The sequence below is a fragment of the Podarcis cretensis genome, assembly GCF_951804945.1.
Source record: "Podarcis cretensis genome assembly, chromosome: 7".
NCBI classification, from domain to species: Eukaryota; Metazoa; Chordata; class Lepidosauria; order Squamata; family Lacertidae; genus Podarcis; species Podarcis cretensis.
The window spans coordinates 50967024-51088441 of NC_137176.1; the positions used below are offsets into that span (position 1 = coordinate 50967024).

At 42.1% G+C, this 121418-nt stretch overlaps 2 protein-coding genes across 5 annotated transcripts; both read right to left on the reverse strand.

Moving 5' to 3' along the window:
* Nucleotides 1-2288: 2288 nt before the first annotated feature.
* GAREM1 (GRB2 associated regulator of MAPK1 subtype 1) lies at nucleotides 2289-74817 on the reverse strand. Of its 4 annotated transcripts, none has more exons than XM_079982673.1 (7): nucleotides 74588-74725; nucleotides 66726-66787; nucleotides 53897-54037; nucleotides 20015-20145; nucleotides 10588-11766; nucleotides 6596-6762; nucleotides 2289-5395 (listed from the first exon to the last, which is right to left on the reverse strand). In XM_079982673.1, the coding sequence occupies exons 4-7, from the start codon at nucleotides 20039-20041 to the stop codon at nucleotides 4483-4485; spliced, it is 2286 nt and encodes a 761-aa protein (XP_079838799.1). In that variant the 5' UTR covers nucleotides 20042-20145; nucleotides 53897-54037; nucleotides 66726-66787; nucleotides 74588-74725; the 3' UTR covers nucleotides 2289-4482. The 4 variants fall into 4 exon arrangements, with proteins under 4 accessions (XP_079838799.1, XP_079838798.1, XP_079838797.1 ...); XM_079982672.1 differs by having other exon boundaries at nucleotides 66657-66787; XM_079982671.1 differs by lacking the exon at nucleotides 66726-66787 and having other exon boundaries at nucleotides 74588-74817.
* Nucleotides 74818-81793: 6976 nt separating this feature from the next.
* LOC307219489 (ras-related protein Rab-10-like) lies at nucleotides 81794-121152 on the reverse strand. The gene is made up of 6 exons (XM_079982775.1): nucleotides 120113-121152; nucleotides 105751-105811; nucleotides 103530-103668; nucleotides 94061-94150; nucleotides 86987-87088; nucleotides 81794-82074 (listed from the first exon to the last, which is right to left on the reverse strand). The coding sequence occupies exons 1-6, from the start codon at nucleotides 120252-120254 to the stop codon at nucleotides 81997-81999; spliced, it is 612 nt and encodes a 203-aa protein (XP_079838901.1). The 5' UTR covers nucleotides 120255-121152; the 3' UTR covers nucleotides 81794-81996.
* Nucleotides 121153-121418: the final 266 nt, after the last annotated feature.

A 121418-nucleotide genomic window follows, 5' to 3' on the forward strand; every position in this document is an offset into this window, starting at 1 on the left:
GTAAATCACAATGTTTTTTTGTTGCTATGGCCGATGGCTGATGCAAATAAAGTTTCAATCATCATCATCAGGGGCTATAAGATGGGATACTCCTTTTAATCAGAATATATATGGGAGGCTGCACGATTAACGTTGAGGACTGAGTCATATGAGAGGTCCTTGTTACACCTCCCAGTCCTATGTTGCAATCTGCCAAGGAGCAGGCACTGTCCCGGCAAGAATGCTGCCTGCCAGCCTGGGTGCTTCCCCTTGCTCTGAATGCTATTCGCATGGCATCATGGAAAAATTCTATCTCTGATCCTGCAAGAAATAAGATCTGTGAACATACTTCGGGAGTGAGGAGACACTGGAGTCCTTGTGTAAGTGGTCAGGGTTGAAAGGATTAGTATTGCTCCTTGGGTGGTGCACAAATGCTTAGGAATGCTCCCTCAGCCATTAATCCGCCAATAGACTAACATTGTTAAAAATATTTTACTGGGTGATGCTGGTGGGACAAACGAATTCTCAAAACGCTACAAGGCAACAACAATGATCTGTGGAAGCAAAGGCAGAGAACAGAATATGGGGGGAAAACCCAACAACATTCCAATGCAGAAATGAGAGTCACTACGAAGTCTGGGATAAAAGGACATGCAGTGTGTGTGCGCTACTAATCTCACCACTCCTAAGTCAGGTGTGGGGAATGTTTGGCCCCCCCAGATGATGCTGAACTACAACTCCATTGACCATGCTTGCTAGGGCTGCTGGAAGTTGTTCAGCAACATTTGAAAAGTCACCAGTTTCCCACACCTGCTCTCACTAACTTCTTAAATATGATGACCCAGAAGGCAATAAAGTTACAACCAGACATGAAACAGAGTACGGTAAATTCAGTGTGCCATATAGCACTTATGAACTGAATGGATTTAATTGTAAATTAAATTAAGGTATGGGATTATTAACTGCTTTGATGCCACACCAAGACCAGAACCACAATCCTAAACACTTGTTATTGAAGTAAATCCTATTGTGTTCAATGAGGCTTACTCCTAGGAAACATGCATAAGATTATGGTAGGATTGAGGTTGCCCAAAGCACAGAATTATTTTCCATTAAGAGAAAACTTGCTAGAAATTGGAAACATTGCCTCCCCCCCATCATCCTGCAAACCCTTCACTATTAAAAGATTTTAACCATGTGGTGAGCGCTTGTCAAATCACAAGGGATTATACACTGTGAGGAGCTATCATAGGAACCCTTGCTTGAAGTACAAATAGGTTTTTGAAAACAGAAACAAAGATGTCAGGCAACTGCAATTTAACTTCCAAACTGATAAGCACTCAACTGCCAAGGTTTGCTATATGATGCCAAACCACAGTTAAGATTTCTCAACAATGGTTTGACATGATTGTCTGAATGAACTGAAAGAATGTTGGCTTGGCTTGGATGCTAAGAGAAGTTGAATCTAAGAGAAGTTGGATCCTAAGACAATTTTAAGCTTTTCTCTTTCCTTAGCAGCCCCCCTATTGCTTAGAAGGGTCAATGATCCTCTAGAGCAGGCATGGTGAAACTTGGCCCTCCAGCTGTTTTGGGACTACAACTCCCATCATCCCTAGCTAACAGGACCAAGGGTCGGGGATGATGGGAACTGTAGCCCCAAAACAGCTGGAGGCCCAAGTTTGGCCATGCCTACTCTAGAGTCTTTTCGTGGGGCACAGGAGGCTGCAAGGGGAGGAAGAGTCAGGAAACTCTCCTTCCATTAATTTCCTTACGTTAACTCACCTTACAACGGAAACCATTGGCCATGTTCACACATAACACTAAACCATGGTGCTTATCGGTGCTTTTCTTCTAGAAAAGCTTCTAGAAAAAGAGGTGTTGGTACTGTGTACCTTGATTACCCCCAGAAAAAAGCACCGGTAAGTAAAAAGGAACTGGATAACACAACAAGTCAACATTAAGGGAAAATAAAAGTAAATACTGGTGATGTTCTCTAGAGACTTTGGCTCATTCAAGATTGTGCACATAGGGTTATCCCATGGTTTAGCATTCCATGTGAACTGGGCCACTGAAGTTAAAGTACATAGAATTTCTTCCTATACAAATGCAGTTCAGTGCTGTACTTGGCCACTGAAGTGCTTGCAATCCTATGAGATACGGGGGGCGGGGGCGGGACATTACATCATGAGAATTCCTGGGATCATCACTGACATCTCCTCACATGAGAATCCACCTAACTACACTAGTCTACTAATGTATGGAGAAAGTACTTTTAATCAAGTTCCCAAAGTGTTTTTTTTTTAAAAAAAAAATCAAGCAGTTTACAATCTCCCCCCTAATGGCAAGAACTGTCTTCAGCTTTCTCCCACAATTACAGCATGCAGTCTTCTGTAAGCTTCCCAAGTAGTTTTTTCCCAATGAACAAAGATAACTGAAGAAAAATTAATGAAAATATCACATTAAGAAACACTGCATTAAGGATTGGATGGGGAGGGGAAGCTTTAAATACAAACATGAAATCCTTTATCCTAGCTGTTTAACTCTTATGAATAAGCAATGGGATTAGTAGTGTTGTGTTAAGACCTGGATTCCCTTCCTAAGACTTCGATGTATTTGTTGTCTAGCATAATGAAAACAGGCTGGCTAGGTAAATACATCACACACCATGTGGGCCAAGTTTGCATTCTCCTCACCCCACTTTTTAAATAGTCAAATGCATTTCATAGATTAGGATCCTAAAACATTCATATATTATTTCAAGAATAGGAGGGTAACCTCAACTATTCTACTTCCTCTAAACATTTTTTAATCATCATTTAATCAGCTTAATTTTGATTAGACTAGATTTAGTTTTGGGAAATGTGAACACGTTTAATTTAGGTTAGTGTTTAAGTTTCACTCTTCCCTAATTATGGTTTTTTTAAGAAACCTTAGAGAAGCAGCAGCAATACAAAGCATCTAGGATGAACCACTGAACTGCTGCATCTGTGTCTTATTTCCTGAAAATCTGCACTCCAAGGCAGATCATTCTCACCTTGTGTGCATTTTACACCCAAGCCAATGGGTGCATTGTTCTCTAACAGTTATTTGTACTAATGCAAGCCATCAAAATTTGCTCAGATTGAATGCAAAGTAGTTTCAATCACATTTGAAATCCAAATCTTTCTTTGTTTCTCTAATACAAAACCTTTTCCAAAATAAATTCTGTAAAACAAAGAGCACATTTCAGAACAGCACATTTCTGCATTTCAGAACCCCTTTGCTCCCGAACACTGAAAGGAACCTATGCCTATTCTATCCCTTTCTGTATCTGTTATCTGCTATGCAAGAGAACTCGACTGGGTAAAAAAGAATACCTGCCTTGATTGCGACAGTTTCTAAGGGAAACAGTACGATGGTAAATCAAACTGGGGCCATTCTGAGAAGTAGATTGGTAGGGCTATGACTTCTAAACTGTTTGGGCTGAACTACCCCAAATCCTGCCCTTACCCCAGAGCTATATGAAAGACCAAGGCCTTCCTTCTCCCTCAAGTGCTATTAGGTTGAAAATTATGCTGCGTTCATAGATCATTGCCCCTTTATAAATACATGTGTGTAGAAGCTGAATGTGTTTTTTGCTACCTCTCTTTTCCCCTTCTCACCCTGTAAATTATAACTGAGCAGAAAGAGAGGCCACAGGTGGATAACAAGGCAGAAAGGAAAACAATGCATGTGTGAGCAGGGCAGTGACAGCTCACAAGAGATTTAAGAGCAGAGGATTACCGGTAAGTATTGCTCTCCTAAAGGCCAACAACTCTATAAAAACCAACCCTGTTTTCAACTAGGCAGAGAAATAAGTGGTGAACTTGTATTGCCTTTTCAATGAGAAATTTGCACTCATCTGGAGGTGACGCGAAGCTACTAAATTCTTTGTCGGTTTTTTTTTTTGCGGTTTGAATTTCCTTCTGGAAGATGGATTCATTCAGAAAAGGGTTCTAATCACAACCCACATATAAAAGGAATGCTATCCCAACAATTAGAACGAGTGGGAGAAGGACACTAACCACTGGATAAATCAGAACTGAAGGCAAGGTATGCAGCCATCAGAATACAAAAAACAAAAACAAAAAAACCCCCAAGAGGAAATACATTTATTGGTAAACACACAAAAATCAAGGTGATTTGTGTGCTGTTCAGCTTTGCCTAATCAATAATAATAAATATAATGTCTTAATAGACTACACTGAGTACAAATTAAATTCCCTTTAAAGCCCACTGTTTAGCAGCTTCTGAATGTTCAGGGATGCACAAGGCACACCTCCCTGTTTCTACTATGTACAAAAGAGTCTGCTCACCACTCAGAATATCTGCATAGTAAGAATGTTTTTTTCCTGCTACTATATTTACATAAGAGCAACAGAGGATTTTAGTGCAAAAACAAAAACAAAAACGAGAGACTGTGTATTAGCCCCCGGTGCTTCTGGCACACCTCTCTCTGAGTTTTATTGCACCGGCTTCGTAGCTCTACATTTTAGGTCGCCAGCCGTTAATGAACTGCAGTATTTTCTTCACCTGCAACTTGCTTAGCTTGAAGTCCTCCAAAAGGATCTCTTCATTGAGCTGAACAAGCAAGTTGCCGTCAATCTTCTCTGTAACGAAAAAGGATATGACATCCTCAGATAAACCTATAAACCTCAGAGATTTAGAAACTTCCTCTATTGAAAGTCCAGACAGATCCACAGGGGGCTGCCAAGGAGAGCCGTCGCCGCAGGACCGAGGTGCTAGCTGAAGGTGGAGGGGAGATGAGAAAGGATAAGGGATGGCAAAGATATCTTGCATGCCCTTTTTCCCAAGGTACTGATCTTCAGAAAGGTCTGGCGAGCCTGCCTGCGGCTCTTCCTCCGCACCATCTATTCTGAAAGGCAGTGGACACAAGTCAAGGCCGGGCTTCTCATCTGCCGCTTTTGGTGCACGAGGGGGTAAGGCAGGACACGAGAGAGACTGCGGTGTGCTACTGACTGCCAGGCTCTTCTCATCGGTGCACTCGAGAGAGTAACTTGCTGACTTTGGGCAAGTGGGCACTGCACAACCAGGTTCTGCTGCAGCTGGTAGGGTGTCCCCTACAGGAAATTCACTTCTATCCAAGTCAAATGTAAAAGTTGCTGGGCAGTTTCTCTTTGGTGTGCCAGGAGTCTTCTGTCTTGGATAACTGTAACTCCTGCTTGGGTCCAATAGAAATTCACCCCTGTTAAGGCCTTCAGCAGCCCTGGAACAATGATTTGGCCACGACAGCCTGGAGGACAGAGCATCAGCAGAGGGGCTTCCAAAAGGCAGTAGGTTGCCAAAATCTTGTAGGTCAGCCTTCACTGTGCTGCACGGATAGCAAGCAACAGGAGCACTCTCGGAGGCGGACTCAGCTTCTCCTTCTGCAGCATTGCTTTTTTTTTTTAAAAGATAAGCAAAAAGATAATTACTTTGGTACTTGGTGGTCATGTGAGAAAGCTATTACTTTGCCTTACATTATGTCAAGATGGCGGTCAGTGTCTTTATACAATTTCCCTTCTGCAGAACTGTTTGCACATCACAAATTCAAACACAGGAATTAGACTTGGGGGGCGACATGCAAAGCCAAACAACACCCATTCCCTGAAAAGCAGTTAACTGTACTGACAATTATTTTGTAATTTCTAAGCAAATTTGTTCACTTAAGTGGAGGGGACCACATTGATTAAGCTTGCTGCTATACACCAATGGGAAGTTTTTTTAAATCACTTTTCATCATGCCAGTAAAGCTTGCGAAGTTATCTAACATTGCATGTTAGACTAAATGTATAGGGGGAAATAGGGTGGTACACTGTGTATTCTGAACTGAAATAATGAAATATGGACTCTGCTAATTTAATAAAGAACAGATGTATGGCCCCTGTACCTTAAACCTAGTAGGTAGAAGGATCTAGACAGATACGAGAGATAATTCTCATGTTCATTCTAAGGGACTGAACTTGCAAAACATGTGCTCTATGACAGTGCACTGTAATGCTTCCTTTGACATTAATATCCAGTGCCTCACAATCCATAGTGTGCCCGTCTACATGTGGACCAATTTTCAAAGCACAGTGCAAAACTGCAGGGATTTCTTGTTACAGTAATTTGGACTTCCCTAATGAGTTGGGTTGTTTTTTTAAATGGCTGGAGTAATCCACTTCAGCGACTGTTCCCTTATACAGTGGTACTTTGGGTTACATATGTTTCAGGTTACATATGCTTCAATAGTGCTTCAGGTGAAGAACTTTGCTTCAGGATGAGAACAGAAATCGTGCTCTGGCGGCACGGTGGCAGCAGGAGGCCCCATTAGTTAAAGTGGTGCTTCAGGTTAAGAACAGTTTCAGGTTAAGTATGGACCTCTGGAACGAATTAAGTACTTAACCCGAGGTACCACTGTTTAAGCTGTAAGGAAAACCCAAAGGTATCTATTAAGACAAGAGGCTAAATTACCTTACCTATTAAATGTATAGTTATTACAGGGAAACTTTGCACAAAACTGTTTGAAGAAATAACTTGGAAGGATGTTCTCCACAGTTACTGTAAGCATTCATGAACAAGAGAAGGCTGAGAGCCAGAAGTGTTCCGTACTTACATGTTGTGCAGCCCTGATGAATAGTACGAGAGTGTTGGACTAGGAGAACGAGTCTGCTGCCGTGCTGGTTTGTTTGCCCGCGGAGGAACAGATGGACTGGTGGATGTTGGCTTTGAATTTCGTGGAGGAACAGGAGGGGCATTCAGGAGTCTACATTCTTCTCTGACCTAGGAGGGAAATAAAACTTTATCATTCGGCAGAACTTTAGTATGTTCAAAGCACACTGCATAAGTAACCAGCAATCCATACAGAAACCCTGTAAACAGTGCTTTTCTTCTATAAAAAAGGTACTGTGTACCCTTGAGTACCCCCAGAAAAAAGCACTGCCTATAAAGCAGGTCAGTACTTACTACAGATGCACAACCGAAGCTGAGAGAGAATGACTTGCTTAAGCCCACCTAGTGAGTGCACTGATCAAGCAAGATCTGGATTTCCTGGGTGACTTCCCAGCTCTTTTTCTTCACCCCTGCATCACACCTGGTGTGCAAGAATTTAAGACAAGGCTTGAGAGTCCAGGTGGGTAACCTCATCGGAATCAGAGGTAGATGCATCAGCTCAGGTCCCAGTTTTTTAAGGATCACAATTCATCCTGCAATGCCCACAAAGGTGGTTAAAAACAAGCAAACCCTGACTAATGGAATACAATGTTATTGCCTTCTTAGTAGCAGATATGTATTCATATAGAAAGCATAGCCTGTCTACTTATCTGCTGCCAGCAGAGGGCATATGGTAGCCACTGAAGGATTGCATGAGCTGGTACAGATGTTACTGGACCCAGCTTACTTTGGTCATCTGCCCATATACAAACAGTCTACCTATGTGAGCAAGAAACGTCTGAAGAGGAGACTAGAGTGAAGGTGAACTTCTTCTTCCATAACTAGAAGCCATGGTAAAATATTAAAATATGCAACTACCCAGTAGGAAATGGGAAATCATTTAGAGTTGCTATCACAGAAAACTGCAAGCGTTTTAAAACTGGTGTTTTAAAAACCAGGCAAGACAGTCTGCACATTTCAGTTGTAACCACCCTTCAATGTTGTGATTGCAGGTTTTGTAACTGTAAGTTGTTGTTTTTTTTTTTTTTAAGGTGCAAGATAGCATACTACAACAATGGGAGAATTTCTCTCTGTGTGAATACTAGCAGTGAATACAAGGCTTTGATTTTTAATGCTTATTTCAAGATATTAAAATGTTTTATATATCCAGAATGCAGCACTATACCTGCCATTGTGCAAGCAGCTATGCATCATCGTCATCAATTTATTAATCACCTTCTACACATCAAGGTGATGTACAATTAAAACACCAAAACAGAGCTTAAAACACAAAAAGCAGAGATAGTAAAACTAAAACAATACGAAGTGGACATTCCTGGCAAAGACCAATTTATCCCACCTGTGGCAGGGCATCAGAATAATGGGGGTGACAGGTGTGGGTACAGAGGTACTAGCTGTACAGTGGTCAAGGCAATGCTGTGTCAACTGAGTAGAAGTGAGGGGCCAGAGGATAGCACTTTGATGACCTCCATGTGAGTAGCTAATCTTTAAAGAGCCCTTCAATTCCCAAGCAAAAAAATCTAAATGATTTTTCTTTTGTGGCTGTTACTGAATTCAGCCATAGCACCAACGAGCTTTCAGTGTTGCCCCCTAGATTGCAATAAATTGATTAAATTCCGACTCAAGCATCAGTATGGTATGCAGAGCAATAATAATGCTTTTATAAAGTGCGATAAAATGTTGTCTACATATTCATTGTGAAGAAGTAGCTCAGTCCTAGAGAGAACTTCAACCCAGAAGACAGTCCTGTACCAAGAAAGGCTCCATAGGGCACTGTTTTGGAGCTTTAAGAGTAAAAAATGTATGCTCAGCAGTAACAAATGAAGCAAACATGCTCTGTAAATATTGTGCCAGGAATAAACAAGAGTCTTACTTACTCACTGCATTAAACCAAATATATAGAGAAATGCCTTTACCTCCAGAAACATGTATTTTTTTTTAGCGTGCAGCTACCAACTGGTATTCATTAAGCCAAGGCATATTTAAATAACTTCTAAAGTTAGGTTAACAATATGCTACAACACCATGGCTATATAATTCAGGGAAATATTTTTGATGTGTCTAAGAATTTCTACATGCCTAATGGATTTTGAGAGTGTGGAGGATAGCTAAATGAAAATGCCTACCCTGTGTCCTGTACAAAAGGCAAATTCCATGTCAGGTATACAGTGGTACCTCGGGTTAAGTACTTAATTCATTCTGGAGGTCTGTTCTTAACCTGAAACTGTTCTTAACCTGAAGCACAACTTTAGCTAATGGGGCCTCCCACTGCTGCCGCACCGCCCGATCACAATTTCTGTTCTCATCCTGAAGCAAAGTTCTTAACCTGAAGCACTATTTCTGGGTTAGCGGAGTCTGTAACCTGAAGCGTATGTAACCTGAGGTACCACTGTAATGGCAAATTTATTGTGCGGCCACACTTGGAATACTGTGTACAGTTCTGGTTGCCACTTCTCAAAAAGGATATTGTAGAGCTGGAAAAATATGAAGAAAAGGCAACTCGAATGAGTGTAGGGCTGGAATAACTGCCCTATGAGGAAAGGCTATAACATTTGTGGCTTTTAAGTTTTGAAAAAAGGCAAGTTGGAAGGAACATGAGAGAGGGAGAAAGAATAGTGTGGGGGAAGTAGATAGAGAAAAAGGTTTCTCTCCTCATATTAAAAACTGGAGCCAACCAATGACACCAAATGGTGGGAGATTCAGGAAAGGATATCAATGGCTGCAAGTCGTGATGGTTATATATTAGCTCCAGCATCAGAGGGAGCATACCGGGGAACAACAGTGGGAGAAAGCCATTGTTCTCATGACCTGCCTGCTGCCTTCCTACAGGCATTGGTTATTCAGTGTGGGAAGCAGGATGTAGGCCTAGATGGGCTTAGGGTCTGATCCAGACCTAGTTTTGGACTAGTTTTCTGTTCTTACTTTCACCTCAGTTTTATAGCATTATGCATACTTTCGAAAATCTGTCTGATGAGAGTCAATGTTGGGACAAAAAAAAACCACATGCACGTACGCTGCCAAAAAAGAGTCTCCAGTGACCCTTAACTCCTTAAAACCATTTTCTATCTCTACGCCATATTTTATTTAATTCCACCATTTTATTGATTTCTACTGCTGATTTTTCCATTCAGGGCATATTATTTTTTGACCCATATGCTCAGCTCTAATGCAATTTTAATCATACTGTTCCTTGATGCAAAGTATTACATGGAATACTTACGGTTTGCAACATAGAGACCCCTTTTTTAAAAAACCCAAAAACCCTTGCCTGTTCAATTTGCTAAGTCAATTTCCATCACTCAAGTGTTTCTCCATTTTTCTTCTTCCCCAGGAACATTAAGCAGGTTCCAAGTTGGTGACCTTTTGTTCTTGGGAGGACATATTCATTCAGCATTGAGTTTCATCTTACCATTAAAAATGGCAAAAATTCTTTGCATAGCAAAAAAACATTTCTCCATTCAAATTTACATGTGAAGTTGCACAATGCACAGAAAAATGCATGCTCTACAGGGATACATTTTTATTGGACGCAATAAAATCCTGTTCTCAAATGTGGTTTACTTCCAAACCAATCTAGAAAAGTGCAAACTCTAGAGGGGGGAAAATGAACACCAAGGCTGCTATCCTATACCCATCTTATTGTGAGTAAGACCCACAGAGCTCAGTGAGGTATACTTTTAAGTAGATATATACAGGATTGTACTTAAGCCTTCAAGAACTATGAAATGGGTATGGGCTAATTGAGGAAATAATTCTTTCTGCAGAAGATCTGGGGGATCCCAAAGCATCTGAATTCACAATTATGACAGTAGGACTTGCAATCCTGGGTCAGGAAATCAAGTTCACCCCATTATCCAGATCAACACTTTTAAGTATATGATCTGGACCTACCATCACCACCCATCTTTATTAGAAAAAAGAAAGACCATGACTTACTGCTTCTGATTTAGGAGGCACAGGTGGTGGAGGTAGGGAAACTTCTGGAGATTTTGATGTTACTGTTATAGGCCCAGGTGCTGGAAGAGAAGAATTGCCACACTTGGACCGGAAAGAACTCTTATAGCTGTCACATTTGTTCTTCTCACTTTGTGAGCGAGTGAAAGGCTGATCATTCATTTTCCCACCCCCCTGGTCCAGCCACAGTTCCTCATAAGGAAGTTCCGGTTTGATAGGCAAACACAACGATTCTTCACAAACTTCAGGGAACAGGTAGTCGCTGCTGCCATCGCCAGAGTCCTGGCACTGCAGGGCATCATGGGAGAATAAAGCCCACTCATTGCACAAGTCCCTGCAGCCGTGAAGGTTCACCTCACTATTTCCATGGAGGTTGTTTCCATAAACACAAACCGAGAGGCGGTGGAAGGATTGCGTCAACTCGTCCCGAGCGTAGCTAAGAGAGTTTGGTATGTGGTTGTGGCTGTGGGGCCGGGCTTTCTGCGGACTTTTGCACTCTTCATTCCAGTCGGCTTTCACATCTCTCACGCCACGGGAATACTCGTCTATGTCAAACTGCTCTTGGCAGAGACTGAACCAGTGCTTGACAAAGGCTTCATGACCCACCTCCCCTTTCACAAGGCTTTCGGGGAGCGTGAACTTTGGAAGAGCCAAATGCAAAGGGAAGTGCATGGGAATGATTTTGTTGCTGTGCAGCGCACAGCAAACCACCACAGTCTTGGTCTGAATGTTGACAAACTTGTAGCGGTGCCCCTCGCGGACAAAATGCAGGTCGTAAGGGTTTCGCGGCGGAGAGCTGGGCACAGTCACATTCACGGGCAGCCGCGTCTTCTCCACAATGTTGCGAATGGTGTGTTCGCCCTCCTGCATCTGCAGCTCCAGGGGGCTGCGTGTGCTGAAGCGGCCCTTGCACTGGAAAGGAAGGCTGATGCTCTCGTTGGTCCTGTGGTTCATGCAGATCAGGCATGGCATCTTGCCTCTGCCCAGCTTGCTGATGGAATTGAGCTTCCCGATTTTCTTGAAGATGGTGTTGAGCCGTGACTTCTCCTTGGAAGATTTTGCATAGAGGATTTCCGCTTGCCCCATTAACGTCAGCTCGTCTCCCGTGCAGAGGGTGATGTTGTAAAGCTCGGTGTCTTCGTTGCATTCGCCCGAAGCCACCTGTAGCACAGAAAATTTAAGAGATGCCCGGATAAGTCATTTCGAACATGAAGCATAAAAGCAACAGCTGCAGAAACAACAAATTAAAAATTATTGAAACTGCAGATAACGGATCAAGATTTATTTAAAATGTCTTATTTAAATTTCCTCTACAACCAACCTGATTTCTTTACTGAATATGAAATTCTATGAAACCATATGTACACAGGCAATTCTGACATATCCTGGAAAAAATTATGCCCCAGCCAAAGAATAAAAACAATGCAATTAATGTAGGGAAAGCAAACATTTGAACCGAGTAAGACCACCCCCTGCTAAGCCTTGCAAATTAGGACTGACTTTGCTGAATTTTTCATCCCACTCCCATAACTGGCAGTGTGGCAGGTGCCAGCTGCATTCTCTCTTTTCTGGCTTAAGACAGCCTCTATAGTTCTGCCATGGATCTGTGCTTCAAGGACATAATGGAGTACTACAATGGTTGAATACTCGTGTGTGTGTGTGTGTGTGTGTGTGTGTGTGTGTATGTATGTATAGGAGGTTAAAACATAAAGGAGAATATACAAGTGCTATCAGTGAAGATGACACAGAGTTGGGCTACAAATGCTAGTGTTTCCTAAGCCCAGGAAACAATCAAATTCTATTACTGTAGGAAAGGTGACAGGCAGAGCTTACTACTTGGGACTGATCATGGCCTGGAGGAATTGCAGCTTATCCCAAGGCAAGTAGCCAAGTGGCAAGCTACATGGCTGAACCAAGAGACACAGAGAATCAGGAGTGAGCAATACTGAATGCACAAGTTAGGTTGCAGAGCCTGCCTCCCCTTGATGAAACTTTACAATTTCATAGAAAAATTGCCACTTTTCTGGTCTACACTCTTTAAGAGTGTCAGAGGCAAGTTTCTTCAGCTGGATGCGGGGAAGGCTAGGTTTTCTTGGGTCTCAGCCTTGGGTGTATATTTGTATTGTGCGGTGTAGTGGCTAAAGCACTGGACCTGGGAGTCCTGGGAGCACTGGACCTGGGAGTCCAGGGTTCAAATCCTCATGCAGCCATGAAGATCACAGGGCAACCTTGGGCCAGTCACTGTCTCTCAGTCTATCCTACCCCACAGAGTTGTTGTGAAGATAGAATGGGGAGTGGAAGAACCATATTTTTGTATGCCACCTCGATTCCTTGGAGGAAGGATGGGTTATAAATATAAAAATACATAGGGAATTTTTTTTAAAAAAATGTTTTAAATTTAATTTGTTTTTCTCAATTGCTTTTTAATTGCCTGTAAGACAGAGTTGTTCCACCTGGTCTTTGGCTTAGAATCAGTTTGATTCCCTCCCCCTCTTTCTTTTTCCTTTCTCCTCCTGTGAAGAGGCTGCATCCTAATGTTTTAATGTTGTATCTTAATCTTTTAAATTGTATTTTAATCAACTTGTTTTTATTATTGGTTGTTAGCTGCCCTGAGCCCGGTCTTGGCTGGGGAAGGTGGGGTATAAATAAAAATTATTATTATTATTATTATTATTATTATTATTATTAAACCTGTTCTTATTGTATGATTGGAAATCACCCTGAGACTTATATGGAAGGAGATTCATAAATTTAAAAATAAGAAATAAATATAAGCTAATAAATAAGAATGGAATGGAGCTAGTAATGGCTAGGGCTCCAAGAGCATGGCATGTGAGAAAGCATCACATTTCCACACATAAACAGAGTACTGCCTAAAATCGTCGGCTCTTTTACACCATATGCATTTTTGTTACTGAGTTAAGTGTAGATCCCAATCTGATGATCAGCCTAAGAACCACTCCTTCCAGTCACACTGGAAATTGCACAAATGGAATGCAGAAGGAATAGAACAAACCCATCAGACGTGTTTGGGCATCCACTATATTCATGTAATTCAAAATAATAATATTAATTGCATCCACACAAACTAAACAAATGGGCTACAGACTTTTAGCTCTTGATACATTCTCCAGTCCTTTGTCAACCCTTTCCTATTTACTGAGGCCATTGTTCCTTAGTGAGCAAAAATATTGAGTTCGCAATACCTCCCACAAACACATTGCCAGAGTTAAGAAATCACAAATAACTTATACTTTTCCCAGTAGGAAAATACATCCCCCCCCCACAAAAGGTTGCCAGATTTGGTCATGGAAGATCCAGGTTCAAATCTCTGCTGAGCCATAACATTCATCTGCGTAGCTTTAGGCAAGTTACTGTCAAGCTTAACATATTACACAGGAATGTGAAAAAGAAAAGTAAGAATATATTATAAACTCACCTTGAATTCATGAGATAGGACAAGAATGATGGCCTTTTCCCCAACCCCTCCAGTGTTTTTGAATGTATGTATGTGTGATTTTACCCCACCCCTGTAATTAACAACTCGCCTGGTAGCTATAGGAGACCTGGCATTTTATGCTAGATAAGTGGTGTTCAAACTTTTTTCAAAGAGGGCCAGAATTGATGAAGTGAAGGGCCATGAGGGCCGACCAAAGTTAAGCTTTTTTTTAGGATTGAAGTTGTTGGGCTTTTTTAAGGATTTTACCCCAGGGGCCGGATTAGGCCCCTGAAACAGACTTTGGACATGCCTATGCTAGAGAGTGCATGGGAAACAAATGAGCTGCCACCCTATTGGTTCTGGTCTAGGGAGGGAGGCGGGAGGCCTTGGCCCATCCAGCTGCCTCCAGTGCAATGGATCAGAGAGTTGGGTTGCACCCTTTCCCAACACAGATAATTACACAGCATAATATATTCCTTTTGTTCCAAAAGCCTATTCACATTCAGAGTGGCATTCAGTTTCTGCTTCTTAGTATTTGTAGTTGTTAACTGCATGCTACCACATAAGTAATGAGCATAGCAATTCTAACTCGCCTTTATACTCTGGGGATAAGGTGAAATATCCTGGAGATCTGCTTGCACAGAGACTGCCACATCCAATTCCCTATGGGAATCTTACCTCCACTGACTAAAATAGAAGGGAATGGACTGTACCAGATCCATAGTTAAGTGAACCATTACTGAGACCATGCTAGGGAAACAAAGGGGCTTTGTATCATGCCCACACCTACCCGTGGCACTATCCGCTTTCCTCCTCTCTCCTGGTCAAACATTGCTGATGGAGCGCCAATGCTGGTAGAACTTTGATGCCAGCAGAACTTTCCACTGGTGCAAGTGTTGTTCTGCTAGTGTATGTCTACCTTCAAAAACATGCAAAGCCCTTGCTAAGTGTGAATAACAACTTGACAGAACTGGAGGAGATGCATCTTATGCATGTGCTTAAAGCTGAATACTTTGGCATGAACAGCATGCCTGGCTAGTTTTGCACTTTCAGAGTTTCCCAAGAGGAAGTAATTCAAATGCTGTGTTCAAATCTACACATCCTCAACAGAGCTAATCCAGGAAACAATCAGGATTTCCCTGTACGTGATACTCATTTACAATTCAGGTCAATGCCATGGCAGTATTATGAAACATTAATATTAAACAATGGTAGATTTCACACCGTGATTAACTATTCTCTCTCTCTCTCTCTCTCTCTCTCTCTCTCTCTCTCTCACACACACACACACACACTCACTCACTCAAACTCACACACTTCTAGAGCTGCTTCACACAAGACTTTTTTGCTCCATGAACATCAGTGCTGCAAGGAGAAGGGGCATTTTGGACACATTAGTATTTTAAATTAAACATAGACATGGTAAAACAGGCACGTGGAGTGTTTTTTCCCCTTCAAAAAGCCCTCACATGTTTTGTACACATTTTCCTACAGAAATACAGTATTCATTGAAGACAGATATCCTGTGTGATGTAGACTTCCAAGATGGGATTTAGTTTCAATTTAAGTAATATCAACTGGAGATAAGAACACTCTGAACTTTGCAGAACACTCCCCTCTCCTCACATTTTTGCATTACACACACGGTGACATCTCCCATGAGAAACAAGAAGCAACAGAGTGGCCCCTGATTCCTCTTTTTGCATGGTCTATGTCATGTGTGAATAGGCAGCTTGCACACTTGCTCTATGAACTCAACACACATCTGAGTGCAAAGATATGCAAGTCCTTGTACTGCAAATTTGACAGGATGGGCAAGACTGTTGCTGCTCAAGTTTAACACCTGAAGACAAAGTCCCTTGCTTAGAGAAGTAATTTCATGTCAGTTTTGTTATTCTGAAGCAAAGGTGCACATAAAAAGGTGTTCATTTGCACTTTCATTTATTAATGACAGAGACAAAAGAGATATGTAAAGCATTATAAATTAGTAATTTCTGACATAGCTCAAATACAGTTCTGCACTACCACAGATATCAGGCTCAGCCAGCTATTAAGTGACTGCAGCAATTTATCTTATGTGTGTATAATGAACTGAAATAAAATGCTAGGTATCAGGGAAACCTAATTTCCTAAACAGTATTTAAAACATCTAACAATAAGTACATTAACTGGGTAGAGAAAAATGACATTTGCAAAGTTTCTTCTAAACTATGCGTCATGGCATCTAACTCCTCTCCAGCTTAAGCTACAACTGCTATCTAAAGACAAACACAGTAAAGTTGTGCTTAGAAATGCCATGGGGAACTATAGCTCAGAACTGCAACGCTAATTGCTTTGTCTAGGATTTCCACCCTCTGGCATGCCAATGGCATTAATGAGCACATCACTTAGCACAGCCACCCTCATATCCGGAGCTCCTCCTTTTGTGGTGGTACACATAAGAGACTTCAGAAGAAGTGATGATGTGCATTCATTGCCACCACCTCCGCATTATACTGCAATGGTCAAAGACCTCTATTAATACCTCCAGCGTTCTGAAAGTGTTTGCAGTGTGGTCACAACTTGAGATCAAGGTCCCAGTGTGCTTGGTCTGACTCCTCTGCTTCCTCCCTCCCACGCTGGAGTCTCGGCTGCAGAATAACTCCTTTTGTTGCCTTACTGTACCGTTTCCAGCCTCCTCTTTCCCCGTACATTTGGAAACACATTTTTAGAGCTGAATTTGGGATTAGGGCCCCTTGCTGGTCTAGAGGCAAAATGTATGAGACTACATCGCAGAAAGATTGGATTCAATTTTGCATCAACAAAGTAATGCTTCAGTGTACTGAAAATATTTGCATTCATGGACTTGAAGCTTTACCCAGAGAACCTGAAATATCTTGCAGTTAGATTATTGGGTAAGAATCCTCAACAACTTTCCCCCTTTTCTTCAGAGACTAAACCTATTGAATTACCACCTCCAGGATCAGGAGGCTCCAGTTCATTTTCTTCTGCCACTATGCTGGAAGGAGTGTGTGTGTTTAAAACTTGCAGCCCCAAGTTCTGCTTTCAAGAAAGAGATGTGGGATGGGGTGAACACTCAGTAACTTAAATTAGACTTGGGTATGATTCATGTCACTGATTCCCATCTGGCCAGTTTTGCGATTCAGGCATTGCACTAGAGCAGGGATGGGGGACCAGGTACTGCTGGAGTCCAATTCACATCTGCCCCAGCTAGCATTGCCAGTGGTCAGGGAGTTGGAGTCCAATTAACATCTGGAAGGCCAAAGGCTAGTCACTTCTGCACATATAGGATGCACATATAGGATCCAGTCTGAGGCTTTTAACTGGCAGTGACAGGCATTGAACCTGGGAATGAGCTACAGTCCCTCAGCTTGACTAACTGGCAGATTTGAGTCTTGGCCTCAGATTTAACACCTAACTCAACCCTATTAACCTGATGTATTGGTTGCATTTGTAACCCTCTGTTCCTCCAAGGGGTTCAGGGCTGCTATTCATTAGGTCATCACATTTTAGCCACATGACAAAACTTGTGAGATAGTATAAGCTGAGAGATAATGGCAGGTCCAAAGGCACCAAATAAACTTCACAGTTGAGATGGGATCTGAAGCTAGATTTTCTACGCCCAAATATAGCCTTCCAGTATGGGAAAATTAGCTCCTAACAAATAAAGGGGCAGACCAAATAGGAAGGTTTTATCATAAGTTTGATCATTGGCAATTTAGCTGTTTTCAGATATCACGTTACTGGCTCTTCAAATTATTGGTTAGAATATGGTTCAAGAATAGGTGATGAGAAAAATTGATTCTTTCTTCTCACTTGCACCTTGAGAAGACGACCTGGTTTCCTCAAACCAGTTTTCTGTGACATCCAAACTGGCAAACTGTGGTTTAATTAATCCCTCCAAACCAGGATTGCAAACCATAGTTTGATGAGCAAAGAGGAAGCTGTCTTATATCAGGTCAAACTATTTGTCTCACTAGCCTAATGTCATCTTGGCAGGGCTCTCCATTTCTATCTTCAACAATAGTTGCCATGTTCAGGTGTTACATTCTAGATACTCAAATTGTGATTTGCCTAGGGGGCTATAGCTCATTCCCAGGTTCAATGCCTGCCACTGCCAGTTAAAAGGCTCAGACAGCAGGTGGAATATACCTTTGCCTATATTATCTTACAGGACTTTCCTGAGGACAAAACAATATATTTATAATACTTGCAAAGGAGTTCACTGTGCACCTCTCATGCCTTATATATCAGGAGCTGTAAAACTCAGGCTGGAAAATAAAATTTTTCTACCTAGAAAATGCTCAAATGACTTTGCCATTTTTTTATTTATTTTTTGCTAAAATTATAATGTCTACCTGCAATTTATACCAAACCACCATGAATACTTCAACTTCTAAAACAGGGGAAAACAGACAGTGCTCTTGCAGCTTTGGGAAGTTACATACTCCTAATTATTCATTGCACAAATATGATAACATAAGTTCAGTGTGTGAATACCAACACAGACATATTAGTGGTCATTATAATCTCCCAGAGTATGCTGTTCTGTTCTGCATCTAATATAGAATCAATGTACACAGATTTGTGTGTTGTGTGTTGTACAGACATAACCCAAGAGATCCTAGCAGGAGATCTCCCAGTTGGCACCATTTGGAACTCCCATGAGACTCACTTGGCTTTTTCTCTAAACTTGTGTGTGTGTGTGTGTGTGTAGGAATAAACCTGAAGATCAGCAGGGCCGAATCCAATTCTAACATGCTTAACTTTCTGACTTAGATGTTACACCCTCTTCTCAAATTTTACTGAATATTAATAATGTTATCTTGACTATAGATGAACTTGCTCAAATGAGAGGCCAAGCATACATAGCCACATCCAAAGTACATAGGAACATAGAACTATGCCTTGTATTTAAACAACCCATCAATCCATGTAGCTCAGTACTGTTTACTATAGATTGGCGGCGGCAGCCCTCCATGGTTTCACAGACTAGGAACATTTTCCAGTCCTACTTGGAGGTGTCAGGGATTGATCCTGGAACTTCCTGCATGTAAACCAGTGCTCTACCATTGAGCTACTGCCCTTACAGTGATAGACCGCCATCTTGGATAGGCCCATCCAGTATGTGCACCTCCCTAGGAAACAATTACTTATTTTTCTAAAGTGATTGTGGCAACAGGAAATAGCTTGTGGTATTTAACCGTTAAGGTGAATCCAGAACAAACATGGAAACTGCTAGAGGTCATTCTAAATGGCTAAAACACTTTAACATACAAGATTGGGAAGAGAAAGAGAGAGAGAGAGGAACAGTCTACAGACACTGCAGTCAGAATTTATGTGGGGAGTAGTTTCTGACATTACTTTGTTTAACAGTGCCACGGCCTCCCTATTTGCAGGGCTTAAAGAAAAAAGCAACAACATGTCATCTGAATCATGTTATTTCTCGTGGCTGCTGAATAGATTTTAAATCAAGGAATCATTAGTCCTTTCTGTTTCCATGTAAATGCTGATAATCTTCACCAGTGTTGAGGGGTTTCAATAATAGTCCATACAGCCCCTATGTAGCCTAAGACATTCTGTGGAGTGAATGAAGCAGCTGCTCCCTCACCAATTAAAATCTAAGGGGTCGGAGGGGAGGGAGAGGGAAAGGGAGTGAACAACAAAAGAATCTCTGTCTAAAATTTGGAGGCAATTAAACAGATCGGAAAAGAACATTGCTTATTGAAGGTGGTTCCCTCTTTGAAAAAGTCTTCGTATATATCTCGCACTGATTCACAGAGACTTCAGGATGGGTTTGGGGGAAATGTACACAGTAAGTTGCAGTTTAAATACCATCAGACTAAGACAACTCAACAACCCAAAATTACTTCTCCCACAGAGCACAGTTGCTCAACTTCCATGTGTATATATATAAAGGGTTTAACCATAAATCATTTCACTAGGGATAAATATTAGTTTAGGGGCTACCTTAACGTTGAATGTTATTTCCTCCATGACGTAAACTCGTTCAGGAAATGCTTTAGCCACCTCCTCCACACTGTTAAAATACTGCACTGGCTCCTTAATATCACGGTCTTGTTCCAGCAGCTTAAACTGCCCTGAAAACAGATGATAAAATAGAAGAGCAATAAGATATTTATATTGGACGGCTGTTTCTGTGGCAACTGCTAACGCATTCCCTACGCTATTTAACTTGGTCAGTTTCCTCCAATTATTAACAGTTAGGCAATGGAAGAACAGATTGCACAACTCTTTGCGAACCTGAAAAGGAAAGAGTTACCAAGCTTTGCTAAACCGGAATTAGAAGAATGTGTGTGGGCCGACGTGAAATTTAATAGAATTTACAGGCGGGCTCTCTGGAAGTGGACTGAAAGCACGAATGCATTCTCATGGTAGAATTACACACAGATTTCTGCACATTTAGAACTTTCTCCAACACGTTACAGTACTTTATGTGTTAAAAGCACAAACTCAATTTTTACAGGAAAATACCCCAGAAAAAGAAAAGCACAGATCTGTAAGAACTGAAGAAATTTCACTGGCCAATTCACAGTGTTCCCAAGAGCCCCTTTTGAGGGGCACAAAGCTTAGGGATATTCACCAGTTTTCAGAATTTCTGTTCTGCTGCTTCACAAAACATTGCATTTTTGAAGCCACTTTCATGGTCACATAATAGGTTAAACTGTCAAGTCACTAGAGTTCTGTGAAAACAGGCAGTGTTATTAGTGTTTATCACAATGCACTGATATGCTTTCTGGTTGTTTTGTACTACGTTGCCAATTAGCCCCAGGCAGCACGGCCAATGATCAGGGTGATGGCCATTGTAGTCCAAAACATAAGGAGAACAGGATCCCAGCAAGATGGCTTTTGGGAAACCTAAGTCTTTATTTCCCATGCTTGATACTTACTGTATATGGGCAGTACAAGCTAGTCTGGAAATAAAGCCTGTTGATGTCACAAAATACTCACAATGGGTTATCTGCTCCACATACCAATACTCTGTATATAAATTTGGGGTCACATATGGGAAGTTCATTTAAATAAAACCTAATTGTATTATGTCTAGCACAATACAGTTTTTTTTACAAACTGGGAATGTATGGTAAAGATTTACTTTTGCTTGGAATAAGATCTGGATGGTAAAAGCACCATTGTTTGGGGCCTATTCACATGAACATTTTATCAGTGGTAACAGCCAGCACATGAAACTGATATATTGCATGAATCAATTCCTACAATTCAACCATGGTACTAGCTTTGCTATAATGTGGACACAATATCAATCAATGAAGATAAGCTTATCAAATGATAAGATTAATTTGTAATAAGTACCACCAATGCAATACTGTGGATTTGACATCCGTGACTGTAATTTATAGAAACTAATTATCAGCAACATGCACTTAAAATATCAATAGTGTGCGGTAGAATGTAGCAGTCATGAACTCACCAATAATTTAAACCTTTTTTTCGTATAGGTATATACACCCCCACCCCCACCCATTCTTATTTCCATTCTTAAGGAAATAAGCCCTGAGTGCTCACTGGAAGGACAGATCGTGAAGCTGAGGCTCCAATACTTTGGCCACCTCATGAGAAGAGAAGACTCCCTGGAAAGGAGTTGTGAAAGATTGAGGGCACAAGGAGAAGGGGACGACAGAGGATGAGATGGTTGGACAGTGTTCTCAAAGATACAAACATGAGTTTGACCAAACTGTGGGAGGCAGTGAAAGACGGGAGGGCCTGGCGTGCTCTGGTCCATGGGGTCACGAAGAGTCAGACACAACTAAATGACTAAACAACAATAGCTTTTTGCTGCTTTCCCCTGACATACAGAACATAAGAAGAGCCTGCTGGATCAGACCAATGGCTCACCTAGTCCAGCATATCCTCTTCTCATTTCACATAGTGACCAAACCAGATGACTGTGGGAAACCTGCAAGCAGGATTCGAACACAGGAGCCCTCTCCCCAAGCACGCTATTTCAAATGTGCTTCCACGTTCACAGCAACCCAGCACCAAATCCCCCTTCTATTCAGTGTGGAATCTCATTTATGTGCCATGAACCTTTAGTTGGCAGATATTAATATAAAGGAAAAAAAACAGAGATATACAATACAGATTTCGTATAAAGTATTTGAAAGGCACTGTTGTTGATTGAAAATCCTGTGGGAAACAGCAACAAGTGCACTGTCCTGTTATTTTGAGTGAAAACAGACTACACACTTAGCAAATATTCCTATTTAAGAAATCCTGCATGGCTATGCTAAGTACATGGGACTTCAAGTCTCTGGGTGAGCTGTATCTCTAGAAGCACAGATATGGAAAAGTAACCACATATGGCATTGTACAGCAGGAACTATGGATGGGTTCTCACAACATGGCAAGCCAAAGTATGGTTTACCAAGATTGTGCAAACATACAGGCTCCCAGAGGCGAGCTCAGTTGTTCTGCTCCTCTCTGATCCTTTTTGCTCCCATGCTGCACTGAGCGATGCCAGATTTGGCATAGTGAGTCGTCTGAATCCAGGCCTATGGTTAAAACTCACTCATTAACCACAAGCTCCAACCAATTTTAATTCTGCTCTCTGGGAGCCTGCACAATTCCAGCAAGCTATAGTTTACTGTATCATGTGAACCAAGTTGATGTGGCAAACAGTTTGCTTTCGCCCACTCTTAACTGCACTGTATTTGGCGCACACACACGCACACACACAATACATACATACAAATATATATTGAAATTGTTGCAACTGTTCAGTGTACTGATGCCATGCTACAGAGGACAGAGTTGGGGGGTTGACAGCAAACTCCTACTTCCTCTGATTTTTATTCATTTGCTGAAAAGTCTTGCTGAGTTTGCTACTCCTACATCAGAGCCTCCTTTTTAAAATATGATGGCTTAGTTCATTCATTGACATCTTGCTTATTGCGCATTCTTCTGTGCCTTTCAGGTTTTGACCCTGGTCCATGTTAAACAGGCTGCGGTGGAAGTGTAGGATGCTGTATAGTAAAAAATTCCATTTGACAGGGACAGTTATGTAAACATTTCTGCTTCTGCCTGGAACTCTGGATAGAACAAGCAAGCCTTGAAAGAAGAACTGCTTTCGAAAAGCAGGATGTTTGAATATGAACATAGAGCAACCCCATGTAAAAGACTGCTTTTGTTTCACAAGGAGGAAGCTTTTAAATTTACTGAATGGGAGGATTTAATTCCAAAAAAGAGTCTATATGGCTATATAGTTTTTGGCAATATGTATTCATAGTACATTATAATGTGGGAAGAAATTAATTCTAGTTTAACCAGCATTCAGCATTCTAAAACCCAGTAGCCATACTAAAGTGTGTACATACATTAAAATAGGTTTTTTTTTTAATTTAAAAAAGGTTCTCCTGTGTATTCTTGAACACAGGCAGTGTTTGATTTATATTCTCTTTGTAGCATGCATACTGTATACATTTCTCCCTCATAGAACACCCACAGTAGAATGAATATGGGAAACATTTCCCCATCAGGGTCCTTCCAACTCTACAATTCTATGATTCTATCAGCAAAACAAGTTGCAATGAATCTATTCCTTACTCCTAAAACACAAGAGATGAGACAATTACTAACACTCATTGAATGTACTGGATAAACATTATAAAAATATAGATGTAAGAATTGTGAATGTGCACACTTCTCTACATTTGGGACCTGCAATGTGATGTTGCAGCATGTCACAATTTCTGTTTAGTGTTCAAGCCAGCCAGCCCAGCCAGCCAGCCAGCCAGCCAGCCAGCCTTGCTTTCCTCCATATGCCATTCCATTCCCCTCTCCCATCCACCTCCCTCGCTTCACCCCCAACTTTCCATGGTCATTGAACACATTTGGTTCCTATTGGCTTCTTCTGTTCCCCACTCTAACTAGCCCCCCCCCCCCCTGATTTTGTACTTCTGCAAATCATGACATTTTCCTGTGCGTGGGAGGTGCCTTTTTGGCTACATAAGTACTAGCACTGACATTTGAACAGGATCTTTTTAGAAGCTATTTTAAGACACTTTAAAACTGTTTCAGATAACAGTTTACAATAAAATAGCTGGAAGCACATGGAACCATCTTTTTACATGACTTTAACCAATCCTGCAGGACAAGCCCTCTTAACATTGGCTGAGGTTATAAAAAGATAGTAGAGGAACATAGAAAAAAGACCATGAGGCACCAACAGGAAAGGCAGTTTTCCTGCCTGGTGCTAGGCTCTCATTTATCACCTTGGTTCCAGAAATGTTACTTAGAAGGACTTCTTAAGTAGCCTTTAATTGCTGTCACCCCAGTAAAAATGAAAGCCTGGGCCTAATGCAATATCACCACTTTCCTAACCTACACTTTTGACTGATTAGTTGCGAGGTCATGGAGATGTGGCATACATAAGGAATCTGCCTGTCAGACGGGAGGTCTGCAATACATAGCCTGGAGTTGGCTATTCCCTGATCTGAAACATCAGCTATCTGGTTCTCTGGTTGCCATTGGTTCAGCTGCTCCACTGTCACACAAAGCTTTGCAAGCCTTGGGCACTTATTGGGAAGAATGGAAAAACCTTTAATTCAGAGTTCTGAGCTTTGCTGCCAACTTAGGGCTAAATTTAAGTGTTGGAGTGAATTCATCTCATGAACACAGCACAAGGACAGAATGAATTGTTTCTAAGCCTTTACTTGAAAACCGGGGGCGGGGGCACTTGCTGCTTATAATACAAATAATAGAATCTCTGATATACTTTGCAAGAAGTATAGATCATTCTACCCACCACCACTTTACAGATATATGTATATTCAGTGCCATAGCAAGTAGGCATAAAATCTCTAGTTACTTTCTGAGTAACAAGTCTCAAACTATTAAAGCTCATATCTCACTCCTCCCTATGAAATCTGAACCATCATAAGGTATTGTTCTGAGTTTGAAACAAACGTAAGCAGGGACAGACTCATTAACAACAGGAAGCTGAACTTGCGGCTTCTAAGGGCTTCCAATTTGTTGTGCTTGTGGTAGCAAAGACTCTAACAGAGACTGGCTGAGTTGACGGGCTGTCACAAAATGTCCATGAACATCTGATCTGCTTAGAGCAGGGTTGGAGAGCCCTCCAGATGTTGCTGGGGCTGATGGGAGGATGGAATCCAATCACATCTGGAGGGCCAAGGGTTTCCCATCCAAGGCTTAGGGGATAATAAAGCTGTCTACCTTCTGTGAGGGAATGAGGTATTTTTCTGTTTGGGTGGAGTTATACTTCACACAGGCCTTTGGGACAGAGGCAGCTTTGTGAGGGAGGCTGGAGAACTAGGAAGGAGTCCAAATATTCTAAGGAAGGTCCAAGGATTGGAGGAAGCCCAGGAGCAACATGGAGAGTGCAGAGTGGCCACACAGGTCAAGCAGCAGATAAATTTCACTGTAGATACAAGCTATCCAACCAGTTTTTTGGCTGAAGGCACCTAGAGTCTTCCTCTAATAAGCATGAAGAATGCTGGACAGCCTTTGCCTTGAGGGACTGGTTTGGCCACGATTGCAAACTAATTGAGAAACAGACGAGCATTTGCTTTTTAATAATATGATGCATTATATTGGACGCCTGCCAATGAGATTTGCAAAACAGGCATCCTGACAATGAGCGTTAACATCTAAAGCCAACAAGGTACAGAAACACAAAATAGCACTTGACATCTGAAACTGCATTTCCCCCTCCCTTTAATCTTGTTTTTGTTTTAACAGTTTATTTGACCCTACTTCTTTCCATGTATAACGCTTTATCCAACTATTCCAAAACATGATGCTTTCAGTATATCATAGAAGAGAGAGATGAAGAGCAGGCTGAAGGCCAATGTGTTAAAGAAGAAAGCACTGCATATCTGTATGTAAATTGTACTCCTAAGAGATTTGGAACCCCAGAAACCTCATCTCTTGGTATGGGAAGGGAAGGGATGATAACCGTTTCTCTGAGCTAGACTTTGGTGTACTGCTCTGAGTGTTAAAATTCACCCCAGGGCAGCCCCTATAATTGAGACTAGTTTGAAAAGTACCTGTATAAGTGCTATCATTTAATTAGTGTGTGTGTGTGTGTGTGTTTGTGTTCATATGTTTGCATGTATGTGTATATAAAATTTAAAACAGAAAATGCAAAAACAATTAAAACACAAACAAGAACTTAAAGGCAGCTGTGAATTTTAGAGGCTCTTGCCTTTGGGAGATCAGTATGACATCAGATAAAGATTTTATGTGCCCTTGGAGCAGGTTCTTGATGGCCAGTCAAAATTTGTGGAGCTATGGATGAAGGAAGGGAGGAAGCATTGTCAAAGATATGACATTGTTAAAGTTTGGCATGTTGTCACCGTATTTCATTTCAGATGCTAAGATGTATACAGCTTGAAAAAGGCAAATTATAGTTCAACAACTGGCACTGTGGAACTTTGGAGAAAGTTGTTGATAACACATTTCCAATGGTTAATTCAGAAATGCATTCTCTCTGTGAAAGTTGGGTTTCCACGTACAATTAAAAACACTTTCCAGTATAGACAAGGAAATTAACCAGTTCTAGGTTTTTGCTGGGGAGTGGAGGAAAGACCTGTCTGAGCAGGAAGGAACCAAAAATGTACACAGGTAGGCATTTCAGCAAAAACATGGATATGCGTAGAGGCGGGGGGGGGGGGGGGGAAGAGACAAAAATGTTCAGAGGAATTTTACTACTAAATACAGTAAGCCACAACAAAATTAAAACTGACTTGCAGCTGCAGCAGGGAGAGAAAGCACAGGGAACACATGCACACAAACTCCTACACCCCAAGGCCACAATTTTATTGCTTAAGCTTCCATGAATTTGGTGTGGGAAGGACACTATCAGCAGACAAATCCAGAGGTCATTTCCTGTGTAGGAAGTATGGCCTAAAATAGAACACAGAATTAAATTCTCATGCTACCCATGGTCACACAAAACTGCCCCATATTTCAAGACCAAGGGTGGAGCAATGTGGAGTAATCTCTTTCAGAGTCTACCTATCCCAGAAGCATTCAGCTGGTTAGTTTGGATGGGTAGGACACCCTTATTAGGTGGGTGACACTCAAACATAGGTTAGCATACCCTACAGCTCCTGAACCTTGCTGGGCTTCTGGAGCAATGAGATAAAAAATTGCCACAAACCAACAGGCAGGGGCATCACTAGGCACTTAAAGGACTCAGGACAAAGTCCCATGGCACAATTTCACATATGCTATTTTATATATGTAGCTGCCTCTACAAAATTAAGATGTTGAGTGGATCAGGTTTTACCAGCACTGCACTCTGCAGTGTGCCCAGACTCACAGCAAGTTTTAAAACTTATTAAGTTTAAGAAAAGGGAGCTATGACAGAAGCCGCTGTCAAATGCATGCAGACCGGTAACTTAGTATCATCAACCTGTAAAATAAAACTGTGGAAAATACCAGTTTCCTGAGCTCAGCAAGATATCCTCACACTTGAGAAACAAAACAGAATTTGAGACTTCCCATTTTTCTTTTACAAATAATATGGTAAGAGTGACAAGTGATATCCCTCAAGACAAGTAGAATGCAAAAGAGCTGGGACCCACTATGTAGCTATTTCATTTGTTCCTTGTCAGAGGGAAAAACAACCTACCACCACCAGACTTGCAGACACAGAACAAGGACTTTCAAAGAAGATAAGCGTAGCTGTTGGTTTAAGACTTATGTTGTACTTACAACATGAGCTTCCTGTAAACCTTGAAGAAGTTTAACATGTATTGGGGGTGGGGGGGGGGGAATCTCTGTTTGCCCTGACTTCTTCACTCCTTAGATTAGAGCTCATGTATCATGGAAATTTTAAACCCCAAAACATATTAACTCAGAAAGAACCACAACATGATTTTGGGAGCCAGTAACTGTTGTGTTCCATTGGTAGAACACCTCAGACAGAATCTCAAAGCCAGACAAAACCTTGTTCACCTCGCTGTGCAGTGTTAAAGTGTATTATTCCTGAATATAAACCAGCCAGCTCACAAAAAGTACCAAGTTGCTTCTTCTTTGCATCTATTAAGTATTTCCACTAAAAAAAAAAAAAAATGTAATGACAACATTTATAGGATGGTACAAATAGGCATGTTTGAACTACTTTAACAGCACATCAGACATGCTTTTTATATACTGCAGATGGCAACAGTATAAGAAATGGAGAAAGAGGAGCTATAAAAAAAATTATTGGGGTAGTTAATGAATTCTGCTGGAATTCTGCATGTAAAAGTTGGATGTTCTTGACTACCCATCCCTCCACCACTCCAAGGATGATTCAGATATGCCCAGGGAGTGGAAACTGTGGCCCCAAAGACATTATTAGACAACAACCCACATCATCCCTGACCACTGGCTATGCTGGCTGGAGCTGATAGGAATTGTAGTCCAACAACATCTTGTGGTTCACACATTCCCCATTCCTGAAGTAGATGAAGAAAGAAGAGAAATCCTGCAGCATAATATTTCAACCTTCATGTGATTTGGCATGCTCAGTGCAGCAGTGCTGGCTTCTATTATGAAACAATCACCATTTTGTCCACTGACCTCAAAAGTTGTCCAAGAACCATGGAGTTAAAATCCACAAAACAGGCTACCGGCATATTAGTTTCAGCTTCTGGAACTAGTCAAGATTCTAGGAAATACACCCAGAATGGACAGCTGTTTCCGCTTTATCTGGTAAGTCAGAAAGTTCCATCTGTATCTCTCATCAGGTAATTTGCCTTCCTTGAAATTCTGCTTACAAGACATTTATTTGTCTGCAGAAGAAGTTAACAACTTCCATATATATATATATATATATATATATATATATATTCCTTTTTTAGGCACGAAGCACTGGGAATTTGAAAAGGAAAATAATTATGAAGCTATCTAATCCTATCCTAATTCTCTGCTACTGCAAGGATCTTCCTTAACACATGATAGTTTTAATTTACTGTAAATCTAAGTAATCAAACATCTACTTCTTGTTTCCCACTTCTATTTACAGTCCAATCCTGTGTAGGTTTATTCAGAAGTTAAGGTTAACTGTGCTTAATGGGAGTTACATCCATGTAAGAGTGCAAAGGATTACTGATTTAGATCTTTTGCACATGTAGATAAATGTAATGGTTCTAGGGGGTTGCTCGTGCGTAAGTCGTCGCCACACCTGGCTGAGTCACCTGGGTGAACCCTTTCTGTCCGGACAGCCACCCATCCGTGGCTGTCTCAATCGCTGGCAGAATCCGTCACTGGGCGTTTCTTGAACTTCTTCCAGCAAATAAGTTCTTTGACGCCCAGTGGCCTCCTACTCTCCCTGCGCGGAAGTCTTCTGCGCAGGGAGGGTGTGGGCAGCGGAGGACCCGTGCTCTCCCCGCTGGTCTCCGGTGGGGAGTCCAGGAGCCTTCTCTCTGATTCCCCCATCTGCCCCCTTCTCCACTGGTGCTACGCTGATTTCCTTCCCCAGCGGATGGGCTGCTTCTCCCTACTGGGACCCTCTCCGGCATCCCTCTGGAGCCTTCCCTCCGCCTCTGGCTCCGATGGCAGTTCCCTGACAATAAATAAAAGCCTTTTAGCTTCATTCATAACTTTTCATTCCATTTATGTAAAGAGCTTCTGCTTACAGAAGGAGAGTTGCACTCATGAAAGAAGTCCTTCCGTGAGTGGAAGCTCCATCTATGAAATGCTTCTTAAGCCCATTTAGGTCAGGTTTTTAAAAGGGAATCGTTTTTGAAAAAGCTAAGTCATATTTTTAGTTATAAGAACAGTGGACCTCTTGTCATTTAAGTAACATTGGTTGATGGCTGAGAGATGGTAATTTCTTTCTAAGGTGGGGGTACCATCATGGAGCCTTTCAGATGTTCAATTCCATCAACCCTGGCCAGCATGGCCATTGTTTAAGGATAATAGGTGTTGTGGTCCAACAACATTTTTAGGCTTTTTTTTTTAATCTCATCCCGTTTTTGAGTTATGAGGGGTTGAAATTTCAAAAAACTGATGATCTGGGCCTTGTCGGACTACACAAAAACCTTAAAAACTCAGCCCATAATTGATAGATGTCAAAACTAAAAACACCAGTCTCTTCAGAACTTCATGGGCTTTAATATTATATGTCACATGGTGTAAATTTAAATTTAAGTTACAAAAAAAGTTGCTACCCTTAAATGAAACACAGAATTCCTTTTTTTAAAAATAAGGCACTATTTGGACTTACATGTAGGGGGAGAGGCAGGGTGCTTATCTGGAGCATAGATGGAAAAAAAGAGAGCAAAACTGAAGACTAAATCAATACTGGAATCTGAAACAAGTACATCTGTTCATTGCAAAGGCAAGAGGAAGCCAGGCTCAACACAAAGGAGAAACCCACATGTTTTGAAGTATATCTCATTAACAAAGCAGAGATTAGGTCACATTTTCTACATATCGAATGGCTCAAACAAGAGCAGAAGAATACAAAACAAAAAACAAAAAAATACCCTGCGTTATTGTATAAATGTCTTGAGGTTTTGCGCTCCAGTTTGTTTTTAAACCATCAAAACATGTGTCCCTGCAGCTTTTGTTAATGAAGCTGGGAGTGTTATAAAAAATGAACAGGTGAAAATTATCAGAGATTCATTCAACAACTTGGCTGCTAGAGATAATAACTGACCACAAAAACTTAACCAACTACATGTGGGGAAAGGAGAGGAACCTACTTCTATTCTGCCTGTAGAAGAGAGAGATTCTTATCTTTTCTCCCGCCCGCCTACAGCCATGACACATGATCATTGGCATACCAGCCTGCACAAGGATACATTGTCCCTCCCCTGTGACAGAAAGGTCTGTGTATGCTTGACCACCCACCTGCTCATTTTGTGAATCCACAAGGATCTGATTCTTCAAGATTCTGAGGCAAGATTACACAAATGAGAAGAAAGCTTAAGATGGTTTACAATAATTTCACACTACGCACTGGTGTATCGAGGGTAGAAATTCCACAACTCTTGAGTGAGAATATCATAGGACCTCTAAATGTAGGGGGGGGGGGAATGAATATCCTATGAGGAAGTACTGAGTACCTTTCTTTAGATTCTAAATGTGCTTTTTTCTTGAATGTCAGATGTTTCCAATATTTTCAGAGGCATAAATCAAACCCAGCAGGCAGCTTCCAATGCTTAACTCATTCTACATAGTCAAATTACAATAGTCCAAAACTTGAAATGATCTATTACAAAAGCAATGAGAGATACATGACTCTGTTATAGCAATGTTACAAGTTAACAATCAAAAGGAGACTATGACTAAACAAGAAATGTCAATTTAACCACAAAAACACATAGTTTATCATGAACAAAAGAGAATGTGACTAGAATTTCAAGCTAGATTATAGATTAGTTGAAATTCCTGCAGTTCAAATAAGGATAATCAAGCTTGCTATGGTTACCAAAGCATGGCTGTTGGTTGATAATATTCAGGGTTGTTATCTTGTGGCTGATTTAGAAGTGATTACTTGACCATTCTTTTTGATCATCCTCTCAACGGGCGAAAACACAAAACAAGGATTCAACACTTCAAAAGACAGATTATCTGATTTTGAATTTCCCACTAACTGGCCCAGGTCAGTTTCATGGATTTGGGTTTGAAACCAGGTTGTAGTGGATCTAGATAATCAGTCTCATCAAGAAATACCTACAGTTGCTCCACAAAGCATTTATAATATTCAAAATATTCAAAACAGTTAAACCTAAGAACTGCTTCTCATGTGTGTGGAGAGGAAAAACACAGATGACGTGCTAAGCTACTCTTGAACCAAATTGCCTACCATACTAGACCAGAGGTGTAGTTAACCTAAGGTAAAGGGACCCCTGACCATTAGGTCCAGTCGTGGCCGACTCTGGGCTTGCGGCGCTCATCTCGCTTTATTGGTCATGTGGCCAGCATGACTAAGCCACTTCTGGCGAACCAGAGCAGTGCAAGGAAACACCTTCCCACCGGAGCAGTACCTATTTATCTACTTGCACTTTGACGTGCTTTTGAACTGCTAGGTTGGCAGGAGCAGGGACCGAGCAACGGGTGCTCACCCCGTCGCAGGGATTCGAACCACCGACCTTCTGATCGGCAAGTCCTAGGCTCTGTGGTTTAACCCACAGCGCCACCCGCTTCTCATATGTGTTCAGATGCGACTTTTCCTCTAGAAGTGCTCTCATGAGTGCCTGTGTGGAGAGGAAAAACACAGATGATGTGCTAAGCTACTCTTGAACCAAATTGCCTACCATACTAGACCAGAGGTGTAGTTAACCTACTTCTCTGCTAACTGCATTGCAGCTACTTAGCAGTGCTGTAGTACTGATTAGGGAAATTAAACTGCAACTGGCATTCCTCTACAGAATCAATTACTTATTTCAAGGAGAGCTGAAATGCAAGGGTTCAAATGCTGGGTGGTGTCTTTTTAACTGTAGTCAATACAAAATGCACTTGTACTCATTCTCAAATTTACTGCCTTATTTTCTCTCTCCACACATATGCATTTTAATGAAGTGAAAATCCATTAATGCTAAGATGTCAAGAATTACTTTGGTTGATTCATCCTTTCTGGCTTTTAGCCACATGTGAAATTAGTACCACATAATCTATAGACCATGCAAAACTTCAGTTTGTTTCATGCATTGGCACTCTGATTAAACAGATTATTCCTCAAGCATTTTCCATCTTACAAGATTACCATGCTCCACAACATTCCTGATTCCAAGCTCATTGCCCTCATTTCAGAGACAGAGGGACACAGCTTAAGCTCTCATTCCAGAAACGCAGACAAGAAACTAGGTTATTATGTATGTTGGGTTCTTTTACTCAAATGAAAACTTTAAGATTCCAAGATCCTGTATAAAAGTCAAGAAACTGACAGGAATGAAATACAGAAAAGGCATATTAAGAGAAGTGTAAACTAGAACCTGCTCTGGTTCCTATCCAAAACCAGGCAACCGAGGAGTTTTCTTCTAAGTAAGGAAGTAAACTTTTATTATATCAGTCCAACAGTATACAAACCCAGCAACTAGGAAAGGGTAGAATTGAGTCCAGGTGCTCTCACAGTGCAGAGGAACAGCAACAACAATCCAGTCCAAGGGCCAAGGCCAAGGCTCAAGAGTTCAAGATTACAGCAAGAGGTCCAAGACTGCATGGGAACTGTAACGTTGTTCCAACAAGTTCTCCCATCAAACTATTAAGGAGAGGCAGAAAACCCGAGAAATGTGCCTCCCCACTTCCCTTGATGTGCCACCTGTCCCTGGGAGAGATTGCTGGATGCTGCTGCATAGTCTCATTCCCCTTCCCTCTCCTCCTTATACTCTGGTACCTCCCACTCCTGGTCAGAATCCAAGGACTTAAACGGAACCACAACACAACTAATTCAACAAAGAATAAAAGGCAGTAACCAAAGTATTTGAAGGAGCACCTGGCCCTGTACTTTCTGACCCAGACTTTACAATTGAGAGAGAGAGGCCCTGGGTGGCCCCATCAGCAGGATCAGGAAGGGGCAGGGCATTCTTGGTGGTGGTGCCCTGCTTATACAACTCCCACCAAGGTGAAAATCAGGCAGTCCCCCACCTAAGCTACATTTAGGCAGCATGTTAAAATGTACCTATATTTACCAGGCCCGGGGGGGGGGGCATAACTGAAGAAGGTGTCAATTGCATTGATGGAAGATATTAACTGTTGTCATTTATAGTATGTTTTGACTGATGCTTTATCATTTGTATTATTTTCTGTTGTTAGCTGTTTGGGGATCCCTTTGGAAGGAAAGGCAAGATATGGAACTAATAAAAATGAATAAATGTTTATATAAAACACAACCTCTCTATTCCTTACCTACACCCCTTTCCCCTTGCAGTTCCTTATCACTAGACTGCCCTTTTTAGGTGCCTCCTTAGAACACATCAGTTCACCTGGCTAATACCATTCTCCCCTTTTACTTTCTTTCTCCCTTCCTCACCAATGTGCCTTGTCTTTATCCTTAGGTTACAAACCTTTTGCACGGCACTAAGAAATGTTAGGTGCCTTCTAAATAATGTATTTTTAAATGTATGTCTGATTATTTTTGCCTTAAATTTATCCCATCAAATTAAAAATAAGACTTGTAAGATGCAAATACTCCAATCCAAAATATTTTAAGTGAAAACAAGTCCCACTGATTCCAAAGAAATCTGTCCTGATTATATACACACGTGATTCAAATTCAGTCACCTGTTTCAACTAGACTTGCTCCCAAGTACACACAGAGCAGTAGCTTTGGTGACACTTGCTGTGCTCTAGATCAGCGGGAAAAGAATATTATATAAATTTCAACTCTTCTCAACCCAAATAGAATTGTGGCAGCGTGAGATATTTGTTCATCCAGTGCCAGACAGAGTGGAAATTACTTGACAAAGGAGTTCAGAATGACATATTCAGGTGGGCCGCGAAGCAGCTGTGTCACGGTCAGGAATTATTCAAGCATGCTAGAAATCATGTGCTGTGAACTTATCAAGAGACCCAGAATTTCATTTCCCAGAGATTTGTCACCTGTGAGCTTTAAGCTGTAGGCTTTTAGTACGGTCGTGTACACTGCCAATTCCCGAAGCGTTTCTTCTTGAATGAACACACAGTTAACCAAGACAGAGTAGCCGTCTTAGGTTATGAGATATGAACTCGGGCTAATATAGCACTCTGTGGAAAGCCTATATTTTGCCCACTGCAGCTTGTATTATGGTCTCTATACAATAGATTTTAGAAAATAGTAGGGGGAGCACAAAAGGTTTCTGGGAAGCATTAAGATAAGTACCTTTCTTGATCCTGCTATTCTAAAATGCACAGGGGGGAAACCTGTAACTAATCGCAAAGTTTTCACTTGCCTTCCACACTGTGGCGCCCATGGGGATGTTTTTGGTACAATCACTGGGCAGTTATATACATGGGGATCAGTATGACAGAACTGCATTCCAATCCTAAACACATAAACTAAGCATACTGTATTTATATTCATAAATAAAACACATGATTTAGTTGGCCTTTTACACAAGCTTAGGGTTGCAGCTTAGGGTTGTGAATTTCCCCCTGCCCCGTCAAAAGCGTCATCAGCAGTACTTGATGAAATGCACAAATACTTTTCCATGGCATGAGACTGCCATGAAAAGTATACAGCTAGCGCTCAAAACAACCTTCATGAAAACAATGAAACAGCTTATGCTCATTCATCCCACCCTAAACTTCCCTTTTCAAATTGTGAACTCTTCTTCCGCTAAGCAAGTATCATTGCTGAAGATGCAGAGTGAAAAGTGTAACACCCAGCACCCACCTTTCCCATTGGTGCCATGCAGTACTATGCTGTACTATGTTGGGTAAAGCATAGTATTAGATGTGGAAAACAAAGAGGGCCCCCTGTGGCCACTCTCCTCTATTTGTCTGCCAGCAGATGGATTGGCTCCACCCATTACCCACTGATCTATTTCCCCAGCCGTGGCTACAACCTATGCATGCTCAGAATGCAAGTGCATTGCATCTGCAGCACTTTGATCTCTTTCTTGAATGGGCAGGTGCCAGACAGCAGCACAACTGCTGCCACAGTCAGCTAGGGATGGTGTCAGTGGATAGATGCTAGCTGGAGGAATACACAGGCAGGAGATGTTACCTTTCCAGTGCTCTCTGGCAGAAGACGTGGCACAATTCTCAGAATAAAACTCATGCAATGCTAACTTCTCAAAAGGAAAGACTTCCATTCCTTGAACAGTAGCAATTCATTGTTTAATCAGACCACAGAATTTCAGGCATGGACTGGGAATAGTAAATAATAGGCTTGCCATATCTCACCTTTCATTAATCTCTGAAATTTGCCTCCCTCTGCCCCCACATAAAGGCTAAACATTCCTCGGCAACATGCTCTACTATATTAGGTGTTTGACCAGTGGTGTGTGAGTGCTCCAATATTGCCTTTGTCTCAGGTTCTCATTAACTGAAGCAAGTACAGTGGTACCTCAGGTTAAGTACTTAATTTGTTCCGAGGTCGGTTCTTAACCTGAAACTGTTCTTAACCTGAAGCACCACTTTAGCTAATGGGGCCTCCTGCTGCCGCCGTGCCGTCGGAGCACGATTTCTGTTCTCATCCTGAAGCAAAGTTCTTAACCCGAGGTACTATTTCTCGGTTAGCGGAGTCTGTAACCTGAAGTGTATGTAACCTGAAGCGTATGTAACCTGAGGTACCACTGTAGACACTGAGTTTATTACAGCCAGGTGGCTAGATATTATTTCAATAATTCTGAAAACTAATTCCACCAATATATTTTTAAAAATCTAGTTTTTGGAAACTTGGAAAACCAGGTGATGACTTTGTTAGTTTGTTTAAAAAGGAATTCCAGCTGTGAAGTAGTATATATTTCCTGCAGCCCCAAGCAGGCCTTTCTTAATACAGAAAGCAAACACAGACAGTTTGCTTCTAGACAGCTGCTTATTGTGGGATGGGTTCTCATCACGAACTGTTTCACAATATTCATGCAGCATTGTTGGCATCAAAAAGGCCAGTTCAATTCTTTTCCTCCCCTTAATTCAGATCTAACCTTTCTGGGGGAAGTCTGGTAATTAAAAAAACGATAAAAACCTGAATGACCCAATTTCAATGTGGGGCAGAGCAGTCCTACAGATAGGAAGCCATCAGAATTCATATCATCTTAAATTAAGCCAGCATAAGTTACTCATATTCCAAACTCCTTTTAGGAGTGGAGCTTCTGCTGACTGAGCATGCCTGAGGGGAGCCAAGCTTTTAAAACAGAGTTTGCCTTGCACCAGTCCTTTTGTCTGCACAAGTTCCACCAGTTTGCCAGGTCACGTGACTGAGCTAAAAGCAACCTGAATAGGTGTAAGCCTCTCCTTTCCCCAACCTCCCCCTGCCACATCCCTGGAACACCCCTTTTTAAAAACATATGTCAATTTCGCCCGCAGAGTTAGCATAGCCCAGGGTTCATCCAAGTTGAGCAGGGATGAAGGAAGTATTACACCAATGAAGCCCTGGCTCAAGTGGGAAAGCCCAAAATCCACCTATTCCAAACTCACTCCTCCTGGCAGATCTTGGGTTTGGACTGTGCTGTAAGCCCCCCTTCTGGATGCTTTGCAAATGGGGTGCTTTCCCCAGAAAACATAAAAAATAGTAGATTCACCCTTAACCTGCAAAGTTTTGGCTTAAGCTGGAATCACAGGACTTAATGTTCCTCTGAAAAGATCTATTTCAGAAGTCATGAACAAGGAAACTTTTTGTTGAGTACATTTCCTTTGAAAGGTGCCAGATAAGAATCTTTTTCACAGAGACCAGAACTTAATGGATTTTAAAGACCGATTCTCACTAACACAACCAATCGATCTAAATCACTACAGGAAAGAGAGCAGAAGAAACAGTCAAAATTCAGCTAAATAACATACTGAAACTGCCTCTAATTAATGGCATATTATTTTATTGGCTTAACACTGAAGGAAGCCTGGCAATAACATGTCAGAGATTTCTTTCTATGGAGAAGGGAGAAGTCCACATTGATTAATTTCTTTGGAATATGTTTAGCACAACTGTTTTTATCATTACATCTTAAAAGCGAATGCCCTAAAGTGTCCTCAGATGAACCGTGTCTTTTATGACCAGTGCAGCCCGGCAAAGTGCAATTTCAGGGAAATAATCTCTTTAATTCAAGCCTGCTCCTGGTGCCTTTGGTCTAACTACTTGCTTCCTGTTGCTCCTCCTGGTGGCTTTTGCCCAGTTAACTAAATTTAGGGAGCCTATGGTTAGGAAGTAGTAAGGACCTCTGTCTTTCTTCTAAAGCTGGAGAGCTAAGCACCAGGTGGGTTGGCTGTTGCTAACAGGATTCTGGCCTGCAGCATCTCTCTGCTAGTGACTCCACCTCCCAACTTGGCCCCACAGTGGCCCTGATGACCAACACCGCTCCCTCGCCCAGTGACTGCCATGAGATTACGCCTGCCCCAAACACATGCATTTACTTGAGGCCTCCCTCTGATGCTGCTCCTGAGAATAGCAGTATAATTCAGTTAGTGGCCAGGGTGGGTGGGGAGAGATAAGAAACTGGCTTGATGCACCAAATTGCTTCCCCACAGCAGGTGGCGAGTAATGATGAGCTGAAATTGTTTCCTACCTCCAAACCAGATTTTTTTATCTCCCAGCACTCCACATTTCCATGGGGCCAACAAGTGAATCATCTGATGTGATAGTGATACCAGATAATTGACATCTGTCAATAGGAAGTGCTGCAGAAGAGGCTTTTCAGGCACTGCCAACATACACTGTAAAGCCCCTTTCAGCTGAACTTCAGTCTTGTTGGTTCCATACTTGATATCATATGACAGGCAGGTGTGGTTTGGCTGAAACAGCCTGGAGAACCAAATTTGGTCCATGGGTCACAGGTTCTCCACACCTGTTCTACAGCCACAAATAGGCAGCAGCAGAAGGCTGCTATCCTAAGTAAGTTCGATTCTTTGGATACTTACTACTGTTTGCACCATTTTGCTGAAGTGAAACTGCACAAATTAAAAATAAAAAGCAAGGGAACAGCAGACAATTAAGGGTGAGGAGAAGAGGAGAAACATCCCTATAATTAAAACTGATTAAAGTGATGGCTTCGAGAAAACTCTGGAGGAGGTGGGAATATGGATCATCATCAATCTGGAAATGTTGAATTAAAGCCATTCCAAAGGAGTGGGGGAAGGGGGAGCACAAATACTTGCCCACCCTCTGTGTGGTGGAACATAAGTTGTGCATAGGGAAATAAGCCTGCTATACTTGGCAGGTGTAGATGCTTGGCTGCAGTTTTGGGCATACTAAAAAGCAGGATGTGACTAATGGATTGCATTAAGAGTTTGAAAGCACATGAGCCCACTTACACCTGTACGGAATACCTTGGAATAACGGTACTGTAAGGTTTTCATACCTACCAAACATACCTGTTTCAACTATGTAGCTTTTCAGACAGCAAACCTTAACTTCAGTTCCTAAAGTACCTTGTAGAGCTACATGTAACCCCCTGCCCCCCCCCCCCAAAATACAAGAAAAGTACCATGGTGGTTGGCTATCAGCCTCCTTGGCATTAAATTCTTCCATTTTCTTCTACCTGAGTCTGTCTGTATATTGAAAATATCTCTGGAGGTTCTTCGCTGTCTGTTAACACCTTCTAGGTTAGGTGGGTGGGAAGAGGAGAGGGGGCCTTGTTAATGGTAGTAACACATGATTCCTCTTACCGGGCGCCTAATTTACTATATTTTTGGCACCAGGTCAAAACCTGCTTATTCTCCCAAACTTTTTAATTTATCTGCATTGGTTTTTAACTTGACTTTGTGTGCTTTACCTTTACTGTTTCGGTGTTTAGTTTATCTGAAGTTTTTAACATTACCCTTCTTTTATTATTTTATTTATTGGATTTATGTCCTGCCCTTTCTCCCCAAGGAGTCTGCAAGGCACCCTGGCAATAGAAACATTGAAGAGCAAACAGGGCACACACTTTTTTTTAAAATGAAATAAAGAAATGTTGGTGATTTATGGCTGAACTCAACCCTATTTTGCAAAATGTACTGAGAACTGGCTGAGCTGTCTGTTTTGCTTCCAGCAATGACTAAAGGATTTCAAAGAAGAGGGGAAGGATAAGAACCAGAACTTAATGAGGTAAGAGGCAAAAAGTTTTTATTCTGAAAAGGCAGAACACTATCTTATCTGAATAATAGTTCAATACAATGTGGGTTATGTCGTTCAATTCCACCCTTGTTGCAGCAAAAAATTTCAGAGCAATGGTATCCTTAAGTGGAGCCTATAGGGTGACTTCATGGCTTCAACATCTAGCCTTATTTTTATTCATCCTACTACTTCCTGCTGTGGATAACATATTGTCTGGTGAAGAATTCTGGGGAACAAAGACTCGAAACTATATTACAAGAAAAGGAGCTTACTGCAACCAATTTTCACCAAGTTACCCTTGAGGTAATTGGAGAGGAAATCTGGTGACAGCAGCATGTCAAGGAATGAAGGGAAGGGATATGGGGGAGTAAACCTAAGTCTCTCTTAAACACCACATATTCCCTGTTTTGGCCTCCTTCTACCTGCCATTACAAAGCCACTAAGCTGCATTTGGCAAGTGTACCTCTTCCTGTGTAGGTCCACATGGGATGTCATTTTCAATAATGTTCTCTCCTATAGAAGGTTCCCAGATCAGCAACAGTACAGAGCAGGACCTTCTCAGTGATGACCCCACCTCTGCTTGCTGATTTTTAGACACCCTTTAGACAAAACTGCTAAGCACCACATGGTTGGAAAGGCCTTGTATAGCTAAGAGGAGGGGTATCTTCTTGATCATGATTTGCTACTGTTCTAGGTCTTGTTTTTTAAAGGAACTATCTTTATACATATTTTTAGATTAATGCTATCATCTCAATTTAAAAACAAACAAACTTGATCAGTTGTATTGAGCCCTGGGTTGATCAAACAAGTGTGCATGCTGGGAAAAACAATGATATATCTATATATGTCTATATCTATAACACACAAACTTCCTGATCAATCAAGGCATCTGTTTGTCAATATATATATATATATATATATATATATATATATATATATATGCACTATATTAGTCTCTTCATCATAGAATTGTAAGAGGATCTCAGCTGGATCAGACTCAGGGCCTTATTTAGTCCAGCTTGCAGGAAGCCCCACAAGCAAGACATGAGAGCAACATAGCCTTTTCTTATTGCTGCTCTCCAACTACAGTGGAACCTTGGGTTATAGCGGGGATCCCACCGTAACCCGAAAATGACGCACATCGAAGTGCCGCGTCTGTGTACCTGCAATTTAGCACTTCTGTGCATGCACAAGTGGCAAACCTGGAAGTAACCAGTACTTCCAGGTTTGCCGTGGACATTCACGGAGGCGGATGCAGAACAAGGTTTGACTGTACTGGGAAATGAAAAATTGATAAAAATTAAGGCAGCAACATTTAATTTGTTGCTTTTGAGAGCCATTCTGAGCACAAATATTTTAGAGAAATAAGTTAAATCCCTAAAGAAATATTTTGATGTCAAAGTAAAACACCAGGACCCCAGAATTCAACCTCATGTACAACTAACTCGGGCTGGATTTTGATGCACAAAACAGTCACTTTTCTGAGCCAGGAAAATCTACTGCTCTACCCTTATTTAAGGGAATGGCACATTCCTATGTACAGTTACTTGGGAGGAAACTTTATTGGACACACAGAACTGCAGAGCTGGAAGGGACCACAAGGATCATCCAGTCCTCACTTCAGAGAAAAAACAGGTGTATAGGATTGGGCACTATATTATACATGCTTAATACTAAATGTTAAGTGAATACATTTTGACCATCACAATACAACATTCACTTGTTTTCAGTATTTTTGATCATTTTCCAAGTTACATGTCCCACATTAGCATTCCACAGCTGGTGCTCTCCCCTCCCCACACTTAATTGTGGGGCTGTATTACCTCATCTGTACATCAAAATTTAAAAAACGAAACTTCTAGTACTTTTTCTACTTTGATTGCTTGCCAACTTCTAAATCTCTTCAGCCTCTGCTAATCACATGTTTAAAATTAGGCTTCTTAACAAGTTTAAATTTGGGCTCAGCAGTGCTCCAAGCTATCGCTTCCCCTTTCCATTCATCCCCCAAAACCATACCCATGGAGAACTTTTCATGGTGACTTAATGCCTCTATTTATGGGTTGGTTAATAACAAAACAACAAACACAAAACTACCCCCCCCCCTCAAATCTAAAACATGAACAAAAGGTTTCATGGCACTGGATGTTTATAAGACATGCTAAACACAGATTGTGCAATGTATAGAAACAAAAGAGCATTCTGAACCCTTTTAAAAAGTATCCCAACTTAACCATAGGACAAATAATTTAACTATAGAACAAATAATTAGTTCCACCATGTAATGATTCATGTATTCATATGGCACATAAAATTCACACCGCATACTTCACTATGTAAACAAAATTAAAAAGCAAGCAAGCCCAATCTTATATCCACCAATTCACAGCAACAGAACATTTTCTGGGAAACTTTCCCATTCAAATTTTTATGAGCAAGCACTTCACTGCTTTTGATAGTCAGCTGATGGGGGGGGGATTGCATTTTAATTTTTCAAAGATGAGAAGTGCAAGATAAATGAATATAAAGATTAAGCCAAAATTTGTGTTGAAAGGAAAGGATATTATATTGTATATAGTTTAAAATTGCTAACTGAACAAAGAGCATTGATATGTTGCATGAGTAAAGCTTTCATTTTGAAACTGCATTATGCTTCTCTTGTTAAAAGTTAGAAGACTAACCTTCCTGACATTAGCCACTTAAGACGATCCATTAAGGATTCACCGTTACTCAAACAAATATGACAAGATAGAGCATCAGAGATATAACTCGGGCAGCCTAAGGTATTGTCTACTATTGCAAGTTCTCGGAAGTATCCTTCACTCTGAGAAGGCACATTTGTATGAAGCTCTCTGCAACAGGAACATGGTATTCCATTGGGGTCACAGTCAAAGAGAAATAAATATCCGAACCATTTAAACATGGGATCAGCAGTTTAAGAGATACTTTGCTATATATAGGAATAGAACAATTACTAGAATATGGGCGTTACCTCCATGAATGCCCCTTGCTAATTACCAGGAGCAGCACCAAGAGAGTCTGAAGGTGCAGCTTAACATAGAAAAAATTAATACATGAGAAATAAGGCAATTATTTTAATTATAATTCTTTTTCATTACAGACCACTGAGCACATTCCTCTGCAAGAGTTTCTCACTGATCCAATTTGGAACACTTAGATAAAATTCCCTCTGCTGTTTTCTAAACCTTAAGGTTACATCTGAGGGCTGCACGGCTGAAAAGGGTAGATCCTGTCAGGAGCGAGACAGCAGCAAATCACACTGAGTAAGCGAAGTTAACTATTTATTAGAAGAAATAGGATCCACACAGGAGTGCCAGGCCGAATGAGTACAGAAACTCTTCTTCAGTAGGCCTTGTCCCTCCAAGGCAACTGCGGAGACTGAAGGCCTAAGTGGGTTTTTCTCAAGCAATCTGAGACTGCATCTGTGGGTCTGTCTCTGCTCCTCCCACTTCATGCCTCTTTTGGTCCTGGGGAGACCAGGGGGAAGGGAGATTTTGTTGCAGCAGGAGAGGGGGACACTTGTGCTTCTTCACCCACTTTAATGATCTCTGTCTCTTGGCCTCCCACATCCCACTTTCTTGGTTTCACTTCTATTTCTGATTCAAGACTACTCCCTGCCACAGACTCTCCCTCCTCACCAAGCTATGTTACCTCTTCAGCTTCCAACACCTCCTCCCCCTCAGTCTTCTCCCTCTGACCGCTCATTGTAGTCCCACCACCAATCCCCGGGCTCTGTTTTTTTTTTTTTTATAAAAGATTTTTATTAATTTCCAATTTTTTAACAAAAACAAAAAACAACAAAAGAAACAGACAAACAAAAAACTCATGTTTTCATAACCTTATTTTCATAACCCTCTTTTCCCGGACTTCCCCATACCTTTCCCTTTTTGCATCCTTAGTTTAGTACCATTATTCAGCAACCTATCTTGCCCAATTAAATATAAATTTATTCTCTTTCTCTATTCCACCCTTAATTTTAAACCCAATTATCGCTGCAATTCTACGTCTTCTTTTCCCTCAGCATTTTAACACTCCTCAGTTTTATAATAATTCTTAAGATACATCTTAAATTTCTTCCAATCTTCTTCCACAGTCTCTTTCTCTTGGTCGCGGATTCTGCCGGTCATTTCTGCCAGTCCCATAAAGTCAATCACTTTCGCCTGCCATTCCTCCAGCGTGGGTAGCTCTTGTGTCTTCCAATACTTTGCTAGAAGGATCCTTGCTGCCGTAGTAGCGTACAAAAAGAAATTCTTATCCTTCTTCGGCACCAACTGGCCGACCATACCCAAGAGAAATGCCTCTGGTTTCTTGTTAAAGGTGCACTTAAGCACTTTCTTAATTTCATTATAAATCATTTCCCAATCCCCGGGCTCTGAGCCTTCTTCCTTTGGGGGTGCCCAGGCTGGTTCCTTCCACCATTCCTCTGTGTCCAACCAGTCCATGACAATACCTCAATATTTTAATTGGAGTCCGATTGTGTCTTTTTTGTAATGTCTGAAAAACATTAAGGAATCTAATGGCACCTAAGAAGCACACCTGAACATCACAATGGTTGTTCCTTTACATGCATTTGATGGGCATTTTCAAACGCAGTTAAACATTACAGAAATGACATGGTGGGTACCATAGTAGAAATACAGGGGAAATAGACCCTTAGGGCCTAACCAGGTGTGGCTATCAGGTGCTGGAACTTCACCAGCAGTGTCCAATAAGAACAACAACATTATGTGCACTCATATTTTGAAGGGGGGGGGGGGAATTGCCAGAAAGACAGGGGTTGCCAGCAGTCATATAGTCACCTGACTTCAGGTCCATGAAATATAATATGAAATGAGAACTACAAAAAAATTTTCTATTTTCGAAACTCCTATTTCTGTTTGTGTTGCTCATCGAGTCACTGGTACCTCTCCAATTTCCCTGACCTTCATACACTATCTTTTGCCCCTTGCATCCATATTTTATTTCATTTTTTACTGCAAATAGAAACAGAACTCTTATAATTCAAGTTATTACGTTTGGTGTTTCTTTGATACTGAAACCAAGAGCAAGAAGGAATGTAATATCCCTGAAGCTTATACAGAATTAGATGGTCGCAGCAGTTTGGTGGAGAAACATGCCATTCTATTTTACAAGTCACAAGGGTAGGCTCAGAAGCAAAAGAATGCTAGAGTTCCTCTAGCTGCTCAGGAGTTTATTTTAAGCAAATGCTGCTTAACCCATACGAGCTGAAAACATTTATCATGGTGTCAGTGATGCATTTAAAATCATCATCATCCCTTCCCAATATTAGCTCACTCTTACTTGGAATAATCTACATTCTCCAGTAAGCAATTTTCTGTGTGTCGCTTTAGGATACAAACTGTGCTGTCCCTTTTGACTTGTCATAGCACTTGTGTAAAACTGAAGGGAATCAGAGCAATGAAACCAAACCACAAAAGGAGAACCTTAAAAGAAAAATCTCCAATAGTTTGTTTATGTAAAACACATGTAGCTTTTCCAAGCAGATGGAGACAAATTACTTTCAGGAGTAAACTGGTCTAAGACTGCAAACGAAAAATGTATCCAATGTCTAGTTTAAAGAAACTTGATAGATAGCAGTGGATCAGTAGTAGAACGAGTGGTTTAACTTTTTTTAGAAGAAGTAAGCTACACCCGCTGAAACTTAGGCCCCAAAGCTGCGGCTGTAGGGGCACATTGCCAATAAGAGGAGTAAAGGAAATGAATTGTGCACATTCCTCCATTAGCTGCATGATCCATCTCAAACTCATTTATAGAATTTGCAGCTAGCTATTTCATTCATTCATTCATTCATTCATTCATTTATATACTACCTCCTGCTCCAAGGAACTCAAGGTGGTGTTATGTGGTTCTCCCATCCCATTTTATCTTTGCAACAACCCTGCGAGGTAGGTTATGCTGAGGCAGAGTGACTGGCCCAAAGTCCCCTTGTGATCTTCTTCACAGGGTGGGGGATTTGAACCCTGGTCTCCCAGGCCAGGTTCTGGATCTAAACCCTGGATAGCACAGAGGTAAAGAGTTGCTGGTGATAATGTGAGTGTAGGCATCATGTTTTGTCCCCATGTACATCAGCACCTCTGCATGAGCGCAGCCCTGCTGAGAAATCAAAGGTGAGTGGGGCAGGAACACATCAAGGTCATCAAATATGAACCAACCCCCTACTAATTATGTGAGCCCCTTAATTCCATAGCCAGAGATATTGTTCTATATAGCAAGGATGGGGGACCTGTGGATCCTTCAGATGTTGCAGGACTGCAACTCCTATCAGCCCCAGTCAGTATGACCAATTGCTCGGGATGATGGAAGTTGTAGTCCAACAACTTTTGGAAGGTCACAGGGCTGATGTCCTTGCCCTGAAGGAAAGTAATACAAGTTAGCATTTAAAAATCAATCAATCAAATGAAAAGAAGGAGGAGGAGAAGTTCAGTAGAGATGAATAATTTTGCTAATAAATTCACAAAATTGCTTTCATGTTAAAAGAATCCTTTTCCTGCTAAGGTTTCAGTCTGGCCAGGAAGCCAATTGTGTGAAAGAAAAGCTATTAAGTTGCAAGGTGCACTTTTATAGTCAGTGGGTCACCAACACTTGTCTGGAAAGAGCAGGCTCTTTGATAAATCCTAATTTATAAAAGGCCAAAGTGCTTAGGATTCATACGGAATCACATTATGCTGCCATCTATTATTTGCAACTGTTAGAGACAATGGATCATGCACTTTTCCCAGGCTCTCTCACACTACATAGAGAGCGATGCAGGTAGTGTTTTGCTACACTAGCAAGAAGATTATTAGTACTCAGACACTTTAAATAAATCCAGGTTAATTGAGAACGAACAGTGCATCTGTTCCGGTCTGCTTTCAGACTACTTCGATTTTTCTGGTTTCTTGCAGTGAAGGAGAGCCCCCCTCTCCCCCCACAATGCATAGAGAAAATGCTTTAAGCATTATAGATGACTTTTCAGTGATTGTACATTATGTGTAATGCACACAATAGGTATTTGTTCGCAATGAACCGCTAAGCAGTGAGCCTCAGTTCAGCAACAGCCGCTGCCTAGTACCACAATTCAGTCACAGTCCGAGAAATCTATGATGTCAGTTGCTTTAATAGGCCAGGCTGACGTGCCTGGCACTGACTCCCAGACATGAAGCGCTTCTGGTTTCCATGGGGAGGATTGCTGACTGAGGTATTCCAACCACACTTTCTACCAGCATTCTCTAGACCAAGGCGTGCACACATACACATCTGAGCAAACATTGAACAGTATGACGTAACCCAACACCATAGGTGTTTTCAATGCCTTCCTTTTAAAAGCATCAGGAGTCCCAAATCCATTACAGATTGAAACAGCCATTCAATTCAAACAGTTCCTTCCCCGGTGGAATTAATATTTCTGGAATCCAAGGGCTGTATCTGGTCTCCTTTACCAATGATTTCGAAAGATGGCTGGAGGAGAGTTGGGTTCCTACAACAATTTACAGACAGGGGAAACAACCCCAGTGAAGACAGAGTTGTAAGGGGAGAGGAGAGGAGGGGAGGCCATGCTTCAGAGAGTGAACAGAGGTAAAGGATAAGGCAGCCTCTTGAGTAACCAGGTCTATATCTGTCTATCTGTCTGTCTATCTATCTATCTATCTATGAATGACATGACTTTATATTTGAGTAGCAGAATCTTGAACCTGGCCCAGAAGGAGACTAGCAAGTTAATGAGCCAGCAATGTAGCCACTGCATTCTGACCAGCTGCAGTCTCCAGATTAAGCTTCAGGGTAATCCCACAAAGATTACATTGCAGATACCCAACCTTGAAGTTCCCTGTGCGTGTGAGCCAAACTATCCTGATCTTAGCCACCGAGGAAATGGGTGCCTCTAATGACAGAACTAGATCCAGGAGTTCGCCCAAACTCTGCACCTGTTCCTTCTGGTTGCTGTCAGAATCATACTTCAGAAAGGAGGAAATGTTATGAAGGAGTGTCTGATAACAAGGAGTAGAAAAGACAAATGATTCCAGGAAGAGACTTCAGGGTTTGTGAACGAAAGAACATGCATGGGTAGAAATGTGAGGAGCAGGCAAGGGAACTGAGCAGACTTATTAAAAGGAAAGGGAAAAAGAATTGGAGCAGTCTTGAGTTCAAAGCATTCTGACACATCTGGGGTACACAGATGTACTAGGCTCTGAAGTAGAGGGGACAAATAGAAGGAAGGTCTCCAGCACTTTTCCAGAAACGGAAGAGCAGAAAAGTGGGTGCATTTGCTCCATTTTCCAATGTGACCACCCTGGAAACACTTGGAAGAAAGCAGGGACTATGTAAGAGCACACATATTCCTAGTTCACCCCCAGAAAACGGCAAGGGGGGTTGCGGGGAGGGGAAGAGTAGCCTCAAGGGGGTAATTTCTAGTTCTATAATTTTATGCCCAAAGTTGGAAATGACTATGGAGGAAGAGATAATGGAGAGGTAGACACCTACAGGTTACATAATAGGGGATTATCTTTAATAGCAGTGTTAAAGGCTTGAAAACACTATGGCAAGCAAACAGACAAATGTAGAAGCAAGATTGGCTGGTTTTCTTTTTCCAGGATTAAGACAATCCTAGCCAGCTGGAGCCCAGCTGTTGGGTCTCACTCTTCCTCCCTCTTCCTCCCACACATGCACAGATCCTCCCTTCTTGTCCTTTTATGCTTGGCTGTTAAGTGATCCTTGCAGGAAGCAACCTTGGCTCACACAATTAGCTCCCTGCCAAGTTTTTGCCCTGACCCAAATATTATTCATTTGGCACAGTGATTACCCTCCTCTTCTCACTAGGAAGCTTCAGACCCAAAGCAATATACATGCATATGAATCTGCAGTGGAAGCATGGTGATGCTGAAATAAAACACCAAATTCCTGTGTCCATAGCCAGCATTCCCCCCCCCCAAGGTGGAAAGATTTGCCCCCTACTTAACATTCTGCCCTATAGCATTTTCTAAGCAGAAAAGCTTCAAGGTTCTAGCCTGCCTGGAAATCCATTGCTTAGGAATGCCAAACACCTGCCTACCCCCCCCCCCCAAATTAAAATGCTGTCCATAAAACACCCCCCCAATACATGTGTGGACAAACATCTGTCTTTATCCCATGACTGCTAAGCTTACTCAGCAGTCTTTGGCAAGTGACTTTATCAAAAGCTTTTTGAAAGTCCAGATTACACAATGCCCAGTAGATCACCCCTATGCTTATCATTTTTGCAGAAGCTATGCCAGTTCTTCTTCAGCAAGATTTGTTCTTAAATGCTTGGTACTTTTATTTTTAATTATGTTTTCCACAAGTTTCCCCAGAACGGACAAAGCATATCCAATTAGGATTGATGCCATTGCCAAGTGGAGCCTCCTACACCCAGCCTGGACAGCCCATTCAGAAGGAAAATATAGCTGATGACATCAAAAGCCACAAGACATCCAAGAGAATCAGCAGGGTTGTACTCCCCCCCCGCCCCCCTCTCAGCAACGGTCATCCCATAGGGCACCCAAGGCAGCTTATTAACTTGCTTGCATTTTGGTGTAACAGGCTTCTGTTGCATGGGGAAATACGAATAATCAGAATTAATGATATGATTACCGGTGTACAGATAAACAGAAAGATGGCTATCATATCTCATATCTCTCTTCTTATCCATGCTAAACATACCCAACTCCCTCCAAAGTTCCTCTAAGGTTTGGTTTCCAGACCCTTGATCATCTTGGTTTGCCTTCTTTTGCACATGTTCCAACTTCTCAATATCCTCCTTAAATTGTGGTGCCTAGAACTAGAGAGTACTCCAGGTATGGTCTGACCAAGGCAGAATAGAGTAGTACTATTACTTCCCTTGATCTAGACACCATAGCATGGTGTGCCCAAAGTAGTAGTCCAATCCTTTTAGAAACTAGCTCAGCCGACAATGATTCATTGCAGCTCAACTGCTTCACTCGTCAAATCTGTGTACAAAGTAGCATTCAAGTTTAGCCAAGTATAGCTGCACAGGGGGAAACTTTGGAAATATTCAGAAAAGCAGCATGTTAAGACATGTGCTGATCATGTTATTTCCACTGCACTCAGAGGCACTGTGCATCTATCACTCTCCATACAACACAAAGAAGTAAGCTTTATTCTTTAGAGTTGTGTTTTGTTTTTTAAATTAAAGAATAGCTAGGTTTCCCCCCACCAATTTGAAAAAAACCCAAAAGAGTTTCAAGAAGAGCTGTAGGCAAGGTTAATGCCCTAACAGTAGTTCCAGCTACTCTGTAGTCTGAAGGAATTGCAACACACTGTAGCGTGTTTCTTTGTAAACAAGGCAGACTAGTTCCCCTCACCTAAAACCAATACTTTAAACAAATGATCTCACTGAAGTGTGATGCCGTGGTGGCACTCTTCATTGCAAAGAAGTAGGAAGAGAGCGAGATGCCTTGTGACAGAGCATGCCCCCATCTGGCAGAAAGCCCAGATGCCATGGGATGGCTTCAAGCTTGTGCTCAAATTATGTCTGAGGGTTATAGTGAGGTCTGAACATTAAGAGTTTTAAAAGATTTAAGGGGTTGGTTTTTCTTAGCGTATGCATTCTAAGACCCAACATACAGAGAGATCTAGGAGATGGTTCTGGGGAAGAACTTCCTTCTCTTCCCCTCTAGCAGCTCTTAAGATAAAGAAGCCAATCACCTGGAGCTTGCTGTAGTCCCCACCACCACGGCAGTCAGATTTCAAGGCACTTGAATGCCACAATGGAAGAACCTGGACTTCACATGTAGCCACTTTGCACTCACTTTGAATAATGCAGCAATAAGCCACTTTGGGGATTGTTGTTTTACAATCAAGCAGTATATAAACTGTACAAAATAAATAAAATAAAATACCAAAGACAGTTAAAGTAAGTTTGCTCAGGCTTATCCCAACTAGCTGACTCATCCATTTCATTTGGATTTTATGTATATTTTAATAAATTTGGTTTTATATGTTAAGATTTTATCTTCACTGGGATTTTATACTTCAAGATCTTTACACAGGAAGTGGTCTCTGTATACCTTACTTTAATAAAAACAAACAAACTGGGCAACAATATTATCAACTCCTTGTTCTCTCTTCTAGATTTAGAACTTGTATCCCTTTAAAGTTTGTCACAAGACGCCTGCATGCAAGACACATATTCTCTCTCCTCTTCCTAGAGCAGCATCCATCAACCACAGGCACTGCATAGATCCAAGTTGAAGCTCTAAGGTAAAGGTAAAGGGACCCCTGACTATTAGGTCCAGTCGTGACCGACTCTGGGGTTGCGGCACTCATCTCACTTTATTGGCCAAGGGAGCCGGCGTACAGCTTCCAGGTCATGTGGCTAGCATGACTAAGCCGCTTCTGGCGAACCAGAGCAGCGCACGGAAACACCATTTACCTTCCTGCCGGAGTGGTACCTATTTATCTACTTGCACTATGACCTGCTTTTGAACTGCTAGGTTGGCAGGAGCAGGGACCAAGCAACGGGAGCTCACCCCGTCACGGGGATTTGAACCTCCAACCTTCTGATCGGCAAGTCCTAGGCTCTGTGGTTTAACCCATGTCCCTGTTGAAGCTCTACATGGGTATAATTTCTGCTTTTCTGAGGCAAGCTGAAAAAATGCATGACTGCTCTTTCAAGAGATCAACCACACTCTTAAATCCCTAACATGGGCACACACAAGCCGGAAAATGCTTAAGTCAATCCACCCCATTTTCAACCTTGAGCTGGATCAGAAAACAATGTTCAGTTCTTTCAGAAAGCATATTGAGTAGTAAGTGCTCCTTTAATCATTTCGTAACATGGTTAACTCCCTGACACAGAATTTTACTCTTTAATGATGACAGACTTGGCATCACTAACCCTGGGAAAAGACACTGTGTGCTGTCAAACAAGAGCAAACTCTTGCCTTTGAACTTCTGCAATATTTACTCTTTTGCATACATCCCATATATACTTCACGTTATGCACAATACTTTTGATCTTATTTCCACATGGGTATATGAGTTATTATATGTAGTGCTGGTCTTCTGTTTTTAATCATTCTAAACTGAACTGGGTAGAGCCTCAATTTCTAGATTCCATTCATGGATTTGTATCTGCACCACAAAGCAAAGCTATTTAGACTAATAACTTCTCCAAAGAATCTCGGTAACTGTAGCAGAAGAAAACCAGCACTCACACAGCAATCATAACCAGGGGACTTCAGGAAAGGCCATGGCAATCAATGTTTTACAACTATTTTCTGCTGATGGTGTAGATGTGGTTTGGGAAGCAAAAGGAAAGAAATGTTACAAGTGGAATGTATGCAGAAACCACATAACAAATATACCACACCAGTAACTGCTTTGAATGAGTTCCCCGTAGTAATTGTATCATATGATGCAGGGGATTAAGATTCAGAAACTGAAGATAGGAAGAGAAAGTGCCTCTGATGTGGAAGATGAAGTTGCTTTTTATACTACTCATCTGAATTGCACCTCTGTATTGCTTTTTAGTTTCCTTGCAGAATCACTAAATTCATAAATGAGTTGTTTGGGTGAGAGAGAGAGAGCACATTATGACAAACACAAGTAACATTATCAGATAGTGATCAAATTACAAAGGCCCTCAGAGGTACTCTTTAAATTGCAGTTAAAGTCTAATAGTCTCTCAAGAAAAAGCCTGCCAACTGATCCATAGAGCCACTGAGTGTACGTAGTAGGAAACTGGCCTCTGATTGCCCCACAATAGATGTACCAGTAACTTTGGCAAATTTCAGTACTGTAAAATGCTAATAGGATTTACTGTTGCCAGTTGTGTTCCTAAATACCACTTTTTATTTAAAGGCGGTCAATGTGGTGCCTTCCAGATGTTGTTGGACTACAACTCCCATCACTCTTGACAACTGGCCATATTGGCTGGCACTGATTGGAGTTATAGTCCAACAACATCTGGAGGACAATAGGTTGGGGAAGGCTACCCGAGGTCCTCGTCCCTTCAACCCCTACCCTATAATTATTTTTCCTTTATAAGGAGAGGGAAAAAAGATATATTTCACATATTGCTGAAAACAGGAGGTTACTATTTAAGAATGAGTAGGAGAGTTCATATGATCATAACTTAGTGTGGTAAGTCGTGCTATGAATGTCCTTCTAGCCCCTCCCTAAATGCAACTCTTCAATTAATTATAGTTTCCCATTTTGTCTGAACTATCGTTAACTATAATTTATGGAAGACTTCCTGCTCTGTTCACTTGCTTGCACAATGGGAGGATCAAAAGGGCTACCTAGGTGATTCTGAGGCTCATTCCTATCTTGTCTTCTTAAGCAGAGACATGATTGCCCCAACACACTCATTGTTGCAGACCAAGGGACCTTTTGGAACAGTGAAGCAAAAGAACAGTGTTTTGATTAGAATTGCAGTCTTGACCCAGTTTTAAAAAGATGTAAGAGAAAGGAAGCTTAAATGCAGCTAAGGAAATTTCAAATTATAGCTGTCACTTTATTTTTATTTATTTTTTTAAAAAACTTGCACTGAAAAGGGGCCTGGCAAGCCTTGAACAGAGGGAGTAAGAGAAATGAAAAAAGTCCCCAGGAAAAGCAACAGACTGGCCACAACTATTTATTCCAGACAACAGGGAACTCTTAGAACTCAGCAGAAAAGGAAGGCATGCATGAACTTGCAGCGATGTCATAGGTTAGACTAAACAATAGTTGTTTACAAGAGAAAGTAAGTTTTTTAAAAAAATGATCCTGATTGGCATCCGTTCCAAGTCCACATGCTTATTCAGAAGCACGTAGCACTGCTGCCAGGAACAGGCATAAGTAGGCTATCATGTGGCTCAGTACATTTTCAGGCATGATGTAGTTGGGCACCTGATCTTTTTTCAAAACAACTTTGGAGGACTGTTTTGCATGAGACTTGTACCACTTTTCTCCAGCAGCTAATGAAGCTTTCCTAGTTAAAATCACGATTTAGCAGTTTATACTGGTGCGTATCATCAGCTTGTAGGAATAAGATACAGCTCCTTTTCTGCACTTATTTTGTTAAAGTAATAGTCACCTTTGCTGTCAATTTTGCTTTCCTTTGCCAAGCATCCAAAAAGCTGGCGTAATTGGTGGGCAACTCAGTCACCCTTTATTTTGCAGTTCAGAGCCAAAGCCACACTTACCAGCATAATGCACAGGGATTTCTATCTTCGGCCCTATGACGTAATGTCCCTCCTCCAGACTATGAGCTGTAATTGTGGTCCACTGTCGGCATGAATGAATCAAAAGGTAATCACTCTCCCTAAGACCTTCTATAGCTTCTCCTGCAAAAACAAATGAGAGCAAACAATCAATACCATAATCAACATGTAGAATACTTTCAGATACCACATACAACGCTTGAGCTAATATATTATAGTATATTAGTATAGTGGCCAACTGGTGGATCTGTGAAATCCCAGGTGCAAATCTAATCTCTGCAATGAATTTAGTATGTGGTCTTAGGCAAACAGCTGTCTCAGCTTTTGGACTGTATCTGCATTGTGGGTCTACAGTGCCAAATTCTCACAGGGTTACAGAAAGATTTATTGAACTTAATGCAAACATATATATTACAATGATACTGTTACTTTTTTGGTTTTGGCCTATTGTCATTGCCATTTCAGTGTCTGGCAAGCAGGGCAAATCCATCCATCTTCAATTTCCATTGAAATTCCTAATCTTTCCCTACTCTCTCCGAAGCAAAAAAAAAGTGCAAGCTGTGCCTCTTTTATAGGTTTCAGGAATATTATAATGATCCTTGGATTGCTATGCTGTGTTCTGAAGCCAGCTTTTGATAGGTAAGCAGTGGTGTAGGGTGGAACATTTACCATAATGACACCCCCCCCCCAGTTATATTTTTCTGTGCAGGGATCTTTTCCATTTCTAAAAAAATTAACCCATTTCATAAAAATTAATGCCATCAACAAAGGACCATGTCAAAGGCTGCTCCTGTTCCCATCACTGGAGTCGGGGGTGCAGTAATTGTGCCCCTCCACTAGGTAAGGAGATGCCATTAAAACCTGATCCTATGAGCTACTATGCCATCCATCTGAGCCATGTCTCTTCAGAAATTTTCTACTAGTCTTTTACTTCAAGGCTACTATTATTCTGGATCCACCCAAATGCACATTATATGCTGAAATAACCTATGTTAACAAAGAAAACAGAATCATCTTGATAAATCATGGCAAAGTCATGCAAATTCCTAACTTTAGTTTGGAAGAAACCAAGCAGGCTGACACAGGCCTAAATTAGTTGAAATTGTAACTTAGGGTGGAGCAAAACCCGTATAATTAGAAACAAGCTATCCTGTCACAATGTTTTCTAACTCTTTTAATGTCTCTCTCTGTTGGAATGGGGCAGAATGGATCAAGATGTGTTAGTAGAACTGAGACCAAAAGAAATTTATTAATACTTCAATTTGGCACTGGTTTTCTGTAGACATGTTTTATGATTTCAGGAGGAAATTTACTGCATTTCCCATCCTCTCCCAACCCATCCCGAATTCCTGCTTTCTGATTCAAGCCAATCCTTTTGTTGTGAAACACCTACTGGTGCTATAGCACAATGTAATTTAGATGCTTTGTAATCCCTCCTGTCTGGGAACCAGGTCACTGAATATTGCGCTTGTGGTGATTCTGCATGACTTGTACCTCCTTCCTACTCTCCCTTCTTGGGTGGCACACTTGTAAAGTGCAGTCCAGGGCAGACACCCATCTGCCTACACGTAAGCACACTTTCTCTGCTACAGGCAGTGGAAAAATCCAGGATATGAATACCAAGGAGATTCACACTTTGCTACATGATTCTTCTCTTTGGATGCTAGGGAATCACATCCAGTGAGGTTTTCCTTAATACCCAATATTCTTTCTGCAACCAGATTGGTGAAGTGTTTTTCTGCCTGTATGCTGCCATGGCTCCTATGAATGCAGTTTCTCCAAGACAGTAGTCTTCCCTATTGTTCAAATCTGATGAAACTTGCTAAGACAGCAGGACAATCAATAAGCACCATCATTAACTGACTTGTTTTGTTCCTCTCTGCCATGCATCTTTATTTCCTTTATTTTACCACCAACCCTGGAAATGGTTTGAATGTGTTCCGCATTATTGTATGTGGAGCTAAACCAGATCTGGGCCTAGTTAAAACATGACAGGAGACCACATAAGAACCTGTGCAACCTCAAAACTTTTAAAAGAAAAAGGAAGTTATTCAGACCACAAAATGCATCTGTTCAGACAGGCATTTTAGACGATGTCTGTGAGTGAGTTTGGCTATTTTTGATACTGTTGGTGAACTGTTTTCATTGACACAGTATGATTTTAAGTGATGTTTAAATTATTGTTTTTTAACCATTTTCTTATGTACACCCTGGAATCCTATGGGCCAGGACGTGGCTTATAAATATAAATAATGCATCAATAATATAACAGGCGAGTCATATACTCCTCACATCTTACAATACAGGCAGGCAAAAGACAGCTTTTTGTTATTTTTAAAGAAACTTTAGTAATGCCCATTTCTGTTTTAATCTTTCTATAAACCTCAGGAATCTTAATTCTTAGCACATTAGTCTGAGCATAATCAATTGTTTAATGTGGAGCAGCACACTGATAAGCACTGCCTTTTTCAAAATGGCTATTTCTATATTCATCAGCTATTATCAAGTATGAATACATTACCAAAACAATTTACATCTCTCTGGTATCTCAGACATCCTCAAATCTTTCATACAAATATATTCAATGTGACATTTAATTACTTTTTTTTAACTCAGACATATGGCTTATGTACTTCAATACATGTTTTTATAGTCAGTGAGAAATAGCACTTCTTGCCTACAGACTGTTGTGCAATGATTCAACTAGCTACTGGCATTTTGCTAGCACTCAAACGTGAAAGTGCAAACACTACTATATTTCTCTGTGTTCTCCTGAAAGTTCATTATTTGGATTTTGGAAATCTTTTTAGAACGTAGACAAGCTCAGGAATTGTTAAGCAATAACACAAAAGCGGATCGCATGCTATGTAAAAAGTGTTTGGGGGGGGGGGAACCATCCCAGAATGCCCTGTGCCAAAAAACGATGTGGCCTCTGTAGTGCTTATATAATGATTTCTCAAAGTTTGATTGCCACACATAATTAAAACTGGACAGGAACAGTGAGGGTGTTGATGAGCTAATATTACAAAATCTCATTAGTAATGCATTCATTAAGATGGCATCTAGCTATACCATTTGCCAGCAACCATTCCCTCTACGTACAAAATGCACACTGCATTTGTTAATTAGAGGGAGGCAACCAGAGCAGAAACCTATTTTCTAAGAATCCTATAACCAACAGTCTCAGTCTATGTTTCTGCCCTACAAATCCATAAACACGCCACCAATCTGAGAAGGGGGAACGACAAAAATATGTTCTTCCCCCAAATCAATGGGATAAAAATGGAGCTGTAGATATGATCCTATTATAAGCTGCAAGACAACCCAAGAACACAATGCCAATTCAGTATTTGAACACTCACTATGGAGGAACTTCAGGGAATCTTTAAAAAAAACAACCAAGCTAAAGACAAGCACTGTAATTCCCAAGCCAACGAATACGGGAATACTGATAGAGAAAGATGTTGCCGTTACACTTCTAGAAACAAAGCTCAAAGGCACTGCCTCATTGCTCTAGTATGGAAGCAAGTGATAACAGACCTATTTCTCCATTCATAATGATGAAATTTTCTATGCCTACATAGGAATGAAATCAGCAGATATGAAATACATCCCACTCCGGCTCATTTAATTGTACTCCCACAGAGTTTGGCATATGATCTTTGAGGGAAGCTATAGCAAGGAAGAATGCAATCTGGTTCCTTCAAAGGAAGAAATATTAGACTAATGAGATCACTCTGGCAATCTCTCTCTCTCTCTGTGTGTGTGTGTGTATTCCTGCATTCAGGGGGTTGGAATGGATGATCCTCAGAGTCCCACAGCTCTATGATTTTCTCCCTCTCTCTGCATGAGCACACTTGCCCTGGGCCTTAGAAAGCTAAGCTGGCTGGGGCCCCCCAACCTCTGGGAGACACCACTCTTTGGGGCAGGTGGGTGGGACAGCTCAGAGACCAGGGACAGCAGCAGCTGCTGCCTGGAGGACTCCCAAGGAGAGGAGGCTGAGGGAACACTCCACAAGGGAGGGTGTTTGAAAAAGGGTGAGGGGCTGCCAGCTCTGCAGGCAAGGGGTGACATAACTGGGCTCCTGAGCCCCACAGGCGTGCCGCAGAAAGAATGTAGTTGATTAAGGGAGCCATGGACTCAAAAAGGTTGAAAACCTCTGATATAAGAGGCGGATGTGAGGGGGGGGCTGGTTGGTCAAGATGAACCTTGGAAAAGTGTTACCTTGACCTTGACCCTAACGGGCCATGCACCAGCCTCCAAGGGAAACTGCACTATGCTGCATTTCCAACCACCAACCAACCATTCCCAACATCTAGAAGAACTTCCAGCTTAGCCTCCAACACAGAGTGAAACCAAGAGTCGCTGTGGGAGAAGGTGAGTTTGGCACATATACGGAAAAACTTGCAGCACCTAAAATTTCTGGATCTTGGCTGCAAAATGTTTTCTAATTACAGTGAGCCAGGCAGAACTAGAGCCAATTTATTTGAAAGGTGCCAAATATAGAGTGACATTAAGAGCATTTCCCCCCACCATAAAAAGTAGTTTTACTTACAAAAGTAAAAAAACAAGTGACTCATTCACTCACAGAAATAGGCTGCAGTATGTGATATAAGCCTCCCAAAAGCTGATTTTTTTATTTTAAAAATGCCCACAAAAATGGTGACTGTGATAAGTGCCTATAATAAAGAACTTCTTTCCATTCCTCCTGCCTTTGAACAGACAACATCCATGCTCCACTTTCTCTAGCTCTCACAGCTACCTAAGTTGACTTGCAGCAACACACATTTGTATCCACTCTTTCCTCTTAAACGAATTCTGTTCTATGCATGCCTGTCTGATTTTTTTTTGCCTTCTCGACTCCATATTTAGAATTATAATTTTACTACCCCTTAGCCATTACCAAAGAGTTGCCAACCTAGCTTAAATACTGCCTGTATATTCAACTTTTTATTTCTGTAACAGCTTGCACATTAATCCATTTTTTTTGCCATTTGCAATTGTTTATAAACTTTGATCTGCTGTCTGATTACTATTTCCCCCGGCATAAGTGTAATGCAAGCATAATTTGCCCTGTGAAATGTGCATAACTGTGTGTTTCTCCTCAATGTACATATGTTTGTCATGTACTCATGCATCTCTTCAACACATGTAAATGAAGCCACACAGTAAGAGCTTGGGGTCTAGCTTTAAGGCAGCACAATGTGCAGAACAAATTTATTGTTTACATGGTATGGAAGTGAAGATGGATGTCGGAACCTAAAAGTTCCATGCTTTTTGGTGCATGGTTGAATTTGTAAGCACCTTTGCTTAAAACTTTTTTCAAACCCTAGAAACGATATTTGTGGTTTCAGGAGTGTGATTATGTCACTATAACATTCAACCGGACTTGTTTTACTGGGATTGCCTATGATTCTTTGATACTGTTATTCGTCCTGGACACTTGGGATAAAAGGATAACAATGGAGAAGCAGGAGCCAGTTATTGTGCACTTTGACCATCTTTGGTCAACAATTTCTGAAGCCTCAAAATTAACAGACTGTGTACTTATGTACTACGTTACAAAAACATATCACAGTGTCACAGCAAGTTACGCATACTGTGAATTGTCCCTCCAAGCTCAGGGACTGCAAACTTCATGTCAATTAAGACACGAGGAGATCATTGGCATTCTATAATAATTTTAAAGGCTGTCCATTAGTTGGATTGACTTTAACCTCAACAGAGCAGCAAAAGGAACAAATAAAATTTCACTGTGGAGAAAAGCATTCACTGTCAATGCCAAATGCTTTGTCACTTTCAGCCACCCTGAGGAGAGAGTTCTGTATCAAGATGAGCTTTCTTGGTATGAGGGCCACTCAACAGTATTTGAGGGGGACTATGAATGGACACAGTTTTACATTCTTACAGTATGTTAGCGGTGATCCTATTTCACAATTTGACTTTCAGAGAGAAGCAGAGGAGCACAATATATTCGGCCAAAGCAAATCTTTGTTCTTTTTAGTACTACTGAGCAATGTAACTGAATTCTACAAAGGCAACTAAGATGACATTTAAAGGGGGTCTGTGTTGTGTACTGCAAATAACTGCTGACTTGAAAAAGACAAAAGTGACCCATGGTTTTTTTCTTTTTTCCACTTTTATTTGAGATGGCAGCCAGCCAGCTAGACGTCTTTACACTCCACTGGCAAAATTTACTACAGTGCTGAAATAATTCCTGTATTGTAGCAGCACAGTAGTATATCACCATTTACACTCTGTTTGTTAGATGTCACAAGAGCCTTTTTAATATAAACATTCATTTTTTGCTTACAATCCTGACACCTACTGTGCTTCAGACACAAAAAGGAACTGAAGCCTTTTGCTAACAGCTGAAGCACGTGTGCAAATTAAAACAGCCTTCTTTTTTTATCCAAGAACCAAACAATGTTAATTTTCTGATCAATAGAACTTCACAAATGTTTTGTTTTATTTATGATGCATGGCTACTATTGTTATAACTCCTTCAATAGTAAGAAACTTCCTTCAAAGCTTTTCTCCCCCTAGTCAGTAGAAAGATGAAAGAAGCATCTCCTAAGATTTTTTGTACTTTGGTTTGGTCATCTAGTCCAATCCCCTGTAATGAAGGAATTACAGCTAAGAATAAAGTATGCAGTTCCAAAGGCTGGAGAACATAGAAATGAATGTGGGTGGGTGGGTGGAACCTCGGTTATTGCTTCCTTTATGAATATATTCACAAGACTTTAGTATTGCTAGCTAAAGAGCTGCCGGGTGTTTTTAAGTTCTATTCTCCCCTTGCAGGACTATTAGCTTGTATAAGGCTTTTCCAACCAACTGATTCTTCCAGAGGGGAACTAGGACCATGAATACCGACTCATAAGCCAGATAGCCCTTTAAGAGGCTCTTGCTGGTAAGCATAACAGTAACTCTGTCATGCTACAAGGCCCTGGTAATAACAAGACTTGCAGTGATTCAGATCTAAATAAGTGCCAAGGCAAACCATACATTTTGCAATGTATGGAGCATTCTTTTTTTTGTAAAATAAAGTCATGGCACACAATACAAAAGGTGGAACAGAGGAAGGAAAATGTTTTGTCTAAGAAGAGCTAGTTTTGAAAACTACGGCTCCTACATCTTTTTTAGATAAAGTGTGCAGGCTGTCACAAAAAAGAGAAATCAACCCATGGGTTGCCATGGGTTGGAGAAGAAAGTAACCTGTAGCTCTTCAGATGCCAACCCCATCTCCTATCAGCTCCAGCCAGCATGGCCAGTGGTCGGGGATGATGGGAGTTGTAGTCAAACATCTGGAGGGCTAAGGGTTCACAGCTCCTGCACTCAAAGCGCAGGAGCCCTAATACTGAAACATTGGTCAGCTTTCTTCCAGTGAGAATGCGCTGAATACCAAATGACTTTATGCTTCTCTCTCCAATTAATTGGATGTTTTCATGTGACAGTAATTCATAGGAATCAGTGAATTCCCCATGGCTTCTGCAAATGAGCGCCCACACAGAAGCTTGGCAGCACTAGGTAGCATGGGTTGGACAGCTGCCACTCTTTGTCTTTCCCTACGATGCTACAACCTCTCTCATTGCTCCCACATCCTCTTTGCCTCTACTTTGTGTGGAGAAGTCCCACCAACTCGTTTGTTCGCTCTGAGAGCAAAAGGGTGAAAGGATGATGTATTAGAGCTCAGGCTTCCTGGTGCCCACTGCAGAGGATGTGGAGAGGGGGACACTCAGCGGTATGGAAACCTTGACCCAGCCCTGAAGATGAACACAGAGCAGGATGTGTGATAGCTGGGAAGCACATGTTCCATCTTTATTTGTCTCACAATTCAGTTCTGGAAGAAGAGGATTATGCTCCCCAGTAGAAAGTAATTCCTCTCTCTCTAATGCAGCTGATTTACCTTCTGAAATGCTTCCACCCTCCCAGTTTTGAAGAGGCGGGTTGGCTAGCAGCAGACCCAAACTCCCCATTTAGGTGGACCTACATTAGAAGGGAACTTTGAATATATTCTCTGTCTTTTCGGCCAAAGTTCTCTAACTGCAAGTCATACAGAACTTGGCTTGGTTTGGTTTTTTAAATCACAACACATATCCTATTTTTTAAGTTTTTGCAGTCTGCTTGTGCAATGGGTAAATGGTCCAATACAATTAATTACCAAACGTATTGAAAAATTTCCCTCCATGTGAATGCTGAACTAATTTGGAGAGCCTGACAGAGGGATAATTTGATTTGGCTAGAGGCCAGGGAAACAGAAGGGAGGAGGGAGGCGGGTGTTGGACAGCATTTTCTGTTCTTATTTTGCATTTTAGGAAGAACTGACCTCTTGAACAGAAGTTCAGAGAAGGTTCAAAGACAGATGTAAACCAGCATAAAAGTTACATCGAATTTTCAGGTACTGTTCAAGTTCTTTGAGTTGTTCTACAATTTAGTAATGCCATATTTCAACTAAGGGGTATGAAAAAGCTGCTATCTTTTTAAATGACAGATTAGATTTACTTCCTCTTTGCTACTGATCAGCTTTACGCCAATTGCTGTTTACTGAACATATGTTAAATCAAGGGGGCGGGTTAAATACCATTTGGTTGACAGTTATTTCACATAGTATACCTGTTCCTGAAATTTCACACACTGAGCAAAGCAACAGATTTTAACACATTTAATTAGAAGACAGTGCTTTGACAAGAAAAAAGATTTTTTTCATCTGCAGTAACTTATTTAATTATACTATGTCCAGCAAAAAACAACAACACACACCTTTTAAATATGTGGTTCTATTAAGCCAAAGGTTAGCAATGTGGCATGTGTGAGCATAGTGGTCTCCTTGAGGATTCCATCTGGCACTCATAGAGCCTCTGAAATCTCTCTATTCATGGCTCCCTTGGCCATAAAGTGATGGTAAACTCTCCCCCCCTCCCCATTGCAAAATATCATAGGATCATAGCCTTGTAGAGATGGAACGGACTCCAAGGGCCATCTAATTCAACCCCTTGCAATGCAAAGTACATAAAACTGAAGGAGGAAGCTATAGGAGTGGCACTCTTTCCCCCTTCCTCTTTCAGCTCTATGTGCTTTCCAGGGGTCAGATTAATTCTACTGGATCCAACTTTCACCCAGAACCCTTGGAAAAGCAAGGTTTGTGTGTGTGTGTGTGTGTGTGTGTGAGCGAGCACATGCTGATCTGGGAGAGAAGTGATTAGAGTGGATGGCTCTCATAGCACTCACTCAAAATCCAAATGTGCCCATGGGTCCAAAAAGGCTGGTGACCCCTGCAGTAAGCTACATTATCTAACAGGCCTGTCTTCTATGAATTTGTCCAATTCTCCTTTGAAAGCTATCCAACTCTGCAGCTGTCACCACCCCTTATGGCTGAGAAATCCACAAGTTATCTGCTGCACGTAGCAGCAATTTTTCTTGTCTAAAGCTATACCAGTTTAATTGGGTAATGTAGAATTCTAGTAACATGGGAGATGGAGAAAAAAATTTCATCCCACATCATGCACGATTTTAGAAAACTCTACCCCACCCCTCTTACCTGGCTTTTTCTTACCTGCTAAAAAGTAAAAAGATCCAAGTTTGGGTGTAGCCGGGGGGGGGGCAGCTGCCCCCCCAAATCAAGAAAAGTAAATAAAAATACATAGTTAACTGAGGTACTGCGCCCCCCAACAAAAATCCTGGTTATGCCCTTGGCTCCAAATGCTTTAGTCTCTCTTTGTAGTGAAGGCTTTCCAGTCCCTGACTCATTTTGGCTGCAGCTTTACCACTTCTAGGATACCTCATTCAAGATGGGAGGTACTCAGAAATAAACCAACTTTAGGACAGTCTTTAGCATCAAAATGAGCCTATCCCTGACAATGAGCAACCTCCCTCCCTCCTTCAAAAATGCCTCCCTCCAGCCCTCTGCAAATGGGGGTTAACTGAGTTCACAAGCACCCTTTTATTCAACAGGTGGTAGAAATGGCTCCCATACAGAGGACATATTGTGTAGGATGGCATGATACAAGATGCAAGGATAGGAGTGTCGGATTAGAACTGGGGAGACTCTGGTTCAAATCCAACTCTGTCATGAAGCTCAAAAGGGATCTTGGTCCAGTTACCAGCTCTCATCCTAACCTACTTCACCATGATGTTGTGAGGATAACATGAGAAGGGACCGTGTACTCTGTCTTGAACTCCCAGGGGAACAGGTGGGATAGAAATGTAACAAATGAAATATGCGGTTCAACCACGCACAGCACAAAAAAACCTTTGCTTAACCTAAAGTCTGCTGGGTTTTGCTCAAGGTCAGTTTTTAACTGCTCTTCTACTACTTTTCAGCGCCCAGCTTAAAGGTAAAGGTAAAGGTACCCCTGCCCGTATGGGCCAGTCTTGCCAGACTCTAGGGTTGTGCGCTCATCTCACTCTATAGGCCAGGAGCCAGCGCTGTCCGCAGACACTTCCGGGTCACGTGGCCAGTGTGACAAGCTGCATCTGGCAAGCCAGCGCAGCACACGGAACGCCGTTTACCTTCCCGCTGGTAAGCGGTCCCTATTTATCTACTTGCACCTGGGGGTGCTTTCGAACTGCTAGGTTGGCAGGCGCTGGGACCGAACGACGGAAGCGCACTCTGCCGCGGGGATTCGAACCGCCGACCTGACGATCAGCAAGTCCTAGGCGCTGAGGTTTTACCCACAGCGCCACCCGCGTCCCTAGCGCCCAGCTTAGGAGGCGTTAAAAGGGGAATATACAAATTCTGGAGGAAAAGGCTATTAAATGTGACTGCTTGTGATGGTTGTCGTACTACCTCTAGGGCGCTATACCTAGTGAAAACAACAGTGGGAGAGAGCTCTTTGGTGGCAGAGTCACAGGTCAGCGGCAGAGCATTTCCTTTGTGCACAGAAGATCCTGGGTTCAATCCCTGGCACTTCCAGGCAGGGCTGGGAATGTCCCTTGCCTGAACTCCTGGACAACTGATGCCAGTTCATGTATTGTAGACAAAGCCAAGCTAGATGACCAATGGCGTGACTTGGTACACGGCAGATTCCTATGTTCCTTTTGTCTTCCTGCTTGTGAAATTCTCTTGACATCTGCTTAGTCACCATGGGAGGCAAAATTCTGGACTAGCTGAGGCCTTTGGTCTGATTCCACAGGGCTCTTTTTATGATCAGCCTGAATCCTACTGGTTAAGATTAAGGTTAAATGTTGGAGAAATCCAATTATTGCCAGGTATATCGTGGTCCCCCTTATCAAACTGAGGCCCCACCCAGGCTAACAAAGGATTCAGACCAAAGTTCTAGTACTATCTGCAGACACATCCTCCTGAGAATTTTAATTGAGCCTTTTGACTTGCCTACTCTATAAGGATTTCCCTACTGGCCAACTACAGTCCAGCTCCGCCACTTACTCATTTAGGCTTTCCTGACTAGAGTATATGTGCTGGGAAATGGTTTAGAGCTCATTGACAATTATTTCCATTAGGGGATGCTATTAACCTGACGTGTTGCTTTGGCATATTACAGAAAGGCTGCTATATGACTGTTGCAGAGGCAGGATAATATTAACACAGATTTCTCGTTGCATTAAATTGATGTAAAATATTAGCATGAGGTTTTTTATGGAAGTTCTAAACAGTTTCAGTGGGGGAGCGGGAATCCTTTGGGGAGGAAGAGCAGGATATAAGATCAATTTAAATAAATAAATTGGTTTTTAGGGTGTGTTCTCAGTTCTCACATGCCCACCACTTGCCCTGATACACAAACGCTTAGGGGAGATGCACACCTTATGTTTAAAACACACTCGATACACATGACTGTTCTACACCATAAATTCAAAGCACACCCAAAACACATTTAAAGCACATGACCTCCTTCAAAGAACATTGGGAACTATAGTTTACCCCTCACAGAGCTACATTTCCCAGCACCCTTAACAAATTACAGTTCCTGGTGTTCTCAAGGGGTGTGTGTCATATGCTTTAAATGTATGTTGGATGTGCTTTAAATTTCTGGTGTTGACCTGCCCTTTCAATTTGTTGATTCCAGCAAAGAGTAGGGGAGAAGCAAAGTGGAGACTTCCAGCAGCCTGCACTAACACATTGCACCCTGTTGCTAGACCACAGTTAAACATTAACTATGGCTTGACATTACATGCAAACTAGGCCATTAACAATTCATTGTGGGAAGTTCCTTAATATATTTTAGAAATGTTTAGTATGCCTCAAGTAGAGTAAAGAAAATAGAGAGGCTTTAACTTGGGAGAAGGACTGAATTCACAATCATACCACCTTCGTATTACGTATGGCAAGAAGCCATATTGTATTGCTTCCCACAAATTTATCTATTACTGAAGCAGGAAGTTAACACAATACAGCATATTGGATTGCACACGATCGAACATAAAGCAATGCCGTCACACTGAAAGCTATAGTCACATCCTTTGCCCATATCTGATTGTCTGTCAAAACACATTGAGGCAAATTTATTCTCAGCCCAACCGTCTATACACATCAACTTTGCAAGTACTGGGTTCAGTGGGACTCACTCTCAGATATGTTTGCATAGGATTGCAGCATAAGACCTCAGACTAAACTGCAGGGAACAGTCTGGCACTGAGAGCAATAAGGTACTGAACATGTGGAGGCTCCTCCTCTTCTCTATTCAATTGTACAATACAAAGAAAACCATTTACAAAAGCTATGTTTATTATTATTTGTTATTTTTATTAATCACTCTTTTCACAAAAGTAACTCAAGGCAACTTACAGAAAATATTAATTAAGCAATATTAAGCTGTATAAAATATTGCTCAGTGTCTAAATCAAACAACTCAACCAGATGCTGTAGAAGCATCATCACCATCATCTAAAGACGGGCCCTGACTGTGGGCTTACAGACTGTAAGGCAAGAAAAAAAGCAAGAAAATAATTAAGGAACAAATCAGAGAGGAAGGCCTCTGAAACAGTGGGAACTACTGCAGAGAGAAATCTTCAAAAGCCACTCAAGCTAATGGGAGCTTTGGGAAGGGGGTGATGGGACCGTGGCCTGTGAGAAAAGGGTTGAAAGTGTCTCCCCACGGTCTTTATCAATGGCTATTTATAGTAGTGTTCTGTTTCAGAGAGATGCATGACATCAAATCATGGATTTGACGCCGCATGTAGTTTGGCCCTGGGCATAAAGGTAAAGGTAAAGGTACCCCTGCCCGTACGGGCCAGTCTTGACAGACTCTGGGGTTGTGCGCCCATCTCACTTAAGAGGCCAGGGGCCAGCGCTGTCCGGAGACACTTCCGGGTCACGTGGCCAGCGTGACATCGCTGCTCTGGCGAGCCAGAGCCGCACACGGAAACGCCGTTTACCTTCCCGCTGGTAAGCGGTCCCTATTTATCTACTTGCACCCGGAGGTGCTTTCGAACTGCTAGGTTGGCAGGCGCTGGGACCGAGCAGCGGGAGCGCACCCCGCCGCAGGGATTCGAACCGCCGACCTTTCGATCGGCAAGTCCTAGGCGCTGAGGCTTTAGCCCACAGCGCCACCTGCGTCCCTCGGCCCTGGGCATAGTGTCCCCTTAAAGGTAAAGGTAAAGGTACCCCTGCCCGTACGGGCCAGTCTTGACAGACTCTGGGGTTGTGCGCCCATCTCACTTAAGAGGCCAGGGGCCAGCGCTGTCCGGAGACACTTCCGGGTCACGTGGCCAGCGTGACATCGCTGCTCATGCTAAATAACACCTTTGGAATGTGGCCTGAACTTCTTGTATGTGGACGAATAAGACTTTACCACACAATAATAACTGGTCTCTCTCTCTCAACAGCCGCCATCTCCCATTGCAGTTATTAAAAAGATCAGTTTAACCAGAGGTCACAAGTCATAGCTGCCTGCCTTACAACATCCTCTTGTAATAGCCTTTCTACTTCTCAAGTGCAACATAGTTCTCTCTCTTTCTCTCAGAGCAGCCTTGAACAATGCACACTTATACTGCCAATAAGGGGAAAGCACTTTCCTCCAATGCTCTTTTCATTCCTGAAAATGAACTTCACAAGAACTCAAAGGGAACCGTCAGAACCGAACTAAAATATATATGCGTGACTCATACCAGAATGGTGCTATTGTCAGTTATGTTTATATGTACTTCAACGTATTTCTTTTATTTTTGGCCAGTGCTATAACAGGGGTTCCTGTGGCAGCTTGTATTAAGGCTAAAAACTAATGAAAAATTCATTCACTAGAACAGGCACCATCACCTAACCAAACCAACAATTCATATTTACGCCCCCTAATGAAGTTTTATACTTTTGCAAACCTGCAAGCAACTGTTGCAAGCTGGGTATAGGCAAAATGGGCTCAGCTCACTTAGGTATACAGAAATGAGATTCCCCCCCTCCCCAAGGAAATAACATATGCCAGGGAAAGACAGCAGACCATACCAGGTCAAAATGCTTTCAGAAATGGATATCTTGGGAAACAGCAGCAACAGTACAGTATTCCAAACTGTCAACAGACTGAGCTGTATGTTTCTTCTTACAACCCGTTAGTGGACAGCACACATAACATGTACCCAACATACAGGACTCTGTACACATAATTGTGAATGGTGTACTAGATATTCCCCATGGCACATAAAGTTAGCTTTCTCTTAGTGAAACTAGTATAGGACTTCACAGCCTACAGTTATTCTTCATCAACTTGGCAATTACAAGTTGCTTGGAATTACCCCAATCCACCTCCTCAAAAAAACGTGCCTTCTTCCAATTCAGTATTATGGCCTCATTACACAGCCTCCTGCCCAGTTCAGACCTATCAAATCTCTCCAATGATTTGCCTAATCGCCACCTTCCACTCCTCCCACCGTGATACACCAGCTCCCCTGCCCTGGCTCTCATTTTAACAATAGCATGTATATATGCATAGCCAAAGCCATTTGTTTAAAAACATGGTAGTTGGAATCTGTGGGAGCTACCAAGGCCAGCAGCTATGAAGGAACAGCACTTATTTTAAGTCATTTCTATACTGCTCTTCATTTAAAAATGTGTCAATCCTAAGGTGGTTAACAAAAAAGCAGTATCTTACTGGCACAAGAAAAGGACTTCTTAAAGTTTACTACAGCAGTTTCAAGGATACCAAAATTGGTGGTTGTCTCAGGGTTCAAAGACATTGAAAAGGAAGTATAAGAACTGCCTCAAGTACCAGAGAAAGTACAAGGCTTAGTACAAAGCCTTAGTACAAAGAGGAAAGGGGGAAACCATTCATATTAATCAATAAAAATGAATTAGCTGTTTAAAATAAAAGCAGCTTTAGACATCACATCACTAGGCAAAGAGCTAACATGAGCTTTACTGCATTGGAAGATGACCTACAGTAGCAATTAAATCTCCAAAGGATTGCATTGAAGCAGGAGGAAGTAGTTTGTCAGGCAGTTATAACCATGATGAGTGGAAAGAGGAGAAAGAACTCACTTGAGCACAACGGGCCACATTCAGCTTCATGGCTCTTAGAAGCAAGGGCGTTAGGCGTTTTACAACATTTTGTTTTCACATAACGAGTGCCACAATATTTCATTTGTAGGTTGCCTCAAATGAGTGTGTCTGTGCAAAATACCTTAATGTGAGAATTAAGTGCCATAGGAATTACCCCCGTGGCAAGAACATGCTCACCGGCCCCAGACTGTGTTGGTCAACCAAAAAGCCAAAGCTCTTATATCCAAACTGCTAAGTATGGTGGGACATACTCCTTTTCAAAATCTATCTGGCACCATCCTTGCCAGAAAAATAATGGACTCGTATAATACTACACTGCTTTCTACACATCCATCATATCTTTTCAAGGAGCCAATAACATCAGCATGTCTCCCTAGTTCTTATGCAAGACACCAGCATGTCCTGTGTATCTATTTTCCCACTGAATCACTTTCTTCTGGAAAAACAGTGCCATCAGTGTACTGTAATAAAAGAGCTCCTTTCTACAAAGAAATTCAGGGCCATGCTAAACAATGCAAGATTCCTTTACAGCACTTTTGTGTACATATAGGGAAAAAGCATGAAAACTGCTTTTAGACTGAAAAAATGCATGAATCTACAAAAATTGAGAAAAATTCTTTCTCTACTGTAATTAGTGACTGCTGTGAAGTGTACACTACACAACGAGAAGTGTGTGTTCACTTGACACAGCTTTCTACATCATTTTTGAACAGATCCACAGATACGTTTTCCTTCCTCAGCCCCTATTTTGTCTGCTTGCTATTCTTTCAAAGGAACTTGCTGCAATTTGCTTGTTTACCATTCATTATTGTTTCCACAACATTCCCTTGCAGGAATGACTCTTACATGGCTTCCCAATACCCTCATGCATTTTAATTGCGTACTTTCTGAATTTCCAAAGTCACCCAGGCAAAAATACATACAGAGAGCTCCTAGCAGAAGTGTCCACACATAAAAAGAATAATACCAATGGTTAATAAAAAGCCAAGATACTGCAGTGGAAATAATATGCTGCACAAGTAAAATGAATTCTATCTCAAGAATGTAAAATGCAACTTAAGTTCTACATTCTGTAGTTTTCTTGGCCGTGGCTTTCCGACTCCGGATGTATTTGGGCACATGTCTGTTCCCCCTCTCCATATCCTTAGACATTCAAGGCTAATTATTAACATAGAGAGGGAAAGCACACACACACACACACACATCTATTTAGAGCTATTTTTCATATTCATTCATTCAGTCTTATTAATAGCTCTGCACAAAAAGATACTGTCCTACAACCTTAAGCAAAACCTTGTTGTGAAAATAAGCTCATGCTGAAGGAAATGTCTTCTGCAAAACTCCTCACAAAGATACTGCTCTGGAAGTAATGCAAAGTTAACAATATGCACCAGACCAACCAAGGACATTCTATATGTCCACAGAACAGTGATCTAGAGCATCCTTTGCCAACCTGGTGTCTCCCAGAGGTTCTGGACCACATCGCCTATCAATCCCAGCCAGCACGGAAGGCAGGATTAGAATATACTGTTGCTGGCAGAGCACAGTGGCTAGGAAAATGAAATGTGGGCTCAGAGAATCCCAGTTCAAATCTTCCCAAAACTATGAACTCATGGGATGACCACCAGGTACTCCTTTTGTACAAAAGTGGGGTAATGACTATCACAAGAATATTGTAGGGATTCTGTTTTTGTAATATATCTTTGCATGTAAGGATTCTTAAAATAGTGGATGTTAATAACACTGAACAGTTAGAAAAATTATTGTAAATGCAAAGTTTGATGGTGATGATGTTGGCTATCCTAATTTATTCAGTGACAAAGTATAACAATCAGGGTCAGGTTGATATACACATACACACAAAGTCTAAAATCCGCAATTGGATAGTATTGGTATCCAACAAAAATGTCACAAGGTAGTGAAGAAGCTTTCAAGTTCTCCAAAACTCCATGCTAAACCAAAAGTGTTCTACTTAAGTGTATATGGGCAGATAGCCCTTAGGACACTCACACAAAGGAGCTGGGTTATTTGCCATCGGAAGCACTTGTGCTTTATTGAATATGCAAATGCAGAGGATTTTTTTCTATGTATACCATCAGAAGTAACTATTTAACTACTTTTAAAGATATTCAAGATCAAAGACTGAAGTGTGTCCAGTGCTGCCATCACTCGATATATCCAGATTCACATAGATGCCATTCAGAATGAAAATACGGGCCATGTATTTCTATCAGGGTGAAAGAGGTGAAGAAATTCTAAATTCTTGGAAACAACAGCTGCTAATGAGCAGATCTTGAATTTTATCAAGTCAACCCCTTAGTATCTCACTTTTCGCATTAGCCAAATGGGCCAATACAATTTAATGATGTTTTCAGCAGTCTATTGTGAGAAGGACAATATGAAATAGTGTTTCACATTTTTAAAAATTAGGAATCAATTGGAAACTTAACCCCTCTTCAGACAAGCAGGAACCTGGAAGAGCAACACGTGGGGAGGATGTGGGGTGAGTGTGCTACTTTTGCCTCCCCACATTGCTGTCCATGGGTTAGAAGACAACTGCCCAAAGCAAGGAACCTCATGTCCTCATGGAGGCTCCCAAACAACATAAACTCCCAGAAAATCAGGGTTCTTTACTACATGGGAAGCCAACACGAGTCACCCTCCAACTTGCAGAGGGGGACAGATTCCCATAGCCATGTACGGCTTCTTCCAGTTCCTGGAGCCATGAAGAAAGTCTTGGACACAAATGGACAGTGATCATAGAAAACGGAGATGTGTGAATACCAGGAGACTAGGTGGATTGCAAGAGGGACGCAGGTGGCGCTGTGGGTTAAAGCCTCAGCGCCTAGGACTTGCCGATTGAAAGGTCGGCGGTTCGAATCCCCGCGGCGGGGTGCGCTCCCGCTGCTCGGTCCCAGCGCCTGCCAACCTAGCAGTTCGAAAGCACCTCCGGGTGCAAGTAGATAAATAGGGACCGCTTACCAGCGGGAAGGTAAACGGCGTTTCCGTGTGCAGCTCTGGCTCGCCAGATGCAGCTTTGTCACGCTGGCCACGTGACCCGGAAGTGTCTCCGGACAGCGCTGGCCCCTGGCCTCTTAAGTGAGATGGGCGCACAACCCCAGAGTCTGTCAAGACTGGCCCGTACGGGCAGGGGTACCTTTACCTTTACCTTTTAGGTAGATTGCAAAGGGCATTCAGCAGAGAGACTTGCACAAGAGCTGTAATACAGTGAGGAAAAAAGCCTTAATCCTAAAGATATAATGACATCAAGGGTTGAATTTCAGGAAGAAATTATGATTAGAAGGAGATAGCAGAAAATTATGGAGAGCAGCATAACAGTTCAAAAGCTGCAGTGGAAAACCTTCCCAGCTCAGTTATCCACTTCCCAACTGCTTGCCGATCACACAGTAGTTACATCCAATGCAAGGGGAAGAGAGGAAAACCAGCAACTATTTTTGCACTGCTACATTTGAGAGGAGAGGAAAAGCGGATGAAAACCCAGTAGACAAGCTCCTAATAATAGAAATGCACCAGTCAACAGCCCTTCTATGCCCTCCTTTATTAACACGTTATATAACTTGGCTATTCGTTTTAATTCATAGACGTCATCTGATAATATGCAACCACTTGAACAGAACTAGAGAATACTGAAGAAAAATTCAGGCAGGGTGCCCATATGGAATGTGCTGTCTTTAGTTTAATGAATGTCTAGCTTAATCAATTGGGAATACCTTGATAGATCTGGGCGAATAGGTGATGCAGGGTTGGAACCATTATCTATTCAATATTTAAAGAGGCATAAATATTGCATCATAGCTGTTGCTCTCCTGCACTGCATATGTAAACAAGGCAGATGCAAACACACTTCTCCAAGACAGAGAATGATTAGCAATTCCATATCTTGCCATTCTAATATGAAATGTTTTTTTCATAACTTGAAAGTTCAATTTGTGCAAAAGGCTTTTTAAAAAGAGCTTTCAAAGGATTCAATTGTAAATAAATCTAATTCAACGGCTGGCACAGGAGATGGGTACACAAGAAAACGGGTATTCTGTGTGATTGTGTGGGGACGGGGAAAGCAAAATCAAATATAAGTTTCAATCTGAAGCTACCAAAAAAAAAAAAAAAGCTTTTGGCTAGCTGAGAGAGCACAGATAACTGAAGAAGTAATTGCAATGGTTATAATTACTATAATGTGTTTGACAAACACATCTCCATATAAAGGAGCTGGGGGAAAATAAGCACATCATACTAACCCTTTCAAAGTTAAACACAGCTTGCCAGAATAGCCCTTCAACAGAAGAGCCTATCAACCATACTTTTGAAGGGAATTGGATTTCTGCACCAAGCTATAGAAGCAATTCTTAGTTTATGCCCCTTTGGGAGGGGATTTATAACCATTTCTTCTTTCCCTGTACCACTCCTGTTAATGTTGCCCTCAGTAAGAGGAGAAGCTGAGAGCCAATAGCCATCTCAATAAATCTATGAGCGAGCACAATTCTTGCTCTGAGATTACGCAGAGTCCTATACTTTGCGTTTCGGACCACAAGCCAACATAACACACCTGAGCCCATCTGCTTGAGTGGGTTTCTTAAGCACGCAGCTCTTGAATTTGCATTGTGTTCCGGGGCTCTAATATCCCAGCCGCAAGTCAGCCCAGGTGATTTGCAACGGGACGTAACTTCCAGCTGAATTTCTTGGGATCGCAGCCAGGGCGACTATGGGAAACCCTCTCGACTTTCAGATATGGTAAATTAAAACGGCCCCAATTCGCGCAGGGAGTAACAGTAGGCAAAAGGCGAGCCAGGGGCCATTCCGGCGCAGCTCACTTGCCCCCTCCGCTCCTCCCCATTCGGCGCGCCGACCGCCCCAGCTCCCCGGGCCCCGACACCGCCCCCCGCCGCTTTGAGCTCCTTCAGATCAAAGCCCTGGCATTCGCCTCCTTCGTGCCCCATTCATATTTTAGTCACGTGCCCCCTCTCCCCAATGGGCTCTTCTCCCCAGAAGGACTCGCGCCTGGAGTTTGGCCGGCGTTCAAGTGGAGCAGAGGCAGAGTCTGGCGACTCTTTCCGAAGTGGCTGGGGAAGGAGGAGAGCCAGTGCCCGGCTGCACAAGCGCCACCACCGGCGCCGCTTCTCCCGCTCCCAACCCGCCGGAGTCCGGCCAAGTTACCAAGCTAGCGGCTGCTGCCGCTTTTCCGCGCGGCCCTTTGCGCTCTTTCTACTCACCGCCTTCCAGCCTGACGACCTGAGGCAGGCGATAGGTGCTCACCAGCAGGTCCAGCGGGACAGACACGGCGCTCCACTTCACATCCTTCAGACTGGAGCCCGGCGAGGGGCCCGCATCCATGTTCCCGCCCTTCTTGGGCTCCGGGCGGCGGCGGGGGTCGTCTGGCGGCGGCTTCGCCCTGCTCAGCCTCGACTCTCGCCGCCGCCGCCGCCTCCCCAGGCCATGATGGGCTTGGCTTAAAAGCAAGGCGAGTCGCCGCCGACAGCTGCTGCTGCTGCTGCTCCTCCGCCGGCCCCCCAGCAGCAGCGGCGGCGGCGGCGTGGGTTGCACAGACGGCGGCGGCTCTTCCCGCTGGCTCCTCTGCTTGCAGCTCCAGCTGACCCAGTAAACGCCATCCCAGCACGGACTGACTAATCAACAAGGTGCGAGCGACGCCTGCGCAGTAGGCGCCCCTCCTCTTCTCCACTCCCCGGGAAAAGGGCAGCCCAGGCGCTCCCTCCTGGGGGCGTGGAGAGAGAGAGAGAGAGAGCGAGCAGCGCCGGGCGCGGGAGGAGACGCGCGCAAACGCTGTCGCTCTCGCTCCCCCGTCCGGCCGCTCAGGCGCCCTGCAAGCTGCGGCGGCGGCCCGAGTTAGGAAAGCGGCGGAAGCAGCTGCTGCTCAAGTAAACGCGTGGAAAAACAGAAGCTCCAAGCCGCTTACTCGGAGGAAGTAAACCCCGTTGGAAAGAATGGGATTCAGAATAAACATGGCGAAGGTGACGTGGGCTGCCGCCAGATCGATATGTCCGTGGTTAATACCATGGGCGGTGGCAGGAAGGAGCTCTCGCCCCCGCCCTCCACTCCCTTGCTGGATTAACGTATATATACTGGTATTTTTCTTTTAGCGATCTCGACATATGGCACACACAAACCACTATCTAGAAATAGGCTTTTCCCCTTTTGTGCCCCCCCATTTTTTGTCTGCTGCCGCCGCCACTGATAAATACTATTATTAGGATCAAACAAAATGTCACAAGACAGCGAGCAACGTTCTGAGTTCTCCAAAACTCTCCATTAGACGAAATGTTACACGAAAGGGGGGAGCGAGGACAAGGGCAACAAGGAAAACAAACTAAGGGAAACTATAAAAGATGAGGCTGCATCTTATTTTGTTTTATTTATTACATTTATATACCACCTATTTCTTCAAGGTGGTGTACGTGGTTCTCCAATCTCCCCCCATTTTATCTTCACAAGAACCCTGTGAGGTAGGTTAAGCTGAGAGACAGTGTCTGGCCAAAGATCACACAGTGAGATTCATGGCTGAGGGGGGACTAAATCCCCAGATTCTTCCCAGATCTTGTCCAAGTTTAGACTTGGTTTCAAAATGAAGACTGGATTATGGATTGGATTAGACCCTGCTAGATTCTTTAGGACTCAATGATCCCTGTTTTTGAAAACCTAAATCTTACACTATAAAGGCTACCTGAGCCTTTGTTTCTGTGGTTTTGAACAACCCCCAGACCTCTGGAGAGATTTGACTCTCTTGACTTTATTTTTCACACTCTCCTCAGTTTTTAGAATGTTGTTCTTCAGAAGTCCAATGTGACTCTGCTGACAATTGTCCACTTACACATAAGATGAACCAAATAGCACCATGATCACTTGGTCACCTTCCCTGACATTGGTTCCATGACCAGCTGTTCTTGGGCACAGTCATTTAAGGTATCAAGAAACCTCTTGGTCATTACCAGAATACACATTTACCTTGTCAATGTAAGGGCAACTTAAGTCACCCATTACTACAACCACAAAACTTCCTTCTTTCGGTGCCTCCTTTGACTTAATCAGCTGAAGCTAAATGGAAGTGGTTGGACGTGTTACCCAGTGGTAACCCTTAAAATCTCTCTTATGAAATATAGGTAGGATCATGCTGCACAACCATAGGGCTATTCGTAACCTTCAGTGGAGTTCTTTGTCACTCAGGCATGGCTTTACCATAGGGCAGCACAAGTAGCTGCTGGGGGCACCAAAAAAAGCAAAGGGTCTCCTGTGCCATGGTTGTGCTCTTGTTCGTGTGCAGAAACGCACACATGCATCACAGCTAGGGCTACCAGCCTATCTTCCACCCCAATCCTTCTGTTAGCACCATCCATCTAATCTGCCTCTCCTTTAATTGCCCACCTGCAATGTTATATGGCATTGAGAAGAGGATGAGTGTAGCACAGCAGTGATGACAACAGACAGGTTTGCTTGCTCATTGATTCTGCCTGTAATTGGTGTAGAAGCAGAGCTCTCGGTGGTGGAATATGCCTTCCCCTTCCTAGCAGTTTTGATTTGGGGCAATTCAGCTGCTCCATCCATCTATCTGAGCTGTGTTGCTGGCAGGAAGCAGCGGTGGACCAGCCTTAGACTTCCTGCGCAGAGGGATGTGTCTTTTCTTCTGTTCCCTTTGTATGTTTTGTTCTTTCTCTGTTCTATGTCTCATCTCTTGTACTCCCATGGATTGGCTGATTGTCATTAGGACCGGTCTTTCTCAGATGGAAACAGATGCTATACTGCCTATTGTAAGATATATGTGTATGACAGAAAGAGAAATATGGCTCAATTATAGTGACAAAACAACTTCAGCCAGTTCTGTTGGCATTGCTCCAAAAGAAAGGAAACTGATGGCATTGAATGGGATAATGATGTCCTGGAAGAATCCTTAAATATAATGAGTGTTTGACAACTATACTAGGCACACTGCTGGGAAAGTGTACTATGTTCATAGAACCATACATAGAAAGCAAATATTACACTTTTTTTGTGGGGGAGGCGACATTAGTAGGAGTTTAGATTTCTACCTGCTCAGGCTCACAGATCTTTCCTGCAAAATTCGTATCGGTTTTGCATCAAATCAGTAATGTTTTTCCTCTGTAAGGAAAAGGTTACACTGGAATTGGACCCCAGTACTAAAAACTGATGTCTTGTCTCTTGAAAGCACACAATTGGCAGCTAGGAATCTTGGATGCAGCTCAAGCTGTAAACTGAGACTTTGTCCCTCAATTTCTGTAACGGTTTTACAACATTTGATTTGCATATCAGTAGAGGTATCTTATTGGTTGCAAAATAACATTTTTTGTGGCAATGATAACAATTTCTTTCCTTATCCAGGGTGGTTGTATGATTAGCCCCAAGCAATATGGGAGTTGAAAAAAAGCAATTTGCGTCATAAGTGCTACTGGACCGCTTGAGCTTAGCAATGACTCACACCAGAGCCTGGAGCTTCTTGCTACCTTGATAAAGTATTTATTTATTGCATTTATTTCCCACCGTTTCCTCCCAGGAATTCAAGGTGGTGTACATGGTTATCCCCCTCCTCATTTAATCCCCCCAACAACCCTGTGAGGAAAGTTAGGCTAAGAGGCAGTGACTGGTGCAAGGTCACCCAGTAAGCTCCATGGCTGAGTGGGGATTTGAACCCCGGTCTTCTAGGCCCTAGTCCAGGGGTCAGCAACCTTTTTCAGCCGTGGGCCGGTCCACCGTCCCTCAGACCTTGTGGGGGGCTGGACTATATTTTTTTGGGGAAATGAATGGATTCCTATGCCCCACCAATAACCCAGAGATGCATTTTAAATAAAAACACACATTCTGCTCATGTAAAAACACACTGATTCCTGGGCTGTCTGCGGGCCGGATTGAGAAGGCGATTGGGCCGCATCCGACCCCCGGGCCTTAGGTTGCCTACCCCTGCCCTAGTCCAATAATCACTACACCACACTGGCTGAGGAACAGGGGAAGATGTTTAATATTAGCCAGTTATTTTTTCTTGTTTCAGTATAGCCTCTTTAAAAGACCCAGAGATTCCTGAGCAGCTTAAAGGGTAGAGAGGGGTAATTCAGAAGTTGGGAAATTTGGGGAAGAAATTGTTTGATCTAAGAAAAAACATAAAAATAACTAAAATGAAATTGAGCTAAACTACACAACCAGTAGAATGATGTGTTAGATAGTCCATGTACTCTTTTCCATTTGGATTGTTTTTAGACTACACACCATCTCAGCAGAAGCTGCATTTGCTCCTTGCGACACTGTCAAGTGACTCCTATTACATGAACTCTTTTCAGCCGAATAAAAAAAATTCCTTCCAGTAGCACCTTAGAGACCAACTAAGTTTGTTCTTGGTATGAGCTTTTGTAATTCTTTTGTAATAAGACAGCTACTTTGAGATCTTGTATAGAATGTTCTGGGAGATAGAAGTGTTCTCCTACTGATTTCTCTGTCTTGTATTCCTGATATCAGATTTATGTCCATTTATCCTTTGGATTAGGGTTTGGCCTGTTTGTCCAATATAGAGAGCTGAAGGGCACTGTTGGCATTTGATGGCATACACAATGTTAGAAGATGAGCAATTAAATAGTCCTGAGATGGTATGTTTGATGTTTTTTGGGGCCAGTAATGGTGTTGTCCGGGTGTATGTGGCAGCAAAGTTGGCATCTGGGTTTATTGCAGGCTCTGGTACCAGTGTCCATGTTAAGCCTGGTTGTTGTATTATTGTGGGTGAGGAGTTGTTTAAGATTGGGTGGCTGTCTGTAGCCAATGAAAGGCCTTCCTCCCAGAGCTTGAGAAAGAGAACTGTCATTGTCTAGGAGAGGTTGTAGATCTCTGACTGTTTTAACTTGAGAGCTGTATGTGATTACTAGTGGTATTCTGTTATTTTCTTTTTTGGGTTTGTCTTGCAACAAGTTCTCTCTGGGTATCAGTCTGTCTCTGTTGATCTGTTGTTTAACTTCATCAGGCGGATATTTTAGTTCTAAAAAGGTTTGCTGTAGATATCTTAAGTGAGAGTTTCCGTCTGTAAAGTTGGAACAGATGCGGCTGTAATGTAGGGCCTGGCTATATACAATGGATTGTTTGAGATGTTTGGGATGGTAGCTAGAAGCATGTAAATATGTTTGTTGGTCAGTTGGTTTACGGTATAAGGTGGTGTCTATACGCCCATCCTGTATTTTTATAGTAGTGTCCAAAAAATGTATTTCTTGCATAGATTGGTTCATTGTTAGGTTGATGGTGGGGTGAAAGTCATTGAATGTCTGGTGGAAGGTGTCCAGGGTCTGTTGACCATGTGTCCAGATAATAAAAATATCATCAATGTATCGCAGGTACAAGAGCGGTTTGAGTGGGTAGGCGTTTAGGAAACGTTGTTCTAAATCTGCCATGAAGATGTTGGCATACTGTGGGGCCATGCGAGTGCCCATTGCTGTGCTGCTGATCTGGAGGAACAGGTCATCACCAAATCTGAAGTTGTTGTGTGTAAGGACAAAATACCAGAGTTTGGTAGCAAAGTCCACTGTGATTTTATCTGAAATGGTGTTCCCTATATGTGTGGGATGTTGGTATACAGAGATTCCACATCCATAGTGGCTAGTATAGTATTGTTAGGAAGATTATTCAAAGATTGTATTTTCCTCAGAAAATCTGTGGTGTCACATACATAGTTAGGAGCACTAAGGGCATATAGTTTCAGAACAGAGTCCATATAACCGAAAACACCCACAGTAATAGTGCCAATACCTGAGATGATGTGGCATCCTGGATTTCCTGGTTTGTGTATTTTAGGTAGAAGATAGAAAGTTCCTGGTTGAGGTTCTGCTGGTGTGTTTGTGAGGATCTGTTCTTGGATATGTGGGGGTAGCTCCTTAACAATCTTGTTCAGTTCTTTTTTGTATTCTTGTGTGGGGTCTGAGTCCAATTTTATGCAAAAGGCAGTATTGGAAAGTTGTCTGTGAGCCTCCTGGATGTAATCAGTTTTTTTCATGATGACGACAGCTCCACCCTTGTCCGCCTCTTTAATTATAATGTCTAGGTTGTTCCTGAGATTATCTATGGCTCTCCTTTCAGCATGGTTTAGATTTTGTTGTAAGCAATGGTGTTTTCTGGTCACATCTGTTTGGATTCTGTGGTGGAAGCAATCGATGTACAGATCTAGTGTGGTATTGCGTCCATCAGGAGGGGTCCATGTGGAATCCCTTTTTGTGTAAGATTTTTTTGGTGGTAGTTGGTGGCCAATGTTCTGTTCATTAATGTATTGGGAGGGTGGTAGTTATTCCCCAGTAGGTTGAGAGATGTTGTGTTGTGAAGATGTTTGTTCTACTTTGTCTTGTTTTTGTGTGTGTTGAAAGTACTCCTTCAGGTGTAAACGGTGGAAAAATGCTTCCAAGTCCCCACAGAACTGGATCATGTGTGGGGATTTGGAAGGGCAGAATGATAGTCCATGTGAAAGGACTGATTCCTCAGCTGGGCTGAGTGTTTGATGTGAGAGATTGACAATATTGTTGATCTTGTTGTTTTGATTAGTAGCCTGTAGGTTGGAAAGGTTAGAGAGTTTTTTGTTTTTCTGTTTTTTCAGTAACTCCAGTTGAGAATGGTAAATGGTTTGTTTTTCCTTGTGGAACTCTTGCCAAGCTGGGTGATTCCTAATAGAGTTGTTCAGTACAGAGAGTTCCTCTGAGAGCGTCTGTTTACAGTACAGAACGCGGATCAGGTGGCCAAACCCTACGCCAAAGGATAAATGGACATAAATCTATATCAGGAATCACAAGACAGAGAAACCAGTAAGAGAAACTTCAATCTCCCAGGACATTCTATACAAGATCTCAAAGTAGCTGTCTTATTACAAAAGAATTTCAGAAATAGACTGGAAAGAGAAGTTGCTGAATTGCAACTTATTACCAAACTTAAAACCATGGAGAGACCTGGTCTGAATAGAGACAACTGGATTCTTATCTCATTATACATCATAAAGCTATTTTTAGCCATCTCACCCATTGCTTTTTCCTGTAAGACCAATTGCAGTCGTTAACAGTCGTCAACAGGTTTACCACACCTATCAGCCAATCACCCATTCCCACCACCCTTCTGAGTAATACCCCTCCCCACCCTCTCACTATATATAAGGATCTGGTGACTTCTGTTTCAGTGTATCTGAAGAAGTGTGCATGCACATGGAAGCTCATACCAAGAACAAACTTAGTTGGTCTCTAAGGTGCTACTGGAAGGGTTTTAAAAAAATTTGTTTCGACAACAGCAGACCAACACAGCTACCTACCTGTAACTAGATCTTTTCAGCTGAGTTTCACCCCACTGCGTCCACCTTTCTACTTCATAAATTTCCTGTATAAACAACCAACACTTTCACACAGATACTTCTTATGCTTGTATTTGCATAATACTTTACAGTCCCCCTGTGCAAATCATAGTTTTGTTTATTTTGAACATTTGTAACAGGCAGTTAAATAAAATGTTAGTGGACAGGCAGTGCTGTTGCTTTGTTAATACCAGTAACAACTGGGTATTTTGTATATCATTGAAGGGAGAAGAAAATATTAAAGTTCAAGTGTTGGTATGTACAAAATAGATAACATGATCAGAAAGAATACAAAACTGCTCATCACAGCTTGCAACAACTTCTCTTTTGTCTTTTTTCATATAGGTCCACTACATCTAAGTCAAGGGATGCACAGGAATTCTGAGGGAAAAGAATAACAGAATTTAATCCAGTGTGAACGAAGTTAGCATTACAAATACTTTCACGATATTAAGGAGTATATTAATTGAAACAGTTATGAATAACATTAATAATCATTAATAAATATGACTTTAAAAACAGCATTCCATAGTAGAGTGGTCATTCATAGAATCACAGAACCGTAGAGTTGGATGGGATCACAAGGGTCATCTAGTGCAATGCAGGAATCTTTTGCCCAATGTGGGGCTCGAACTTACAGCCCTGGGATTAAAAGTCTCATGCTCTACTGGTTGTAAAACAAACAAACAAGTTTTCTGCCAGTTCAGGCAGGCCTGTGCTAGTCCATCCGTGTTCATGGCCAGTGGGCCTTGGGCTATTCTGACTTCCTGGTATACATGCGGTTGACCAGAGCTCAGCTACCTTCTCTAGCAGTGGATAAGCACATCTTTACAGCAACCCTGAAAGGCTGTGGATCAGGATAGCCTGAAGACTGTTGTCCACGTGCTGCAGTCCAGTGCTACCCTCAGGACTAAAAGCCTGTTGGAGCAGCATGCTGTTCCCTATATGACTAGGCAGATGCCTTTGGGCAGAACTTGAAGACAATCTTGTTCTCCTGCTATTTGTTTCCCAGCAACTAATGCTGAGTGGCATGCTGTCTCTGAACATGAAGATTTCATATAGCAATTATGGCTAGCAGCCACTGATAGACTTATCATCCATGATTTTGCCTAATCCCCCTTTGAAGACTTCTAAGCTAGTGACCATCACTGCATTGTGCGTCAGTGAATTCATACACAAATTATATACTGTATGAAGTAGTGCTGTCTGTTCGGAATTGACTGCAATCTGGAATTCCTAGATTTCTCTCAACGTAGTCTTTCTTTTTTAAAAATAGAAACAATAGCAAAATGCATTACGCTAAGGTTAAGGAATTTAATTCATCAATAGCACTTCAATGTCAGAACAACAAGACTCAGTCTCCCGACAATGCGAAAGTATGTGAGATGAGTCAGACAGCTCAGTATCTTTCCCAGATGCTGAAGCCAATTCAGGATTCTAGATGCTGTCAAAACACATATTATGTAAGAGAATGTGCATGACACAAATTTCTTAAATGTATACTTAGGAGGGGGGTGGACAGTATTCCTGAAAGTCATAGAAATGCATAGTTCAGCTACTCCGTTTTTCATTTATTTTCAATTTCACGTATAAAAACATACCCATTCAAGGTAGTTCAGCTATTCCTAACAACAGAAGCCACACTTTCAAATTTCCATGAGACACAAAAAACTGCCAGCTTTTGTGGACACTATGGCCACCGTTGGGCATGATGCTAACATAGTTTTGTGTTACATGAACAAACCTTGGGCTCATCAGCTCTCCATCCCCTCCTGACAAAAAAAATAGCAGCTTTCACTTTCAGACAAACTGTAGTTTAGGGAAACAAGTCAACTTCAAAATATGGTTTCTGATCCTGGCTTGTTTCCTTAAACTTTAGCTTCCATCAGCCCTGGCTTGCATGCCAGTGATCAGGGATGATGGGAGCTGCAGTCCAACAACATATGGAGACCACAGGCTCTGCATTCCTGCTATATGACAAACGTGGGATGAATGCTGACCACAATGGAATTCAGTTGTTTTTTTAGCTTGGAGAGAAGGTTTCGGAAGTCCATCTGAATGACTTCTAGCTTGGCTTGCTCTTTGGTGGTGTCCACTCGCCAAGGTCTCTCTACACTTAATGGGTTGGTGACAGGGTCTCTTCAGTTTCTGAGCCTCATGACACTCCAGTAGCCCTTTCCCCCAGGATATAGGGCTTGGGGAGCAACAGATCCAGTGGGGCTCTTGCCAGCCCCTTCTTACAACCCCCTAGGGTTACCTCCAGTGCACTTGTTATACATCTTCTCACTAGATGACTGGAATAGCAGGGGAAACCTCTTGGCAAAGCCCCCTATCCTTCACTGTTGGTAGGGGAAGAGGCTATAGAAGACCAAAGACTTGGTTGTCCTCTGCTCTTTCTCCAGCAAGCCAGTCTTCCTCCCCAACGGTTGCCTCTGGACTATTTAAGCTCAAAAGCTCCAATAGCTCTTCATCAGTCCCAGGTGGTAACAGATATGTTGCTGTTTTATATGATAATTTATTTTTTAATGTGGAGTACCCTTTTTGAGGTGAGGAGACCAGAACTGCACAATGTATTCCAAATGTGGTCACACCATAGATTTGTGTGGACAGAGGAACTGATGTATCATGGTAGGTAGGGTGGAAAGTAGATTTTAGGCAAACTATTGGAGAGATTGGACGGGTCTGAACTGGTCATTATTTTTGGACTGGATGAGACTGTAGACTGATTCAACATGATCAGAAACCTTAAAGTGAGGATCCTCAGGCAGAATGGCCTCTGTGTCTATCCCTTTAATTATTTTTTAAATAATATTTATTACTTTTAAAGCTTACAAAAAAGAAAGAAAAGAAAAAAGACAGGAGAAAGAAAACAAAAAAGAGAAAAAACAATACAGTACAATATATAAACAATACAAAACACAACCTTAACACATTAAACTAAACACAATAAACTAAACAAAACAAAACAAAAACAATTTAAAAACATAAAATCATACCTTTTCCATACTCTATCTTTCATTCCCTTGTTTCATCGACCTCCTCTCACCTCCCTTTTTGTATTCCACTTCTATTAATTGTTTCAGCAATTCCTTTCCATCTTTCTCTATTTTCTGTCATATAAATGTCTTAACATATTTTAAATCTTATTTCCATTAAAACTAATATACATATTTAAGCTTAACTCCTTATAACATTTCTACTAAGGCCATAAAATTTCATTCCAACATTTTTCTATCACTCATTAATTTTACAGTATTTCTATATACAGACTTTAAATTTTCCACTCCTCTTCCACCATCTCCTCTCCCCGGTCTCGGACTCTGCCAGTCACTTCCGTCAACTCCATACAGTCCACCAACCTGGAGATCTTATGTCCGAGGCTCTTAACTCTTTTCCAAGTCCCTTCTGCAGGTCTTCTTCATATTCTTTGATGCTATAGAGCAGATCTCGGGAAAACTCCGACCCAACAATATTTTTATTCCTCCTCGACAGGTCAGCCAGATTTCCATAGTTAAAACTAAGATCCATAAAGTATTTCAGGACATGTTTCAAGATTCGTCCAAATCCAAAGGCCCCTAGAACTCCAGTTTCCTCCTGACCCAAGTCCATGTCCCAAAATTCAGTTAATCCCTGCATGGAGGGATCTTTCCAGCTTTCCTTCTCCAGTCCAGGCCGGGCTCCGATCCTCAAAATCTGACTTTTTCTAGATTCAATCATAAAAGGCCTCAATTTATAGTCCTCAATTTGCCTCTGTAAGGCTGAGGCTCCCACTTGTATTACTTTAGGTTTGACAACAACAACTTTCTCCTTCTCCTTCTCCACAATTTGTTCTGCTGAAATAGATTCCTATACCAAATCCTGAATAATTTCTGTATTGGTGCTCACTTTTTGTCCCAAATTAATCACTTTTTGTCCCAAGTTATCAATTTTAGTAGTCATAACATCGGTCTTCTTGTGAAGCTGTTCCAACAAATAGCTTATCTTACATAATGCAGTCACTAAGGCTTCTCCTGTCGACATTCTTAAATGGTCCAAGGTCAATCCCTGATTCTCACAGTTCTTATCATGCAGCTGGAGATTCCCCAGCTCCACTCTTGTAACAGTTTCCAAAGCTCCCTCTAGAGGGAAACAGTCTCCACTTGTATCACTCCTTTCAAGCACAGTTCAAATAGTAAAGTTAGTTTCAATTTTCAGTTACTTTTTCTCCTTTTTAAACGCAGAAGAGGACAATGGAAACAATATATTTCTCTTATTTAACAAACTGTCAACATGTTTTATTCACAGTCAATGAACTCTCCCAAGACGTCAATCTACTGGCAGCCCGTTTCCAGGTTCAGAGCAGTGGTAATTTAATTTTTATCACTCTCTCCTGCAGGCTTACACAATCCAAAATTTCCCCCCTCTTCTCCTGCTTCCAAGGGGGGTTTAATGATTTTAATCGATGGAAGTTTAATCCTTTACATAAGGCTTTCCAAGACCTTAGCTTGCAGCTTCTTTGCTTCAATCTATTTACAAAAGGGGAAAGCGGACTTCCTGTTTGAAACCTTCCCGTTTCGGTACCAAATTAAGACTTTTGTAAATCCAATTTTCCGTTCTACTCACGGGTAGTTGTTTAAAGTCAAATTGTCTTTTAAAAAAATATCTTTAAAAAAATAAAATAAAAAAATAAAGTCAAATTGTCCACAGGAAAAAGTCAGCGCTCTCCGGCAACAGCAATGTGGCTTCACTCCGTGAAAAAAGCAGTCAATTCGAAGCACCGCGCCACTCACCCCACGTCGCTCCGGATCCCCGAAACCGGGTCTCCCCGCGAGTAGGGGAGGCGCAAAAGGTACCAGCCGAATCCCACGTTCACAGGCTTCTCCCGCCTGTGATTTTAGTCGGTCTCCGCCTTCGCCGTGGCGGTCAGACCCTGATTTCCATGGAGCAAATTCCTCCCGATCGGAGGAACTCCGCCATTGCCGGAGGCGCCAACCCAGAAGTCCTGTGTCTATCCCTTTAAGAAGGCCCCAGTCTGTCTCTACAGGAGCCAGAGCCTAGCCAACATCTGGAGATTTCTGATCCCAAACATATAGGTCAGTAGGTGGTTGGAGGTACATAGTCAGTAGATCCATATGTTTAAACTTTCCCTTTCTATCACATGTATTTCCTTTCTTCAAAACATCATTGTTTGTTAAGGTAAAGACAACAATTTGTAGGCTAAATGTAGTCACACAGCAGGAATGAAATTGTATTTCTGGGCCATCAAATTTACAAGATTTGGCCTAAGAAAAAGAAGTTGTTGCAGTGAGCTTACCTTGTTCAATATTTCTTTAGCTAGCACGAAAAAGGCATCTTCAATGTTAATATTGTCCTTAGCACTGGTCTCAAAAAAGGGTATTCCATATTCCCAAGCAAGCTGGGAAAAAAAAGGAACATGTGTCTGAATTCAAACACTACTAATGCCTGGAAGTGCAATTCATAGCAAACTCAATTTGAAAAGCGGCTTGCACAATCCCAGTTACAAACTCTGTCACAGAATGAAATCAACAGACCTCATTTCACAGTCTGTCTAGGGTTGGGAATGAATATACAGGAACCCCCCCCCCATTAACTGTGTTCAATATCTGCATGACTATGCAAACACGCATTGCACAAAACCCAGAGGTGAATAAAAAAATGTCACAAAAAGGGGTGGGGTGGGGGTTTTCAGTTGTATCTCAAATATATGCATGGTGCCTTGGAACATAAAGGTAAAGGTACCCCTGCCCGTACGGGCCAGTCTGACAGTCTCTAGGGTTGTGCGCTCATCTGACTCTATAGGCTGGGAGCCAGCGCTGTCCGCAGACACTTCCGGGTCACGTGGCCAGCGTGACAAGCTGCATCTGGCGAGCCAGCGCAGCACATGGAACGCCGTTTACCTTCCCGCTGGTAAGCGGTCCCTATTTATCTACTTGCACCCGGGGGTGCTTTCGAACTGCTAGGTTGGCAGGTGCTGGGTCCGAACGACGGGCGCGCACCCCGCCGTGGGGATTCGAACCGCCGACCAGGCGATCGGCAAGTCCTAGGCACTGAGGTTTTACCCACAGCGCCACCCGCGTCCACCTTGGAACATAAACCCACCTAAATGGGGGTTTGCTTTTACATCCATAGACATAATCTATTCTCTCTCGTCTCTCCCCCCCCCATTATTATTGGATAATAATAACCTACAGTAAGTCTCCTTAACAGCAAGATTTAACCTACAGTAAGTCTCCTTAATTAGCTGGGTTCAAACCAATATGACCCACACATTGTCATTTTCAAAGACTGCACAGACAGCAGACAGTCTGGGCTCTGGGATGCTGTCAGAGTCCCCATGCTGCTTTCACAAAGCCTAGTACGTGCGGAAAATCTGTTGGGTGTACAGGTGGAGAAAATAAATAAATAAATGGAGAGTGGGAAACAGTGGGTTCCCCCACTGTCCACTTATTTATTCCCCCCAACACAACATAAATGGGTCTTAACCACGAGTATCTACATTGTTATGCTTTCACCCTTGTTTTAGATGTACGGTATTTGTTGTTTGGGGGTTTTCAACTGTTTTAATGTGTGAATTGCTTTGAGGCAGTCGTTTAGAAGGCAATTAATAAATCAACGACGATGACCATGACAACAACAACATATTTCTACTATACAACAATAATTTCATTCTAATCTTACGTTATACTTGTTTCAAACAAGTATATCACCAATGTATGGACTCTACAAAGCTTTAAAAACATTTTTGCAGTGACATTTCTCAGACATGCTTTTCAAACATGTTTGGCCTTATGATCCCCATGGAGATCTTACAAAGGAGAAAAGAAAGGTCAAATAAATTCAGAAAGAAAAGAGCATGAATGCCTTTTTGAATAGCAAATCTAATAATTTCTCCTGAAATGAGTGTAGCTCCCTAGAAAATGTCTTTCTTCTAGGCTAGTGGGGGAGGGAGGGAGGGAGGCATACAATTTATAGCTATTTTGAGCACCTGTAATTACTGGTTTCTATAGTTGATTACAGGAACAAATGAAAAGGATTGAATTATTCGTGCCAATAGAAGCAAGCCATGGGGAAATAAATAATTTAATGAATCACATTAGGAAGATTTTTAGAATCCCATCCAAAACAAAGGCCTAGATCCTAACTGCCAAAATTTTGGGATGGTTAGCATGAAAATCTGAGGTGAAAAATGTGTGTTCTTGGGGTAAAAAAGAGGCTTATAAAGATGTGTCATCCTGGTTAATTAAAATTAATAAGAATCGCAAGTGTGGTTTTTTTGGTCAGTTTTTGTCAGTTAACTGGCAAATAAATGGAATCTGAAGAGTGAGGGAAGCTTGTTTTGTGTGGAGCTGGTTCTCCAAAAGCAATGAAGCAGCTACTCCCCTGCCCTTCTGTTGGGAAAGGTGAGAGGAAAAAATGGGGAGATGCTGCTTTAAGCTGCTCAAGGCACTTTGTGGTAGCGCCAAATAAACCAGCTTCCTTGCCCACCCCCCTTCTTTGTGCTAGAACCTAGGATGCCTTGAGTTGGCGGCTCTTGATGGGCCATGGTCAAGGAGCATGTGTGTTGGGGGGGGAAGAGAGAGGGGTGTGTGTGCACGCGCACATGTGTGCGGTGATCTTCAGAGAGTGAAGATTGCAGGGTGTGATTCTGGACCCACCCGACAACAAACATTACCCTTGAGGAAACACAGTTCTTTGTGGAAAGAAGGTCCCCCATTGCTCAGTTAGAGGTATTCCTTCCTAAACCAAGGAAAGGGGGCGGGAAGTGCCTGTTACAATGGTGCTCTCAATCTAGAAACAGTGGTCATATGGTAAGAAAGCTCCCCTGGGGTCCTTTGGGAAGAAGGACAGGCTATAACATGAATTAATAATAGTAATAAGTTGTAGCAGCAGTAGTAGTTGAAAGAAACTTTTAAACAAATAATTGCTGCCTGAATAAGCATGGGCACTCTTTAAGTCAATTAAACATTTTAAAACTGAGTACGGTAATCTAATTGAAAACACAGCAAAGCACTAATATGAAGACCATTATTTGTTAATCTCAGTAAATATCTGAAAGCACACGGGGTTGTACCCAACAAAGTGGCCCCATTTCTGCAAGGACTTCCACTGTGCAATGCAACGTATAATTCTTTTCCTCCTGCTGTGCTCCACCAACCTGTTCCAGAGCAGACTTTTTTGTGGTGGTGATGGGGGGTGGGGCAAGCTCAGGAAGAGGAGAGTAAAAGGAGAGATTCCATTTTGCAAGCAGAAGTCCTTGCATAAATGGGTTGACTCCACTGAATACAAGCCCAGATCCTTTTCTGAGGCTATTCTCTGAGGGTCACCTGTATTTGAAGAAGACAGATGGATGATGACATCCAACACACTTTGGTGTAGCACTCCATCATTAGAACACTCTCCCCCAGAGAGGCTCACCTGTTGGTGCCATCCCCTTCCAGTGCCAAGGAAATAAATTGTATTTATTTAGAAGTTTGGCTTAATACCTTTTAAAATACAGAAAAAAACCAGAGCTAAGAAAGTATGAAACTCTTATTTTAATGTTCGGCTCCTTTTAATGTTGTTCTATACGGTATCTAGGTTTTTTTCTTTTTTCCTTTTTACTGTCAGCTACTCTTCAGACATTCAGACATTCAGTAGGGACACGGGTGGCACTGTGGGTTAAACCACAGAGCCTAGGACTTGCCGATCAGAAGGTCAGCGGTTCGAATCCCCGCGACAGGGTGAGCTCCCGTTGCTTGGTCCCTGCTCCTGCCAACCTAGCAGTTTGAAAGCACATCAAAGTGCAAGTAGATAAATAGGTACCGCTCCGGCAGGAAGGTAAATGGCGTTTCCGTGTGCTGCTCTGGTTTGGCTCCCTCAGCCAATAAAGCGAGATGAGCGCTGCAACCCCAGAGTCGTTCACGACTGGACCTAATGGTCAGGGGTCCCTTAACCTTTACTCTTCAGAAGCATTTGGAGCCCAATGGTCCAATTAAAAAAACAGCTATATGAAAAAAGGGGGGTGGGGTCTTACAAATAGTAATAAAAATGGTAAGGTTTCTGTAAAGGCAAACAGGATTTCAAAGCTTTCCCATATAAAGTGCCACATAAAGGTTAATAAAGATGTAACTATTATATTCAAACAAACAACAATACAAACAGAAAACAGGCAGGACATAAATTGAAATGGATAACTACATAAAGGCATGAGTTTTAAAGCCGGAAAATGTTGCATAGCTGTTTCTGACTGAAAAATAGCACATTTGTCTAGCCTTTAATATTTCTACTACCCACACAACATATGTCAGAACATCTCATAATTTTAATTAAGGGAATGTGTAAGGCTCTCTTAGAACCTGTACTTAGAGCTTATATGATGATTTTTCAAAAGAAATGTGTTTCAATCTTGGTTTAGATCACATTCAACACTGTTCCAAACAGGGAAGTCATAGACAAAAGTCAGGGATCTCCAGCTGGGTGCCCTACTATGGCACGCGCAAAAAGTCTTAGTAAATATTCCCTCCAAAAATCACAATATGTGAAAGACTTTGCATTCGGGCTCAGGTCCTGTTTGCACTGGCTCAGCCTCTCCTACACTGAACATGTCCACATTCCACTGAACACGGTGGGGATATTTACCAATACTTTTTGCAGGTGCTATGTGGGCAGGCACAATGGAAAGGGAGGGAGCTACAGGTGGGTAGCTAGGGTGGAGATAGAAAGCTTTTCCTCTCTGTGAGCTTCCTTAACTCATCTTAGGATAAGTTATCTTGGGATCTGAGCGAATGTTTTTTTTTTTTTGTAATTAGATCAACCGATTAGTAGGGGAAATTTGATTCAAATCAAATAATTAAAATTTATCTATTTGCTTAGTCATTTCAATAATGACTTAATCACTCTGCTCAGGACAAGACTAAAGTTCATTTGTGCTCCCCCAAAGACCAATGAAGGATTTTTTTCATACATTCTATCTTTAGAGTCCTCTAAGGAAGACGTTTTCAACCTTTTTGAGTCCACGGCTCCCTTGACCAACTACATTCTTTCTGCGGCACCCCTGTGGGGCTCAGGAGCCCAGTTATGTCGCCCCTTGCCTACAGAGCTGGCAGCCTCTCACTCTTTTTCGAACACCCTCCCTTGTGTAGTGTTTCCTCAGCCTTCTCTCCTCTCCCCTCTCCTTGGGAGACTTCTAGGCACCTGCTGCTGCCATCCCTGGTCTCTGAGCTGCTCCACCCCAAAGAGAGGTGCCTCTCAGAGGCACCATTCGCCTGGGGAGCTTGTAGCTAGGGCTGCTGCAATAAACAGCTGTGCAAGCCTTTGGGAGGCAGAGACACAAGAGGGCATCAGAGGAGGGAGGGAAGGAAAAGATGGACAGAGGCCAGTGTTGCCCACGGCACACCCTGACCATCATTCAAGGCACCCCAGGGTGCCACAGCACATTGGTTGAAAACCACTGCCTTACATCTTGGTTAAAATGGTGCTTAGGATTACAGTCAGGCCTTCTGAATGGTCTGGAGACACCTGATGCTATAGGGCTAAGCTGCCCCCAAAGAGAAGTGTCTCCTCACACTGCCCCACAGGGGCCTGGGAAGAGGATGCCCTCAGCCTTAGTGGCCCGATGGAGACTGGCTAAAGGTGAACGTGAGGCCAGCACCTTACTCATCTTGGGAGGCAGCAATGGCAGCAGCGGGTACTGCCAGGCTTGCATGGCAGAAAGGCTCCTCTTCAGCACCAGGCACTCAACTCCCAGGCAGGCCTTGCACACAGCAGCCACAGCAAGGCCAGCACAGCTCCTGCCTGCCTGCCCAGCCTCCCCACTTGTCTGTCCATTTCCAAGAGCTAGAGCTGGGCTCCCTCGCCTGCTTGCTTGCTTACTCCAAGGCTGCCTCAGCTCCTGGCAACCAGCACCCCCTGGCCAGCCCCAAAGGCACCATTTGTCTGGGGAGCTTGTAGCCAGGGCTGCTGCAACAAAGAGCTGTGCAAGCCTTTGGGATGCAGAGAGACAAGAGAGCATCAGAGGAGGGAGGGAACGAAAAAGGGACAGTGTTGCCATGGCACACTGGTTGAAAACCCCTGCTCTAAGGATATTAGTGAGCTTGCTCAATGTTTACAGTTATATATGACAAAATGCTACTGATTTATTAGCAAAGCAAATACTACATGATGAAAGCAGGCAATATTGGCTGTTCTGCTCCCAAGGAAAATTTCACCAAATGGAGAAAAATCAGAATTATTTCCTATATTGTGACAAAGGAATGGAAGAGCAATTCAAACAAAATCTAGAAAGGAATGAGAAACGGTAATGGATTGTTCCATTAACACAAAGTTACTCTGTTAACCATACAATTGAAAAAGGCATTGAACTATTTAGAAGCCAGAAAATGCGATACGCCAACACTGTTGGAATTCTGCCTGGGTCAGAGGAATGTGCCACAGCGTAGGCACCGGCAGATATTCCTTGGCGACCTCCCGGCTGCTACTCCCGTGGCAGATAAGCAGGCGAGGTCTCGGCGATTCTTCTCAGGCTGTGAGAAAAACACACCGTTCCTTCTCTCTCCCCTTTGGTGTCCCCCAGGGAGGGGAAAGAAGCAGACAGAAATCTATTTACATCTTTTATTTCTGTCCATTACATCAGTACAGAGAAACATGTCTGCACTCAACAGCAGTAAGAATAAACTCCACCCATGTACATCCTGTACAGGTCATATGACACACACACTGAGCTCACATCCGGTGCTCAATAAGGAGAATGGACTGCCCATTTGTGTCCATGGCAACAGTCACACACATCCTGTTTGGCTTTCCAGCCACAAGCAGCTGACTGAGCTGCTAGAGCCTTTGCTTGCTGCTGCATTGCTGCTTTAGAATAACACTGCCCCCTGGTTGAATATTCATCATGATAGCTTTTCATTGACTAACCACAAATGGTTCCAAAACAGCATGCAGTTTGCTCACCTTCTGTAGGAGGCCTGTATTTACTTGTATAGATCAAGTAAAAACTGTAATATTTGCGTATTCCAGATGCAAGAGACTGATGCAAAATATGCAAATGATGCATTCTTTTTAAAAGGGAACTCTTATATTGAGATACCACTTGAAAAATCTGCCCTTCATACAGATATTGTATTTTATATGTTTATATCAGGGGTAGTCAACCTTTTTATACCTACCGCCCACTAATGCATCTTTCTTGATGGTAAAATTTCCTTACCATCCACCAGTGCTCGATGGAAGGAGGATTCAGCTTGTGCCGTAGAACCCCCTATCTCCTACCTAGAATCCTGAAATGCCCACTAGTTGGTGGTAGGGACCGGGTTGACAACCCCTGGTTTATATTATATATTTTGTTTAAAAAAGAAGAAGAGGTGAAACAATGTGATAAATGCCTTACCTTTTTCCCTCTGTTTTTTGGAATGACACGTTCGGTCTCTTTATCACACTTATTACCCAGCAGTATTACCTCCACGTTTTCATCTGTTTTCTATAAACAAATGAAGTGAAATGAGTATCACTAAAGTGGACTCCAAAACATGCTGTCCAGCTCTTCCCCCACCTAATAATCATTTCCTCAATAAATATAAAAAACGGAGTCTGAGGCAAGTTGCACCATTATCTACAGCTTTAATGAGCTAAGAAGGGACGGAACATGTTGTATCTGGAGCCTCATCCTGATGGAGGGTTCTAGCTTAATCACTATGCAAGGTTAAAGTCCTAGGCCTAGATCAATCCCATGACTTATGGCATTGCACCAGCGACACAACCTTTACACCAATCTTGCATATTCTTGGGGAGCCAGAGAGAAAGGTGCCAAGGCAGAAGTTCATCAGTTACAATCCATAGGCACAAATTAAAAAATGGATGATGTGTGCATGAGGCTTTAAACCTGGGGCGGGGGGGGGGGGGGCTGCAAATATCTAGTTACCAGCTAAATGGAACTGATGGAACTGAAATATACTGAACTGAAAGCAAAATATTTCCAACATGCATTGTTCAATACAGGTGGGTAAAACAAAAGCCACAGTAATTAAGCATAATAGCAACAACCTAGACAGAATCTTAAACCTAGACAACATCTTAAAAAGCAGAGACATCACCTTGCCAACAAAGGTCCGTATAGTTAAAGCCATGGTTTTCCCAGTAGTGATGTATGGCAGTGAGAGCTGGACCATAAAGAAGGCTGATAGCCGAAGAATTAATGCTTTTGAATTATGGTGCTGGAGAAGACTCTTGAGAGTCCCATGGAATGCAAGAAGATCAAACTTATCCATTCTGAAGGAAATCAGCCCTGAGTGCTCACTGGAAGGACAGATCCTGAAGCTGAGGCTCCAATACTTTGGCCACCTCGTGAGAAGAGAAGACTCCATGGAAAAGACCCTGATGTTGGGAAAGATGGAGGGCACAAGGAGAAGGGGACGACAGAGGATGAGATGGTTGGACAGTGTTCTTGAAGCTACCAGCATGAGTTTGAGCAAACTGGGAGTCAGTGGAAGACAGGAGTGCCTGGCATGCTCTGGTCCATGGGGTCACGAAGAGTCGGACACAACTAAATGACTAAACAACAACAGCAACAACACAAACATCCCTGTTCAATACATAAGACAGACAAGATCAGCACCCTAAAAAAGCAACCCATTAGCAGAGCTTCTTATACCACATACACTCAACAGCAGCATATACCTCTCCAAACAAACAAGATTGTATGCCACTAAGGTTAACTCAGAGTAGACCCACTGAAAGTAATGAACCTAAGTTAGTCACCTATATTAATTTTAATAAGTCTACCCTGAGAAGGATGGCTGATGTATACAACTCATTCTTCTCCCGGGGGTTGAGGTGCGTTCTCAAGCCCAGCTACCTCATTTGACTTATTCCTATGGAGAGCTTATAGCTCAGTGATAGTATAGTACTTGCTTTGTTGTCAGAAGTTCCTAGGTTCAATCCCTGCCACCTCCATCTAGAAGGATCACGTACCAGAGACACCACCAGTCAGAGCAGATGATTCTGGACTAGATGAACAAATAATCTCACTGCTACAAGGCACTGTTCTATATTATTCAGGCCTTCTTTCCCCCTCTCTATTTCTTTGAGCTAAGGAAACTACTTACTTCTTAGTGAATGCCAATACAATGATATCAGAGGCATAAGCGGGAAGATAGATAGATAGATAGATAGATAGATAGATAGATGATAGATGATGATAGATGATAGATGATAGATGATAGATGATGATAGATGATAGATGATAGATGATAGATAGATAGATAGATGATAGATAGATAGATAGATGATAGATAGATAGATAGATAGATAGATAGATAGATAGATATAGATCCTCCACAACCAAGTTTACTACATGCTGGGTTCTTGGTTCAACAAGGACTCATACAAGCTCCCATAGTGCTTCCCAAATCACAAGATCTACTACAAATCACCTGCCTGCCCAATTTAGAATATTTTCCTTGAAAGAAGGTGGTATATCATAGCACATGCTTACTTGCTTTTGCCCAGGGTGTACCCCTAAAGGCCTTGGCAAAGCACATAGAAATCAATGTTAGAAGAGAAGCCACTACTCCTATCCAGCAATAAGCAAGGCCACAATCCTATGTACATATGCTATGAAGTACATCCCATGCACAGGACTGGGCACAAATCTTTACGTTTTTGCTTCAAGAAAGTCCCTAGCTCCTACTGGTGGAAACTATCCTATCTCTAGCAAAGTATTCACAATGTTATTGTTATTTTTGACTTTCAATTAGGTGTCTCCTTGAGTTAGATTTACTTCTACTGCTTTCTGACAGCTCACAGATCCTAGGTCAAGACATACATGAACCGCAGCAATAATTTCCTCAAGAACAGAGGGTAAAATAATCCCTGCGACTGAAGCATACAATGTGGGCATATAATGGATAGCTCTCTTTCTTCAAGGCAATTGATGGCATCTATGAATATCTAAATTAGAAGAAACATGTTCTGAAACAGATCCTGGCATTTACAAATGTATGTGTATTGTAAAGTTAGTGATACTTAATGGGCTGGATACAGAGAACCGTGAATGATGTTATGTTCAAGGAACAGGGCTTTCCCACTCTGTTCTCTGAACTGCAGTTGCCAGAGCCTTCTGAAAAGTAAGTCCTGACAGTGTGGGATGTGCCACAGTGGGCTGCTGACAGAGTGAGGAAATGACATACACACACCAACAAGCCAACGTTTCTGCTTGTGCAAGCCAACATTTCTGCTTGTGCAAATCACCTCTGGAGCCAACCAATTAAATGGCTTGTTTGAACCAGTGGTCTTCTTCAGTTGCAAGAGGAAAAATATCCAGATACTTAACATGGACATCAAAACTTGTTCTAATTCTTGACAGGGAAATGGGAGAATTCACTGAATTGAGTGTGTCAAGTTGAAGTGACTTGTTTGGCTTCAGTGAAGCTACAAAAGTCACTTTGCACAAAACATCAGCCTTGTGTTTATGAATTGTAGGGGGAGAACAAAGCCCCACCCCACTGTGTTGATGTAAACATCTGAAAAGGCATGAAGGAACATGGTTTTTATTCATGAAATGTCAGTAGAGTTATGCCGACTCACAACTATGCTGCTTCATTTCAGCAGTACAGCAGCAGGCAAAATTATTAAGGTTACTGTTTCATCTTTTTAATCCACTCAACTAATCTCATTTCATAACTGCAGCTGATGTTCAGGATAATGTAGTCTTTCAAATGAAGTAAGCTCATTGCAAGGGTGCAAAGCACAAGCTGAAAATAATGAATCAATCTGACCTGGATTAATAGAAGAAAATGATGGTTGTTTCAATAGGTACTGGAGCTTTACTCATTAAGATCATTGATTCTTCTATATAAAATTATATTCTAAGTTCCTAAAACTGCATATAATAAATAGAGTAGTTTACCTTTTTATTATTTAATGAGAGAAGTAGCATGCTTCCTAATAACATTTGATTTAAGCGTTCCACATTTGAAGAGATAGAAAAAAGTAGTACTTAAACAAAATGAAAGTGTGCATCCTTTCTCCTGCATTGTGAAAGTTATGTATCTTATTGCCTGAGTTGTTCTTCCAAATTAATTTTTTTAAATCACAAAAAGGCAAAGAAGGGCAATGATAAACAAATCATCCCCCCCCCCCCGAAAAATGCAATTATACATGTTGCTTCAACCAAAATCTTAAAATAGTGAGTAGCTTCTCTTATAGAGTTTTGCAAAATTCAAATTATTAACATTAGTGTTATGTACTAAGCTTGGATCCTAGAACAATAGGCAGGTCGGATCCTAGAATGCAACAACTGATTGGCTTGCAGGAGAAGACCAATCAGGCTCCAGGAGGGAAGCAGAATCAGCCAATTAGATGGGACTCATTGTGTAAATAATGTATATAAAGGCCTGAGGTTTGGAGGGAAATTCAATCACTGTTTTACAAGCTGCATTAAAGAGCATGAAATCACTGCAGGACTCCGAGCATATTTCAATTAGTTTAAGAAATCTAGGACCAGTTACTTACATTAGCTTCATGGTCATCCCTTAAGCCAAGGACAAGGAGATCCTTCAATAAGGGAAAAGTCGAGACTGATTTTACAGCTCTGAAGATTAACAATAGTCGGCTCATCATCTGGCTTCTATATGATCTTTGGCCACAAGGAGGAGCAGTTTAATAACATGAACACCAGTATACAAAAGTAATAGATTATGCATAGAGGTTCAGTGCAAGGGACATCTTGTACCTGATCAGCCCAAAAGCTGGTATTAAGGGCACAACAAGCTGTGATGTTAACATGCAGGTTGCAAAAATAAAAATAATGCAAAGATCATTAGCTGGACATAGGGTGAATCAGGCACTGCATGAAGGGTGCAAGAAATCCCTGCTTCTGAAAGTGCTATTTGCATTGAGAGAAAATCCCAAAAGGGTGCCAATGCAAACAGCCTCAAGAGGAATTTCCCCCCTCTTGAGTTAAATTCATTCTCCCTGTCTATTATACTCCTGCTAATTATAAGCCCTCCCCCATTTGATGGTACTTGCATTTTTAAAAATATGTATGTTAAATGCAAAAAGCACTTTAAAGCATCACTTGTAGGGTGGCCTTTGCAGTAAGGCTGCATGTTAAATATTTAGCTCAGTATTCAGATTTGTGGGGTACTGAAAAGTGTGAGCAAATTCACCCAGTCTTTACACAGAGGACCTGCCTCTGCCCTGAAAGCTACAGCTCCCAGGCAGGGGTGCGGGTAGGACTCCTCGGGAACAAGGAGGGCTGGTTGCGGGGAACGCTTTCTCCTCTCCCCAGTTTCTGCCCCACAAACTTATGAGAATACCTTTGTGTGTCATAAAATGGCCACCTCCTTCACCTTTATACATTAATATTTGACTTCAAAGCCACTTTATACCATGAGCATGCTGAACGATGTTCTAAAACTGATTACAAGTTTGCAAAATACAAGTTTGCTTTACAAATTTCTCATATGAGGGTGCAAGATTGATATAGCCCTTTCTCTCTCACAGGTGCTCATATTTTTAATTGAGCACCTGTGAGAGAGAAAGGACTATATCAATCTTGCACCCTCATAGGAGAAATTTGTAAAGCAAACTTGTATTTTGAAGCAATTTTCCTGTAATAAACATGCTGATTGTCTTGAAACTTGCTGCGATCAGCATTATAAGCGCAGAGTATTAAGCTGTCCTTCATTTGAAAGGTAAGAATGATTTAAATATTAAAGTCCCTGTATATCTTGACCTGTCTTGAAAAGTAATGTTTCCCCACAACAGAATCTGCAAGCCTTGCACATTATTAGCATAACTGGCATACAAACATTTACCTTATTCTTTAATATCGCACTTGCTGGTTAACTCTGACAGAGCTACAAAGACGTTAGTTGTGACACAGAGGCATCGACAACTATTGGATTAATGATATTCAAAATAATATATATAAAGTATTAGGATGGTTCTAGACTGCCCAGGGTGGCTGGGGCAACCCAGTCAGATGGGTGAGGTATTATTATTATTATTATTATTATTATTATTATTATTCCACCATGGGTGGCTAACATCTTGTTCTTGGACTCCAACTCACATCAGACCCAGTCAGCGTGACTATTGGTCAGGGATAATTGGAATGCAACAATGGTTGAAGGGCTGCCATTTAGCTAAACTAAAAGATGCAGAAATTCTCTGCACACTATTAGTACTTGCAGTGCAAGCAGATCACCTATTCAAAACAAGGCCAACATATTCAAAACAAGGTCAAATCCCATTCAGTCAGCTTTATGATACTTAGGGGAAAAGTTCCCAACAGGAACTTTTTAAACCAAGCCTTGCAGCCATGTGCAAGGTGGTGGAGATTTTCAGGAGGGGTCACTGCTGGGAAAGGCAGAAATAACCCTTACCTCCCCACATGCCATAGCTGCATGCTAAGCATTAAGTGTAACGTTTAGCTTGACCCTGATGCATTATGCCAAAATTGCAACCTTTAAAGTCCTTAACAGATTAGGTCCAGGTTGCCTGGGAGTGCACTTCTGTGAAGTACAGTCGTACCTTGGAAGTTAAACGGAATTCGTTCTGGAAGTCCATTCGCCTTCCAAAATGTTCAAAAACCAAAACACGACTTCCTGCAGTCAGTCAGAAGCTGTGGAAACGTTCCAAAAGAACGTTTGAAAACCAGAACACTCACTTCCAGATCGTTCGGGAGCTGATTTGTTCCGGAGCCAAGGTGTTCAAGATCCAAGGTACAACTGTACACCAAAATCATTAAAAGGGGGCTGGTTCCCAATGCCTCCTTGCCTGATTGGCAGGGCCTTTTCACTAATGACACCCCCATGACAGAACTCCTGAACCAGCAAAGCTTGTCCTGCTATCTCTCTTAAGTTTTAAAAGAGATATGAAGACTCTTTTTTTAGCAAACAAAAGCAAAGCAGTGGCTGATTTTTAAATATCACACTTTAACCTGAGAATTGGCTCTTCCTACGGACAATTCATAGTTGTTATTGTAATCTAGGTGTGTAGCAACATCAGTGTAAAAAAGGACCCCTGACCGTTAGGTCCAGTTGTGGCCGACTCTGGGGTTGCTGCGCTCATCTCGCTTTATTGGCCGAGGGAGCCGGAGTTCAGCTTCCAGGTCATGTGGCCAGCATGGCTAAGCCGCTTCTGGCGAACCAGAGCAGCACACGGAAATGCCATTTACCTTCCCGCCAGAGCGGTACCTATTTATCTATTTGCACTTTGAGGTGCATTCGAACTGCTAGGTTGGCAGGAGCAGGGACCGAGCAACGGGAGCTCACCCCGTGGTGGGGATTTGAACCGCCAACCTTCTGATCGGCAAGTCCTAGGCTCTGTGGTTTAACTCACAGCGCCACCCACGTCCCTGGGAACATCAGTGTGTATGGCGCTTTATCAAGTACATCAGAATAGGTCCCCACCCGAAATAGCTTACAACCTAAAGTGTGATGATAGTTTGCTTGTCTGTGTTCTAAACATGTTTTTCTCCTTTTCTATGATATTTTAAAAGAAATTTATTCACAAGTTGGAAGCTGCCTTAAGGGCTCTGTGGAATCATATGTACGGTGGGACAAAAATTACTGACTCACAGGCAGCTGAAGGAGTTGTATGGCTGAACAGCTTAGGATATGCCCAGGTGCTTCTTGTTTTACTCAGCAATGAACCCCTCCAAATATCCTGTGTGATGAAGTCGTGGTTTAAGATCTTACAACAAATTTCAAAAAAACCTATCCACACAGCACATCAGCAATAATACAACGCAGGATCATGACACAACAGGACATGTAGAAATCGCACAACTGGCAGCATAATCCTATCCGTTACATGGAGGAGATAAGACTACACATAAATATTTTGGGAGGAATTCAACACGGCACTAAGCAGATCAGTCCATCGGTGCAACCATTTCTGCTTGGCTGATGTAGCAATCTGTCCTGTCCTTCCATGCCATACTGTTCAGTGAGTTCTTCTGACCCCACTCCCACAGCCAATCTGTGGTGGCGGCACAGAGGGAGGAGATGCCAAGGGAGCCCCATTGTGCTAGAAGAAATCCTTGCATGGGCTTTTGCTGGTGGGGTTTGTTGGCTGAATTCACTGCCACAGGATGCATGATGGCAGCTAGTTGGAAGGAAGATACTGGAGCATATGGACATAGAATAGTCCTTCTGGTCCTTGATTCTTTTTCCTTTCCACTATTCCCATTTACTGTTAAGAAAATAAAACTTTGCCCCATAAAGGTAAAACATGGTTAAGTTTTACCCTGTGTAAGGCATAGGATGACAGTGAGAATTAATAGTCTCCAGCAAGACTTTAAAACTTAGAATTCCCTTGAGTGGGTAGGATGTTTTAATATTGCCTTTTAAGCACAGGATTGTCTTTTAGATTTTTATTTGTTTTCCGTATTATGCCAGAAGAATGTATATGTTTGTTTGTTTATATATTGTAAATCACTTTGAGTTACCATGGCAAAAAGTGGCCAATAAATGTAATAATAATAATTAATAATTATAATAATCCTACAGTTTGATATAGAAAGGCATGAAAATACTGAATATTGCAGAATAGGAATGGAAGTCTGACTGTTTAAGACTTAATATATATTTTTGTTGATTTGCTGGTCTTTTACTATATGCCAAAGCCAATATTCTTATAATTAATTTACAGTGGTACCTCGGGTTACATATGCTTCAGGTTACATACGCTTCAGGTTATACTCCGCTAACCCAGAAATAGTGCTTCACGTTAAGAACTTTGCTTCAGGATAAGAACAGAATTCGTGCTCCGGCGGCGCGGCGGCAGCAGGAGGCCCCATTAGCTAAAGTGGTGCTTCAGTTTAAGAACAGTTTCAGGTTAAGTACGGACCTCCGGAACGAATTAAGTACTTAACCCGAGGTACCACTGTATTTTTGTTCCTTGCTCTCCAGGAATTAATCTTTGCATATTTCCTGTGAACATGGGCTTTCTCCTTCCAGAATGACAGATTCAGGATTGTATACAATTTTTTAACAAATACTAAATTTTCTTTCTGCAGGGCCTGTAAGACAGAGTTGTTCTGCCTGGCCTTTGGCTTGGAGCCAATTTGATTCCCTCCCTCTCTTTCTTTTTTATTTTCCTTCTCCTCCTGCGAGGAGGCTACATTTTAATATTTTAATATTTTCATGTTTCAATATTTTAATGTTGTATTTTAATTTTGTTTTTAAGTTGTAATCATTCAACTTGTTTTTATTATTACTTGTAAGCCGCTCTGAGTCCTGCCTTGGCTGGGGAGGGCGGGGTATAAATAAAAATTATTATTATTATTATTATTATTATTATTATTATTATTATTATTATATCTGTAGTTCACCCATCACTTCACCCATGTGCTCAAACCCATCCCAATCAATGTTAACGTGTTTGTGGGACATATGCATGTCCTTTGCCACCACCTCTACCACCCCATGTTCAAAAGCAAAAACAGAAATTTGGCACGACATTGGGAAATAGTTGGGTAACAACATGATGATGTGTCCAGGATTTTAACACACTGGCAAATGAAATGAGCAAGATGTCTAAGTGAGTAAATGCACAGGTGGAATGGAGGAGTTGTGAACCAAGAGAATAGAGAGCAAGACTGTGGTCCAGACAAATCATGCGGATACTTACCTCTCTTTACCAAGATGCAACCCTTTACACAAGAAAAAAGGAAGACAGAAACAGTGATAGATCATGGGATATAAAGTGGATTCCTCAGCTAAATAGCAGCGGTAAAAAAAAGAGGGGGCACTCTGTTCTGGGTGCATTTGAGTGTCTGAACCTAGCTTCTATGAACCTGTCAAAGATTATTGTATTTTGAGAGCAAAGGCAGAATGGTATAAACGTACCTCATTTATATCTTTCATCCAGTGTGCAATTCCTTGAAAGCTTTCTGTACTTGTGATATCATAGACAAGAACGAATCCATGTGCTCCACGGAAGAAACTAGTTGTAAATGTATGGAATCGCTCCTGACCGGCAGTGTCCCTATAATACATTGTAAGGAATCATTTGGTACTGCTTACATTGTAAGATTGTGGACAAACAGTCCTAAATCATTGATTGCAGCCTTCTGTAAACAGAAAAAAGCAGAAGCTGCGCATACAAATAAAAACCCAGTTGGCATACCAGTTGAGTACTTCTGCAGTAAAGATTCTCTCCAGATCAGATTTTATTCAAAATACTATGCATGCAAATAACCCTGGCTTTAAATCTCAGTGTTGTACTTGTGAATGAATGGAACAGTTGGACTGAGTTAATAATGCACCAAAAATATACATATGATTAGGCACAAAATGGCTGAACTACCTGATGATAGTATTGTGTTTTACCACCATCATCAGCTTAGGGTGCTGCATGGGGCCAGTTATAAGGGTGATCTTCAAATATTTAAAAGCTGTCACATGAAAGATGGAGCAAGCTTGTTTTCTCCTGCTCCAGAAGGTAGGACTCGATCCAATGGATTCAAGTTACAAGAAAGGAGATTCCAACTAAACATCAGGAAGAACAGTTAAGAGCTGTTTGACAGTGGAATGGCCTCCCTCCAGGGGTGATGGACTCTCCTTCCTTGGAGGTTTTTAAGCAGAGGTTGGGTGGTCATCTGTCATGGATGCTTTAGTTGAGATTCCTGCATTGCAGGGATTTGGATTAGATGACCCTCAGGATCCCTCCCAACTCTACAATTCTATTATTCGGTTTTCTACATTTTACAGTGATCTCAAATAGGCTGTGGAGTTATGAGCTCTATAGCACCAAACACATTTCTGGAAAAAGTATACAGTTGTACCTTGGATCCTGAATGCCCTGGAACTTGGACGTTTTGGCACCCAAAAACCCGGAAGTGACTGTGAACATTCTTTACAGGGCTTCCACAGCTTCTGATTGGCTGCAGGAACTTCCTGCAGTCAATCAGAAGCCGCGATTTGGTTTTGGAAGCTGAACGGACTTCCGGAACAGATTCTGTTCAACTTCCAAGGTACGACTGTACAGTGGTACCTCAGGTTACATACGCTTCAGGTTACATACGCTTCAGGTTACAGACTCTGCTAACCCAGAAATACTGCTTCAGGTTAAGAATTTTGCTTCAGAATGAGAACAGAAATCGTGCTCCAGCGGTGTGGCGGCAGCAGGAGGCCCCATTAGCTAAAGTGGTGCTTCAGGTTAAGAACAGTTTCAGGTTAAGAACAGACCTCCGGAACGAATTAAGTACTTAACCAGAGGTACCACTGTACTAGGATCAGATTGGTTGAGGTTTGCCCAGCTATGTGTGACTCAGTTACATTGGCAAAATCATACAGGAAACAAGATGTAACTGGTTTTCTTAGTTATACACAATGTTGCAAACAGGCAGTATTGCAAGAAAACCTTTTCCACCACCTGCTTTGCTTATACAGTAACCACATTAGCACAAACTACTCTGTCTGCCAGTTGCTGCTAGGTGGATTTGTAAAATTGGGATGTCAGGAATCTCTCAGAATTCACAAAGGGTGTGCATTCAAAAGCTGCCCAATCTCACAGCCTACACCTCCCTCTTTCCCTCTCTCTTACACAGAGTGTTAGTAGATTGAAAACAGCAAAAAACATTGTCTGGTCTTTTATTATATTGGGTTCTATGAGTAGAGTAGTTAGCAAACCTTCACAACATGAACCCAAGCAGCTGCATGGCCAAGATCCATTCACACACATTTCTTCCTATAGCAGGGATGGTAAACTTGTGGTCTCTCATATGTTCAGATCCCATCATCCTCAGCCAGCATAGCCAATGAACAGGGAAGATGGGAGTTATAGTAAAGCAATGGAAAGGCCCCCAAGTATTTTTCCCATTGAATGGGTTTGAAAGTAATAAAATATAAACTCTGTTTTTGTTACTGAAACCAAAGAAGAAAACAACTTGTACTGAAAAAAAAATATGAATACACATCTTAGAATACCAAGAGCAGATTACTAATTTTGATATACTAATTATTCTAAAGTTTGGAATTTATCAGTTATTTATTATGTACACCACTTAGAGATTTTTTTTTCCTGAATGAATGATCTGCACATTTTTCTAAATAAATAAAAACTCACCATATCTGTAGTTTCATTGCTGTATCATTTACTGAAATGGTTTTTACTTCGAAATCAATGCCTAAAAGAAACAAGGGGGGAACTATTATCGTATCTATAAATATGAAAGGAGAACAAATCAAAGGAATAATAGAAGTGTCAAAGGGTGTAAAAAAAATCCATCATCAATATATCAGTTGGGAATCTCACCAAAGTACTCAGTAAAAGGGAAATTCCCATAGCTGTGCTTCCTTATTAGTTTAGAAAGAACTCTTACCTCTCCCTATATGAAAGTGACTTTGCAACCATCTGAAGCAAACTGCTGCAGAATTTAAAAGATTGTTCTGTATTCTTTCTTTTTTTAAAGTATTATTTAGTTCAAGCCTAAGGGTTGATGAAATCTTACTAAAGCTTCAGTGTAAAAGAAGTGTAAAAAAACCCTAATTTATTGGATTTATTTCATAAAATGAAAATCTAGAAGGATCATTACTTTAGCCAAATTCACTTATATGCCCACATCTATAAACAACATTTAAGAGAGGGAAATTTCTCTTTTCACATAGAGCTTGCAATACAATTTTATGTCTGTATACCTTCTGTACAATAACTGGAAAGGCACTGGAAAGGGGCATGATATGCAGTTGAGCACAGGAAGGTCACTTTCAAAACACTGAGCTGGAAATGCTTAAAAATAATAACTCAGCTGGGGATTTCCAGTCCTACATGAAAACATTTTATATTTGACATAAATTTTAATAATAAATTGACATGAGCATTTTATTTATAAAAAGAGAACTAGAGAGTGCTGAATCAGATGAAAATTTAATCTAAATTAAAATAAGGCATATTGACTTCTTAAATCAACTTTACATTTATTGACCTAAAAGGTCAATGAATGTTAGTGAAAAACAGAAGTCAATAAGTATTGCATGCATGAGTTATTCATAGCTTTATATAAAATTTCAAACAAATTTCACAAATGGACAAGGCTGTGGGGAGGGGGATGAGAAATGAAGGGCCAAAGCCCCCCGCACTGCTGATAAAATTAAGCCATAGTATTATATGACCATGATAACAAAAGTAGGCTTGATTACTAGCCAGACAAATGCTGTTTGATCATATTGTTTTTGCCTGCATTTTCATCCTAGCTTCTTCAAAGTATCACAAGCATGGGACACAACAATCCAAACCCAACTCTAATAAATCTTTTCAGGATTTTATAATCATTCATTGTATCATGAACACACTGTTGATGCAATTGGTTCTCAGCTGAAGTGGGTACCGAGTACACTAAAGGTTTCTGTGGAAGACAGAATTTTCAGGTTGTGCTATCTGTTCGGTATAAGTGGGCCTGCAACAAATCTGTATTACAGATTGAAGAAAGGGAGGAAAAAACAACTTTCTTGAGTAACACTGGAACTTCCTCAAATAAGACAGACAGAGGTCAAAAGCTGAAGAAGGGAATGCAGAAGTCTTTTGCTTGATCCCACGGGTTGATATATTCTGGTAGCACAAAAGAAATGAAGTGCTGGAGGGTGTCAGAACATCTCTGTCTGCAGAGAGCTTACAAATCTTAAGTGACAGACCACTGAATGGGCTGGGCTGCAGGTTGTCAGGCTCCACGAATGAGGTGGATGGGTGAGCTGGCTGTCAATCTACTTGAGCCAGAATCAGGTGACTGTTCCAAAGCAGCCAGGAGTCAAGGTGCCAAGCAGGAGCTGAGATGGCCAAAGGCAAGTGTATATAGTCAAGATGAGGCAGGGATCAAATCCAATGGAACAATTGTGGAAAGAGAGCAGAAACCAAGGCAATGTCCTCAGTGAGACGTACTGAGGAGCAAGCCTTGAGGCAAGGGTTTCCTTGATCCGAGTGGGCACTGATTTGCCCTTGAAATCAGCTGAGCACTCAGTCACCTGGTACTGAAGCCCAGATGGCACCCTCAATGTGCTGAGCTCCATCAACCAGGCTTTCAGTAGAAACAGAGTGCTGGTGATGCATGGAAGTCCTGGAATCTGGGAGCCCTACTTGGAGAGACACACATCCTCCTCTTCGTGTTTTACACAAAGACCAGGCAGCTGAGGGCTAATGGACACTGAAGAAGACCTTGGGATTTTAAATCTAAAATCAATAAGCAACATACACATAGCAATACAGTGGTACCTTGGGTTAAGGACTTAATTCGTTCTGGAGGTCCATTCTTATCCTGAAACTATTCTTAACCTGAGGTACCACTTTAGCTAATGGGGCCTCCCACTGCCGCCGCGCCGCTGGAGCATGATTTCTGTTCTCATTCTGAAGCAAAGTTCTTAACCCGAGGCGGTGGTGGGTGCAGGGGGGGTGCAGGGGGGCCCGGCCGCACCGGGCACAACATCTGGGGGTTAGGGTTAGGGGGCACAAATCCACGGGTTAGGGGGCGCAAATCCATGGGTTAGGGGGTGCAAATTACTTGCCTTGCCCCGGGTGCTGACAACCCACGCTATGCCACTGACCCGAGGTACTATTTCTGGGTTAGCGGAGTCTGTAACCTGAAGCGTATGTAACCTGAAGCGTCTGTAACCCGAGGTACCACTGTACAATGTGTAGTTTTGCAATTTCTCAGTGGTAAGCTATTGGCTACCCTGATAGGTACCGATTGTTTATCAAACCCATGTCAATCTTAAGAAAGGACTCATTTGGATACAAAAAAGAAAGAAAAAAGGTGAAATCATCTGACAACTGTAGAAAAACAAAATCAGTTAAACATTTTGCAGCCATGCAAATGGAAAGAATATTCCCTTTAGTCCTTAATTAAGACATATGAAGCAGAAAACAAGTTGAAGTAAAGCTACTTTGAATCCTATGATGAAGTGAAATGAACGATATTTATTTGAACATTTTTATATTTTAGCAAGAGGTAAAAAAAGAGTCTTACTTTTACTTTGACAGCCAAGTCATAAGGAGTTTTCTTTAGGATCTTTCCCCACCACTTTAAAAGTTAAGTTTTGCTTCTGAAGCACTCTGAGATCTCTGTGAGTAACTTGTACACAGTATCTGAAAGCACTACAAGGAAATCCACTGCAAGGAAATATGTCATGGAACTATTTCAAAACTTATTTGGTTAGGCATCTCCATGTTCACTTGGACATGCAAATCTTTTCCCCCCCATAAACTTTTCCCCTGGTGTTCAATGAGGTGCCATTGTTTAAACAAAAACAGTTATTCTTTATAGTCTGCTATTCTCAATGTGATGAGTCTGCCTTATGATCCGTATAAGTTTAATTAGAAAACTATAGCTGCTTATAATTCACAAAAACTGCATAATTGAAGAGGAAGAAGGGCAACCATCCCTGAGAGTTTAAGTGCTGAATAAAGTGCTTTCAATGAAAATTTACTGTGAATGCATTTTTTTTATTTTTTAAGAAAAGCAAATCTTGAACAACTAAATGCTACTATCCACAGTTGCAACCCTCCCAATATCGCCAGCAAACTACCAACTTGCAACTATAATTCTGGGGTTGTGAGCAGGACCTGAAATGTCCAAACTATGAGGGAAAAAAGCACCGTAAGTACTGAGAAATGACATTTTACCATATTGTATCTTCATCACTCTGTAGTCCTTTGCACCAGGGCAAAAGAGAGGGGATTTTTATTTCACCCAGATCAACGACTTCCCAACTACACACTGGGGGTGGGAGGGGGACATGGGAATAGGAACTGGGAGTGGAAAGAACTGGAAATATGTGCTCTTTAGAGAACTGATCTGCCTTCTTCCAAAGATACACCTTTTGAGTTGGATCTGAGCTCTTGTTATGAATATTGGTTGTATTCACAAAGGTTGCAGAATTGCAACATGCCCCATTTGTCTGCAAGATACTGTAAGATTTATGCCTAGAGAATATACGAACTAGGTGCACAGAATTCCTCTTCAGTCTTGAAATTCTCCTAGTATAGATATATTTTGACTCTTGCCTGTTCATCTGGGGGAGGTAATCGCATTCGGCAACTGGCAGTGGCAACTGGCAGCCACTATAGCTATACCCAGTATTTCCCAGCAAGCAAAATGTAATAGCCAGCTAAGGCTACAAGAAGTTGTGGCCATTACTTTTATCCATATGGAGATAGGGAATTAAATGCACTAGCCATAGACTCAACAATGCTTCCTCAATAAAGGAATCACAGCTTGGGTTCCAACCATTTTCAAAAAAAACTGTCACTCTCCCCTTCCTGGCAGAAAGGGGGGGGGGGTGAAAAGTCAGCAAGTGCATTATACTTTTAAAATCACAGATAGCATCACATGGGACGACCCTGCACTAACACTGATCCTGACACCATGCTGATGTGAGCACAGCAATCACATCAGCAAGTGTTCCAGTCTATAGTGTAGATTCTGCAGTTTGGTTGTGCATTGCTATGTAACTGACATACAACAGATGTACGTGATGCAGATTGCTTTTACATTGGCTACACGGCAATGCACAAGCAATCTGCAGATTTTCACCCGCGCACACCCAGTCTTAGCTGTGCCTTAGCTGGAAAACAATTTGCAAAAGAGGATTTTAAAGCTAGTCACATAATAGGGCTTTTAAACATCAAGCCTAGCTGAAAAGCCTTGCTCAGTCCAAGGCATGCACAAAGCTGCTGTATCTAAAACCTTAAAGAATTAGCTCTGGATGATATTGCCAATATGATTACTTTAGAGTACGAAATATTCTGATTTTTATCTACTATAACATTGAAATGCTTTCTTGGTTATAACCGTTCCAGTCCTGTTTAATGAAAATGCTGCTTGTTTGTGCCCCTTCATTTCAAATCCAAATGAACTCATTTTATTATATTTATTATACAGTTTCTTAGAAACAATCTCTTGGCCACACTCCAGCAAAACCAGGAAAAAAGGGTAGGGCTGGGCAAATGAGAAGAATGGAGCCATGCAAAGCAGAGGGGTGGAATCGACCCAGTAGTCTAGGATAGCCTTCCCCTGCCACAACTGTGCTGGCTGGGGCTGATAGGAGCTGTATTCCGAAATATCTAGAGGGCACCAGGTTGGGGAAGGCTCCTGTAGGATTACTTCCACCTCTTGCTCAATTCCAGGTCCATCCTTCCCCTGGCTTGTTATTCTAGTAGCCATGCTGACAGAAGTCTCCACCACTCAGAATGACCAAGGTGGGACTGAGCCTCCATTCCCTGGATTGGACTGCATGGGTGGATATATTTTTCTTTCTCCATAAGAATCCAGCACAGCAGCTTCCACCACAGCATGTCAAGAGCAGCAGGGCATCTATGGTGCTTCACAAGTAAAAGCAGCCTGAGCAGTGGTTAAGCTTGAGCAGAGAAAGAAAGAAGCATCAACAGGTGCTCAGCTATCAGGGACCTCTAGGAGTGCCACTGCCTCCCTTTGGGGGTGGTACTGCCCTTGCAGTGGTCCTGTGATTTACAGATGCTCCTTCACTTACCCATCCAAATCGGCATTTCACTAGTATTAATGTGGAACAAAACTATGTTATTGGTACTCATCTTGGTAATGTGAAATTCACTATAGATAAACATGACAGATATTTGGTTTTACAAGTATTCCATCAGTAGTATCTTCTGACTTTTTTTTTTGCTGTAGATTTAAAACAAGGATAGGAAACCTCTGGCCTTCAGGATGTTGTTGGACTACAACTCCCATCATCCATAATCATTGGCCATGCTGGCTGATGGGAGCTGTAGTCTAACACCCAGAGGGCCACAGGTTCTCCACTCCTGATTTAAAAGATACTTTTCATCACCCTGCTTCATTTGCTGCTTTCCCTTTTTATATTGTTTACTAGTGTAAAACATGAACCAAAATCCATGGATTTCAGGCACAGAAACATTAATTCCCTCTGAAACTTCAGATTTCCCCCATGAGGTGACTTGAGTTGCTATGACCAAGACTATATTTTGCTCATATAAAGAGATGCAAAGTAATGCGTCGCAGCAGGAGGGAGAAGCTCCCTGGCTTCTTCACCAGCTTGACTCATCTCTGCCTCTTGGCCTCCCTCTTCTCTTGCTTTAGCTTCTGACTCCAATTCTGTACTTTTCTGTGCCGTAGAGTCTCCCTGCTCACTAAACCCTGTTACCTCTTCAGCTTCCAACATATTCTCCTCCCAGTCTGCTCCCTCTGACCACTCTGTGTCACCCCACCACCAATCCCTGGGCTCTGAGCCTTCTTCCCTTGGGGGTTCCCCAGCTGGTGTCTCCCACCATTTCTCCATGCCTAGCCAGCCCATGACATATGTTATCAAGTCTTCTTGAAAATATTTCATGACCAGATATAATTTAGTTTTGTTCCTAAAGATGGAATTCTCATTTAATCACATTTTAGGACACCCATAGCATCGTTTTGCTGCAGGAGTGTTGTTTTATAGTTCTAGAAATCATGTTCTGCACTTCAAACTGAAAATTGGGTTGAAGACCTTTTAGACCTGTACATTAAAGAATGAATCATGTATTACAGGAAGAATAAATTTGAGAAATGTAATATAATCTGGCAACCTTTTCTAGAATTGTTCTCTAATTGATTGTTCATCTTCTGCTGAAGTCTCACAGTACTCAACATATATTCCCCCCCCCATTTATTATTTTCCCATTACATTAAAACTGTCTTTCTCAAAACCAACAGTTTCTGGGGAACATTGATTGGGCAAAGATATCAGGAAGGCCTATAAATCAGGAGATAAAAAAAAAACCCTGCCACCTTCAATTGCAATTTCTTCAGCTGAAACACTGATATTTCTGTTACTCTCCTATTAATAATCCTAAAATTAACAGAATGTTGATATGGTGTGGTAAATCAGGATCTGTGCACATGGAGGGAGAACTAGATACTGCTTCTTGGTTTCTATAAGGAACCCCTAATATCCAATCTGGTCCCCCAGGAAAATGGCACAAACGGAATGTGAATTCAAATAAGAAGATATACAAATCAACCCGGTTGGTCAATTTGCATGACGATTCTACATGCCAGATTGCACTGTGCTCATAGCGAAAGGATTGTTTGAACAGCAAAGTTTGCATACAAACTGCCATTTTGTCTACTGCTGCAAACCTTCCTAATATGGGTCAACCAGCAGCATGTATAATTTGTGATCTGTACTTGAGACAACTGCTTCAGATGACAGCTTGGCTGATAGAGGATGAGGCTCTTAATCTCAGGGCTGTGTGTTCGAGCCCCACATTGGGCAAAATATTCCAGCATTGCCGGGTGTTGGACTAAATGACCCTTGCGGTCCCTTCCAACTCTACAATTCTATGATCCAATCATCTGGATAGTGGTGAAAAACCACCCGGCTGAAAAACACTGACCCAAAGTTGCCTGTGTGAAGCGACCAGTCATTTTCTATGACTCAGCCAAGTTATAGTTCCTCCCATTCTGAACCCAACACGTATTCATGCATGAGAAGACTATCTCAGTCCACGCAGCAAAAAAACCCATTTCATTCTCCAGTATGAATTAGAACACCATTTGCTTCTGCGTTTCTTCACTGTGGTTACACAGAGTTGTTTAATAGCATTACAGCGGCACAGTCTGGTTTCAATACATGTCCTGTTCTTTCTCCCATCACAGAACTGACTGCCAATTCTTTCTGATTACCCTTTTTCACAGAGGATGGGCCTATTCGTTCTTTCCTTGCTCCCAGAGGAAGAGGACACTTTCCTTCTCAGAATCAATGGTCTGATGGCAGCTGCTTTAAACTGTAAACTTCCAGATGGGGTTGACTATAAAGAGCAGAGCTTCGTTAGCATATTTACACTAGATTGACGGAATCTAGCCTTAACTCATCTACCTCTCATAAAGATTCTGACATTTTTATTCAGTTTGACAAATCAAATGGAAATCAGTGGGACTCCAGGATGCCCAAAGTACTATTCAGTATACAAGAGGATTTTTCGGTATAATTTTAATGTAAATACCCAGTACCTGTTGCATTTACATATTCATATGCCACTTAAAAATAAGAGGGGAATGAGAGTGATTCCCAATATGAAAAACACATTTACTTTTTTTAAAAGTCATGACCACAACCCAGGACAGAATCAGTTGAACTTAATTTAGTTAATTCAATAATCTTAAGTACAGTGGTGCCTCGCAAGACGAAATTAATCCGTTCCGCGAGTCTCTTGGTCTTGCGGTTTCTTCGTCTTGCGAAGCACAGCTATTAGCAGCTTAGCGGCTTAGCAGCTATTAGTGGCTTAGCGGATATTAACGGCTTAGCGGCTTTAAGAAAAAGGAAACAAACTCGCAAGAACTCGCAAGACATTTCGTCTTGCGAAGCAAGCCCATAGGGAAATTCGTCTTGCGGAACCACTCAAAAAACGGAAAACTCTTTTGTCTAGCGAGTTTTTCGTCTAGCGAGGCATTCGTCTTGCAGGGCACCACTGTATCACCAAACCTGTTGGATTGTAGCCCTTAGCTAAAACCACCATCAGTTTTAGCTGTGATTCCTGCATTGCAGGGTGTTGGGCTAGATGACCCTTTTGGATCTCTTCCAACTCTACAATACTACACTTATCTGAGTCTATTAAAATATACATTATGGCTGTAACAGTAAATACTTAGCCATGCTCAGTTGTAACCATGCTTAAAAGCATTTGTTCACATACATCCATTGTTACTCTTTGTTTTCCCTTTCTCAGTTGTTGCTATCAAAATTTAGACAGTAAGGTCCTTGGGGGAAGGGACTTTGCTTATGGAAATCTGCAAAATGCCATTACACTGATGGCAGTGAATTATTATTAATAAACAAGATGTATAAATAGTATATTAAGAAGATCACACCAGAAGGAAGGGAAACACTCCTTGTGATTTGAAGGCCCCAGACTGCTGAGAGAAAACAAAACATGAACAGCAAGGGCAGCAATGGACATTGGCATGAGGAACCTGTTTTCCCAGCACACGGTTGTATTACAAGTTATTGCCCACAATATTTCTAAAAGGAACATAAATAAATATTTCTACTATTAGAAGTAGAACAACAGGATGCAACATGCAGTGGGTAATATTGCTTCCCTCCTTTCAAAAAGATTTCTTCACCAACCCAACGGGATTGGCTATCTGAGGTCATCCTCACAGAAAGGCCTAAGGAAAGATGATAAGCCCTGGGAATCTTCCACTGTAATCCATCCTTTTAAAAATAATTCATGTAGCTGAACACACACACACATTTTTTTTTTTGTACGTGCCAATCAGAATAATAATTCCTCAAATTAATCACAGACACACAGTGCAAGCATTTCAGTCCTTGGTTTAATCTGATTTTGATTCTCCTGGGCAATGAAATGTCCATAGACATCAAAGCTGGACATGAGAGTTGAAAGGATTAATTGCTCAGATGTCTATAGAATTAAGTCCTCTTCGGGCACTATAGTTGTAAGAACCAACACAGTACAGCTGGGGCTGCACAGGAGATCAGCACTGTCAAATGTGTAAGGAGCTTCCACTGAAAACACAAAAGTTCCCTCTGCAGATGTTCACTAATCATGCAAGAAGCCAGGAAGAACATAGTAGGCTGCCTTATACAGAGTCAGACCATTGGTTCATCTAGCTTAGTATTTTTTCTACAGGTATGGCACCTTCCAGATGTTGTTGGTCTTCCATCAGCTCCAGCCAGCTTGACTAATGCTCAAGACTGATGGGAGCGGCAGTCTAGCAGCATTTGAAGGGCACCCTGTTGACTACCCTTGGTCTACCTATGCTGACTGGCAGAGGGTCTCCAGGATTTCAGACAGGAGTCTCTCCTAGCTCTACCTAGATATGCCAGGAATTGAACCATGGACCTTCTGGTTCAAATGAAGATGTTCTACCAACCAGCTGCACTCCTTATGGAATGAACATTATGGCTAAACATTGCAACCTCAGTATATCTTAGAGAAATAAAACCTGAGGTTAGCTAGTTTTCTTTGTGGATTTTAAAATAATTCATTCAGTACCTTTGATCCCTACAGGTTACAGAGCACCCATGAGCAATGGCTCCTTTCACCTATTCACGTAGAGAATAATAATCTCAGGCTATCCACAGGGTGGCCAAACTACACACAGAAGAAACAATGTAGGTGCAGATATCCCTGTACCACAACACACCGTTATTTGCAAGTACAGCTTTCCACAATTCTGCTTTGGACTAACATGCCAACAAACAAGCATAAAAAGTCCTCATGCAGTAGTGCCCTAATACGGGTCATGTCAAATGTTATTTATGTAGAGTACACACCATCACTATTTCACAGCACTTGAATTAGTGATGGTGTGTACTTTACATAAATAACATTTGGTGTGACCGTATTAGGGCATTACTGCATGAGGACTTTTTGTGCTTGTTTGTTGGCATGTTAGTCCAAAAGCACTATTTCACATGTACTATACACCTGAATGGAACGCGGTTGGTGCTGTGGGTTAAACCACAGAGCCTAGGGCTTGCCGATCAGAAGATCGGCAGTTCAAATCCCCGCGACGGGGTGAGCTTCTGTTGCTCAGTCCCTGTTCCTGCCAACCTAGAAGTTCGAAAGCATGTCAAAGTGCAAGTAGATAAATAGGTACCACTCCAGTGGGAAGGTAAACAGAGTTTCCGTGCGCTGCTCTGCTTCGCCAGAAGTGGCTTAGTCATGCTGGCCACATGACCCGGAAGCTGTACGCCGGCTCCCTCGGCCAATAAAGCGAGATGAGCGCACCAACCCCAGAGTCGTCCACGACTGGACCTAATGGTCAGGGGTCCCTTTAACTTATACACTTGAATATTCAGGAAGCTTGCAATCACATGTTCATGTGGAATACATGCATATAGCAGATTCCAGTGTGACAATGTACACCTCATGTACTTATATTGTACACTTTTAATCCATGAAGTGTGTCCTCTGTTGCTATACAATACATAATGTGGATTATTAGTGCACAAAAGTAGTGGCATGTAATGCTAAACTACTTACATTATAACTTCCCACAATGTTTAAAACACACACACTCACTCACAGGCACACTTCCACTGAGTCTAGTTTCCAGGTGCAATCTGCAAAGTAGTTACACTTCTCTAAATGGCCCTGACTATTAAAACTGAAACAGGAAACACAGGAAAGCAAAGTTAAATAGGGAAAATACTTGATTGCTTCACAGTATGATTCTGCATGCATTTACTTGGAAGTAACTGCCAGTGTGTTGAATGAAGCCTGTTACACATGCTTACAGTAGCTATGTGTATGGGGGTTGTGCTCATGGGAATAGCCAAGATCTTTGTTAGGGGGGCAGGCTTTTGTTGGGGGGTGGCAGAACCTCAGTTAGTGATGTGTTTTTCTTGATGGGGGAGGGGCAGCTGCCCCCTGCCCCCCCTTGGCTACGCTCATGGTTGTGTCAAGGGCTTCACAGAAAAGGTGGGTTTTGAGGAGGGTTCGTGGGTGCCAGACCCAAACTTGAGAAGCCACTGTAAATGCTAATAGCCCTGATGCTATTCCATCTGAACTGATCAAAGCCAAGCCAGAGTGGTGGGCTCTGATACTAGCGGAACTATTCACTATGATAGATAGATCTGGTACCATACCTAACTCATGGCAGCAATCTATAATTATCCCAATCTTTAAAAAGGGTGACAAAAAGCTGCCATCCAATTATCGGCCAATAAGTCTACTGTCAAACATCTGGAAATTGTATGCTAAACATCTGTTAAATAAACTAACTACTTGGCTTGATGAGAAAAACATCATAGGTCCAGAGCAGGCAGGGTTCAGGCCAGGGAAATCTACTTTACGCAACTGTTTGGTGTTATCTCATTTAGCCGCTAAGTACATGCGGCTTCAGGGACGCAGGTGGCGCTATGGGTTAAAGCCTCAGCGCCTAGGACTTGCCGATCGAAAGGTCGGCGGTTCGAATCCCTGCGGCGGGGTGCGCTCCCGCTGCTCGGTCCCAGCGCCTGCCAACCTAGCAGTTCGAAAGCACCTCCGGGTGCAAGTAGATAAATAGGGACCGCTTACCAGCGGGAAGGTAAACGGCGTTTCCGTGTGCGGCTCTGGCTCGCCAGAGCAGCGATGTCACACTGGCCACGTGACCCGGAAGTGTCTCCGGACAGCGCTGGCCCCTGGCCTCTTAAGTGAGATGGGCGCACAACCCCAGAGTCTGTCAAGACTGGCCCGTACGGGCAGGGGTACCTTTACCTTTACCTTACATGCGGCTTCATAAGAAATGTCTTTATGTGGCCTTCCTTGATATCAAGGCTGCTTTTGACCCTGTCAACAGGGGACTGTTATGGTCCAAATTGGAGACAATGGGCCTAGAACCTAGATTACTTTACTTGATCAAAAAGCTTTACATAAAGAACACCTGTCACATAAGAACAACACCAGGGAATGTCATGACAGATCTTCTTTACTAAAACAGGTGGATGCCCACAGCCCAAAACTCAATGCATCAAGCATTCCCATCCTTCTATAAGCAGATGATATGATTTTGCTTTCACGGACAAGAATTGGCATTTGTTAAATTCCTGTATTGACTATCTGTCCAGAATGAAATTGTGCATGAACTCTGATAAAAGCAAAATAATGTTTTTTGGGAATTCACGCAAAAGTTATAGCTGGGTATTTGGTGGAAAACCTATCCAGCAGGTATTCGAATTCAACTACCTGGGAATCACATTCCATTATAGGCTTCTATGGTCCTTGCACCATGCAACGGCGGTGAATGCCAGTAAGATGTCTATGCAGGCCATAATGCGTTTCTTTATAACAAGAGGTAATTCGCATATCCTCTCTAACCTCAAGGTCTTCAACGCCAAAGGTATAGCTCAGTTGCTCTACGGAATTCCAGTCTGGCTGCCAGGGTTCACCCAGCTGGTAGAACGCGTGCAGGCAGCTTTCCTTTTTAAGATTTTTGCTGTCCCACGTTGTGTACCCTATGCAGCCTTGTGTCTAGAGGGAGGTCAACACAAGGTAGAGACCATAGCCTGGGCAAGATTTCTTACATGCTGGTTAAACATCTGAATCACAACAGATAAAAGATCCTCACCTTAGTAAAGTTTTGCTAGATCCCTTTCTTTCCCCAGGGCTACAACAGTTTAACATAAAGGTACAGCAACTTGGGCTGTCAGTGGAATTTTTGCGATTGTTGTCCCCACCATCTGCCAAGGCTATAATAAAAAATAGGTTGTGGGACACTGAACGCCAGGAACTAACAGCAGCAGCAGAGAAAACATGTTCCCCTCTTAACTTTCAACTTTCTTGGGCACATGAAATTAACCTCCATTATCTTGAATTTTTACTTAATCCTCAGGAAAGAAGGGCATTTTCACTGGCCAGGTTTAATTCAAATTCTTCAAACCTCCTATGGGGAAGGTTCTCGGGAATGGTGGAAGGACAAAGAATTTGCCCATGTGAAGACCATCAGGTGGCAGCTCTTACACATATGGTTCTTAAATGTAAACTATATGTTGATCTCCGCCAGCAGTTCCTAGGTCAACTCTGCATCCCCAAATGGAAACTAGAGTTAAGAGGTCATACATTTTCTATTACAGTGGTACCTTGGGTTACATATGCTTCGGGTTACATACACTTCAGGTTATAGACTCCGCTAACCCAGAAATAGTACCTTGGGTTAAGAACTTTGCTTCAGGATGAGAACAGAAATTGTGCTCTGGCGGCTCAGCAGCAGCGGGAGGCCCCATTAGCTAAAGTGGTGCTTCAGGTTAAGAACAGTGTCAGGTTAAGAACGGACCTCCGGAACGAATTAAGTACTTAATCCGAGGTACCACTGTATTGGGGAATAATCAGGAGCGCACTTTTTTTGTCGTTAAAACACATTGCAGACGTCTGGAGAGGAGACCTAGAGATGTAACCTTAGTCTGCTTTGCCTCTTTCATTTGACAAATGTTTTGTGTCACTGGGAAGGCGGTAATTCTGTATTGATTTGCTATGGGTGCAGTGGCGTAGCGTGGTGGGTGCAGGGAGGGCCGGCTGCACCGGGCGCAACATCTGGGGGTTAGGGGGCGCAAATTCATGGGTTAGGGGGTGCAAATTACTTGCCTTGCCCCGGGTGCTGACAACCCACGCTACGCCACTGTATGGATGTTTGTATGTGATGCCAATAAAAGGTTTGAGAATTGAATTAATAGCTGCGAAGTTTTACCACGCAGTGTTTTCAAGCTTCACAGAGATCTTCGGGCAGACTTGGAAGTTTCTGACAGAACTCTGTGTGAGCTGGAAGACTGCACGCTACATTATGGATGAAACTACAATGCGACCACTGTGCGCGCGCGCACCTTATTATAAGAGGGAATAAACTGATTTTCCAACCAACAGGCAGCGGGTGGGGAGCAGAACCGGTACGTGGAGCAGATAAGAAAGGAAAGCGGAGGAGGCGGGCAAGTGAATGGCAGCTGCAGGCGGAAGAGCGATTACTCACCGACGGTGGTGATATAGGAAGGGGGCGGAGACGGCTTGGTTGGGCAGAGCTCGGTGTATCGCCTCAGGATCGAGCTTTTCCCCACGTAGGAGTCCCCGGCCATTACTATCTTGGCCTGCAGTACTTTCTCCGGCTGAGCCATGGCCCACGAGCCAGAGAGCGGAGTGGCTGCAGCTGCTCCCGGCGCAGGACTGAACCGAAAGTTGCCCGTCGGGCGTCGCTCCTTTCCACCTCCAGACACGCGGCCAAAGGAGGGCCCGCCCTTCCTCCGCCGCCTTCCTCTCCGAAGCGTCGCCAAGCCTCGGCTTACGCGAGAGATTGGAGCTGGCCGACTTCTGTTTTGCTGCTTAACTATATGCCCCCAGAGCAGGGCTCCCTGTGCCTTTGAACAGTGGTGTCTCAGGCAGAAATTCAACTGGTCAAGCTGTTCTCTCTCTCTCTCTCTCTCTCTCTCTCTCTCTCTCTCTCTCTCCAGGCTGCCTACCACGCAGCTGCTATAAGCACAGAGGGAGAATTGACATGACGGCGGATGTGACAACCCGTTCTGGACTAGTTGGGGGTGATGGTGGTTGTAGACTAGTCCATCCACAAGTCCTTGCGCCACAGCCCGGACTCCCAGGCATGCGGTCCAATACTGAAGTGGCCTTACATGTTACCACTGCTCAGTGGAAAAACACTGAAGTCCTGCTTTCATAGATCACAGAATCGTGAGAGTTGGAAGGGACCTTGCAGATCATCTAGTCCATCCTTCAATGCAGGATTAAGCAGCTGCTGTCCCATATGGGACAAACCTGCAACCTTGGTGTTATCAACACCACACACTAACCAACTGAGCTACCCAGGCTCCCCTGGTTATTATCTGTCTTATTAGATCATATCTAAAAGATAACGTAACAGGGGAAATGCTGGAATTGAAAGCCACAATTAGTGTGGAAATTGATTAAATCACAGGTACTCCTAGAGAATTTTTTAATTTTTCAGTTCATTGTTCCTTTCATAAGGTGGATGATGGCTAGGACTTGGAAAAGTTGAAATGAATCACCCTAATGGTTTTGAAGTTAATGTCTAATTCTGTGAGTTGTTTTACTGGCAATAAAACATAACACAACATGTTCACTTGATAAAAGTCAAGTAATGTGCCTTTATTTGGGGTTTGACAATTAATGGTAGGCAACTGAATGGCTACAGCTACAGCTTCAGGTTTTTGTTTTTGTTTTTTAAAAAATAATGTATTGAAAACTAAAGTAGCTTAATTTCCACTCTCATTCCTAAAAAGGTTGTTGGCTTTAGTTGTCCTCCTTTCACT

Excerpts from the sequence above, each read along its gene's own strand:
- GAREM1 (XM_079982671.1), bottom strand. The coding sequence starts at position 74,708 with ATGGATGCGGGCCCCTCGCCGGGCTCCAGTCTGAAGGATGTGAAGTGG. Across the intron at positions 11,767-20,014 it reads AAATAACATTCAACGTTAAG|GTGGCTTCGGGCGAATGCAA; the intron begins GTAGCCCCTAAA and ends TCTGTGCTACAG. Across the intron at positions 6,763-10,587 it reads TGCCTCCTAAATCAGAAGCA|GTCAGAGAAGAATGTAGACT; the intron begins GTAAGTCATGGT and ends TTTCCCTCCTAG.
- LOC307219489 (XM_079982775.1), bottom strand. The coding sequence starts at position 120,254 with ATGGCTCAGCCGGAGAAAGTACTGCAGGCCAAGATAGTAATGGCCGGG. Across the intron at positions 94,151-103,529 it reads GGATGAAAGATATAAATGAG|AAAACAGATGAAAACGTGGA; the intron begins GTACGTTTATAC and ends ATTTGTTTATAG. Across the intron at positions 87,089-94,060 it reads CAAAAAACAGAGGGAAAAAG|CTTGCTTGGGAATATGGAAT; the intron begins GTAAGGCATTTA and ends TTTTTTTCCCAG.